The 113081-nt window shown below is 31.5% G+C and overlaps 5 protein-coding genes across 5 annotated transcripts; 1 reads left to right on the forward strand and 4 right to left on the reverse strand.

The window, feature by feature from the left end:
* Positions 1-10281: 10281 nt before the first annotated feature.
* LOC143044413 (uncharacterized) lies at positions 10282-34535 on the reverse strand. Its single transcript, XM_076216420.1, has 22 exons — positions 34269-34535; positions 32280-32336; positions 29716-29758; positions 29202-29231; positions 28580-28753; positions 27996-28136; positions 27664-27737; positions 27224-27301; positions 26411-26446; positions 25988-26109; positions 24863-24982; positions 24044-24189; positions 23353-23411; positions 22839-22881; positions 20382-20535; positions 19900-19959; positions 18418-18607; positions 14895-14987; positions 14456-14554; positions 13748-13926; positions 13195-13327; positions 10282-12626 (listed from the first exon to the last, which is right to left on the reverse strand). Exons 1-22 carry the CDS (start codon positions 34296-34298, stop codon positions 12546-12548), a joined length of 2142 nt encoding a protein of 713 aa, XP_076072535.1. The 5' UTR covers positions 34299-34535; the 3' UTR covers positions 10282-12545.
* Positions 34536-42484: 7949 nt separating this feature from the next.
* On the reverse strand, positions 42485-57239 carry LOC143046632 (cadherin EGF LAG seven-pass G-type receptor 3-like). Its single transcript, XM_076219762.1, has 13 exons — positions 57187-57239; positions 54796-54929; positions 53705-53876; positions 52516-52652; positions 51467-51635; positions 50529-50687; positions 49643-49783; positions 47974-48096; positions 46586-46768; positions 45840-46027; positions 44927-45293; positions 43998-44364; positions 42485-42611 (listed from the first exon to the last, which is right to left on the reverse strand). Exons 5-13 carry the CDS (start codon positions 51609-51611, stop codon positions 42560-42562), a joined length of 1725 nt encoding a protein of 574 aa, XP_076075877.1. The 5' UTR covers positions 51612-51635; positions 52516-52652; positions 53705-53876; positions 54796-54929; positions 57187-57239; the 3' UTR covers positions 42485-42559.
* A 1857-nt stretch (positions 57240-59096) lies between these two features.
* Positions 59097-87927, reverse strand: LOC143046488 (uncharacterized). Its single transcript, XM_076219645.1, has 10 exons — positions 87804-87927; positions 86139-86228; positions 76983-77153; positions 73833-73908; positions 65943-66106; positions 64482-64661; positions 62775-62890; positions 61379-61550; positions 60586-60719; positions 59097-59279 (listed from the first exon to the last, which is right to left on the reverse strand). Exons 1-10 carry the CDS (start codon positions 87859-87861, stop codon positions 59097-59099), a joined length of 1344 nt encoding a protein of 447 aa, XP_076075760.1. The 5' UTR covers positions 87862-87927.
* Positions 87928-90079: 2152 nt separating this feature from the next.
* Positions 90080-99989, forward strand: LOC143044414 (centromere protein X-like). The gene is made up of 6 exons (XM_076216421.1): positions 90080-90242; positions 96187-96238; positions 97123-97176; positions 98115-98146; positions 98714-98770; positions 99852-99989. The coding sequence occupies exons 1-6, from the start codon at positions 90210-90212 to the stop codon at positions 99864-99866; spliced, it is 243 nt and encodes an 80-aa protein (XP_076072536.1). The 5' UTR covers positions 90080-90209; the 3' UTR covers positions 99867-99989.
* Positions 99990-108012: 8023 nt separating this feature from the next.
* On the reverse strand, positions 108013-109316 carry LOC143044416 (uncharacterized). The gene has a single exon (XM_076216422.1). It carries the CDS (start codon positions 108900-108902, stop codon positions 108351-108353), a length of 552 nt encoding a protein of 183 aa, XP_076072537.1. The 5' UTR covers positions 108903-109316; the 3' UTR covers positions 108013-108350.
* Between the last annotated feature and the right edge of the window lie 3765 nt (positions 109317-113081).

The following is a 113081-nucleotide window of genomic DNA, read 5'->3' on the forward strand; positions in this document are numbered from 1 at the left end:
TCACAATCATCATTGGGATATCTAGTTTAAAAATGTGTCTGATGACCCGGCCAACCAACCAAGATAGCCGCCATGGCTGAAAATATAACATAGGGATAAAATGTATATTTTGGCTTATATCTCTGAAACCAAAGCATTTAGAGTAAATCTGACAAGGAATTAAATTGTTTATTAGGTGAAGATCTTTCTGCCCTGAAATTTTCAGACAAATCGGACAACCTGTTGTTGGAATGCTGTCCCCGATTTAGTAATTTTAAGGAAATTTTTCTGGAGTTGATAGACAGTCTGAAGTGTAGGAATATATATTAAAATCAAAATCTTGCGATAACTAAGGCATCTTGTTAGTATGGCGATATATAAGGCGTCTAGAGCAAATCATTGCGATAACTAAGACGTCTTGTTGTTAGATATAGCAAATAATAACGATAATTAAGGCTTCTTCTTTTTAAATATAGCAATGCATTGCTCTAAATATGGTGCCTTGTTGTTAGATATAGCGAACTATTGCGATAAATAAGTCGTCTTATTAAATAAAGCAAATTCTTGCGATAATTAAGTCTTCTTACTGTTAAATATAAAAAATCATTGCGCTAAATAAAGTGCCTTGTTGATAAATATAGCGAAATATTGCGATAAATAAGGCGTCGTATTGCAATATACAAAACATTATCGCAATGATTATCAAATATGGGATAGTTATAAACAATTACACAAGGCAGCTCCAGGCTTCCGTAATCCCATTATAAACTTATGTTTAAGAGACCTTTAATAAGATATCAGATTTCTTATAAACTATACATGATCTTCAATTAATTGTCTACGATATTTTATAAAATTAATAAGATATCTTATTAAATAAATAAGATATCTTATAGAATAAATCAGATTTATATCTTATTAAATAAATAAGGTATCTTATAAAATAAATAAAATTTCTTATAAAATTGATAAGATATCTTATAGAATTGATAAGATATCTTAAAATTGATGAGATACCTTATAAAATAAACAAGATATCTTAAAACATAAATAAGATATATTATATACTTTATAAGATATCTTATTTACTTGATAAGATATCTAATTAACAAAATAAGATATATGTTAAATCAATAAAATTGAGAATGGAAATGGGGAATGTGTCAAAGAGACAACAACCCGACCATAGAAAAAACAACAGCAGAAGGTCACTAACAGGGCTTCAATGTAGCGAGACATTCCCGCACCCGGAGGCGTCCTTCAGCTGGCTCCTAAACAAATATATACTAGTTCAGTGATAATGAACGCCATACTAATTTCCGAATTGTACACAAGAAACTAAAATTAAAACAATACAAGACTAACAAAGGCCAGAGGCTCCTGACTTGGGACAGGCGCAAAATACGGCGGGTTTAAACATGTTATGAGATCTCAACCCTCCCCCTATACCTCTATCCAATGTAGAAAAGTAAATGCATAACAATACGCAAGTATATAAGTCTTTTTTAAAGCATAGATCTCTCATGTAGTTACTTATATATCTAGTAAAGTAAATAAGATATATTATATACTTTTAAAGATATCTTATTAACTTTACAAGACGTATCATTAAGGATTCATTTAATTTTATAAGAGATCTTATAAAACTAATTGAATATTTTATAAATTGAATAAAATATATCATAAAAGAAATAAGATATCTTATAAAATAAATAATATATCTTATAACATAAATAAGATATTTTATAAAATAAATCAGATATCTTTTCTGATTCAAATTAAATAAGCTATCTTATTATCTTATCTTAATGAGATATCTTATAAACATCATAAGATATATTATATACTTTATAAGATATCTTATTAACTTGATAAGATATCGTAAAATTGAAAATATATAAAAACAGCTTGCTAAACATACCTGTCATTTCTTCTTCTTAATAGATTTTCCAACCCATTTTAATATTTTGAAAAATGATTGTTAGAAAGAAATTCCAAGCGATTAAATAGTAAGCGATCAAAATTTTCAAACAATCGTTGTTGTTCTCTTTACATGCAAATTTAAGGCAAATTTTAGATTTTTTTAAATATCATCTTAAGTAGTTAAGCGATCGGTCTTAAACTAAACAATAATTCTTAAATTACCATTAGGCATAGACCTACTCCTTTAGACCAACATTATTAGATCACAAACGTTTTTTTTTTTTGTAATTATATATAGACGTGTAATTACTTAAATATCATCGATACAGTTCGTGAACAGAAATTTTTCTTATCATACCGTTAAAGATAAAGCAAATCATTTTAATCTCTTTTGCATATTATATTTTTTCAAATATGCATGTTTAAATTATTGTAAGCTTTTTGCGTCAATTACTGCGTAGGCCTATGCCTAATGGTATTCTAAGAATTATTGTTTAGCTTTAACTTACATTTTGTTTGACATCAGTTCTGTGCCTTTCATTTCAAACTCGCATTTGGTTATCTGGTATCATTCTGTATAATGACTTGAGATCGATATTAACATACTATTTTTATACTAAGTCTAAGAGTATTACCACAACAATTCAGAACATCACATAATTACATGATCAGTTTACGACTTGGATTTTTTCAAGGTTGTGTCTATGAATGTGTATGTACTTAAAGACCGGTTTTGAAAGGTTCTCATTGTTAATAACTTTGATAACTATTTACATATGTTTTTAAATGTATAATCGTTATATAACGTCTGAATACTAGTTGAAACACCATAGAAACCATGTTTGTGCCTGATTACCACGAATGTATTTTGCATGTTTTAAATATTTAGTTGGTTAATGTAAAAAAATGAAAGTGCCAGTTTTAGTCAAGGATAGTTTTTGATGAAATTGAAGTCTAATCAACTTGAAACTTAGTACACATGTTCCTATGGTATGATCTTTCTAACTCTAATGCCAAATCATGTTTTACCCAATATCACGGTCAATTGAACATGGAGAATGATAGTGCGAGTGGGGCATCCGTGTACTTTGGACACATTCTTGTTTTCTAAAAGTTTCAATACAAAACAGTTTCTAAAATGCAAGATCATATAATGTATTATTCAACAGATCAGATACTTTTATTTCAAATACTTTGTACATGATACCAGCTGAGATTTACAAAATACAAATATAAAAATACAAATGTACAAAAATAAACAAAGACAAACAAGCAAACAAAACAAAAATGTCCTATGTACTGTAATCGACCGATGCAATCCCATATTTTCTCAATGATAAGAGACACATATTGTATATCTACATTTGGCAGGTTTCCCTCAGTTTTATTTTGTAACTCGGATTTGTTTTCTCTCAATCGATTTACGCCTTTTGTACAGTGATGCACTACTATTGCCTTTTTTCATTCATACTATGTAATCAATTTTTAACATGAAATTGTTTTGACGTGAATAAATGATACTGTACTGCCTGAACAGCGAGCTTCGAATGATAGTCCTAGACTACAAGTACTATTATTTAGCGCATGAATTCTAGTTTGAAATTATCGTGATGATTAATAATACCTGAACAAGCAATATCTGACTGGTTATTCAATCAAGTTAAATATAACAAATGATTTTATAATATCTAATACATTCTGTATTCAAATATCAGACTAGGACTTCTTTTAAACTAAGTTTTACTGAGTCCATTGATGTGTATTTGTTCCTTCCACATTGGTAAGTTTAGAGGTAGGGTTGAGATCTCACAAAACATTTTTACCCCCTCCACGTTTTTGCAGTAATCTTTTTATAGTCTGATAAGGTTTTATATTTTAGTTCATATGTACGTTTGGGAGTTTAATGAGGCGTCCATTTCGTTGATAGGTCGATTGGTTTTTGGTTGCTTGACGTCCAGTGGCAAATATTTCATGCATGTTCAGGACGACAACAAGTTCAAAATCAATACACTAGGTAGGTCTTGTAATAGAAGCCATCCGGGATGATGGTCGGGGAAATTTGAACTGCCTCTGAGGGTATAATGGATAGGGACAGAAATTTTGCCTTGCAACAGGTCACCTACAGACCCCTCAAAGAGTTGTTGCAATGGTTCTTAACGTGAAAAGAGCGTAGCACTCTCTTTACGAGAGGCATCGGATTTAACGCCCCCGTTCTAACCAGACGTGGCTGCAAACTTGATACATCTTGCACAGCCAAACGAACGCCACACCTTGGCAAGCGTTTTACTGCCGGTCAGAAGAATAAGTGACCATACTTCTATTCCCCAGTCACCCTTGGGCCATTTCGTTTCAGTGCAGTATTGTGTCGCTGCGTTGAAGACCCATTAGTGTTCTCATGTGGTACTGTTGCACCAATGTCCCAGGTATGGGGAAAGTTCATGTTTTATCCCATCACATTCCATTTTTGCCTGTCCAAGGTCATCCTGTAATTGAGTGGTCGTTGTTTGTTGCTGTTGATAAAATGAATTGTTTGTTTCATTTTGTACAATTAGTGCATTGTTCTGTTGCACAACTGTCCCAAGATTAGGGGAGGGGAGGGTGCTCACTAACATGTTTAACCCCACCACATTTTGTATGTGTCTGTCTCAAGTTTGGAGCCTGTAATTCAGTGGTTGTCGTTTGTTGCTGTGTTACATATTTGTTTAGCGTTGATAATTTTGTACACAAATTATGCCATCAGATTCCTCGTTTGAATTGTTTGACATTCGTTATTTCATGCCTTTCATATCTGACTAAATACCTTGACCTAAAGTTGTTAATATATGTGTCATTTGGTGTCTTGTGAAGAGTTGTCTGAATAGCAAATCTAATTTTTTATATTGGACTGTTTACCGTTCTTCGGTCGGGTTGTCTCTTTGAAACATTCGCTGTTTCCTCTCTCAATTCTTTTTGATTTTAACCCTTTCAGTAAATAAATAAACGTGTTTACAGTATTACTAGAGTAGCCATAAAATAACGTTTCCTACATTGTTATTTAAAAACAAGTCTGTAAAACTGTAGGAGTTCAAACCCACTTGATGTTTTCCCTTATCAAGTTAAGATGTTAAAATACATAATTCCCTACGTATGCAACATGGGCTTCTTATGTATTTATTCCAACAGGTGATAAACAGTCATTGATCATATATCAGCCTCTTGTTCTAAACTATTGTGTCTTTCTCTTTTTTTTATAGATATTTTAATATTTTCTCAACCAAAGTTAATAAAGTGAACTCAGTGGTGATCAACATTTCTTAGTCTCGTTTGTATATCGTCGGTGTGTACTATTGTGCTCTGTGCGTTTTATGTCTTTCAACCGTACAACTTATTTCTTCGTTTTCATGCCGATTTTGTTTAAACATATTTTATTTAAAAAAAAAGGTTAGCATTTTTTGTGGAAATATTTGTAAAAACGACCTACTCTTGATAAATTTGTGGATTGCATTATTAACTTGATGATCAAAGACCTCATTTTCGATAACAGTTTATTTACATAACTATTTAACTGATATTAAATAAATATTTTACGAGTGAACGTGAGGTGGAAAAGGTGACTAAAAAAGATTAAAAAGCTATTTGAATATAAAAAAAGCAATCTGTGAAAAGTTTATCTAGGAGTCGGTCATGTAAAAACCAAAGAAAGTAGTACTGTTAACTCAGATGATCCAAAATATCTCACATTTGGTGTAAAATTATATGTCCATGAAGACGTCTAGTGTCAAATTGTCAATAAAATTGATAATGGAAATGGGGAATGTGCCAAAGAGACAACAACCCGACCATAGAAAAAAACAACAGCAGAAGGTCACCAACAGGTCTTCAATGTAGCGAGAAATTCCCGCACCCGGAGGCGTCCTTCAGCTGGCCCCCAAACAATTATATACTAGTTCAGTGATAATGAACGTCATACTAATTTCCAAATTGTACACAAGAAACTAAAACTAAAATAATACAAGACTAACAAAGGCCAGAGGCTCCTGACTTGGGACAGGCGCAAAAATGCGGCGGGGTTAAACATGTTTGTGAGATCTCAACCCTCCCAACCACATTGAGGACGATGAACTGTTTAAAAGTTAATACCCATTCTCTGTAACCACTTAAACTTTTTCGGCACACATAGTCACCGATCTTTCTGAAAATCGGCTGAGTTGTAGATCCTATTAGACAAGTCAGAAAAATAATGTCAACCAATATATATATATTGGTTGGTTACCATGTTAACAGCAGAGAAAGTTGTTGGGGTTTGTTTTTTTTTTTAGAAAAATACAATATTTGGTGCATTGTTGTAAAATTATGTGGCTACATCTATTAAAAAGAAACACAAAAAAAATAATTTCACTCATGTTTTAGTCAAAAAGCAAAAACAAAATTGGTAATCTACCTAGAAGCATGCGCAATTAATTTCTAAAAAATGGTCATTGTGCAAAATATTCCTCACAATGCGAATTATCTCCCTTTGGTGGGTTACACTAATGACTGGACCAAAACGAAAACGCTAATAACTTTTTTATTTCTCAGATGATTTATGTCAAATGTGAATTGTTATAAATTAAGACCATTCAATACATAAACATATGAAAAAAGGGGACCCCAGAAAAAAATAGAAAACGTTTTAAAATCTTCATTAAAAATTACCTGACCAACGCTGACAATGACAGGACCAAATGAAAATGCCATTATTAATTACTATTTCTTAAAGGATTTATGTTAAATTTAATGTATAAAAAAATTTGATCAGCCAATATAAAAATATCGAAACAAAATCAAAAAAATTCAGAAAACGTGAACTTTCTAACGTTTACAATGACCTTACCAATAACAGAAATGACCTGACCGATGAAAATTTCTGTGTTATTCTATATCATTAACAAAAAACTAGAAAAAAATATATGTTTTCAATTATAATCCTGGTACATTTTAGGTTAAAAAAAAATTGACCTGACCAAAAATGACTGTGAACTGGTCGTTGTACTACTTATACTGATTTATACCTTCTAGATAAAGGCAACAGTAGTATACCGCTGTTTGAAACTCATAAATCGATTGAGAAAAAAACTAATCCGGGTTACATACAAAACTGAGGGAAACGCATTAAATATAAAAGGAGAGCAACGACACAACAGAAACACAACGATAAAATGTAACACACACAGAAACGAACAATAATATAACAATGGCCATTTTCCAAAAAAGGTACAGGACATTTTGAGTAAGAAAAAAAAGCTTTACTTAAAATTTATAAAAAAATATAACATAAAGATTGATTGGTAAAAATGTGGGGAAAAACAATTAAAAGTACATAGGACGAGCACCGAATTATTTAAACTTTTTATGGTATTCAGTAGTATATCACGAAAGCCTATTAGGGTCATACACAACAAAGTAAAATTATCTCGTAATTACGAAATAAATATCTCGTAATTACGAGAAAAATATCACGTATTTACGAGATAATCATTGTTTTATCTCGTAATTAGGGGATAATTATCGCGTAATTACGAGATAGTTATCGCAGAATTACGAGATAATTATCGCATAATTACGAGAAAACTATCTCCTAATTACGAGATAAAAATTCATTAATTTGGCCAAGTAGATTAAGAGGAGAAGATTTTTGTAAAAGATTACAAAAATTTATTTTATTGCAGAAATTACTTTAAAGGGCAATAACTCCTTAAGGGGTTAATTGACAATTTTGGTCAATTGACTTATTTGAAGATCTTACTTGGCGAAACATTTTTGCTGCTACAGTTTTCATCCATCTATTATAATATTCAAGATAATAACCAAAAAATGAAAAATAATCATTAAAATTACCAATTCAGGGGCAGCATCCTTACAACGGGAAGTCTGATTCGTCTGAAAATATTTTACCCGTTCATATTTGCTCTAATGTTTAGTTTCAGATAAATAAACCATAAACTACATTTTACCCCTATGTTCTATTTTTAGCCATGGTGGCTATCTTGGTTGGTAGGCGGAGTCTTTGGATACATTTTTAAAACAACAAATCCTAAGGATTATTAAGCATGTTAAGGTTTGGTTCAATTTGATCAAGTGGTTTCGGAGAAGAAGATTTTGGTAAAAGTAAACGGACGACGACGGACGTCAAGTGATGGGAAAATATTACTTGACCCTTTGGGCGTTTTATCAGGTCCCACGGAAGGGTAATCATGATTTGTATACCTATATAAATGTAATTTTATCTCGTAGTTACACGATAGTTATCTCGTAACTACGCGATAATTATCTCGTAATTACGAAATAAAAACAATATTAACTCGTAACTCGTTATTACGCGATACCGATATACCGATATGCTTAGCAACCAAAATTTTTCCATTTTTGTTTGTATCATTTATCCATTTCAAAATGGTTTGTATATGTAATTAATACAACGAGCTTTAACAAAAATCATAGTGTGTCGATGCTAGCGCATATTTTCTCTCTGATAGTTTCACCAGCAAAGAAGTCAGTACATCCGTGTTCTCCTTGTGGAGAGTTGTCTCATTGGCAATCCTACCACATTTTCTTTTTTATAATTAATCATAAAATAAGACTGTTTACAAATCCACGGTTGACCAGTCGTAACTAAGGAGAGACCCGCCATTTTGAATAGATTGGATCAAGAAATGACCAATGACTATATTATTATCGCAAATAAAACAACACGTACCTCAAAATCGTCGTTTTGATGTGATTTTATCCAAATTTGAATGGTAAAGGATGCGTTATAACCTTCAGCATGTTTAGTTTTAAGGGTAAAGGATGCGTTATAACCTTCAGCATGTTTAGTTTTAAGTTACTTAAAACTAAACATGCTGAAGGTTATAACGCATCCTTTACCATTCAGATGTGATTTTATCCAATTTTTTTGTTTGGGGTAAAAATTTAACAATATAATATTGCATTGATGTACCTTCTTTTTAAACAGGTAAATCAATTTGACTGTTTAAACTGATTTGTCATAGTGTGGGTGTGATGTAATTTCATAACATAATTTAATTTAAAAGGAAATCTCATCTTGAGAATGTGTACTTTATTTGGCCTTTTAATTTAACCTTTTTTTATACAAGCGTCCCTGATGAGTCTTTTGTAGACGAAACGTGCGTCTGGTGCAAATACAAGATTTCTCTCCTGGTATCTTTGATGAGTTTATTGTTATACATCCTGCTATTGTGTTATTAAGCTATGTTCATTTTTGCATTCTTGTTAACTTAACCTCATTGTTTTTACATTTTTACATAATTATTTCCGTTTGTTTTGCTCACACATTGTTGTTAATATAATGAAATTATACACGACTGTCATGCAGGTGAGAGTTCTAGCTAACTGTAAAACAAGGTTTAATCCAAATTTTTCTACATAAGGAAAGGCCTGTACCAAGTCAGGAATATGACGGATGTTTTCCATTTGTGATGGTTTTTTTTTGTGCTTTCGCATTTGATAAAGGACTTTCTTTTTCGAATTTTCCTTGGAATTCGATAAATTTGTTATATTATTTTTAACAAGCCCATTGAAGCCTGAATAGCTCATCTGACATATCGATACTTACCATACAATCAGGATAAAGTTCTCCAATTCAATGACCATCCCTAAAATGTCATCAGACTATCAAGCAATTTATAAAATCTGTGAAGTGGATTCACATTAACTTATTATTGTCCTGAATAAGCATCAAATAAATACAACTGAATGTTACAGGTATGAAACAACATTCGATCAATGAATGAAACCTCATAACCAACCATAAAAGGACTTCATAAAAGGAGGTCAACAGGATTTATCATTACAGACTAGGGTTGACAAAACACGTTAAACCGACTCACGTTTTTGTATCTGTTTAAAGTAAGGAGCCTCTGGACTTTGTTAATCTTGTATAATTTTTTTGTTTAGTTTTAGTTCATTTATATGTTTTGGAGTTTAATGTGACATCCATTTTCACTGAACTAGTACACATATATTTGTTTAGGGGCCAGCTGAAGCCAACTTCCGTGTGCAGTATTTTTCTTGTTGTGTTGAAGACCCATTGGTGGCCTTGGGCTGTTTTCTGCTCTTTGGTTGGGTTGGTGTCTGTTTGGCACATTCACATTCTCAATTTAAAGGTTAAATGCTGTTTGTTGTTCCAGACATAACACAGTGAAACTCAATCATCAATAGATCAACATGGATTTCCATGACAGGCTAAGTTCAATGCTTGAAGCTTTTCCTGACAAAACACAGAGAAACTCACACATCGTAAACACTGACACAAATGCCACCTAAATAATTGTCATATATAAAGAACAACATCATACACAGTATATCAAGGTTAGTGATAAATATAAAAACATAAGAATATTTAAAACTACTTTTATTTCTGGAATGTTCTCTCCATCTCATACAAGTCTACTTTACACAATGAGACATGTTACTGTTACAGTTACTATTACATATAAAATGAAATATTCTTTGATTTGTACATATTTTGTGTGCAAGTATGAAAATATAATGTAGTCACCCTCTACCTGTAATATATGATTTATTGAAGCTAGTTCTATTTGATATGTAGAATATTACAAATATTATTTTAAATAACTTTTAGATCCTAAACTAACTATTAGGTAAAGGGAGAGCAAAAATACAATTATTTTCTCTATTTTCTTACTTTATTTTTGTATTTTGCAAATCTAAGTTAGTCAATTTAGTGATGATTCATAGGCAAGTTTTTCCTGAAGTGGCAAAAATATTTTTGGTTTACAGTATGCAATATTATCATTCAGATCCAATATTTAAAAACTTCTGCTGAAAGTAATACACATTAAACATATTAAAGCTAGTTCTGAGATATTATGAATAAAGTCAGTCTTTATTTGCACTCAACAAACTTAAGATATTTATGACAATGTACTTAAAATGAAATGAACTTATATGAATTTTATAATTAATGTATGGTCTTACTAGAAAAAAATGTTTCACAATTTCTTAAATTCTTTTATCCTATAGATAAAAAGATAAATGGGATACACATCGATGAGACAACAACCCACAAAACAAACACATAATCATTAATATGAGGCAACACCAAAATCCTTCGAGACAGTTTGCTTTGTCCTTTTCTTATAATAAGTTATTACAAGAGTATTCCAACTTAATTCTCCTATTATTAGACAAGAAATAAAACATAAAGATATAATAACATACAAAAGAGATATTGCAGCAACCAAGACTTCAAAAAGATTTGATTTTTTCCTTGATTAGAACAATAAGAACGTTTTTAGTTAGTACAAAATATTTTGTCATGTTGAAATACATTATAAAAACAAGAAACAAATAAATAAAACATACAAAAAACATTAAATATCACAGATAATATCTATTTTAATTCTGTTACCCTAACAAAAAACAGTAAGTAGGAAAAAAATTTCAGGCATCCAGTTCATAATCAATTTTTTTTTCCCCAATAACAAAACATTAAACAAACTGTATATACAAATTAACATGAAAGATTACGACATAAACATATGTGAGCAAGGTTATTTTCTGGATTGCAATGAATACATATCTAAACATAGACTAGCTAGCACTAAACTTCTTAACGTACATAATATCAACTAACAGATAATAGAAACTTTTTTTGACATGCCTTAGATCTTTAAAATTTTGTACACAGTCTCCAATAAATCTCTATAAACACAATGCAAAATGTCAGTTCTTTTTAAGATTTTTAAACCCAGATAATTTTTTTCTCTAAAAAAACATTCCTAATGAAATCTGTTCAACAGATTAAAATGTTAAACAACATACGTTTTCAAATTAATTGTGTTCTGATCTTATTCCTTAGAAAATTATATTTCTGCAGTTACCATAGAAAATACACTGACAGCACACAATTTGATATTGCCAGTTTCAAACATTATTACAGAATGGCCTAACAATCTTCTTTGGTTTAATTTGGGTGTATCTTTGACTTTAATAAGATCACATGTTTATGTATTGTTCGTCCAAACTGCAATAACATCTTTTAAATAACATAAAAAATTTATCAAGAATGTTTATCAATTGGCTGATGCTTACAATTTTTTCAATGACAAACAAATTTACATGATTTTGTTCTGTGCTGTTTTTAATTTATATTGAAGCACTTAGCATGTATTTAAAGCAAACAAATTTAAAATTTGAAAGCATGATTAACAATACTTGAAAACTGGCATTGCGTTTAAATGTGCTTCAAAATAAGAAATAGGAAAAATTTAAGTATCAATGAAAAGACATAAAAATAACTATGCAAATACACTCTGCTTGAGCAAAGCTTTATAAGTTTGGCAAAATCACTAACAATACTCTACATAATTCCTCTGAAATCTAGCAACCATAACATTGTACATTTTTATATTTATTCGAATGTAAATTGGGGCAAACCATAAATAAATAGATAAGTATTGAAAAAGGTTACTTTATCTTTTTGTACAGTTGTTATATTTTATATAAAATGTTGGACGGGTGGACTTCAATAAAAACATCATTAACATGTCTTAAGTCACATGGATGGCAGTATTTCATTGACACATAGATGCCATTTATATTCTCTACACTTATTCCACTGTCATTAATTCTACTTCCTGTTACATTTCAATGTCATCGTCATCATCATAATCAGAAGCCATTCTGTAATTCGTTTTTCCTGTATGTCTGTTGGCACTTCTCTGTAAAATTAAAGGGAATTAGTAAATATTGATGGTTTAAGTTATAACATACTTAGTACAAGTACACCATATGTGTTATAAAAAGAACCAATGGAAATCGTCCATCTTAATTTTTAATGAGTTTTACTTTAGATCTATGTATATAATAAAGTGTTTACACAATGTATCAACCCTCAACCAATATAATCTATTTAGCAAAGCTCTTATATTGCTGTTTCTGGTTGATACGAATGTGATTTTGACAAAGCCATATAATACTCTCTATATATTCATCAATGTTAACTTGTATGTCGTATCTAGCAGAGTGTTGTGTAAGGGACAATCTGAATGATGACATTATTCTGTACTAGTATTGACAAACAGAAGTAGGTATCTGACATATCAGAAAAGTTCACACATAATAAATTTCATTACACTTAAGCTTCAGGACCAAATATGAAGTTGATCTTTTAGTAAGTTTCTGAGAAATGTGTGAAGAAAAATTTGCTGATCGAAAACAGACTGAAAAGGTGATTGGTAAAACCCACACTTCATGAGTAGTATTTTTAACATTTCTTCATCATCCTACCTGTGAGGAGTTACTTGCTCTTGAATGTGCTGAGCCTGGTCTCATTCTATTTGGAGGAGTATGTTGTCTTGAGTGTGAGGTTTTTGATGCCCGTCTGCTGCTAGAAAAATCTTCATCTTCATCTGATACACGTCTGAAATGAAGAAAATATTCAAATTAGACTAAAACAAGAGTGAATATGTTGAAATTGATATCAATTGAATTATATATTAAAAAACTTAAACTACATAAAGCATTCTAAAAAGGCCCCAGGTAAGCATTGACCTGCAATAGACGCTAGCTATATAGATCAAACTTAATATGCAATTTCGAATATGATTTAATCATAAAATTAACAATCATTTAACCAGTAAAATTAGATCAAGATAAAGTGAACACTGCTAGATATATATGTACATATAAAACTAATTCAATGGACCAAATAAAATTGACATAATACTACTATAGTTAAGTATCTGTATAATCATGAAACTTAAATTGAATTTTTTTTGTGAAAAGAAATCCAGTACTTTGACCAAAAAGAAAGGAAATAGTGTAACAACTATCAACATACCTCATTCTTTTCATTTTATCTTTTCTGTTATTGTGACCTTTTAAACTTGAATAAATTAGTTCTGTAGCATCTGTTATTGATTCGTCTTCAGTCTCACTCTCATCGTAATATTGGAACTTATGTATTCTCTGTTGTCGTGACTGATGACCCTTTAGTGCTGCTGTTATAGTGTCTGCTGCCTGAAATTAGAATAAAATAAAGATTTCAGTTTTAGTTCAATGGTAGCCAAAGTAGCTGCTGGGTTTTTTTTTCAAGGTTAAAAGATATATATATGAGGAATAAAATTAATACAACTGAATTGTAAGAAGTGTTCTACGAACATATAAAAGTTTTTTCTAACATTAAAAACATCAATAAGTAGTATTTGATATTCAACCTTGAAAATAAATATCATCTTAAATACTTGTAACCACAGCATTAAGATTTTGACAATCTCAAGTCAATTTTGTTTTCTCAAAGGTTACATCTACTCCAAAATAATTTGTTGATAATTAGATTTTTTTTTACTTGTCAAAAAGCTTATGCGAATAAATACATGTGTAAAGAAAGATTGTTGTCTTGTCTAAATTCTCAATGTATAATTTTTTTTCTTTAAATTTTAAATTTCTGATCTAATTTTACAATTTCTTTTTCCTATTTTTTTTCTGTCTTTTTGTGACAGTATTTTGTTCTGTGCTATATTTGTCACTGTTTGTAAAATGTGTTTACCTCATCATAATCAGCTTCATATTTACGATGTTTGTAACCCGTCCACTCATTCTGTATTTTCTTGGCTGCTCTGTTTTCCTTGAACTTTTGAACTTTGACCTTAAAAAGTAATAACAAAAAAACATAGTATTTCAAAGTATATTTACTTTAAATATAAATGAAACAGAAATTATATTTCATTTGTGACAAAATTACTATTTTACCAAACTGTAATCACAAGTTTTTCTTAAAAAATTTTATATTCTTATAGGTTAAATAATTTTATACAAAAATAAAATGCTAAATTTGTAATTTATAAAAATAGGTAATCAATCTCTTTCAAGATTTAAAGGATGCTATTAGGAATATAGAAATTTCAAAGGATAACTGCAATACAATTTCATAGTTTTTAATATTTTTTACTGTTTTTTAAATATTTTATACTTCATAAAATACATACGTCTCTCTCCTTCTCATCTTCTCCTTTCTTAGTTCTCCATCCTCTCTGTATTTTCTTTGCTGCGTGTTGTTGTCGTAATCTTTCTACTTTTTCCTGAATATAAAAAAAACATAAGAATTATTATATTTTTAACATCAATCATCTGTGTAAAATTAAATATCAATTTAGTATCCAAATAAACAGCTGCGCCATGAGCGCATGATACGCCCGACGTCTTGCGTGGAAGTTTTATGCAATAATCATAAATAGTTTCTGAGAAAGTTTTAAGCAATAACCATATATTGTTTTTGAGACACAGTGGGACATGTGAAACCCCCAACCCTGTTTTTTTTTTTACAAAAAACTAAATATCACTAAAATAAAATTTTGAATCAAAACCAAAAAGTATACAGACCTTTAGATTAATATAACAAAGAAGTGTGTAAAGTTTTAAGCAATAATCATAAATTATTTTTGAGATACGGCGCGACATGTAAAAAAAACCCTTCCCTGTTTAACAAAATACTCAATAACTCCAAAATAAAGTTTTGAATCATCACCAAAAAGTATACAGATCTTTAGATTAATATAACAAAGAAGTGTGTAAAGTTTTAAGCAATAATCATAAATTGTTTATGAGATACGGCACAACATGTAAAAAAACCCTCCCCCTTTTTTACAAAATACTCAATAACTCAAAAATGAAATTTTGAATCATCACCAAAAAGTATACAGATCTTCAGATTAATATAACAAAGACATGTGTAAAGTTTTAAGCAATAATCATAAATCGTTTTTGAGATATGGTGTGACATGTAAAAAAAAACCTCCCCCTTTTTTACAAAATACTCAATAACTCAAAAATGAAATTTTGAATCATCATCAAAAAGTATACAGATATTAATCTTTAAGATTAATATAACTAAGAAGTGTTTAAAGTTTTAAGCCATAATCAGGAATCGTTTTTAAGATACCGTGCGACATGTGAAAAAAAACACACCCCTGTTTTAGTTACAAAGTGCCGTAACTCAAAAAGTTTTAATCTTATTTTCACCAAAAAGTATACAGATCATTTGACCATCATAAGAAACAACTATATTAAGTTTCATGAAATTTGGATAAGTCGTTCTCAAGTTACGGTGCGACATGTTTACGCCGGACAGACAGACGGATGGACAGACAGACAGACGGACGGACGGACGGATGGACAGACGGACAGACAGACGGACAGACTAACACTGGACATTTGTATACCATAATACGTCCCGTCAAAATTTTGACAGGCATATAAAAACAGTAGATATGTAGCATACATACGGTATGTGTCATTCAGACAAAGACACAACAATACACAGGTAAACCATGATAACAGATGTCTTGAGATGACATCCTTTTACAAAACACATCTAGAAGTTAAGCCATCAACAATTGATAAACCCAATAGAAGTCTAAATCGTATATATATATAAATATATAATTATCTAATAAAAAGCAGTTTTTGAAAACAAATCAGAAAAGATGAAAATTAACAAAAATGACAAATATCAAGCATCAATAATAAATTGCCTTACAGACAAAACCTATAAAAAGGAAACAATGAAAACTAGGATGAAATTCTTGACTTTAGATAAAAACATAAATGTAAATTTTAGAATTCAACTTTAAATTTTTTTTAAAATCCTTAACCATGAATACACATTTTTATTTTAAGTGCCATCCAAACCTATCCCATGTTAGACCAAATAATAATATTAACAATTTATATATGCTAAATTAAACAAGTTAAACTCATACAAATGCAATGCATACAAAATAGATAATTTGTGTTGATCTCCATCACCAAAATAATTCATACGCCACATTCAATACCATTGCAATTACTTTAATAGTTATCCCACAAGGACGCGGTGTGTCAGTGCAAGATCACCCCAATGGCCGGAGGCCAGAGGGTGATCTAACACTGACACACCAAGTCTGAATGGGAAAACTATTTTACATCCCAGCTGTTTTAGATTAGACGGAAAACCATTTACAATTCATAAAATCTAGTTTAGAATGCCACACAACCATTATAATATACTTTATATATTACTATATGATGTATACCCTTAATGACCCTCAAATACGATGAGTAGATATCAAATAATGTCAACTTGCCCCACTTGCCAATCGGCCCACACTATATATTACTTTATATAAAAATCGCCCCACTCTTGTTTACCGACTCGCCACACTTTTGAAAAAGTGTAAAATCAAATTGAACAAACAGTCTGAAAACACACTTATTCATGTTATTAACGAAAAAGGTTTAAACCCCACTGAATAAAGGTTTGACAACTCGCCCCACTTATAAAAAGATCTTGCTTTCTTTAAGTATGTCAAATTACTATTAATTTCTTATCCAGTCGTCCTAGTGTAGTGGTATGTGTCGTTGCTCGATATGCTAAAGGTCTTGAGTTCGAATCCCTGCATATACACTGCATTTTTTCTACGTGAATTTTGATAAATAGCCTTTTCCGTATAATTTATTATAAGTTTTATAGTGGATTTGACATTTCCGCCAAAATGTTACAGAACAAAGGAAAGCATGCATAACAAAGAAACTCAAACTGGGGTGATCTGGTAGGGGTGATCCGGCTCAGATTACCCCTGTTAGAACAAAGGAGCTGGGATGTAATTATCAGGGATCAGGATGTTATTACTGTTTCTTTTGGTGGACAAATGTTTTATTATGTTTTATTATGCTAGGTGATTCATTAACTTATTGAACATCTCTCATTCAAATAGACATAATATACATGTTCAATCTTACAACATGCATCATTTGTCACAGGTAAAATCAATGTTTTATTTAGATAATTATTTTCAACTGTATTTTCAAACTAGGTGTATATGTGTAAAAGAAGACTATGTGTGAATATCAATGCTTAGCAACCATTTACACAGTGCAATATAGATGTGTAAAATTGCTAAGTGAGCAATTTGTGATTGCAAAATTGTACACCATCAAATACTTAATTCCCTCATTTGTGATATATGCCTTCTTAACCTACACAAGTCAACACTTCTTACTCTTTTCTCATTTTCTTGTTGTCTTTGTTTTTCAATTTGTCTCTGTTTTTCAAGCTGCCTTTCTAGTTCTTTTTGTTTGTCAATCTGTCTTTCAATTTCTCTTTGTTTTTCTATTTCTAACTGACGTTGTCTTTCTAATTTTAATTGACGTTCAATATGTATTTGTCTTTCAATTTGGATTTGTTTTTCAATTTCCCTTTGTTTTTCAATTTCATGTTTATGTGTTCTCCAATTTCTCTGAATTTTCTTTGCAGCATTTTGCTGACACATACATTTTACTTTTTCCTGCATTTTACAGAAAAAAAAGATATAATAAAAAAATGAACAAAAACTTTTTTTAACTTTTAGTTTATCATATTAAGTTTGTTTTATGGTATACAAGTACTCTTTCAAACAGTAATTGAAGAGAAAATTCTAACTATTTCTGGAATATTTATAAACATTCATCATAATTTTTTTAATTTTGAATTACCTCCCTTTCTCTAGATGACCTATCACTTCTGCCACTTTGAGGTCGACTTTCAGCTCTGACGCTTCGAACACTTGATGGTCTTTCCCCTCGTACACTAGAAGGTCTCTCTCCCCGTACATTGTAATCCCCACTCCCATCACTTCTAGCACTTGATGGTCTGTCCCGTCTACCTGATGGGGGTCTGCCTGGCCTAAAACATTATATATAAACCTCAAACTCATTTTGTTTAGGACTAAAGACAAACTAAAATTTCAAACTGGCAACAATAATTCATTTTGAAATACTGAGTAGTATCTTCCATCATTTTGAAATACTGAGTTGTATCTTCCATCATTTTGAATGATTTTGCAGAATAGAAAAATCTACTGGATATATTTTATAGACAAATAACAGTTCTGGGTTTTTTTTATTACAATATTGTTCAGCAAATTATTAGTACTGTCTAAGTCCTAAAGATCTTTGGATTTACTAGGTCTAGGACAAAATCCCTTGTACTGTAATAGACCACTTTCTAGTTCATCCGTCACCAGAAAAAAACTCGTCAATTATGCACACCTTTATGACGTCATTTACCAGATAGAGGGGATCGCCTGTATCCCTGCAGTATTAACGTTCATCAAGGGTCTTAGTGATCGTCATTTTGCAGGATTAACTAGAATTAATGTTTGTTTAGTAAGTACTTAATTACAATTCCATAATGACAGCAGTGCTGCTTGTTCATTATGAGAAGTTGTTTGCCGAATAATTTTTTCAATATAATATTATAGTTTTCCTGACCACTTGCTCAACATTGACACGGAAGTGACTATGCCCCTAAATGCATGATTGATGTTCACTAAAACCAGAGATTTTGACGGAAATGCATCGAATTCGAAAGTTGTCTATTACCTTGTCATACTTTTCAGACCATAATAAATAATAACTCAACAATGTGATTCTCAAAATGATATTCTCTTATGTCTCATATTTATAATCATCTTGAATCTACAATTTTTCTTAAGTTGCTTAGCAAGAACTATGCAATGCAACAGGAACTCTGTTGGTTATGTTTTCAAATTGAATTTATTCTCAATTTTGATTCATTAAAGGTATTTTTAACAAGAATGTGTCCATAGTACACAGATGCCTTATTTGCTTTGTCATTTTCTAAGTTCAGTGGAAGGAAAATAAGTGTCAAAACTCTAATTTGGCATTAAATTAGAAATATCATATAGGGAACATGAGTACTGGGATTCAAGTTGATTGGACTTCAACTTCATCAAAATCTACCTTGACCAAAAACTTTAACCTTAAATGGACAGACAGACAGACAGACAGACAGCAGACAGACATATGGATGAACAAATGGACACACAGACAGAAATTAATATAATTCCCCTAGGTGGGACATAAAAATAAGAAGATGTGGTATGGTTGCCAATGAGACAACTCTCCACCAGTGACCAAATGATTAAAATGTTCCTCCTCATACACTATACATACGTAGTAGGTGATCTGCTTGTTCTTCTTCCTGTTTGTTCTTCCAATTCAATAATTGTTTTTCTGAAAAATAATAATAAGCAATAGCATTATTCAATATGAACTTTTTATGAGGGCATAATATCATTTTGTCACCTGTATCTATCTTATAAACTGTTGACAAATAGATATATAAATAAGCATAATGTTAATCAAATTTTCACCTGAAGTTTCCAAAATATTTTATAGAAACAGCGAATAAAAAAGGATGGTGCTATTAAACACCAAGATAGGTTTGGGGATTTTTTTGGCATTATGCAGGGCTTATTTCCTTATTTCCTACAACTGTCAAAATAGAGGGAATATGTTTGTTCATCTTTTCTGAAACTGGGTGTGATGTACTTTGGATTGGTGGTATTACACCTTTATTTAAAATTAAATAATCTGGCAAATAAAACATATATAAAATAGAAACTAGTTCTAGCATAAGACCAAACAAGACTTACTCTTTATCATCAAGTTTTCTGTACAGTGATTCTTTTTCATTTTGTAATTTTGTAATTTGTCTGCCCTGAGTCTCTACTTTATCCATGAGTTCTGTCTCTCGTTTGTCTAATTGGTCTAACCTCTCTTCCATGCTACCTTCCAACGTTATTTTACCTGAAATAAATATGGCATGATTGAAAATATAGGTATATATATAAATACTTTCATACATATCTTCTTTTATTTAAATTATGTTCTCAACAAATATATCTATAGTAAACAATTGAATTATGACACTAAAAATTCCAGACTGAATAAGGTACTGTCAAATTAAGCTAATAACTGACAACAAGTCTGACATTTATACTTATGATTCAATATCTTTCAATCAGTTATAACATTTGTATAAGAATGATAAGAAAAAAAATTAAAACTGCTTAAATTAACCTGCTTCAATCAATGAACTTTTGAATTCTATCAAAAACAAAAGTTGGTTCTTTGTTAAAACTTGAATTTCATATCCCTTGTTCTATTTTCAGACAACTTGTGTGAGTGTCATGAATGTTCAATGAAAACAGTTTATTCTGGTATTAAACAAATAAATCTTTTTTTCATTTGAACAATTTTCATTGATTTCGTGGTTAAAGGTGAACCATGAATTTATTTTCCCAACAAAGTACAAATTTCCTTTAAGCTTGTATGCAGGCTTATATGAAATCCCAAAATAAAATATCCATGAAAATTCAAAATTCCTTCAATCGCCATATATTTGTATCCACATAAATAAATGAATCCACAGTTATCTAGGAACAAGACACACTAGTGTACACTTATTGACTGGGTATGAGTTGAATAGTAAGTTTAATGTTCCCGAGGTGCAACTATTGCCATGAGGCGTTGCCAAGGGTAATAGATGAAAACTTGAAATTTATGGATTTGATTATGCTGCTGTTTCTTTTTTTCAATCGTATTTGAATGAAAGAACTCAACAAGTACAAATTGGTAATGCTCATTCTGAAAAACTTTATATCAAGTATGGTGTCCCCCAAGGCTCTATATTAGGAACCCTTATGTTTATATTATACATAAACGACCTTCCTATTTATATGAAAAATTGTTGCACTGATTTATATGCTGATGATTCAACTTTACATCTTTCTGGTAATTCACCGTAATTGTTATCAAACTCTACAGTCAAAGGTACAAGAAGATTAACATGGTGTTGAGGAATGGTGCAGTGATAACAATATGTTCATCAATAAAATTAAAAATAAAACAAAATATATGATTATTGGAACGAAGCAAAGAGCAATGCCACATTACAATGAGAGTTGTTTAACTATTAACAATCAAGTGATACAATCTTCCACATGCGAAAGTCTTTTAGGCATTAAAATTGACCCTTCCCTCACATGGACAAACCAATTTGATGTGATCTGCTCAAAAATTTCATCTAGACTATATCTACTATTAAAGATTAAGAAATTTCTAAATTTAGACTAGAAAGTTATTCTATAACGGTTATATCTTGCCACTAATTGATTATTGTTGTATAGTGTGGAGTAGTTGTAGCAGTGAGGGTTTAAATAGGATATTAAAATTACAAAAGAGAGCTGCTAGATTAATACTAGAAACAGACCCTTTCACTCCTTCTGAGCCCTTATTCAAACACTTAAACTGGATGACAGTTGAACAGAGAATAAAATATCACAAGTTTGTGATGACATTTAAGTGCATTAAAAATGATGCTCTATCTTATCTTACTAACAAGTTTCATTATTGTTTCAGACAGAAATCCATACCCCTTGAGAAATGCTGTTCAAGGAAACCTCTTATTCCCTAAACCCAAAAACAGAATTGTTCAAAAAATCTTTTATGTTTTCTGGACCATTCTTGTGGAATAATTTGCCAATACCGTTCAGAAATATTACAAATGTTAATTCTTTCAAATACAAAAAATAAATTTGTTGTTGTTGTTGTTGTTATCCGAGGGGACAATAAACTTACTATTCAACTCATACCCAGTCAGTAAGTGCTTTATTATATTGAAAACGACAACTTACAATAAATGGCAGGGATAAAATCAACTATCGTTATATAAAAAGCAGAAACCCAACCATACATTTAGAAACGTTAACTTCATAAAATAATGCTCAGGCTACGTCCTACAACCCTAGATATAATAGGTAAAACGCGACATTGTAACTCCCAGGGTATTTCTTAACTCGTCCAATCTCGTAGCTGCATTTGAAATACCGTGAAATATAATGATGCTTGCCGTCAACTAGTTTCATCGAGGTCCAATAGTTAGAAACTATTGACCGGTCCAATAGTTCAACGCTTGCAATTTGAAAAATAGTCAAAATATTATGAACTTGTTTTATATAGAAAATGATAACTGAGGTATAATAATAGTTCTTGTCCTCTGTGGCGGAAATATAGATCTAATTAAATTATCTATATACATTGTTATATACCTTGCTTGTCAGCTTTGTAAGTTTTCTCTGTCTTGGACTTTTGCTGAAATAAATATATATGATATAGTTGAAATATAATATTGTATGACTACTAACTGTAGGATGACACCAAACACAACAATAAATCAATTTGTGTGGTTGAAAAGTAAAATTGTGCATTATTTTTTGTAATAGTATAAAATATAATTTTTTGTAATAGTATAAAATATAATTTTTTGTAATAGTATAAAATATAATTTTTTGTTACAGTATAAAAAAAGCTCATGGTTTTTAATTTTGTCAAATAAATCAGTCAAAACTTTGGCACAACAAGTAGAACAATAAACTTGCTGTAAAAAAGGCTGTATTTCTTTTTTTTTTTGTGCTGTATTTCATATTTGTTTTGTACATAAATCATGACTTAACTATTCTTATTTTGAATTGAATTACATTTGCCATTTTATGGCCTATTTATAGCTTGCTATCTGTACAAGTAAAGTTACATTTAGATTGTTTTGTTTGTCTTTAATAATACCTTCTCTATCTTTTTAATAGCTGCTATTAGCTGCTTTCTGTTCATGTCCTCATATTCACCTGTAAATAGACAAAAAATTGAGTTTATTTACAAAACAGAGAAAATATGGATTATTTTATTCTTATTTTTCTTCTAACATTTTTATTTGGTTTTTTTTTCATTTTCAGACATCAACAGGATGTATTTCCCATCTGGAGTTATAAGATAACAACAAACCCTTTTACTTTTTTCTTGTTTTTATGACAATTCACAAGATTGATTACATTAAATCAATAATATGTTTTTATTTCTTTGAAATAGTTCATTTTTACATATTTTTAAAGATAAATTATTTATGATAATTTCATTGTTTCAATATGAAAAAACATAACATGAAGCATAGATATAAGTTATTATGTTATAAAGATAGAATTTAGCTTCGTTATAGGCATATGTAAGTAAATTATAGTCAGTAACTTTCAATAGTAAATCAATTTAGTTGAAAAATGGCCAATGGTGCTGTTTGACATCCAGTGGCAAATTAAATGCATATACAGGACCAGAACATGGTTTAAGAAATAGGCCTACTGGTTTAATGAGATTTTAAAAAATTCACTGATTATACATACTAAGTTATTTGATTGTAAAATAAGCTTTTTCTTTTCAGAAATGGAAGGAAAGAATTAAGACATTCTATCTATTTTGTTTTTACCGGCTATATCTTTGTCATCTATTTGTCTGTTGAGATCCTCTTTCAATCCATGACTCTCAGACTTCAGCTGCTCATTTTCTTTGTTTAATCTAAGAATTGCTTCATTTAGGGCCTTTATTCTCTTGTCAGTTCCTGGTTTCACAGGTCTACAAAAGATTATATATTCATAAAGTACGGTAAATTCATAATTGATTGTGATGTTTATTATTGTGAAAGGGATATAATTTGCAAAAATATAAACTTGCATTCCAATTATTTCTGCTGCTTATTATCTAGATATGTGTTCAATGATGTCAATGTTTAAGGTGAACTTTTCTATTCATTCTATATGACATTTGGCTTTAGTCCTTCTTATTTTCATGAAAACAAGGATTAATATTCGTTTGTTTTTAGAATCAGAAACACAAATAAATAGTTCATCAAAAAAGATCTTTTTACATTATGTATGTTATATCAAACTATGAATCTGGACTTAAGCATTTAGTATATTGAACCATGTTTCAGTGTTTTCAAGACCAAAATAGGGCTCAAATCCAGACTTCTTTCACAAAATCTCTACTTTGGTATATTTGGGGTGTAAATGAGAGAAGAGTCAACAAAAATGATTATATTTCACTTTCTTAACTGCTATTCAACAAATTGTAAAACTTTTAATATGGAAACTTGGACTAAATATTCAAGAAAAATTTGGACCCTTACCAAATATACTTCTTTCATGGGACTGACAGACTGAGCTACCCCTTTTGGAGTAGGGTTAACATAGATAAAATCTGATATTGATACAAAGTACTGCAATTTTTACTAGTCATATATACATACCCTGAGCCCTGACCACCTGTTCCTTTTGAGTTCTGTAGTCTTACAATTTCTTGAAAACATACTTCTAATTGCTGTTTTAGTTCATCTATTTTTGTTGTTTTAAGGTCTGTTTGTAATTTTCTACAATAAAAATATGAAATAAGATAAAATGACATGTCTCTTTCAGGTGATATACATTAAAATCTTCAAGGTTGGTTAAATGAATAACAGTAATGGGGTAAGATTTCTATAAATCCAAACAAAAGCAATTCTATGAATAATTTATCAAAGATAACTTTTTGTGCATTTTGCTGGTTCAAAAAAAACTACAAGGACTTTAAACGTGTGTTTCAGTAATTCTCCCTCATTCTTGTCAGTCGCATCATGTTTACAAGTATTTATAACAGCAGTTTGATAATTCAGAGTGAATATCGTATGTTTCTATCATAATTCCAATTTTTTATGGCTAATATTTTTCTTTTATTTGCACAGAAAACATTGTGTCAAACTTGAATCTTTCTTTACATGAATACATCAACAATGCAGGAAAATTGTAAAAAATAAATAGCAGAGATCTGTTGGAAGTCACATAAAAGGGCTCAACATGAAGGAAAGTATCTGATAAAAATGTGGCTTACAGTAGCTTTCTTTTATGTGTATTAATATTAACAAGAATGTGTCCAAAGTACACGGATGCCCCACTCGCACTATCCTTTTCCATGGACCGTGAAATTGGGTAATAATCTAATTTGGTATTAAAATTAGAAAGATTATACTATAGGGAACATATGTATTAAGTTTCAAGTTGATTGGACTTCAATTTTATCAAAAACTACCTTGACCAAAAACTTTAACCTGAAACTCCCACTTTCATTTTCTATGTTTAGTGGACCGTAAAATTGGGGTCAAAAGTCTAATTTGGCTTCAAAATTAAAAAGATTATATCATAAGCAACAAGTTTACTAAGTTTCAAGTTGATTGGACTTCAGCTTCATCAAAAACTACCTTGACCAAAAACTTTAACCTGAACGGATGGACGCACAGACGGACGAACGGACGCACAGACGAACGGAGCCACAGACCAGAAAACATAATGCCCCTTTACTATTGTAGGTGGGGCATAAAAATGGATAAAAATAAACTTACACATAGGCAGATTCTCTATCTCTGTTTTGGACTTCTAATTTTAGAATTTTCTGTTTTAAGCTGTGAATGACTGAGGCTGAATCTTGTTGTTTTGTACCTAAGGTTCTCCGTACATCATCACTCTGAAATACAATAAATATTTTTATAGCAGTCTTACACATAAATTGCAAATATGTCTCAAAATTTAAAGAACTAGACCGTTTTATAACTGCTATTGTATTATAATTGAAGATGATGATATACACTGAATTGATCAATTTGTTGGTTAGTTTAAGTAAACAATGACATCAAACTTGGACAAAAACACTCAAATTGGTGCTGTTCTGTTGAACTTTATCTTTAGCAGTATCATTCATGTAAAGGAACTGAAGTATTACAAGTGTATCCAAAAGCAGTTTATTAAATAAAAATGTTTTAACTTACCTTTTTGGGGTCAAGAAGACCAGATATTTCTTTTTCCTAAAAAAAGAATTATAGAGCATAAAATGAGATAAATGCATATTTAAAATACTAGGACCAATATGAAAAATGTGATGTACTAATCTATTAATAGGTAAAATTAAAATATATATTTATTATCTAATTGGTTTTCATAAAAATTTTATACATTCATTTAACTTGAAGATATGTACTGATATTCAAGTTTTTTGTTTATTGGTATTGTAATACTGTAAACCATCTATTTGAGAGTTATTTATTTTTGAGACTTTCAAGAGAACAAAAATAAGGTGATATAATTGTTGAGAGTGAGTAAAATTATAAGATTTTCTATTTAACTATATACAGCTATTTTGAAAAAGAAGTACAAAAAAGTAAAATCACAAAAATACTGAACTTAGAGGAAAATCAATTCGGAAAGTCCATAATCACATGGCAAAATCAAATATCAAAACACATCAAAAACGAATGGACAAGAACTGTCATATTCCTGACTTGGTACAGGCATTTTCAAATGTAGAAAATTGTGGATTAAAACTGGTTTTATAGCGCTAACCCTCTCACTTTGATGACAGTCTCAAATTTTCTTTTGTCTTGTATGCAAACTATAGCTAAACCATGAAATCAAATATCTATGAAAAAGTCACTTATCCTAAATCCATAAAAATTCTTATCCACGATATTAAATTAATCCACATTTTTTTCTAAAGTATGGAAATCTAGGCAGTGATCAATTTTTAAACTATAAGTTTTCCATGGGCTATGCCAGTGTCAATCATTGGGATTATCATTTCTTACCTTTTTAATATTATCTTCTTCTGTTCTTCTAACTTTTGACTTCAGTTCATTCTTTTCTTGATTAAGACCTTGGATAATCTGTAATAAATATTACACATAAAAAATTAATAGCCTAATTTAAAATTATTAAAAAAATATATTTATATAAACCTCACCATTTAATCTAAAAATATTCAAGTAATCTGTAAAAACACTAAGGCACAAGGCACGTACATTTCCATTCAAAGGTGAAATGTAAAAGAGATAGAGAAAAGACACAAATTGAAGTTCTATATATATATATATATATATGTGGGAGACACAGTTCCTAAGAATCTATGAAATCATTTGGAAAACAGCTTTCTTCAACATTTTTAATGAGCTTTGTAAAAATTATTTATATAGAGGACAGTAAAATGTGAATAACAATAATAATGTATTGTTTGTCACTCAGATTATACCTTTTTTAGCTCAAGCACCTGGTCATAATATTCTTCTGGGGTTTTATATGCTGGGGCTCCAATGGGAGGTTTTGCTGTAATAGAAAAACACTCAATTACAAACTATCAATTTATGAAAATTGTAAAGTTTTAACATAATAAATGTAATGAAAAGAAACCTAAATTAATATTAATAATTTACCCATATTAATTATAAGAGGCCAGCTTTTCCCCAGTTGATAATTCTTTTAAAATGATCAGAACTAAAATCACTGTTGGGCTGGCCCCTAATTTGCTTAAAACAAGAGAGAAAAACAATATGAATCAATCTGAAGATCTATTCCAATTCTTACTTGTTGGATCCCCATATTTCTGTGGTTTTTCTGCTCCCATCATCTGTCTCATGTATGCTGACGTACTGAGATACGCCATGTCTTGTTCACGTGGTCGTTTCCCAGAAAATGTGTTCATACCAGTACTCTCTGTACTCCTTCCTACAATCACATAAATAACAAGACAATCACGTTTTCAGTCACACAATATACTCTGCAAGTTTATCTTAATCTATGTTTTATTCCTTAGTATTGTAACAGTAAAAGTTTCTGGCTAGTAGATAGTAGAATAAAACTTTAAGCTAAAAAGAAGAAGATGAAGATGTGATACATTTTTGTACTGACAATTTTTTAGCCCTTAAACTTGGAAATCCAATTATTTAACAAATAATGTTACAAAAATTGGATTATAAGTTATACAGAAATGTTCATGATTTTTTGTGAAATGAGTCACAGATCAAAAAATTTTCCCCCTCCATTTTATCACTGATGCCAAATACGCTTGATAAAATGGCTATAGTTTAATTCTAATTTTCTTCCTATTTTTTAGCATACAATATATTTTCACGTGTTTTGATTATATATCAAGCATGAATTATACATACCAATTCCAGTTTTCCTTAGAGTATCAACCCAATACTCTGTGGATGTTTTGTGACGTGGACTCTCTGGTCTACTCCTTGTAAGATTCTGTGTTTGTCTTTTCTTTACTGCATTCATCCACAAATCACGACCAACCTTTGCTGGTGGGGCACTCTGCGCTCTCTTTCTTGGGGTTTCTGAAACATAAAATAGGTATGATAATTTGAAAGCTTTCAATTCAATTGATTTTACATGCATCATTTTCACAACTAGGCCATTTCAGCATGATGGTTCACCCTATTAACAGTTATACTTTGAATTCAAGGTTTATTTATTAGAAACAATATTTACAATAGGAGTTTTTGGCCCTAAATGATAGAAAATTAAAGTTCATACTCTTATCCTTTTATAAAAAAAATTGTGAGAGGTATAGAGGAGGGGAGCAAATATCATTTTGTACCTATTATTGAATTTTTATAAATTGCTTATCATTTTAGTGATATCTGAAAATGTAAACAAAAAAATTAAATTATAACACATAAAACAGGAAATAGATGAGAATCTTAAAAAATAAATTGTATGTGGCTTTTAGACAAATAAGTACATGTACATGAAAATAATACACTAATAAATCAATGTCCCTACCTTTTTGTTTTCCTGACTTTTTATTTGAACCTGAAATGTAAAGATGCAAGCATTATTACTTAAATTTGGAAAAAATGTCCGTGTTTCATGACTTAATACATGTATGTCTAATGCATAGTCAAATTAACATGATAAACATCATGAAATGTTGGACAGTCTAATGTTTTTGTTGTTCCCTCTAATCCTGAAATGTATTGCTTAAAACACTTAAAACTTAAAATTGTGATGGTTTTAAAGCAGTTTCTAGAAAAGTGTTTTTGATTGGCCCTACAGGAGAGAGAAAAATATGCATCCATCAATTTGTGATCTGAATTATATATTTGTATAGTGTAACAAAAAATAATATCTACTGAACTAACTGAAATAAAAACTGCTCTATGCCTGTTCAACAGAATTGTGTTGAGAATTAACTATGTGTTCTGTTCTTTTGTTGAGTTGTTGTCTCTTTGACATATTTCCTATTTACATCTCAATTACATAATCAATTGAAGAAGTATTCTAAAAATTTTCTTACCCTTTTTCTTCTTTGTTGATGGCTGTGAGAAATGTTTGGAGAGCTGTAATTATAAAAGACACATAATTAATAACTTATAAACAAGTACATTAAAAACATTGTTATCTTCTTTAGAAAATCAAATATAACAACATGCATACAATGAAAAAAACAAAATTTTCAGTTGCATATTTCTTTTTTTTAGACTTATGTGAACTCAAATATACAGATTTTTTATTACATATTTTACCAAGTGTATATCAAACATAATAGTAACCCATTTTCAGATCCAAAGTATTCAAGTTTGTTTTTCAATCTTTATATAGACATGATAGACACACTGCTTAGCCGAAATATATCACATACCACAAATGTACCAGTCGTTAGTTTGATTTGGGACCTCAATCTTTTTCAAAAATGTACTATATTTATCATTTTGTTTGTATTTTTCGCTTTTTTGCCATGGTGACGTCAGTTTCTCTTCAACATGTCTCCTTGGTATCTTCTGTATTTTTCCAAAAACGAAGTAATATTGTAAAACTTAAAAACATGAAACAGAAATTTGCATGGTTTAGCAAAACCGCAAATATTTGCATAGCTATTATAATTATTTCAGAAAAGAAATGTGTGTATTATTTAATGTATTAAGCATACATGTATTATAGTAATTGTAAATATTCTTTGTCGTGCTTGCAGACTCTTTTATGTCTGTACCAAGTTAGGTTTATTGATTCGCAAATTGTTTTCCATTTTTTCCATTGATTGACAGTCGAGCGTTTCATTTAGTCAGTTTTTTTCCTAGTTTTAATTATACCTTGGAGTTGTATATTTTTTTTGTTTTTTTAACAAATCACATGAAGAATGGAAAACCAAATTTTTTATAAATTAATTTATTAATTACAAATCTACAACACTTCTATACCAAGAAACTAGAAAAAAGGTGGTAAATAATGTATCAGGTTTAACCTCCAATCAAGAATCAGTCCTCATTTAATCAGGATCAGATTATTGATAATGGATGTTTTCATCAATAATGCATAAAAAGTCTGATTAATCTTATGATCTAGATCATTACCCTGAGATTCCTTTGAGATTGAATTTATAGACATTAATTTATGATAATGTTACTCGAGTTTCATTCCAATACTAGTTAAATCAATATCTATGTCCATTGAATTTGATTTATTTTTTTAACATGTTTAAATTAAATTAAATTGAACAAAAAAAATAATTTATTAACTATGATGATAAACTCCAACTTTTAATATATGTTCTTTAGATTTGTTGAACTCTTTTATAAAACTTAGTCTTGTCTTGAAGATTAAAAACTATAAGCATAATTAATGCATATTCTCTTGAAATAGCTTTAAGAATTATATATGCTCTGGATTATATGCGGGAAAAAAATTTTAGTATCAGTAAGATATATAATTTAAAATGATGTACAATGTATATATAAATCATAAGGGGAGAAGAAAAAAAAAGCAGTGAACAGACAAACACCATGCATTACTGAAGGGTGTATGTCTCGCCTGAAAAGTGTTTTATTTAATGCAGCAGATAATTTCCAGTGAAAATTGCAGCTCATACCTTCCAAGTTTTAAACCTACAAATTATTAAATATAATAATTGAATCCATCCAACTACTATTAAGCAGTTTAGAATTTGTAAGCAAAATAATTGATCAGTGAAGTCATTATGGTCCATGATGTCAAACACATTGAGACAACTATTTAACACTGTCTTATAACCAGGTTGCAGCAGCTATATGTCACTTAAACTATTTCAATAGTGAGTTAGACTAATACCATATATACAATGTAGTAAGCTATAAAAAGAATTCTGACATGGAAAAATGTGAAACAGTTTAAACAAATAAAACCACCCGCCTGGTTCAGCTTTTTTTCCCAAAATATTTTAGAACAAACATTTTAATTGAAAGCTTAATTTTACCACTCTAATATTTTCTTAAAAACACACGAGTACAAAAAAATATATAAACTCAGAATGAATCCCAAAACATATAAATATCATGTATGATAAAAATATAAATATAAGATATTGTTAAAATGCATGTGATTCTGGTGACCTATAGTTAACTTCTATGGCATTTGTTCTCAGAAGGGGAGTAGTAATGCCAATTCTTCTTGATTTTATTGTTAAAACATGTGTGTGAGCGAAGTTTGCTTAAATCTTTTCAGACGAGACATTTTGTCAGTCCACATTGTTAAAGTTATGAGAAAGTCATACATGTATATATTTTACATCAAAAGAAAAATATGAATATTGTGTGGCATATGAGAGATGTTCATGTGAAGAAAATGAAATAGAATTTTAACATTTAGACCCAGATTAAGAATCAAATAAAGTAATACATTGTATTATTAAATACTTGTTAAGCATGTTAAGCGTTTATATAATAGAATTGCTTGCATTCAAAAACTAAAAAATCACACTAAAAATCAAATTAAACATTACTCCAGTCATGACAAAATTAAACTAAAAAAATGTACTCTTCTGACAATGTTTGAATGATATTTTTTTTCAAATGATAAGGAAAAAAATTAATCTAAACATGTACTAACCAATGTTTCTGTGTTATCTATGTCTGATCCTGATTCATACTCATCTAGTTGATAAACCTAAAAGATTTACAAATATATGTTTACAATATAAAATGGAAATAAATAAATAAAATTTTCAAAACTAACACTTTCACTAGCAAATAGTATCTTACACACATGTGCATGATAATGATGTACAGGATTTTTTTGGTTTTTTTGGCATTTGCATTTTCAATTTATTCTTGGCATTATACTGATCTGTACTTCAATTTAGCAATGTTTAGCATGTTTAGTGTCTGTTTTTAATAGTTTGTTTATATACATGTTGTACTTGTACTTTTACATCACTGTCCCAGTTTAGGGGGAGGGTTGTCGCCCGCTTACATGTTTAACCTCACTACATTCTGTATATGCCTGTCCCAAGCTTTAAGTCAGATGCCTGTAATTCAGAAGATGTTGTTTTTTGCTGTTTACATAAATCAGGCCATTAGTTGTAGTCTTTTGAATTGTAATTTCATTTTTCATTTCAGGGCATTTTATAGTCGACTATGCAGTATTGGTTTTTCTCCTTGTATGGTGAACTTTGCTTGTACATGTAGTTGTTAACTTCTATGTCTCATTATCGTTATTAATTACTAAAATCTCTTATAACTTTAAATTATCATTATTAAGAAAATATTTTTTAAATTTGACAAAAAAAATTGTCCTTTGCCCATGTTGCCTTTTACTAATATTTCTGAAGATTACAAAATTCAATGTAAATTAAGCCTCAAAATCAGCCTCATAAACTCTTCCAATATCAGCATTAACAAACATGGGCAACTACAAAAATTTAACTATGAAAAACAAGGTTATTTTCTTTATTTCAAAATAATCATCAGCACTCATCGTTACTCATTACAGAATCAGTACAAAAATAAATACATTTACGTTTATAAGCATCTTCCTTTTCAACGCTTCTTTAGCAAGGAATCCGGGTCTGTTCGCGCCCATTCACGTTCGCACCCACTCATGTTCGCCCCCTTTCACTTTCGCACCCTACATGTTCACACCCAAAGTCTGTTCGCACCCTACATGTTCGCGCCCAATTTTAATTGGTTTTGTGTTTAATAACTTTGTAATCAAGTTTTGGCAAGTGTATTCTTATAAGTATAATTGTTGTCATAGTCTCAAACTGATAAAGTGAAACAGCATTTTTTTTGGTGTTGATACAAATGTATGTATTGTTAAAAAAAATAATAATCCTTTCTAAATAAAGTGGGATTCGGTCAACGTTTTATTTTGTGTTGAATAACTGTTAATTAATCATGTTTTGGTCAGTGTATTTCTATAACTTTGTTGCATTGACTTGTTTCAAAATAAAGTGAAACGAGATTCTGACTACGTTTATTTTTTTTTGTGTGTTGAATAAATTTTATCATGTTTTGCTTATAATAGGGTATTTCTATATTTTGTTGTTTCATTGTTTCAGATCAAAGGGACCAAGCTGTTAAAAACAATTATCTTTTGTGTTATAAAACAAAACTTGTGATTTTCCCATTATTCAACTGGAATTTGAATAAAAATTGGGAGCGAACGTGTAGAGTGCGAACGGACCTTGGGTACAAACATGCGAGGTGCGAAAATGTAGGGTGCGAAAGTGTATTGGGCGCGAACAAACCTGATACCTTTAGCAAGTTTAGGCAATACATTTCCATGATTTGCTATTTAAATAATATATTACACTTTTTATAGTATACAAGTCAACACTACACAGCAACGTAAAATAAGAATCCGTGCCAATGCACCCAGTTTGAACAGACATTAAGACAAATAAACCCAGAGCAAACAGGTACTGTTAGGGCAAATGACATGTGAAACCAGATTTTCGTCCCCAGTCTGATCAACTCAACTGCTCAACCATGATGTGAAGTACATGTTGAATCAAGTAAAACAGAATTAACGTCAAACTACAATACACAGATTAAATTATCCAATCAGTTTTTAAACAACGTTATAAATGTTACATACTCGACTTTTTGGCATTTCAGTAGTTTTCATTTTTTATAAAGTGTTTTTAGCAGCAAAACCCGGCTTGACGACCACTTTGTTGATGTCGGGCGAAGACAGGTGTCTGTTTCGGGTATTACTTGTACATTTTTCTGAAAGTCAAGTGACTGCAAATTTCTTTGTTAACTGTGTATTCCACTTATTTTCAATAATTTCTTCTTTATATCACAAACTAATAAGAACTTTTCAAAAAATTGTAAACATTGCATCCATGAAAGCTTTTAATCTCTACTCAAACTTCCGGTTTTCCGAAAAACAGTGGTTTTAAAGATCATTGATGCAAAAAAGATTTTTGTTGCACCAATTCATTCCCACGCTTGATATTCACAAAATTTATTAAATATATAAGCTGTAAAAAAGATCCTGACATAAGAGTCAAATCGCAAATTTTTTTGCAGGTGTTTGGAGATTATGTATGTTATGATCTAGCTAATACCAACATTTTCTGTTGTCATAGAGTAGACCAACATGTACTTATTTAAAAAAGTTTTATACGTGAATAGATAAATTACCTGAGAGATGACAATAATAACCGTCAATTATCAATTTTGTTTAAAACTTTGTTATGAGACACTTTTTTTTCTTTTAAAGGTAATGTCTTAGAAAAAGTTTATCTTCTTATTTATAATTGGAAGTGCTCAGTCTACATTTTTCTGAGTGTAAATGAATAAATTAGGAGTCCCATGTCCCATGTGCAAAACCTCAATTCTAATACCCGTTTAACAAAGGACTAAAGTCTTCTTATGTTGGGATTTGGTGGACAGAGGAGGTATATTTATAATTTTGTCAGTTTCTTGTACACATCATTTTTCAAAAGAAAATATTATTGTTACGTTTTGACCTTGATCAGTGTTGGCTCTTTCTAGCTGTTACGCAATATGATTGAATGATTGTTGGTTGCTTAACGTCCAGTGGCAAATATTTCATGCATATTCAGGGCGAGAACAAGTTAACAATAAATACAATAGGTAGGTCTTGTTATAATAAAGGTATCCGGTCGTTCCGGCCCCAAACCGATTGGAAAATGAGGGTATATTGGATAGGGACAGAAATTTTGCCTTGCAACAGGCCACCTACGGACCCCTCAAAGAGTTGTTGCAAGGGTTCTTAACGTGCAAAGAGCGTGGCACTCTCTTTACACGAGGCATTTGTTACGAAAGAAATGGTATGGTAATTTTTTCAGATAATTTTCAAAATGAATATGTTACATTTAAAAATTTAAAAAAAATATAGATAGGGATATAACTGGATAATTCTTTTGTTCTTTTGTTCTTTTTGTTTTATGTTTTTACTGTTTTAGGTTTTCTTCTTCATTTTCAATACCTGTACTCCTATCTGTTAATATTATTTTTTATTTATAATTTTTTATAAATTTTTTGAACTTTTTTCTTTGATCTATTTTATAGAAAATGTCAAATATTTCCAACTATGATGCAGTTATAATTGCATATATATCTTACATGTATTATATGTTTTGCTTTTTCCAATCATATTGTGTTGTAAAATGATGCCCTTTATGGGTTCTTGATTAGATTAATTAGATTCTTATCTTATCTTATTATACATGTTATATTGTATGTATTTATGTCATGTATATGTTTTAATAGTTGGAAACAAGTTGCTTTCTTTTAAAAAAAAAAAGAAATGCAACCCAAATGCTTGTTTGGCATTAAATATAATTGTTTAATAAAGATGTGTTGTTTTATATCATTTTTGTGGTATAAGAATTAGAAACTGGCATTGATTGTTTACTTAATGTAACTACAGTTCAATGAATGTGGGTGATATGTTCTTGTTAAAGAATCATTGCCCGCGTCCAAGGAATAATTGTATCCTCTGTCCCGAAAGTCAATATGCTAAGTCACCCACTGGATTTTCCATTCTAAGGTCCTTTTTTTTTTTTTTTTTTTTTTTTTTTTTTTTTTTTTTTTTTTTTAGATAAGAGTTAGTTTTTAAGGCAAAAGATCAAATGCAAATGTGAAGAAATTAAATAAATTAATGATTATTTGTGTTTAAGAAATGCAATACGTGAACAATGTACACTGACGGTGAACCTGTAAAATTGCTTTTTTTATTGAAATTTGAAATATGTTCTTTGTAATTTGAACAATGGCTTGATATTAATCATTATCAAGATCCTTACACCTGCTCAGCAAGGTTTTTGTGTTGCTTAGGGTAGTAAGCATTAGCAATTTTAAGGTGTGTGCTTTGTGCTCTTAAAAGTTGAAGATGACCAACCTCTTTTGATAAAAAAAATAAAACCTTCAACTCGCTTTGAAGATATTTTCCGAATGTCCCTTTCTATATATTTTGATGTTTTCTATAATTTCAGATTGTGAGTCATGAAAAAGGCCAGCAAGTTTAATTGTGAATATATATAATATGAATTGCACTGTCATCCTCTTCACCTTGATGACCGAAACCAATTCATTTATAAAGGCACACCTTGTACTTATTAATAAACAAACAAAATTGAAAACAACAAAAAAACTAACATGGTGAAACCTGAAATTACCACTGAATACCCATCACCTCAATATTTATTTATTTGTTTAAAGGCCACATTTATGAACTGTTGTAAGGTGTTCCATTTTTTTTTTTTTTATCTGAACACGATTTTTTCATTAACTTTTAAAGGGTAAAGTTACACTACTGTCTTATGGTATGTATGTAAATTCTTTTAAACCAGGTGTATTCATAAGCACATGTCCCAAGTCAGAAGCATGTTATTGAGTGGTTGTCTTTCTTTTGGTTCAGTTCATATTTGCTTTTTGTTTCTGGTTTGAAGTTAAATTAGATTTGTTTTTTCCTGTTTCAATTGTTTTATAGTTTTATAGGGCCCTTTGTAGGATGCTGTCCAATGTGATCCAATCCTTTGTTATGAAGGCTGTATTATAACCTATAATTGCTCACTTTGACGACATTGTGTCTACCGCTTGATGGAAAGTTGTCTAATTGGTATTCCTACCACCTTTAAAACACATTTCCTCTGACATTTGACAAAATCATTAAAACAATCTAAAAATTAAAATGGAACTGTAGTTGCCTTGTAAGTTTTTTATATTGACCTATCCCTTTTCTCTCTTGATGGTCATTTATAGGCACTGTGAAGCCGGGTACTGATCAGTAAGATGGCTCAAAATCTCCTTACACTATTTTACATTTTCTTACTTGATATATCAAAGCCGAAAATTTATCCACTGATCGTCTTCAAGAAATAATAATTATTTATTTTAATTTGGACGAACATTCTAAAGAGCTTTAATTACTACAGGAACATATAGTTAGATAATCTGTTCCCTGATCCAGATAACTATATGTAATAGAAATACAATGTTTTTCTCTCTGTCTGCATATGAGGCAACGTTAGATATTGCTACCATTTATTGTAACAGAAAAATGACGTTTATTTGGAAACGCGCAAGTATAAATGCCGTGAGATTTCAATCCCATATGATTTTATAATTCAAATAGGAAATTAAATTTTACTTCATTAATTTGGGTTTTTTGTGGAATTATATTTCTGGATTTTTATATATTCAACTAGAATATGATTTAATTCAAGCGGTGGTACAAGAGACAATACAATGACTTATAATTATGATACTGAAGTCTTTTCTTTCTTTTTGATGGTCTTATAGATGTGCGTTCTATGTAATATGTGCATCATTTTGTTTTGTTGAAAGTAGGACATTTACAGTAAGCGGAGGAAGGAACACGCGAATGTAGTTCATGTCATCCCTACCATATTACGCTTGTTGCGACGTTTAATAATGTTAAAGGACAACCTTGAAAGACATTTTCATTAATTCGCATTTTTTATACATAACCTGTAATCTTAAGGTGGCTCGGGCGTATTCAAAGTTTCTATCAGAAGTGTCGTATTTTTGGTTATTTTATTCTTTAAAGAAAATGATTCAAATTGGTCAAAAAAAATAGGGGGTCACGGACCATTTAAGCTCAAAATTTTACTTTTAAACAGGTATGTAAAAGGGGCCATTTTTCAATGAAATGATAGGGGAAATAGAGTTGTTGACATATTTTTTTCGGAATATCAAAAAAACGTTCTATGACAATTGGTCCAAAACTGTTATATGAAAAGCTGGAATATAGCTTCAAAGAATGAGCCAATAAAAAACATAGGTCACCGATAAGGAAAAAAAAAATATTTTACCTTAAAACCCAAATTTTGGCGGGAAAATGGTGAATATGGGTGAACTGTCATTTTGACCCTTTAAAAAATACCGATAATAACGAAAATATTCTATTAGTTACATAACTACAATGATTTGACATTTCTAATCAATCAAAATATTAAAAAAAATTAAATCGAATTTACGACAAATACTTTTGTAATTCATGCCTGAAATTATGCGCAGTCGAATAGTCCCGAGCCACCTTAATACAATTTGGTGTACCAATTACAGCTTTTAAAGTTTTTATTGGTATAAGTTTCAAAGACGAAAAATAGTCTTCACGAAATTAACTCTCCGTTTTTGGCCGTAAAAGTTTTATTACAGCATGAAATTTTAACTTCGGCATTTACGCAAGACATTGAAAACCTAATGTTTTGAATTGAATATGTAGCTAAATTTATTTGATAATTTGAGTTTTTGAAGCTTACACTTAGTACAAAACCACCGAGTGATGACAGATGACGCAACGTTAGATATTGCTACCATGAAAAATAGCGTTTAGTAAATATTTGATAGGAAAATTTTCTTAGAAAGCTGAAATAAATATGTCAAATAATATATGAAAATGAAGATTGCTTCTTAAATTTTCACACTATGATACAGAGAGAATAAAAATATAATATTTATAGGCGTCGGCAGACACAGATTATCAGAAAATAAACGTTAACTTAGCGTTGTCCCATGTAACAAACTCGAAACACAATTCTCGAACAATTCGTTGAAATTTTGCATAAACGTTCTATGACGTGATATATTTCAGTATTGGTTAACATGGCTGTCTCCATTTAAAATTTGCATAGATATTTTGATTTAGTTTGGAAACTTGAAATATTTCAGTTAAAAAAAAATTTGACAGATAATTTATTAAATTGTAAGCACGATCGTTTTGTACTAAGTGTAAGCTTCAAAAACTCAAATTATCAAATAAATTTAGCTACATATTCAATTCAAAACATTAGGTTTTCAATGTCTTGCGTAAATGCCGAAGTTAAAATTTCATGCTTTAACAAAACTTTTACGGCCCAAAACAGAGAGTTAATTTCGTGAAGACTATTTTTCGTCTTTGAAACTTATACCAATAAAAACTTTAAAAGTTGTAATTGGTACACCAAATTGTATTAAGATTACAGGTTATGTATAAAAAATGCGAATTAATGAAAATGTTTTTCAAGGTTGTCCTTTAACATTATTTAACGTCGCAACAAGCGTAATATGGTAGGGATGACATGAACTACATTCGCGTGTTCCTTTCCTTCCTCCGCTTACTGTAAATGTCCTACTTTCAACAAAACAAAATGATGCACATATTACATAGAACGCACATCTATAAGACCATCAAAAAGAAAGAAAAGACTTCAGTATCATAATTATAAGTCATTGTATTGTCTCTTGTACCACCGCTTGAATTAAATCATATTCTAGTTGAATATATAAAAATCCAGAAATATAATTCCACAAAAAACCCAAATTAATGAAGTAAAATTTAATTTTCCATTTAAATTATAAAATCATATGGGATTAAAATCTCACGGCATTTATACTTGTATGTTATACTTTGCATTTACCCAACAAGGAATAAAGGAAAAAATAGATAGTGCGCGTTTCCAAATAAACGTCATTTTTCTGTTACAATAAATGGTAGCAATATCTGACGTTGCCTCATATGCAGACAGAGAGAAAAACATTGTATTTCTATTACATATAGTTATCTGGATCAGGGAACAGATTATCTAACTATATGTTCCTGTAGTAATTAAAGCTCTTTAGAATGTTCGTCAAAATTAAAATAAATAATTATTATTTCTTGAAGACAATCAGTGGATAAATTTTCGGCTTTGATATATCAAGTAAGAAAATGTAAAATAGTGTAAGGAGATTTTGAGCCATCTTACTGATCAGTACCCGGCTTCACAGTGCCTATAAATGACCATCAAGAGAGAAAAGGGATAGGTCAATATAAAAAACTTACAAGGCAACTACAGTTCCATTTTAATTTTTAGATTGTTTTAATGATTTTGTCAAATGTCAGAGGAAATGTGTTTTAAAGGTGGTAGGAATACCAATTAGACAACTTTCCATCAAGCGGTAGACACAATGTCGTCAAAGTGAGCAATTATAGGTTATAATACAGCCTTCATAACAAAGGATTGGATCACATTGGACAGCATCCTACAATGGGCCCTATAAAACTATAAAACAATTGAAACAGGAAAAAACAAATCTAATTTAACTTCAAACCAGAAACAAAAAGCAAATATGAACTGAACCAAAAGAAAGACAACCACTCAGTAACATGCTTCTGACTTGGGACATGTGCTTATGAATACACCTGGTTTAAAAGAATTTACATACATACCATAAGACAGTAGTGTAACTTTGCCCTTTAAAAGTTAATGAAAAAATCGTGTTCAGATAAAAAAAAAAAAAAACTAAACAAAAGAAACACCTTACAACAGTTCATAAATGTGGCCTTTAAACAAATAAATAAATATTGAGGTGATGGGTATTCAGTGGCAATTTCAGGTTTCACCATGTTAGTTTTTTTTTTGTTGTTTTCAATTTTGTTTGTTTTTTGCGTATGGTATCGTTAAAGACATTGCCAGTGGTCCAAAGTATTGATTGTCAAAGACATTTCTACTAAGTTAGCGAATGCTGCATTCGAATAGGAACTGCTCTATTCATACTCAGAAATTGGATTATTTTACATAGACATTAATTATCATTTACTATTTAAAATAGATATTCTACATTATAAGGTGTGGACATTAAGTTCGTAATGGAACTTGAATAACTTAGAAAAGTTTAATTTGTTTTTTTTTTAGAATCAGAAGGACTTAGATTGCCACATTTGAAATATGATGGGCACATCAACCTTTATAGACAGGCCTCTTCTATGTTGCCTAATCCTTGGAAATCTGAAAAAAATATTCTCATTACTTATTGCTTTCTCCTAAATAAGCTGACAACAATTTTAAATAGTTATGCTTCAAAATTCATCTCTTCTTCTTAGTCATGTTAGTATACGAATTTTTTAGAAGGTGAAGCTTTATCAGGCCCAGCTGCATATATTTTAGTCATTTCCGAATTCATCTTTATACGATGTGGACAAATTGCTACTGTCATATTCAATTTCAAATAAAAAGTAAAATCACAAGCATACTGAACTCCGAGAAAAGTTCAATCAGAAAGTCCCAAATCACATGGCAAAATCAAATGTCAAAACACATCAAACGAATGGACAACAACTGTCATATTCCTGACTTTGTACAGGCAAAAAGAATCTTGTTTAACAAAATTATGTTATGTGTGTGGAACGTCTAAAATCTACAATGATTGATATGTTCATTGTTGGCCACTTTTATTATTATTGGTTATTTAATGGCAGCCAGTTTTATTTTGTGAAGAAAGCTGGAGCGCCCATAGCGAACCATTGTCTGTCGGCACGAGTCGAACCAAGCTACACGTGCAGAGTTCGAAATTAGCAGTGAAGCAATAATTTTTACTAATAAAAGAAACTCACTTTTTTAAATTTTCGCTTGATATATATATTTTCTTTTATTATTCAAATTGAAGATACCAAGATGTTTTAAAAAGAATTGGAGAAAAACAGAAAGCCGTGTTCACATTTATTGAACGCCACTTTTATTATTATTGGCTATTTCATTGCAGCCGGCTTTATTTGGTGAAGAAAGCTGGAGCGTCCAAGGAGAACCATCGACCTTCGGCACGGTAAATTGTCAACCCTAATCAGTTAAGATTGGAGTCGAACCAAGCTACCACGTGTGGAGTTCGAACTCTGAAATAAACATTGAAGAAGTAATTTTTGCTAATAAAAGATATTAGTTTCTCACGTTTTCCAGTTTGTTTTTTTATATAGTTTGGTTTTCTATATATCACTAAAAAAAATCATACAACACAACAGTCATCACCAATTGTACTGAAATTTTTATTTAGGCAAAACATAATCTGAATTAATTCTAAAGAACATCATACATATGAATGTATATATTTGTATTTGTACAACAAACAGAGTTATTATTTGATATCTTTCTCATATTAATATGTTTGAAATGAATTCATTGGTCTTTTCCGCTTCTTCCTACGCATGCTACAAAAGAAAAAGAAAAATGAATTTTGATAATTGAAAATATCTTCCATGGTCATTTATAATTAGTAAGTTGATCTTTGATTCTTAAACTATGAGCAACAAGAATGTGTCCATAGTACACGAATGCCCCATCCGCACTATCATTTTCTATGTTCATTGAACCGTACAAATGGGGTAAAAACTCTAATTTGGCATTAAAATTATAAGGATCATATCATAAGGAACATGTGTACTAAGTTTCATGTTGATTGGACTTCAACTTCATCAAAAAACAAAAAACCTTAACCTAAAGCAGGACAGACGGACGAACGGACGGACGAACGAACAGACGAACGTACGCACAGACCAGAAAACACAAAGCCCATAAAAACGTGAAGTTGAAATCTCTATCACAAATTTATCAGACCTCTTATAATCATTTATCAACCACTTTAAACAAGCCAATACACATTATTAAAATAAGAGAAACATCTTTTTGGTATTTCAATCTTATATTTAGTGCCAATGAGACAACTCTCAATCCAAGTCACAATTTATAAAAGTAAACCATTACAGGTCAAGGTACGGTCTTCAATACAATGTTTGCGATGAAGAATCAAGAGAAACCAATTTCACTTGTGAATCATATCGGATTCATCAATCATCGAGTGCTGTCACGACATTTGATGACGTTGCTGCACAACATGCTGCAAAAAGAAATTATACTGCGTAGAAAAAGATGTATTCCTTGTGTTTTATTCTTAATCGTCATTAAAACGTGCACTGTAATAAAAATATAAATTAATCAAGGACTTATTCGAATGAATTTTAGTGTGTCGGTAAAGGTAGTACAATTATATCTTTGGTTAGCTTGCTTGCTAGCTGAACCATGAAATCTTTATTAGCCAAATCACACCTTCCTTTGGGTTTAATCATTTAGTTTAAGTATGTTTAAGTCAAACCGTTATTTTGTTAGTTGTGTATATCTTTCTCCGATTGGTCTTTGGTAAAAGGCTTTCTCATTGACAAATCATACCTCAGCTTCAACTATCTCATTGACAGCTGGGCATTTGCATAATGATAACAAGATATAACAAGCCAATAATTGCTTTAGATCAAAAATGATAAATCAATTATGTTATGAAGTATAAAAAGTACCAGTTTCCGTGTATTGAGAACAAAACACATATATATTTTTATTTTGTGGGTTTACTAATTTCTGCATACAAGCCTATAGAAAATGTATCCTTTGTTGGAATTTGAATTCGTTGTTCTCCGTTACTTACATAATTGTTTTCAAGCCAATTATCATGAATCTCAGTATAATGGACGTACATCACTCTATCATAGTACACAACATTGCACACTGGGTTAGTAACGTAATACAAAATTGTATCGGCTACTCACCTCCGTTCATTATTTTTCAAACATGAACAATTCGATTTGTAAATAGTATGTACAACAACACAGAAAGTGGCAAAAAGAATAACCATCAGAGGAACGAACCAAGCCATGTTCGGAGAATATCGGAAGAATGTTAAGTACTGGATACCATCCCCTGAAGTAATGGGTGCCACATAAGTCGTTGGAAATACAACATAAACCAATGTTTGATCCTCCCTGCCTCCTGGATCAACACCATATATGGTAAGATTCAATGTAGAACCCTCAGTATACTGGGTCAAACTTTCGCTGACAAATATCGAACCATTTTGGGCTACATCGAACAAACCGTAGTTGAAATCTTCGAGTGCAATATGGTAAAGGACATTTCCTGAAATGAAAGGGGAAATGTAAAATATAAAATTTGTATGTAGTAAGTACAAATGATGTTTGCGTATCCAGGAATTTACTGTGCAGGGGTATAGCTGAAAAAGCTTTTCAAAATACAATGTTAATCTATTTCACACACCTCTTTTGTTATATGTGGAGCTAGATCTGTTTACACTCTCGCTTCACTTATCACCCCCTCCGGTTTTATTTAGGCTGGTTTTGCTCATGCTCAGTCTTTAGTTTTCTATGTTGTGTTCCGTATGATTTTGTTTTAGCCATTACACTGTCAGTTTATTTCCGACTTGTGTGCTTAAATGTCACTTTCGGTGTCCTTCACCTCTTTTGTCAATTCTTACCTTGGTTATCGTCTCACTTATTTTGGCATTATTCTTAAAAAAAAACATTCAAAGATGCAATAGGAAATAGTGCTGGCATTTAGCCTCTAAATCAGTTTCGATTCTGTTTTCCAAGCCGAAACAACAAACTGTATCAACAAAAACACAAAAAACGAAAATTAAAACACAAAAAAAACCCTCACAAAATCTTCTGAATGAAAGACTTACCATAGTTTCCAATATCATTATCAACTGCATGTACTTGTCCGACAAATGACCCAACACTTGAAGTTACTGGTATGTAAAACGTGTATTCACTATTTACAAACACGGGCGAATTATCATTATCGTCCATTATTGTAATATTAACGTACGCCATATCTGTATATTCATCATCAGTTATAGAAACCTTACAGTTTATCTGAGATGCTGTGCCGACCATGTCTAGATCATAGTCTACCGAAAACGACAGGAGACCTGAGGACGAATTAATGTCCAATCGGCCCGTGTCAGCACCACAGTCAAGGGAAAATTTAACAGTGTCACCATCTACGTCTGTATACTGGTAATATGGATTCTGAATAATAGTTCCTCCCTAAATAAATATTATTAAAAAACCAATCAGCAGGAATGTAAGTTCTGGAACGAGTTTTGCATAATAAAAAATATGTTTTGTACTTTTGTGATAACGTTATAATCTATAAACAATATTCCGTAATCCATTGCTTTAACCACGTTGAAAATGGTTGAAAAATTCTCAAAGACGATCATACATTTACTAAATGTATCGTCTATGGTCATGTTTTTGTGTTAGAGGACGATAAGATTTCGCGATAGTATTTATGAGAGAAAAAAAATTGAACATCCTAATGGAAGAGGAGACTTTATCATGTCACTTTTAAAAGGACATAACTAAGTAAGTAAATTTAATAGAGAAACTACTATATGTACATTGTTCATTTGAGCTATAATACAACATAATAAGAACAGGATAAATAAAACACAGCAAGTATAATCAAAAACAAAACACAAATATGAACATAAAACCATGTAGCATAATAATAAGAAAATCATACAACAGATCATAAATAAATCATTAAAAACATCAAAAGTATTGTAAATTAATTATCATGGAACTTACACTATTTTCTGAAGTTGTAAGTGAGTAATACTTCTTTGTAAACACGGGAGCCTCGTTTACATTCTGTATATTCAATGTTATATTCGTAGTGTCTTCCAACAGAGAATCCGAGCCGGTTACTACCAGTAAAAAGGACTTGAATGGAATCGTTTCGTAATCAATATCAACTAAAGATGTTATTAATCCAGCTGAAAAAGAACAATCTGAAGTATTATTTAAGGGACTCAATAAACTTTAAAATTAACAAGGGAATATATATATATATTTGCCTCGCCAATAATACAGAGTTGGTTTTAATTTTTTGTCATTTCGGATTTATCATCTCTCCAACGTTTGAATTAGCATTATGTTTATGAATTTTAAATGTATTGGTCCCGGGCATCACAGAAAATACATAAATTGTCGAAGTGCAACATCTTCTAGTGCAGTTAAATACCATATTGATTTGGTAAAGTGTCAGATGAATAATTAGCCTCTTAAAACTCATTTGCCGTGCTCACACGACAAGAAGCTTTATATCGTGATTTGCTACAGATATGTCTTACAGTATCAATATACTGAAAACCTGATAAATGGTTCATATGTTCCATTCATTATAATATACTTTTCTATACAATATAATGGAATTTTATGCGACTGTCTTACAAATGAGAGGTTTAGCTAGCTAGCTATAAAACCAGCTTGAATCCACCATTTTCAACATTAGAAAGGATTGGAGATAGAAATATCACACTAGGATATCTTACTTGATTTGTCGACGCCGAAATAAACAGCGCCATCTGGCGGAGAATAAACTACAGAAAACGTATGAACATCAGACAAGTCTTCATCTGTAATTGTTGGTTGGAATACGGACGATCCAGAATTTATATTTTCTAAAACAGTTAATGTCTGCACAGGAACTTGGAAATGTGGCGGGGAATTAACATCTACAAACAGACAAAACAAGATAAGGTAATACAACACAAAAATGGATACTAAACGATCCATGTAGTTATAATAAATGAAGATGTGTCTTCACTGAAAAGACTTTGTAAGCGTTCATAGATTTTGGTCAGTTATAATTGAAATCTTATAAAACAAATTATTCTCGAGGAAGGCTGTCTTTTAGAAGAAAAAAACGACTCTATGTAAATATTCATTTAGTACTTTCATATGCTCAATATTTTTACTTAATATATGTGTCAAAATGTGCAATTTTTGTCATTTATGGGAAAAAATACAAGTTAGTCTTTTTTTGGCCGTACAGTAAAGGAGCAAATTCTTCATTTTTACGAATGTGACCTACCGAATTAGAGTATCTACCGAATTAGAGTATTTACCGGGTTTGTAACAACATGAGTAACACGACAGGTGCCATATATGGAGCAGGATCTGCTTACCCTTCCGGAGCACCTGAGATCACCCCAAGTTTTTGGTTGGGTTCGTGTTGCTTAGTCTTTGGTTTTCTATGATGTGTCTTGTGTCCTATTATATGTCTATTTGTCTTTTTGTTTTTTTAACCATGACGTTGTTATTTTATTTTTGATCTAGAAATTTGACTGACCCTCTGGTCTCTTTCGCCCCTCTTTTCTATTTCATATTCGACACATTTTACACTCTGCACGTACATAACAATAACCTATATTAATTATCATTATTGTGTAGTATTTTAATTTTATAGCCAAAAATGCCATTATCACAGCGATATTACATTGTCATATAAGAGAGAGGTTAGGCTAGCCATACCACCAGGTTCAATGCACCATTTTTGCTTTAAATGTCCTATACCAAGTCAGAAATATGGCAGTTGTTTTGTTTATGTGTTTGTTGGCGCTTGTTTTTGTGGCACTTCAGTATTTCTGTTGTTCCGTTGTTTTCATCTTATAGAAGAGGGACGAAAGATACCAGAGGGATAGTTCTTCGTAAATTCATGCAAATTTGCTACTTTGCGTAAACTTGATGTGTTTCCTTCGGTTTAAGTTTGTGACCAGGATTCGTTTTCTCTCTATCGATTTATTACTTTTGAACCGTGGTACTCTGTTGTTGCCTTTCTGTATCTATGGAGATGATTGATCAATGTACAAGTGATTTGAATTGAATTTATCGATAAACTTTCCAGCAATACGAAATTGACAATGATCAAGAAACTTACCTGTAATACGAACTGATAAAGATCGTGCAGCCACCATATTTCGCCCATCCGATACACTGATGTACAAATCATAGCCGGGTTCCTGTTCAGTCTGTATAGAGCGAGTAAGAGATATAGCTCCAGCTGAAATATTAGTTATTTAATCCAAAGAATTTGATGAAAATAATAATCATATCAATTTGTGTATTTGTGGTAGTCAGAGGGAGTCGATGAGAATTTCAATTATTAAGGTAATTTTGACTACCAAAATATCATAGTGTGTATCATTAATAGATTAGTAGACATAAACTGATAACATGGTTAAGGTTTTTTTTTCATTTAAAGACACCAAGGAGAAAAAGTACTCACCCTTATCCCAGAGTATACGTATAACGACCCTTACATACATTGGGTTTGGTATGGGATCGTGGTGCTCAAGATCTATGTATTTTCTATACATGTATAACTTTTCTTTGTGTTTTGACCGTTTTTCTTTTTTTGCAATAGTGCCATTTTCTCTTTGAATTTCCATTATCCCTTTGGCATCTCCCGCCTCTTGTTTTAAGTCGTTGGATACAAGTTTTCGTGCATTTCGTGTTAACAGTGGAATCACTAGTTCAGATGTTCAGTGAATTAATAATTTTCTATAGAAATGTATACATACTTTTGCTAAACCACGAAACTAAAATTTCACGATAATGTATGCATTATTGTCATTTTGTTTATTTTCTTTGGTTACATCTTCTAACATCAGACTCGGACTTCTTTTGAACTGAATTTTAATGTGCGTATTGTTATACGTTTACTTTTCTGCATTGGCTAGATGTATAGGGGGAGGGTTGAGATCTCATAAACATGTTTAACCCCGCCGCATTTTTGCGCCTGTCCCAAGTCAGGCCTTTGTTAGTCTTGTATTATTTTTAATTTAAGTTTCTCGTGTACAATTTAGAGTTTAGTATGGCGTTCATTATCACTGAACTAGTATATATATATTTGTTTAGGGGCCAGCTGAAGGACGCTCCTGGGTGAGAAAATTTCTCACTGCATTGAAGACCTGTTGGTGACCTTCTGCTGTTGTCTGCTCTATGGTCGGGTTGTTGTCTCGTTGACACATTTCCCATTTCCATTCTCAATTTTATTTCATCAACCCACAAAAAATAGTAACCACGAAAATTAATGAATCAACAGTATTTGGATTTATTTGGAATCTTATCAGTACACTATGAGGAGAAACTAATTGTTTTGCCTTTAAAGCGGGAGGTTAAGCTAGAAATTAAACCAGGTTTTACCCACAATTTTTTTCTTAAAATGTCCTGTACCTAGTCCGACATATGGCAGTTGTTATCAAATAGATTCTATGTATGTTGGTGTTTGTTTTTGTTGCACTTCAGTTTTTATGTTGATCTGTTGTTTCCCCCTCATAGCTGATGATTTGTTTTCCTCGCTTTAATTTGTAACCCGGATTTGTTTTCCATCAATTGATTTATGAATATTTTGAACAGCGCTATACTACTGCTGCCATTACTTTTTTTTTTCATTTTCTAATGTTTCAAAAATTCTATCACTGTGGAAGGATCAATATATATTTTCCTGTTGCCTAATTATACGGATCTAAAACAACTATATAAAAGTTCTAAGTCTGTGTTATCCTCGGAGTTCAGTAATTTTGTGATTTTAGTTTTTTACTTACTGTTTTGATTGATTATAAATGGCGCATTCGAAGTGTTAGATGACAAAGAATATTGTACGTTGTCACTCTCTGGATCTACACTTTGTACAGTGTAAATGATCTGACCAGCAGCTGATGTCCGTGACAAAACACTTGTTTTATCTAAAGGAAAAACCTTATATTATCAATCTAAAGGAAAAACCTTATATTAATCAAGATTGCAAACTTTTCATTGTTTTAATCAATTACTCATTTTGCATGAAAAAAAAACCAAACCAAATCGAGTGATTTCTGTTCACTCAAAGATAAACCTTATTTATCTTTTTATTGTGTTCAAATTATTATAATTTTCTGCATTTATGTTTAGTCTGTCGATTGTTTCATGAATCTGTCGCATTCTTCTATTTACTATGTAATTTTGTTTTCGACTTCTGTTCTTTACAGAAGCCAGTTTTCTCAAGTGTGTACCATTTTGTTTATTCACTCTTATATATTTAACTAATTTTGTCATTCATTTAATATATCTGATGGTTTCTGTATTCTTTAATTTTTTATGCCACTTTTCTTTATACTCTATACTTGTAGCCCATTGTTCTCTCTTCTTTTTTATCTAAGCACTTCATTATTCTCTTTTCGTTTTGTTTTAGGTCCATTTTGTTCTATTCTTAACATTTTCGTCAATTGTGTTTTATTTTGCAAACCCTCCTACACACTCTCATATCTGTTAGCTCAAATATTTGATATAGACTTTTATTGTATTTAGAAAATTATTCGTGACAGATAATTGTCAATAAGAGTTAACCCGCCAAAAAGACTTAAGAACTGATTAAGATGTTATTTTGTGCAGATTATATAGTTGCATGATACCTTAACACCGAATACTCATTCACAGTTACCATACTATTACCTTGAAGATTGGGGAAGTATGGAGGCATATTTCGAAGAATGTAAACGTAAAACTCTGCAGAATCATTGTTTCGCTGGTCAGCACATTCTATATTTAAAGTATATTGTCTTTTAGTGTCATACACGAACCCTTGATTACCTCGAACCCATATTTCGGTTTCTGTAAATAGATATTTTATTTTGTTGAGAAATCAGAGAAATCAGAGAAATTTCATTTCAAACTCATATTCTTTCACCTCTATTTTACATGATCCATTAAGACGCCTGCATAATAAAATCGAAAAAAATCAATTTGGAAAACTTTTTGATTTATGCGTACAAAATAAAGGAAAATAATGAAAGATAACAACCAACGTCAATATTGAATTAAAGGTTCTGTCCTTATTCAGAATGACAAAACCACGGAGTTTTCGCATGTTATGAAAGTTCGTTCGATGAAATATCATCTAATAACTAAACCTTGTTTTCCTGTCTATAATTTAAACCAGTTCACATACAAGTATGCATAAAAAGTACAGCTCTATAACAATCTTTTAAATTTATATACACCTTCTTTTTGCCCAATGTAATATGATAATGACTTGAAAGAATTCACAAGTTAGTACCGTCATCTTGCATTTTAAAAAGAAACTAAGGTTTCAACTTCCGCGGTCAATTTTGACTTTGAAGGTTTTCTTTAATCTTTTCTGACCACGATGCTCTCCACCTGTTTCGATTCTAATACATCATTGTCTTTCAAATATTCGGCTTTGAGCGTACCCGTTGAAGGTTAATTCAGAAAAGTGCTACGCATGCATGATTTCATTAAGTGTTTATTTTTTTATAAATTAAAAGTATAAGCGAGTATTTATTCCAAATGTTTTAAGTATAACTACACAAAGCGCTTAATTAAAGCATATATGTGAAGAAGACATATATTTCAAACTACTTTAAATTTACCAAATTGCGCTGATGTGGTTTGGAGGTAGAATATAGAAGTTGCTGGTGTAATAACACATGTAACTGTATCATTGGTCGGATCTGTCACCGATATGGTATACACCAAACTTTCTGAAGTTATACTTTCCGGTATGTCTGCACTCATTGGTAGGTTAACAATTGTTGGTGGCTGTAACAAACAACAGAGAAGCAACAATAAATTAAATGTGATTATAGAATTGGGATTTGTTTAGACAAATTTAGCTTCAAAACCATTTAATATGTTCTATTAAAAAAACGATATTTTCCTTTATTGTTATGTTTGTCCGATTATTCAATTTCCAAATTATAGGAGTTCAATTAAGACTAACTATAATGTTATACTTTACACAACTTATAAACAATTTTATTGCGTAATAAACATATTATATGAAATGAAATTATTTGGTTCATTTTCATTAGATACAAGGAAGGCAAATAGCATTAAAATTAACAATGTGCGATGAATTATTATATTTGTCACCGGAGAATAACCTTTTACGTCCTTTTGATTAATACACGAGTTGTATCCAGAATGGCTTCACTGAAATATGTTGACACAAATTTGCAACATCTAGTGGTAATGATAGCCTTCACAAACCTTTGTGTGCTTCCTTGTTAAATATTTGTTTGTTTTTGTTCTAATTGATATTGTGACACAGCTCTTATGTGCTGACATGAATTATCATTGATATAGCCATATTTATAAATTAACTTTTGAAATTTTGAAATATTAAGGTTTTTCTTCCTAAGAATAGATTTCCTTGGCTGTATTTGGCGTCAATGTTCTTCAACTTTGTACTTTATTTGGCCTATTTAACTTTTTTTGATTCGAGCCTCACTGATGAGACTTTTGTGGACGAAACGCGAGTCTGGCGTGCTACAAAATTTAATCCTGGTATCTATGATGAGTTTATTTGCATCTGATGCCGTCTGTCAACAGAATATATTGAAGAGTTACTTTATCATAGACTAATCTTAACTCAATCATGTAATATTTTATCAAAATTTAGTTGCCATTTTTGAATTACCTCGTTTCGAATGATTGCAACTGTCAAGACGTCTGAGACAGTTCTCCTGTGATCAGCACAATCAATATTTAAGGTATATGAAGGAGTGACATCATATTCCAAAACTGTCCCTCCAACTAGGAAAACTCCGTAATCAACTGTAAGAAGGGGAACTAATTACTTGATAATGAAACCATTTATTTTACACTTATTTAAATCAAAATTATTTGCATATAACGAATCGATAGATTATAAAATTTTGTAGTTAAATGAGACTGCAGATAAATAATAGACAGCATTGCAATTTTCATAAAAGTCCCCTTCCAGCCAGAGGAAACTCTTTAAGGAATGACTGTAATATTTTTTTCTGTCTATGAAGAAATAACATAACAAATGTGGTGCACACTAAAAATTAACCCACGTAGCGTTTATATCCTGGTACCTTTGATAACTATTTACATCACTGGGTCGATGCCACTGCTGGTGGACGTTTCGTCCCCGAGGGTATCACCAGCCCAGTAGTGAACATTTCGGTGTTGACGTGAATATCAATAATGTGGTCATTTTTATAAATTTCCTGTTTACAAAACTTTGAATTTTTCGAAAAACTAAGGATTTTCTTATCTCAGGCATAGATTTCCTTAGCCGTATTTGGCACAACTTTTTGGAATTTTGGATCCTCAATACTCTTCAACTTTGTACTTGTTTGGCTTTATAAAGTTTTGATATGAGCGTCACTGATGAGTCTTATGTAGACGAAACGCGCGTCTGGCGTACTAAATTATAATCCTGGTACCTTTGATAAGGGAGGACATCAAAAGTTCAATGTAGGATAAAAAACTTAATTCACATAGTTTTTTAGCTGACCCCCCTACCCCCCTTCTTAACTTAATTTGGGAAAAATTGATTTACCTATATGGATATATGTAAAATCGATTTTAGATTAACAAAACTTGCAGCAATGTTGACCCCCCACCCCCAAACTATTCGATTTAAGTTTTTTATCCTACATCGATCTTTTGATGTCATCCCTAACTATGTACAGTTATTTCTTATAGTTTAATTCTAAATTCCATTGTAAACCTGCGTAAATCATAAAAAAAAGTTCATGACGTCACTTGGCAAAATTGTGACTATGATTTGATAAACAAAACGACGTCAGAAAATCAGAAGACGCGTTACATCCAAAATTGAATTATTAAGTACAAACCTAAAGCTGGTGGTAATTTACTAAGTTCAAATAACGCATTGTTTGGGTTAAATGCGCAAGTCACAATATCAGCTGTATTAACATCTGTAACGTTCAAAGAATGCACTAATGTTCTAGTGTTGAGGTCTTCTGATATACTTTCGGTTGTTGGTAAACTGTTTATGACTGGTGGCTGCAATTATAAGGTATTTCAGCTAATCTTTAACATTTACATGTTTTAAGGTTTTTTTTGACATGTAATTTCGTTTCAAGTTTAAAATATATTTGATAAAATCACCACTGTACTTTCTGTTGTCGTTAACAATCAATTCGATAGGCAACATTTATGCGATTGGTTATATGTATATTTTTTATCTTCGTGATAGCTTTAAAGGAAAACTGCACATGCTCGGATTAATTGAAAAAAAAACAATATGTTTCACTTTTATTAAGATGTTCGGTTATCCTTAAAATAAAGTTATACAGTTTTAATGCAGGTCGCTTCTAATATTGTCCTGTAAAATATTGCCTGACTTTAGACCAAAAAGATAAAATTAACAAAATTTATTAACCGAAAGCAAGTTTTGTACCAAAATGAAGAATTCCAATGAATTTTTGTAACCAGAACATTCATGAGAACGTGCCGATATACATTAAGTCCCAATATGCCTAAGAATTAGGCAGTGGTGAAAATATGACTAACAAAAACCCATTCAACTTAACATTAAATATGTTTAAAAAGTAGTAATGGTGCACGAATATAACATTCGTTTCCTTTTTCATGTTCTGGTAATTCAAGGTATAATTTGGTTAAAATGCACTAGACATTATCAATTAAGGGAAGCTAACTCATTAATTTGTTATAAATCTCAACGAAATAAAAAGTTGTCTTGATATTTCTCGAATAACCAGACACGCAGAAATGAAAGATCTACCATTTCGTATTCGGGATGAAGGTAATTTCAATAAAGGATGTTATTGTTGGTCGGCTCGTTTCGGCCATGTTTTGATTTTTTTCGAAATTGTACAATTCTTACAAAGACTGGCCCTTACTGTTGTACTTAATGTTTTTGTATTTGTCGTATTTAGAAGACTCAATATGAAATATTTACCGTGTTTCGTATCAGATTGACTGTAAAACTGTCCGTATCACTTCGCCTAACATCATTACACCGCACTGATAAAATGTACAACGAAGTTGTATCATAATCTAGAGTTGTCCCGCCTGTCAGATAGATTCCATATCCTGGATTAATAAAAGATAGAAAACATAGGAAAGATATTGGTACTATTGGGGATACTCTTTTCTATTATTTGACATATTGTATGTATGAAACATAAACTAAAACAGTTACTATCTTTTAGAATCTTAAAATGTGTTTTCCCAATTTACTTTTTTTTAAAGTTAGCAAAGAGGACCGAAAGATACCAGAGGGACAGTCAAACTCATAGATTGAAAATAAACTGACAACGCCATGGCTAAAAATAAAAAGACAAACAGACAAATAATAGTACAAAAGACACAACATAGAAAACTAAAGACTAGGTAACACGAACCCCACCAAAAACTGGGGGTGATCTCATGTGCTCCGGAAGGGTTAGCAATATATGAACACGATGAAAATGTTTTCATACACAAAAATATGAATACAAATCAGTTTAATTTAAACTGACAATTTACAGTTATTTTGATCTGAGCGTCACTGATGAGTCTTATGTAGACAAAATGCGCGTCTGGCGTATAAAATTATAATTCTGGTACCTTTGATAACTAATCATACAACAAAAGAAAAGAAAATTTGGAATAATAATCTAAAATAAAAGCGAAACATCTGTTTTTGAAAATAATAATTATTAATCATATACAAATCTGACTCCTCAACACCCTTCTTACAACAACAACAACAACAACAACAACAACAACAACAACAACAAAAACCTATAAAATCCGATAAGGTCAATGATTATATTGGTTAATAACGGATGAAAATATCATATAATTGTTCTTCATTTAAACAGCTCTGCTTAAATTAATGTAGTTTCCCAATACGCAAGCAATATCTCTCAAAGAGAGAGTCAGACGACTAACCCAAACAGACATTCTGCCAAATCATTGTAATGCCTAATTTGGTAACTGACATGGCTATTTGTATATAATTTAATTTTGGATGTAACGCGTCTTCTGATTGTGTTAAATATTTCAAATAACACAAAATACAAAGTAATTAATCTGGTATGTACATACGCAAACTTGGAATGAATCTCTAACGGAATGTTAAAATGCACGAACAAAACGCATCGATATTATAAAAACAAGAAGTAATTGTAACAGGATGCTGTTACGAAGTCTCCCAAACAAAGCTCCCATAACTCGCCATTCATATGGTCCCATATTCATTTGATTTGATTTTTTGTCCCATACAAGTATATATATGGCTTAGGTATGGGGATCTCCACTATTTACAAGTATTCAAACAGGAGGGGGTGGTGGTGACCCCAAGGTTCTTTACCTACATTTCATTTGATTTGTTTTATTGTCCCATACAAGAATATATATGGTTTAGGGGTGGTGATGTTGACCGTTTCCAAGTTTTCAAATAAGAGGGGGTGGGGTGACCCTATAGGGACTTCCCTGTTATTTTATTTCATTTGTTTTATTGTCCTCTACAAGAATATATATGGTTTAGGGGTGGGGATCTGGACCGTTTACAAGATAATAGCACATTCTCAAATCGAATGGGGTGGGGGTGACCCCAAGGAACTTCCATTTAATTTCATTTGATTACTTTTATTGTTCCATACAAGAATATAGGGGTGGGGATGTTGATCGTTTACAAGTTTTCAAACAAGAGGGGGTGGGGTGATCCCCTAGGGACTTCCCGTTTATATCATTTGATTTGTTTTATCGTCCCATTCAAGAATATATATGGTTTAGGGGTGGGGATCTGGACCGTTTACAAGATAAAAGCATATTCTCAAATTGACCCCCTATATTTCATGTGATTTGTTTTATTGTCTTATAATCATTTCTGAAGACTGCATGTATCTATCACTTACAGTTTTCAAGTTATATTCATTAGAAAATAAAATCCCATAGGGTTCTATAGTAAACCCCTCCCTCCTTTCTACCCCCCAAAATACCCCTTAAACAACCCCAATGCACAAACGAAAGATTGATGGCTCACCTAGACATATTAGTCTACCATTCTATGAAACCCTCAGTAAATCTGACAAGCGGTTTTGGAGAAACGCTGCGGACAAGTTTATTTTTTAAAGAAGAAGAAGAAGAAGAAGAAGAAGAAGAAGGAGAAGAAGAAGAAGAAGAAGAAGAAGAAGAAGAAGAAGAAGAAGAAGAAGAAGAAGAAGAAGAAGAAGAAGAAGAAGAAGAAGAAGAAGAAGAAGAAGAAGAAGAAGAGGAACTGAGCAAAAACAATAAGTCTCCAAACTTTGTTTGGGAGACTACAAAAACAAAAAAGCGAAAACTAAAGCAGGTTAATACATACCAGTATTTGAAGGAGGAATAAGAGATACATCATATATAGTACTGATTGGATTCAGTGTATCTGAACAGGTTACTACAAACCAGTATTTGAAGGCGGAATAAGCGATACATCATATATAGTACTGGTTGGATTCAGTGTACATAAGCAGGTTAATACATAACAGTATTTTAAGGAGGAATAAGAGATACATCATATATAGTACTGATTGGATTCAGTGTACCTGAGCAGGTTAATACATACCAGTATTTGAAGGAAGAATAAGCGATACATCATATATAGTACTGGTTGGATTCAGTGTACATGAGCAGGCTAATACATACCAGTATTTGAAGGAGGAATAAGAGATACATCGTATATAGTACTGGTTGGATTCAGTGTACATGAGCAGGTTAATACATACCAGTATTTGAAGGAGGAATAAGAGATACATCATATATAGTACTGGTTGGATTCAGTGTACATAAGCAGGTTAATACATACCAGTATTTGTAGGAGGAATAAGCGATACATCATATATAGTACTGGTTGGATTCAGTGTACATAAGCAGGTTACTACTTACCAGTATTTGAAGGAGGAATAAGAGATACATCATATATAGTACTGGTTGGATTCAGTGTACATAAGCAGGTTAATACATACCAGTATTTGAAGGAGGAATAAGAGATACATCGTATATAGTACTGGTTGGATTCAGTGTACATAGAGCAGGTTAATACATACCAGTATTTGAAGGAGAAATAAGAGATACATCATATATAGTACTGATTGGATTCAGTGTACCTGAGCAGGTTAATACATACCAGTATTTGAAGGAGGAATAAGAAATACATCATATATAGTACTGGTTGGATTCAGTGTACATAAGCAGGTTAATACATACCAGTATTTGAAGGAGGAATAAGCGATACATCATATATAGTACTGATTGGATTCAGTGTACCTGAGCAGGTTACTACATACCAGTATTTGAAGGAGGAATAAGCGATACATCATATATAGTACTGGTTGGATTCAGTGTACATGAGAAGGTTAATACATACCAGTATTTGAAGGAGGAATAAGCGATACATCATATATAGTACTGGTTGGATTCAGTGTACATGAGCAGGTTAATACATACCAGTATTTGAAGGAGGAATAAGAGATACATCATATATAGTACTGGTTGGATTCAGTGTATATAAGCAGGTTAACACATACCAGTATTTGAAGGAGGAATAAGCGATACATCATATATAGTACTGATTGGATTCAGTGTACCTGAGCAGGTTACTACATACCAGTATTTGAAGGAGGAATAAGCGATACATCATATATAGTACTGGTTGGATTCAGTGTACATGAGCAGGTTACTACATACCAGTATTTGAAGGAGGAATAAGAGATACATCGTATATAGTACTGATTGGATTCAGTGTACATAAGCAGGTTAATACATACCAGTATTTGAAGGAGGAATAAGCGATACATCATATATAGTACTGATTGGATTCAGTATACCTGAGCAGGTTAATACATACCAGTATTTGAAGGAGGAATAAGCGATACATCATATATAGTACTGGTTGGATTCAGTGTACATGAGCAGGTTAATACATACCAGTATTTGAAGGAGGAATAAGCGATACATCATATATAGTACTGGTTGGATTCAGTGTACCTGAGCAGGTTAATACATACCAGTATTTGAAGGAGGAATAAGCGATACATCATATATAGTACTGGTTGGATTCAGTGTACATGAGCAGGTTAATACATACCAGTATTTGAAGGAGGAATAAGCGATACATCATATATAGTACTGGTTGGATTCAGTGTACATGAGCAGGTTAATACATACCAGTATTTGAAGGAGGAATAATCGATACATCATATATAGTACTGGTTGGATTCAATGTACCTGAGCAGGTTAATACATACCAGTATTTGAAGGAGGAATAAGCGATACATCATATATAGTACTGGTTGGATTCAGTGTACATGTAACTGTGTCATTCTCCACGTCAGTAACAGTTAATGTATGAAGTAAAGTATTGGTGTTGAGATCCTCCAAAAAACTTACACTATCAGGTAAATTCTGTATCACGGGAGCCTAAAATAGAAATCATGAACTTATTTATAAGTATAGTCATAGTGTTCCAATATATTTTTTTAAACTTTAGGTAAACAAATTACACCATAGATTTCTTTAAATGAAATTTTAAAGGCTGTTTTAATTATAAACTAACAGTTTACAAAACTTTATATTTTTGAAATACTTTTCTGCCTCAGGAATAGATTATTATTTTAGCTGTTTATGGAAAAAATTCGGACTTTTGGGATACAACAAACGTTCAGCAGATAAACATTCCGGTATCTCTGAATGCATAGGTAGGTTAAAAATTGTAGGTGGCTGAAGAAAATGTTGATGTTTTAACGCCACTTGTAAGCACCATTTTTGGAGCTATTTCGTGGTGGCCTGTTTTTATTGGTGGAGAAAGCCGAAGTGCCCGGAGAAAACCACTGACCTTTAACAAAAGAAAAATGACAATTCTTGTCAATTTAGATTACAGTCGAGTGCACCCGACCGGATGGGGTTTGAACTCACAACATCAGTGTTGACTGGCTAGTGATTACATTAGTAGAACTACCTCGACCACATGACCAACGAGGCCCCTATTGATATCAGCAGTCAGCGCTAAAATGTTCCTTCAAAAAAAGGAAAGTTCACAATTGGGAAGCTGAAATCATCTCGTTTGTCGTAAAGTTTTGATTTATTCCAACACTTATTGTCACTTCCTATATGAAGTTCAAATTGTGAGGCAAACTGAATTGTATCTGTTTTAGAATAATGATTTTGATTATTTATGCGATATTAAATAACTCCGTTATCTTAAATGTACTTAGAAATGTATCCCTCTTTTATCTAGACCCATTTATTCTATGTTTTACCAACGACAATATGTTGTAATCTAAAAAGTTTATATGGGTTTTTTGTTTTATCTACGAAATACTTTTTACTTAAAGGAAAATAAAAACACGTGTCCTAAGTATAAAATTATAAGCCGGGTAATTTTGATGATATTTTTCTATTGAATAGAAAGTTTAGTAGCTTTTCCGTCTGTTTTTTTAAGAATATATTATTAAAGTACTGAAAGAAGGTTCATGTAATTTGTTTCTATTTAGAACTAAACCGTTTGAAGGTTAAACGATATTATGATTAATTCACCCGTAATTAAATCAGAAAAATCAGAATTACATCACTTTATAGTGTTTTACTCTATAAGATATAGACGTTAATTTATTTAGATTTAATCAGATGTGATATAAGTGCCAATAAGACCATTCTTCATTCAAGTGACAATTTGAAAAAGTAAACCATAATAGGTCAAAATACGGTCTTCAACACGGAGCCTTGCCTGATTTAGGATTAAGTTGATAGTCAGCACAGCATCGACTTTATCATCTCCGTCGTCACACTCCACTGTAAGTGTATATGAAGCTGTAGTATCATAGTCCAGCAAGACTCCTGCGTTCTTATATACTCCATAATCTTTTTAAAAAAGAATGAAAACATTGAATAGTCAAATATTTCCTCCAAAAAACATTTTAGAACTTAAAGCAAATGTCGCTACCCTTAATCAATACATTGTCTCATAATCATTCGTCCGATTAATTATATCACTTTTTATTACAATTTAAAAAAAACCTTTTGATTCAATATAATCCTTGGCACCTTAGTTACAGAACATTTTGGATCGCATGGTTAAGGTTTTCCTTACTCATTCAGATCCGAAAAATGCACAAAATCATATATTGATATCATCTCCAAAATATGCTGACATTGGTGCCTAAAAATAAACTCATATGAAGAGATTTGTTTTACAAAATGTATGAATTAAAGCTTTTTGAAATTGATCAATTTAAAACTGAAGATGTTGTCTATCGTTTGAAGATAAAGTTGAAATTCAAGTACATATTTTTAAAAAACATTAATTGTTATCACAGGTACCAGGATTATAATTAATTTGATATGCCAGATTCCGTGCCGTTAACATAAGATTCATTAGTGACGCTCAGATCAAAATAGTAAGAAAGCCAAACAAGTACAAACTTAACCTTGTTCTTTAGGCAACAGCAGTGTATCGATAATGATCAATTGTGATAAATAGATTCACATGAATAACATATCTGTATTCATTAATGTTTTACCTGTTGAAGAGGGTATCTGGGCAACATCAAATGGCACGGTTCCTCCACCTTTCTTTGTACAAGATAGCGGATCTGTTACTGTATCTGTAGCATTAATGGTAAATATCAATGTACTGTCGGCAGTATCCTCTGGTATTGATACAGAATCAGGGAGGTTATTGATAACAGGAAGCTGAAATGGTACACATGTTTAGTATTAGTACATAATGTATGCTAAGTGCAACTATAAGTTTGGTCAGATTTGCAACATTTATCGGTTTACGAACTTATCAAAATATATGTAATAAATCATGGTCAATACGATTATGTCGTATGAAATCTAAAAAAGGGTGGTATATTTTGCCTGCTTCTCAGATCTAAAAAGTACTCCCTGTTTTAGCACTTCCGAAATTCCGTGAACCAATACAATATTATGCAAATAAAGGTTAATGTTGATGTCTTCAGTACAAGACACCATTTGGTAAAATTGAGAATGGAAATTGGGAATGTGTCAAAGAGATAACAACCCGACCATAGAGCAGACAACAGCTGAATGCCACCAATGGGTCTTTAATGCAACGAGAAACTTCCGCACCCGGAGGAGTCCTTCAGCTGGCCCCATAACAAATATGTAACTAGTTCAGTGATAATGGACGTCATACCAAACTCCGAATTATACAAAAGAAACTAGAATTAAAAATAATACAAGACTTACAAAGGCCGTAGGCTCCTGACTTCTGACACGCGCAATCATGCGACGGGGTTGGTGTGACATTCAATGATTGTCCCTTTATTTAAATTTAAGACCAAAAGGCTGTGACTGCTTGCAATTGAGGAATTTAATAAAGAAATGAATTGGCGAACAAAAGTGGTGTTCCCCTTCAAAAGGTGTAAGTATTACAGCACTCGTTTAAACGAAAGCAGTATACTCTATATCATTTGATAATCCAGACTATTATCTATGATGAAAAGGACAAGTCACAGGGAACCCAAAAAGAACGAAAACAGCTCTGTTGACACGGGTACAAAATATCTTTTATAATAGGGATGATTTTAGTGATAATTTATCTCTACAAATATAAATATTTATAACAACTACATTCTAGTATTACGTCATGTATAGAGCGTGAGATATAATGTCTAGAAAGATTAAAACTACCCATGATATGACTGTTCCTGCTGAAGAATTAGATTTTTTGGAAAAGATTGAAATAATTATAGCTCAGTCATTTTTTTACCTACTCTCCCAAAAAAAAAACATAATTATAAAGAACAATATACCTTATTTTGCCTTTTTTTACTGTTTTTCATTCGAATGTCACTGATGAAAAAAAACGCGCGTACAAAATGTCTATCCTGGTATGATGAGTATATTCATATTTACTTTTCAATTTGAACTAGAAGTTCTAAAACTTACTCTATTAATGATTTCAATAGTTTCTATTCCAGTTGATGACAAAGTGCATGGATCCTCTACTGTCATTTGTAGATTGTATGTATTCACGGGAGGAATCGCTTTTATTCGAATTTCGTCTAAAATCAATAATAGTAAATGTATTATTAAATATGTGGCTGATTATAGTAGACCTTAATACCGCAATTAATGATATTTGCATCTACGTACCCAAAATATTACATTGTGACTCATCATTATATAAAATACATGCACGACCAATTAAGACCAGTAGGCAATGCCGCCACATTATGAGTTTAAATTACAGTATGCTTAGTCGGAGAAGAAGAAGGACGCCTATACACTGTGCTGCAGTTAGATAGTTGTGCCGAATGCTTTTTCAATACTCTCTTGAATTAACAACATTATCATGCTGGCCCAGGAAACATCTTCTCTATATGTCAAAAGATTAAACGTTTTGTTTTATAAAAAGTCAATACTACATATATTTGAAATAGGTTCGATTTTAGAACAAAATTTAGAAAAAAATCAAACATACAATAGATAATAAAACGTGCATATATATTATTTGAACCATTTAGGCTTAAATTGTTATCAACATAAAACATGATTTATGATTACCAATTAGACAACTATTCAACAAAGCCATGATGACGAGAAATTTCTTAACAGCTATTGGTTATTATTTATTCTCGTGTTGAAAAAAGTAAAATCCCAAAAATACTAAACTTGAGAAAAACTCGAAACGGAAAATCCCAAAACAAATGGCAAAATTAAAAACTCATCAAACGAATGGATTACAACTTTCACATTCCTGACTAGGTACAGACATTTTCTTACGTAAAAAATGGTGTATTAAACATGGATTTATAGATATTAAAATAATTATTGAAATCATCTAACCTAATCATTATATCCATATCAGGTTTTTTGGAGAAAAAAGTAAACGATCTGTTCATTCAAAATTTGAATACACTCGGGCAGATTCAAAGCTTGATAAATCCTGGTATCTATGATGGGTTAATTATCAATATATATAGAGGCAATCGGTTTTCCAATCGTTACTATGTACTCCTAATGTAAGAACTGTTTTAGTACCCATATTAAGCAGATTTCATGCAAAACGTCGCGACAGTAAAGAAAAGAAAACTTCCAAAGTTGATCTACTTCAAGTTTTAAATGATACATTGTCACTACATCACTTGCAATTAAGAGAAAGCTTGCAACTCATTTATAACTTGCCATAAAGTTAACAAATGAAACTAGAAGGTAAATGTTTTATCTCGACATACCTCCCATGAAATTGACACAGATACACACGACTTCAACATAGGATCTGTGACAAACGAGATTATTCTGAATTACGTATACATGATAAATTATACAGGACTGATCTCTCCGTAGACTTGATCAGATAAATAAGAAATTAACAAGTTTATTTCACTGTACGGCGTTCAACAATGAGCAAAACCCAAACCACATGGTCAGCTATAAAAGACCCCGTAAAACGAGAAAAAATAACGGCCTGATTTATGTGAAAAACAAAACACAAAATATGATATACTGAAACAAAAGGAAAACCACTAATTGTATGCACATGTCTTGTAAATGGCACACGCAAAATTCGGCTTTGTTGTACATGTTTGCGGGTGTCGAATCCCACCTAACCTTGGAAAGTAGTGTAACAGTACAAAGTTCATTCTTACATACCTGCAACAAGCTCGAAATAACTTGTTCCACTGTTGGTAGCTGAATCCAATGTCAACGCGAGGTTTCCAATATCCTCTTGGTCATTATCAGTATATGTTATTGTAGCTAAAACCTTTCCAATCGAGACGTCATCGTTATAAACTGTTATTGTTCCAAGGCCAGTCAACTGTGGAGTTTCACCTTCAGCAAGAATTTTTTAAACCATGTTAAGATTTAAATAAAGTCTCACCTTCCTCAGCCTATGTTGACTTTACATGGATTTTACGTCCAATTTGGTCATATAGATCACTTATTGTTTCGGATTTATAATCTTTTAAATATCCCGTTATCTGATAAACATAATCTAGAAAAGTGCTTTTATAATCCTTGAAATATTCCGTTATCTGATGGAAATAATCTTGAAAAGCGCTTCAGACGCATGAACTTTCTAATTTGGTTTTTTTTTTACAGCACCGGAATGATACTGCTATTGGTAGACTATCAGTCCCCTATGGTATCATCAGTTACATAGCAAGTAAATCAGTATTTACATGATTTTTAGGAAGCCCTTCTAAAATTGTTCGTTTTGTGTCACAAAAGTCAATTTTGTGTCACAAGATCAATTTTGTCAACACAAAAATAAACACAAAATTCAATTTTGTCTACAAAAAATGAATTTTGTCTACAAAAAATGAATTTTGTCTACAAAAATGAATTTTGTCAATACAAAATTCAATTTTGTGTTTATTTTTGTGAAGACAAAATTGACTTTTGTGTTAAATTTTCACTTCTGTTTAACAAATATCAAATTTTGTCTACACAAAAAATAAACACAAAAATGAATTTTGTGACAAAGTATCAGTTTTGTATGCAAATTAGTTCACAGAATCCAAACTAAACTAATTTGCATACAAAATTGACTTTTGTCGCCCAATTTTCAAATTAGGTAACAAAATTAAAGTCTGTAGTACAAAAATGAATTTTGTAATGACAAAAGTAACTTTTGTCCACTGAAAGATAATTTTGTATGACAAAATTTTAAATTTGTAGTATGCTACAAATTTTGTTAAACTTAACTCATTATTGTTGAACAAAACTCACTTTTGTCCGTACAAAATTGAATTTCGAGTACCAAACCATTAGAGTCCCATTCGTCGCCCCGTAAGTACACAGAACACTTCATAATAAAGTAGGACAAACTAACGTAACGCGCGTCTGGCGTACTAAATTATGATCCTAGATAACTAATTGCAGTAATCTGGTAATTGCAGGTAATGTAGAAGGAAAAGCAAATCGTGCTTCCTTTATGAACTTCATAATTATACATAAAAATATATAACTAATCACAATATTAGTTTATACCTTTAAAACAAAAATAAAGCGAATATAAAAAAAAAGTATTGATGCAAGTTCTTCTCTGTTTTGCATTCATTTTTAAAGGAAGAAAAGTCTGTATTGATAGTTTAATAGTATAGTACTTACTTGGTGTATAATAAGAAATAATGGAATAGTCCGAGTTAATTGCTGATGCACCTGAAGTATCAAGTGTAGTCGACACAGCGATTGCTGTTGTTATACCTGTTAACTTCCTTACATTTTCTGGACCTCCATTTTGAAAAGTTACGAACAATCCTCCAGTTGAATGCCTGAAAAAGAATTATTCCTTTAATATTAAGAACTGTTCAAACATTTCTGCTTCAGGTGAATAAACTCAAATAATTTCTTCTATTAAACATAAAAAAGGATAACAGCACGTGTATAAGGCATTTAATATGTTAATCACGACTCTGCAATATGTTAATCACGACTCTGTGATATGTTAATCACGACTCTGTGATATGTTAATCACGACTCTGTGATATGTTTCTCACGATTCTGTAATATGTTACTCACGACTCTGTAATATGTTACTCACAACTCTGTAATATGTTACTCACGATTCTGTAATATGTTAATCACGATTATGTAATATGTTACTCACGACTCTGTAATATGTTATTCACGATTATGTAATATGTTACTCACGACTCTGTAATATGTTATTCACGATTATGTAATATGTTATTCACGATTATGTAATATGTTATTCACGATTATGTAATATGTTAATCACGATTATGTAATATGTTATTCACGACTCTGTGATATGTTACTCACTATTATGTAATATGTTACTCACGATTTTGTAATATGTTACTCACGATAATATAATATGTTACACACGACTCTGTGATATGTTACTCACGATTCTGTAATATGTGACTCACGATTCTGTAATATGTTACTCACGACTCTGTAATATGTTACTCACGATTCCTGATTATTTCAGTGGTAACTTAACAAAAAAAGGTATTATTTTACATCTTTTGAGCCTCTGTACTGTTCCACGGACAATGTCGTTTACAGAATTCAATGTACTTGTTTTGCACAACTTTATGTTGGTAAAACTAGACAAACTTTGCGTAAAAGCATAATTTAACACCGGTCTTGTAATAAAGATCGGAAATTCAGTTTTTTTCATAACCATTTTAATTAGCCAGATCATAATCCTTGTTTATCTATGAAAGAATGCATCACCAAGGACATTTATAACTTTTATAGTACTGGGTATTTTTGTTGACAAAACTCTTTCTTGGTATGATCAAATTAATCATATAATCAAAAAAGTTAATTCTTCATTAGCTTTATTAAAAAGAATCAAGAAATACTTGAATCACAATGCACGAATTCTATTTTACAATGCGTATATTCTTCCACATTTGGATTACTGTTGTTCAGTATGGGGAAACTGTAACAAGTTTTTAGTTGACAGTTTACTAAAATTGCAAAAAAGGGCAGCTAGAATTATTTTAAACGAACACGATATTCGTAAACCATCTATTGAACTATTTAAGGAATCTGGAATTATTCCTGTTACTAAGAGAATATTTTACCACAAATCATTATTAATGTATAAATCAAAACACCAACTGGCACCAAAATATTTATCCAATCTTATTGTGCCTACAAGTAGTAAACAATCGTACAATACTCGACTTTCATCATCGGATAATTTTATTGTCCCTAAATCAAATACAGAATTATACAAATCAAGTTTTTCTTTTAGTGGTCCAAAAGTGTGGAATTCACTGTCCAGTGAAATTAAAAAATCAAAAAGTATATCTGCATTCAAAAACTCTTACAAGTCATTTTATTTTTAAAAGTGTTGAATTTATAAGTTAAGCCACAATGTATACCATAGTTGTTTTTGTTGTTGTTGTTATATTACTTTATATACGTCTATTGTTTACATGTGTGTAACAGTAGATTAATTATTTTTTATTCATATTGTTAACATTGTATGCATGTAGAGAGCCTTATTGAAAATTGGTTTAATCCAAATGAGTTACTCTCTTTAAATAAAGATATTATTATTATTATTATTATTATTATAACCACAGCAATAGCCCTATACTATGTACTCCTTTCCGAAAAGATAGAGAAAATGTTTGAATAAGAAAACTAGGTAATACAATACCATATGGTTGCAATGATAACATCAAAGTAGGAAATTTGTCAAGTCCAACTTGCTGTGATGTAAATGTAATGAGCTTATTTAACCCTACTTTATTATAACTTTTGGACTGTTTTCAATTTCGGTATATTTCTGAAATTTATTCTTACATACTTTTGATCTTTTAACACTATATGCTAACATTGTCTATGTAAATTTTAAAATTGTTATTATGCACATTGAACGACAAATCTATGTGACGTATAAAATTTTCTGACGTCAGACACACAAATCAATGAATGTGTTTGTAGATAGTTTTGTTTTTGTATTCTGTTAAATTGTTCCTTTTAAAATTGATATACGATAATGACTGATGTACCCATATTTTGACTATTTTATTTATTGTGTATGAGTGTTTAGTTAACGCATCAATGTAAATATAACGGAAGTTGATGAGACTGTCATCACAGTGAGAGGGTTAGCGCTATAAAACCAGGTTTAATCCACCATTGTCTACATTTGAAAATGCCTGTACCAAGTCAGGAATATGACAGTTCTTGTCCATTCGTTTTTGATGCGTTTTGTTATTTGATTTTGCCATGTGATTATGAACTTTCCGAATTGATTTTCCTCTAAGTTCAGTATTTTTGTGATTTTACTTTTTAAGACACGAACATAGTCATAACCGTAGTCTTAATGTAAAAAGGTCTTCCAAATCTCGAAGCTTTGATGACCTTATTTCAAATCTTCATCATCCACTAGGGTTTAATTTCTTTAGAACTACTCTTTTTTCCCTGCCTGTTAATTTTCTTAAACTTTTGACAGTATGTGCACTTGACAATATATAAACTCATCATAGATACCAGGATTAAAATTCGTATATACGCCAGACGCGCGTTTCGTCTACAAAAGACTCGTTAAAAATGCCAGATAAAGTACGAAGTTGAAGTGCATTGAGGACCAAAATTTCTAAACGTTTTGCCAAATACTGCTAAGGTAATTTATTCCTGGGGAAGAAAAGCCTTAGTTTTTCAAAAATTCAAAATTTTGTAAACAGTTAATTTATAACTATAACCATATCAATGATAATTCATGTCAGCACAGAAGTGGATGCATTAATACATTTTCTCCAATATACAGACTGGGTTATCATAATCTTTGATGTAGCTCTTTTCCATCTGTTTAAGGTCAAGTTACAGTAAATGGGCTATGTCACAGATTTCAGTAAAACTTTGCATACAACTCTGGCTCGATGAACTTCAATTGAAAATCGAAAAAATAATGCATTGATTTCATTTATCATTTAAAATAGTACTGAATGAATTCTTACAAAATTGGTGAGCATTTGTATAGAAAGCACATAAAATCGGCATAAAACCTTCTAAAATTTGTCTTAAAATCGCCAAATCTCTAATTCTACTCCATAGATTTTTCTTAAAAAACTATATCTTGTGGTAACATAAATTACCGTTATAATGATGTAAAATAAAGATAGGGTCACCGACTTCGTTTTTACGGTATACATCATTCAATGTTGTGTTCTTTGTGAAAAAATCCTAAAAAACGTCGAAATAATCGTAACGTCGCCGTGTTGCAGGCCGTAAAACGTTGATTTTTGACGTTTTTCACTACCAACAAGGTGAAAAAATGATTATTAGACAACAAGTTAAGTCGGTGACCCTATCTTTATTTTGCATCATTATATCGGAATTTTATGTGTCAACAACATGCAGTTTTTAAAGAAAAATCTATAGAGTAGAATAAAAGATTTGGCGATTTTAAGACAAATTTTGTATGTGTTTACGCTGATTGTATGTGCTTTCTATACAAATATTCACCCGTATTAAAAGAAATCAATGTGCAATATTTCAGATAATAAAAGAGATAAATGCATTATTTTTTCGATTGTCAGTTGTAGTTCACCGAGCCAAGATTGTATGCAAAATTTGAGCAAAATATACGACATAGCCCATTTACTGTTCCTTGACCTTAAAATCAGTGAGATCGGAACCTTTACATGAAGAAACGAGGAAAACCTTCCTGTTTAATTTACCAATAAAGGAACTAATGCTATAAACATGAGCAACATTCTGCATCACAAGAGGGTAACATCTAAAATTCCACTTTATTTTTAAAACCAGTCTGTTCCTTATTTATTATACAGGGACACCAAAACCATTGCATTTAAAATATTTAACTTTAAGCAAGCATTGCAGGACCTTGCTTTAGAATTAATGCGTAAAAATCTCTCTGACATGCGACTGTTCCGACTCGCCTTATATTTACAGCTCCTTCTGCCATGTCTTTACTGGGGATCTCAGCATAATTCAACATGAACATCTCCGAAAGGTGATATAGAATGGTTCTAAGATCAGAAAAACCCAACACATCAATTGGAACAATAACTCCAAAATAGTTGAGGAATACGCTAGACATGGAGTAAACAGATGAAGTTGAACTGGACACTTTGTCCGAATGGGTCAAAAAAATCAGGTCTCTGAAAAAAATGTCTCATTCGTAATTTGAAAAACTGTGTGAATGGTCGACTAAAGTCCATTTTCAGAGACAGAGAGGATGTGAAATGACTAGCATCTCGATATTAGTATATTGTTATTCTTGCGGACAAAGCTTCAAATAACATTGTCTTTGTTTGTAATCATACTACTACGAGTATCTCATAAAAGAATTAGGACGATAGAGCACTCTGGCAATCCCATATACAAAACATATTATTTGACAAGGATGAGATCTTGGAGAATCATAAGTCATTCATGGTTTCAATGAACATTACATTGAACAGCAAATCGGAGGACTTATATTATTTGTTTACAATACCTAAGTTTCACAAAATTCCGAAATTACGTACAAGCAACAGTACATTGCCGGCTCATATGCATGTTCCACAAAAGAAATGTCCACAAGATTGACTAAAATTATGTACAAGTAGTTGGTATTAACCATGTGCGGATTCTAAAAAAAAACTCTATAGAACTTCTGGATAATTTTAAATCTCGATCTTTCTCTGAAATTATTTCTATCAAAATTTTTGATTTTTCAACCATGTATAACACCTTTCCACATGTGAAATAAAAAAAAATGTCTAGAATAAATAATCCACAGTGCTTTTCAACATAAAACAATTTAAATTTATTACTTTGGGATAACATACCCATATTTTGTTAATAGTGAAAACAAAACATGCCATGCACACAGAAGAACAAGTGATTAGTATGCTGAAGATTCTTATAATTGTAATAGTAACATTGTTAGTGCTCTTGTGATGTTTGTGAATCAAATTTTACATTTCTTGAAATAAAAGTTATTAAACCTAATTTAATAATCTATTGTGAAACGATTGCTATAAAAATAATAAAAATCAGAAAATAAATAATTAAAAAATAGCAGTTAAATCTTATAATAAAATTTTGAACTACTTAATAACTAATTCATTTTTTGTAATTAGTGTTAGAATTAGTTGTTAATTTCCTTTAACTTTTGACAGAATGTGCACTTGATAATATATAACCTCATCATAGATACCAGGATTAAAATTCGTATATACGCCAGACGCCCGTTTCGTCTACAAAAGACTCGTTAAAAATGCCAGATAAAGTACGAAGTTAAAAAGCATTGAGGACCAAAATACCTAAAGGTTTTGCCAAATACTGCTAACTTAAAGGTACTCTATTCCTGGGGAAGAAAAGCCTTAGTTTTTCAACAAAAAAAAATTTTGTAAACAGTTAATTTATAATTATAGCCATATGAATGATAATTCATGTCAGCACAGAAGTGGATGCATGAATACATTTTCTCCAATATACAGGCTGGGTTATCATAATGTTTGATGTAGCTCTTTTCCGTCTTTTTAAAATCAGTGAGATCGGAACCTTTACATGAAGAAACGAGGACATTCCTTCCTGTTTAATTTATCAATAAAGGAACTAATGCTATAAACATGAGCAACATTCTGCATCACAAGAGGGTAACATCTAAAATTCCACTTTATTTTTATAACCAGTCTGTTCCTTATTTATTATACAGGGACACCAAAACCATTGCATCTAAAGTATTTAACTTTAAATAAGCATTGCAGGACCTTGCTTCAGATTAATACCTAAAAATCCCTCTGATTTGCGACTATTCCCACTCGCCTTATATTTACAGCTCCTTACTGGGGATCTCAGCATAATTCAACATGAACATCTCCGAAAGATGATATAGAATGGTTCTAAGTTCAGAAAAACCCAACACATCAATTGGAACAATAACTCCAAAATAGTTGAGGAATACGCTACATGGAGTAAACGAGATGAAGTTGAACTGGACACTTTGTCCGAATGGGTCAAAACAATCAGGTCTCTGAAAAAATGTCGCATTCGTAATTTGAAGAACTGTGTGAATGGTCGACTAAAGTCCATTTTCAGAGACAGAGAGGATGTGCAATGACTAGCACCTCTATATTACTATGTTGTTGTTCTTGCGGACAAAGCTTCAAATAATATTGTCTTTGTATGCAATCATACTACTACGAGTATCTCATAAAAGAATTAGGACGATAGAGCACTCTGGCAATCCCATATACAAAACATATTATTTGACAAGGATGAGATTGTGACGAATCATAAGTCATTCATGGTTTCAATGAACATTACATTGAACAGCAAATCGGAGGACTTATATTATTTGTTTTAAATACCCAAGTTCACAAAATTCCGAAATTGCGTACAAGCAACAGTACATTACCGGCTCATATGCATGTTCCCAAATTTCCCCCCCCCCCCCCCCCCCCCCCATTAGATTGACTACAATTCTGTCCGAGTAGTGGTATTAACTATGTGCGGTTTCTAAAAAAAAACTATATAGAACTTCTGGATAATTTTAAATATCGATCTTTTTCTGAAATTATCACCATCAAAATTTTGATTTTTCAACCATGTATACCACAATTCCCCATGTGATATTAAAAACATGTTTAAAATAAATAATCCACAGTGCTTTTCAACATAAAAATGGTAGTATACGCTTTGTAATAGTGACATTTTAAGTGCTTTTGTGATGTTTGTGAATCTAATTTTACATTTCGTGAAATAAAAGTTATTAAAAGGAATTAAATAATCTATTGTGAAACGATTGCTATAAAAATAATAAAAATCAGAAAATAAATAATTAAAAGATAGCAGTTAAATCTTATACTAAAATTTTGAACTACTTAATTACTAATTAGTGTTAGAATTAGTTGTTTAGAAACTCTTTACATAATGTGTATTGAAGATTTGTCAAAAGTCATGTGGTTGTTATAGATGGAAATATCAGGTATGTGTAGTTTTATTTCTATTGTCGAGTTCCTGTTTTTTTCTCGATTTGACATAGTTCGTATTGCGCGCATTTATCAACTGAGTTAGTTCTAGTAATGCTATATTTTATTGCACGTATGTTCCTTATTTTACAGTAAATGCGCATCCTTGACGCACAAGTATGAGTTGTCAGTGAGCCTAAAATGTATAATTTTGGTATGACATTATGTATATCAATTGTTTTATAAAAATATTAAAATCACAAAAATACTGAACTCCGAGGAAAATCCAAAACGGAGAGTCCATAATCAAATAGCAAAATAAAAAGCTCAAACACATCAAACAAATGAGCAACAACTGTCCTATTCCTGACTAGGTAGACGGATTTTCTTATGTAGAACATGGAGCATTTATAAGAGGTTTAGTTAGCTATGTTTACATTTAAGTACAAAACGGACCGAAAAAACACGTAAAAGTAAAATGAAATCCAAACAATCTACACAAATATACATAGGAAAAAATGTTTGATCGGGGGCACCCTGGACAACCCGCCCCCGGTGACTTTTTTGTGCAAAGAAAACTTACAGTCCAGGATAATCATTGTTATTGACTCGGATTCTCTGACCATTGGCAATAGTGCGATTTTCTTCTGTACCAGGATCTAGGGAAAAAAAACAAATTGTTACTGTTATTTTTGTTTTAACCACGAAGCGTAATCTTGTATTTCATTCTATTTTGCACGAAAGCTTTTTTTCGTTAATATTTCAAATGTAAATCATGTTAACTGTATCTTAATATTAATTGAAATAACGGTATCTGGAAAGTTTAGACTTGAATTTCAATTTCTTGTTGAATAAAACAAATTTATTTTAATGAAAAACATATTTATTGTGTCTGTTTAATAGCCATTCCTTCGAGGTCAAATGTTGGTTTTATAATTAATTCATGTCATTTCGATAAAAATTCAAAATTAAATGGAATAAACAAAATACAATTCATAGTGAGGCTTCATTCGCTCCACTATAATAAATAAGTATATTATTGTTTGAAGATGCATATCTTCTCAAGAAATTTCAAAGGAAGCATTCGCAGTAGATGAATATTATGAGTGTCCTTCCTGCAACAGTTCGAACAATGACACAGATGAAAACGTACTTAATTCTCGATCCTCTATGGCATTTTTTAATGTTTTCATGAAGAAAAAAAACAATTCACGGAAATATGCCACTTTATAAATTTTAGGGCAAGTTTCGTTGAATGTCAGAATACGTTTATGATACACCACCACGGGTGCGTTTTATACGTTTACGGAGCGCTGAAACTCCAAAATAAAAGTCGAAAGATCTTAAAGTGGTACCTAACACTACAGGTAGATAACTCTGTAAAATCAGCTAAACGTTTTAATTAAGTTGTGTTGTTAAAGGAATATTAAGCTTCTCAATGATAAAAATTAGTGTTTGTCAAACTGCTATATAACCAGTGTAATTTTTCTGATAAAATAGTTGGTTCAAATTTTATGAAAATTAAACGAGCCAAATAAATTTCAGTGAATACGTTTGGTACCCCGTACACAACGTGCCCTAAACATGTCTCAAACTTATCTGTAGCGTTCCCCAACGTATGTATTACGTACATGTAGCGGCGAACAGGTATACGTTTGACAAACGATAGAGCTAGATGAATTTTTGGTGCTGCATTAAAAAATTCTGAAGTTAAAGCGTTCACCAAGCGTGTTTTGTTGCATTTCGTAATTCAAACTTATGCAGCACGCGTCTAACGATTGCTTATCGTTCTTCTTGCGTGTACATAACGTATACGGACTTAGTAAATTTTCTAAGTACTTCTGGTTCACGAGTCGGTCTATACGCGAATGTGTGACCCCAGCATTTTATTAAATATAAAATGTATATGCATTTACAGAAGCCAGCTATTTTTTTCAAATAAAAATAAAATACTGGGGGTAGTCATGTGTACTGCTTGGAATTTTATCTGTGAATATTATTTTCTACGTTGGGGTTTAATTTTTAGTTACTATTGGCTTTAATCTAGCCTTTTCGTGTTTTATTCAAAAGTCATCCAAACCCTCCCAAGCAGTGTTAGTTTTGATGTGATACGAGATCAGTCCTTCCAACTGGTTTTTATAGTATGTTTTATCTTCGAATGTTACACCACTACCCCGGGTAAGGTATTCCATAGATATAGGAAGATGTGGTGTGACAGTGAGTGCCAATGAGACAACTCTCCATCCAAATAACAATATATAAAAGTAAACCATTATAGGTCAATGTACGGCTTTCAACACGGAGCCTTGGCTCACTCCGAACAAAAAGCTATAAAGAGCCCCAAAATTACTAGTGTAAAACCATTTAAACGGGAAAACCAACGGTCTAATCTATATATAAAACGAGAAACGAGAAACACGTATATATTACATAAACACACGACAACTACTGTACATCAGATTCCTGAATTAGGACAGGTGCAAACATTTGCAGCGGGATTAAACGTTTTAATGGTACTAAACCTTCTCCTTTTTTCTGAAACAATAGCATAACATTACAACATAGAAAACCACACGATAAAATATCAATTGGAAGGCTTAACTCAATCAAAAAAGTATGTTTTACTCCGCTAAATTCTATTTTTGTTCGGGGGCTTGTAATTCGGTGGCTGTCGTCGGTTGCTTGCTGTCTAATTTGTTTTTGGTTTGTTGGTTTTTCTCCTCTGAATCAGGACCCTTTTAAAGCTTAATGAATGGTATTCTTTTCGTTCATTGTTGAAGGTTATATATGACTTTTCCAAGTCAAGAGCCTGTAATTCATTGGTAGTCGTTCGTTGCTTTATGTCATATTTTTTTGTTGTTCATTGTTTTGTACATAAATTCGTCCGTTAGTTTTATCGTTTGATTTTTTTTTTTTTACATTTGTCACTTCGGGGCCTTTTTAAAATAACTCACTATGTGGTATGGGTTTTGCTCACTGTTGTATGCCATCATACGGTGACCTATAGCTGTTAATTTCTGTATCATTTAGTCTCTGGTGGGAAGTTGTATCAATAGCAATCATATCACATCTGTTTTTATATGTAGTATCCCAGAGGTGTTGACATCTTCTTCCTTCAGTCTCTAGTGGATAGTTGTATCAATGGCATTCATAGCATATCTCCTTCTTTTTCAGAGCAAGTGGATACGTAGTGTTTGACATGAGGAACCATCGTTTTGCTTATGTATGTATACATCCGGTAATACTCATAATTCGGACGGTCACAATCGAGTTTGTTCAGTTTGATAGCGCATCAATAAAATCGAGATAGACAAAAATTGGTTCTATTTTTAAAAACTTCTCAAAATAATCATGACTTATTGTCTTATTTCATCTTGGTCACCATTTTTCACCATTGCAGTAAAGTGGAATACATTCTAAATAATGTTTGTATTATGTATGTGCCTCGTGTAACAGTGTTTACTGCTTATATGAGGAGTAGTAGTAAACTTACTTTTGGATGTTAACGTGTGATTTCCACCAATAGATACAGGTCAGTCGCCAGACGTCTCCACACCTGCATAGGCGGATCCGGGGGTCCGTCCCCCCCCCCTTTTGTGGGGAAAAATTAGTTGATTAAATAGGGAATCACTGAAGCATGACTGGAGCAGGCCCCCTTAGGTCGGTCAGCATTTCCCACCCCCCTTATGAAAAGTTCTGGATCCGCCACTGACCTGCGTAGTAGTTAACTTACTTGTGGATGTTAATGTATTATTTCCCACCAATAGGTACATGTCAGTCGCTTGGGGTCTCCAAACCTGCGCATCAAATGATCCTGTTGATGTGCTGTGAAACTGCCACTCATACACGAAACCACAACAGTCATAACCAAATTCAGTGGTTTGAGTCAACACAACAAGAACTCCTAAAAAAATATTTTTTTATCGGAAATCTCATATTATTTGCCTTCATTTTTTATATCTATATATTATCTTATTGTTCGCTAAACCTTCTCGGCTTTGTTTCTCAAGTTCTGACGGATGACAAATGTCCCTTAGCTGTAATGTTTTCACAATATAGATATAAAAAGATGTGGTAGGTGTGCCAATAAGACACCTCTCCATCCAAGTCACAATTTGTAAAAGTAAACCATTATAGGTAAAAGTACGTTATTTTTTTCACGAATATATACTGCAACCTTGTTTTTTTTTTTTTTTTGCGCTATTCAAGTCCAATTTACACAAATGTTAAATTAATATGTAATGTATGTATGCTTTTGGGGCGATCTAAAGCCCGCCTCCGGGTACTGGACTTTCTCGTTGTGTTGAAGACCCATTGGTAGCTTCGGTTGTTTTCTGTTCTTTGTTCTGGTTTTGTCTCTATGACACATTCTCCATTTCCATTTCCATTCTCAATTTTATATTTTATTGTACTGTTACATATATTTAAATAATAATATAATATAAAAAAGAAGAGGTGGTATAATTGCTAATGAGACACCTCTCCACAAGAGACCAAATGACAAATTAACAACTTTAGGTCACCGTACGGTCTTTAACAATGAGCAAAGCCGCTTAGTCAGCTATAAAAGGCCCACGAATTGACAAATGTAAAACAATTCCAACGAGAAAACAAACGACATAATTTATGTACAAAAATGAACGAAAAACATATATGTAACACATCAACAAACGAAAACCACTAAATAACAGGCTCCTGACATGGGACAGGCACATACACACGAAATAAGTCTGTTTGACTTGTCTTATCCAATTTGTCTTTATGCAAATAAAATATGTTTAAACTCAATTTTAATTAAATTATAAGTGCATATGCTCGTGTGTTTTCTGAGGTTATAGTTTTATGATGTCATTTCCAAACATATAAATATTTTTTGGGTTATTTACGATTAAAAAAAAGATTCAATTTAGAAACACTTTGGCAAATTTTGTTCATATTCTTCAAATAAAAAATGAATGTGTAGCACAAATAGTTGTTTTTAAAGCAGTATTTTCTTTTTTTAGCAAATTAATTCCGGGGGTATCTCAAATAAAATGTTGCAGCAAAATATGCAAGCTGTGTAATATTGTATAACCATTACTTTACTGACCAACGGTTTATAGTTCAGTCGATTTGTGAAACAATTGTTCAGATTGTGGTAAAAGCATTTAACTTTGTGGGGTTTTTGTTAAGGTCATAGTAAACAATTATAGCTATGAACCCAATTCAGAAAACAAAATGGACGCTCGGGCAGCCATTTTAAAATGACCACCAAACAATTAGTAGAAATCATTTTTATAGAATTACAAAAAAATAAATGGCTTTACCAGTTTTGATTATCTTTTGTACATAAAAAGTTATCAAAGATACCAGTATTATAATTTAACACGCCTGACGCGCGTTTCGTCTACATAACCCTCATCAATGACGTTCAGATCAAAATAGTTATAAATCCAAACATATACAAAGTTGAAGAGCATAAATCACTAATGACAAAGACTATCATCTGATTACTTCAGATATTGAAGTGCTGGTGGCCATCTTGAATGATGGCCCTTTTGAAAACAAAAAATTTTGAGATATCATTATTTGCATTTTTTTTATAATTTGCTACTTACATTTATACTAAAGTTGTGATGCATTTCATATCAGACATGTACATGTTGACAAATCAAATGTATCTAATACATCATTTCTTTTACTTGCAAGTTTGTTAAAGTATTTTTGACCACAGAACATAACGTACATAACATATTATGTATGACAATACTATATATTAAAAAGGATACAAATTGTAGATATTGAAATCACTTGAGCTAAAAACATCTAATGAACAAATAGACTGAAAACAATTGTGAAACGCCATGAGGACACGTGAGGATTTACAATTCCCGGCAGATACCAAAAAGAACACTCAGACATAAACATTGGAACTGGTTAGCAGTCCTTAGATGCTACCATACGAAGATGTTGCACATTTAATTACTTTCTCGCATCACTCCACATGGAAGTTGAGTAAAAGCCATGGAATTCTCTTATCCAAACTTAGTGCTGGATATTTAATTTTGTTTGTTTGTTAAAACTGCACAACAAGGCAGAATCCAAAGACACAGAAAGAAAGTCATGGATCTGTTATCCGTTGAATTATGCTTGTCGAATTAATAGAATACAACGACGACTCACAGTCTGGAACAAATATTGCGCAATCTACGAACTTGCTTGAATCGCTAAATTGTACATTTAACACATGAAGCAACTTAAAGTTGTCATATAAGGAATGATTAATACAGCGATCCTGAAAAATTGGATACTTCTAGCTGCTATAGAAGATATGCAAGCACACATGAAAGGTAGCGTCATTATCCTGATTTTAAACGAATATATAATATTGGGGACGTTCTGAAACAGGCAATGTCTTATATGTCGCTGAAGGCAATATCATAGCCAAAGCTGTTAGAATAGTTCGAGGAGATATGTGTGACAGTGCAAAAAGCAGCTTCGTTTATTATTTTGGACTTTAATTTAAAATTTTCAATTTTGATATTTAAGACTTTAATTCTCTGTGTTTTATAATTCATTTTATTTTATAATTTCGTTTCTATTTACATTTCATATCCAGGACTTAAAATCAACATGCTTTGATATTTTCATAAAGTTTGTTCAACAAGGTAAATGACAAAAGCAAAGTCACTCTTTTTACCAGATTTCATACAAATATATTTTTCATGAATTTTAAAAGTATTTTTATCAAAATCAAACGTCCGCCATTTTAAAAATTACCGCCTTTCCCGCCAAATTAGACTTTCGAAGTGGGTCTATAGCTAAAAAAAGTTTTCCATGACATATACTACTATAATGTCAAATTTCATGCTTTTACCACAATCTGAGGAATTTTGCTAAAATTTGCGTAAATCGACTGGACTAATAGGACTGATATATAGATTATACCTGGTATATTTGTATGACTCAAATCTATAGAAAAAGGGGGGCAAATTTATGGAAGATTCATAATCTATGGCAAATGTGACGTAATCAAAAAGTATATCTGTTCAACAGTGGACCAATTCAAACTCAGGAGCCATATTTGCAAGACTTATATGAGATTGGGCGTCAAATATATGGGTTCCGCCATCGTTAGCGAACGCGACGATGTAATATGGCCTTATTCAATGGTGACGTTATATGTTACTCTTTCCCCAAGGATCCGCCATAGATTTAGAGAAAACAAAAATCTGCCATAGATTTGATTTGTTTGACGTCACATATTTGCCATCGATTAGAAATCTGCCATAGATTTTGAACCCGCCGTAGAATTGATTAAGTCGTAATTAAATTATTTAACTTACTATTAATCTTAGGCCGTGTTCACACCAAACTCCATGTACAGTAAACTTGTTTACAATTAGTTTAATGTACCGGACATTGGTTTCACATTTAAATTTGTTCACATCTATACACCTTGTTTAATTACCTGTACATAAGATTTGCTCACATCTATACACCTTGTTTAATTACCTGTACATAAGATTTGTTCACACTTATAAACTCTATGTCATTTAAATGTTCATTACGTTTACATCCCAGCTCCTTTGTTCTAACAGGGGTGATCTGAGCTGGATCACCCCTACCAGATCACCCCAGTTTAAGTTTCTTTGTTATGCATGCTTTCCTTTGTTCTGTAAACTTTTGGCGGGAATGTCAAATCCAGTATAAAACTTATAATTAATTATACGGAGAAGACTATCTATCAAAATTCACGTAGAAAAAATCCAGTGTATATGCTGGGATTCGAACTCAAGACCTTTAGCATATCAAGCCACGACACATACCACTTCACCAGGACGACTGGATACGAACTATCAGAAATTTAATATACTTAAAGGAAGCAAGATATTTTTATAACTGGAGCGAGTTGGCAGACCTTTACTCAGTGTGGTTTAAACCCTTTTCGTTAAATAAATGACTTGTCAGACTGATTGTTCAATTTGATTTTACACTTTTTTAAAGTTGGGAGAGTCGGTTACAAGAGTGGGGCGATTTTTTCATAAAGTGACGATATAGTGTGGGCCGATTGGCCAGTGGGGCGAGTTGACATTGTTTGATATCTACTCATCGTGTTAGGGGGTCATAAAGGGTATACATCATATAGTAATATATAAAGTATATCATAATGGTTGTGTGGCGTTCTAAACTAGATTTTATGAATTGTAAATGGTTTTTCGTCTAATCTAAAACAGCTGGGATGTAAAATAGTTATCCCATTCGGACTTGGTGTGTCAGTGTAAGATCACCCTCTGGCCTCCGGCCATCGGGCTGATCTTACACTGACACACCGCGTCCTTATGGGATAACTATTAAAGAACCGAATGCAAAGTTTTCGGACATATTTTCTAGCAGTAACACGGCCGACACTCGGCTAACCGAGAGATTGGTCGGTTAATCTATATTGAGTATGCGGCTATATCGGCGGTTGGTCTGTTAATCGGGTTTGCTAAAGTCTGTTAATCAGGTGTTATCGAGAAAATCATTGAAAGTTCAGCATGTTTCATTGTATAACTTTCTAAATATATTTCCACCATAAAAAGTTTTCATGTCTAACAAAACAATTCAATGCACTGAATTCAGTGGTGTAATTATTATTTTTCTAGCTTCGATGTACGATCTATAAAATGAAAAGGCGGGTTACTCATCAATAAATTTATACACATTTCACACACATAAAATGTACACAAAATGACACATTGGTTAAATTTACTTGTATTTAATATTATGAACATCGAAAACAGAAAGGCATTATGTTTGTTAACCATATGGATATCATTGTGTGAAAAATCTACACGAAAATCTGTATTTCGGTGACATAAATCAATCTTTATTTAAAACCTGGTCTGTTAATGGGTCGGATGTATAAAACCCGGTCTGTTAATTGGTCTGTTAAGAGTTATGAATAACAATAAAAGTATAATTTTATTGATATATGGGGTGTTATCGGATCAAATGAGTAAGCTCAAGACGAGCGGCTACAATATACGAAAACAACACATGAGCAATGAATTTTCAAACATAACATATACGGAAACAACACATGAAATTGAAAATTGATAAAAATGGTTTCAAAAAGTGTAATATTAAAGTAATATTAATTTCATCCAAGAATGATCGCATATATCATGTTGATTCTGTTTAAGGTTCATGTGGACCCTATGGCTAAAATGGCTGTATTTTCACCTCAAAATTTACTCTGAGTACAGACAAACCTGCGCATTTATAAAAAATTTCAGGCATAGCATGCCCTAGATAAATAAATTTCAAACATGTTTTATGTTTTAGAAAGAAAAAAAACTTACCAGGATTTTGCCGTGCACTTTTTTTCATTCCTCCAGAAGGTGCCAAAATAAACTAAGTTGGGAAACAGGTTTGAGAACTTCCCCACAGGTAATAATTGAAGTGAGCTGTATTAATTGACATGGACAATAGATGGACAATAGATACTTGATAATAATTGGTGATTTGAACTGTGTACCTGAGTGGACCATATCAAGGTAAACTCAACTGTTTGTTAATTTTATCATCTTCTGCAGGGACGAAAAAAAGTGTACGGCAAAATCCAGTTAAGTTATGAATTTTCTAAATCATACAATGCATTTAAATTCTATTTATCTAGGGCATGCTATGCCTTAAAACTTTTCCAGATGCACAGGTTTGCCTGTACTCAGAGTAAATTTTGAGGTGAAAATACGTCCATTTTAGCCATAGGGTCCACATGAACCTTAATTGTCATGAAGGACACAAATTTGTCATCTACATTGGTAACCAGTATATAAATCAGAGATAAACGTCGTAATGTAACTAAACATCAGTAAGTAAAATATATTGGGATGACAAAATATGAAAAAAAAGAAAGAATAATGAGTAAGATAAATAAAATGTAAAAAAAAAATGACATAACAATTTAAAGAATACAGAAATAAACAATACCCCCTATCCGGACCCTCTAGTATACACGAGAATCTGGATGGAAACGCAAAATATAGAATAATATATTTAAAGAAAGTAGAGAGTGATACATGTACATTGCTAAAAACGAGAGAAAAATAATACTTGTTCAAGAACACACACATGAAACACCGATGGCTGTTGAAACAGTAACGGATTGCGACGTACTTATATTGGTGACAAAATCTAGAAGTTTACATGCGGACAACTATGGTGGCAGTTTAATGCCATTTTGCGTTTTAGCGCTTTAGCGTTTTTGCCTTACATATTCTATATGGCGAAAACGCGAAATTGCGAAGTCGAAAACGCAAAAACGCGAAACCGATTTCTTGTTTTCGACTTCGCGTTTTCACGTTTTCGACTTCGCGATATCGCGTTTTCGCCCTATAGAATATGAAAGCCGAAATCGCGAAAAGGCGAAATGGACTTCACCGGCCACCATAGACAACTGTAGTTCTCCTCTGCACTTATGTAGAAAGGAACTAAACGGAATAAAATAAATTGAAACTTAAATTAACCATGCAAATGTAGCTGCATTCGCTCCTTTCCGTTTACTTCTTTAGAGTGATTTGTAAACAACATATGATTAAGTAATAGAAGAAAAGAACAAATTGGATGATGCTGACGAATCAGGGTTTAACGTCAAGTGACAAATACCATGTTCATATGTGAACGAGAACACGTTTTATGTACCCTGTGTTGTATTAGAAAGACACTTTCAGTCGGAATTGAGAACGTGCTACTTCGAACAGAGACAAAAATTAAGGCTGATTGAAAACGTCAATAAAAAATTCATGCATATTCTACAGTCCAATCCATATCACGCTATATTGAAGTGACACACCCTTCAATAAAAGAAAGTCAAAATAAAAATGCTCTTTCTAGGATACTGTGGCACCGTATTGTCATTTTTAATTACTCAGTAACATCTCATTCTTAAATTTTTCAAGGGGAAAATATAAAGGTAGCAAAATTATTGTCTTGGCTAAATAACTCTTAACTGACACAATTTCAATTGTCCAATCCATTAACAGACTTTATTCCAATAATTTTCACTAAAACGTGGTATTATTCACGTTATTTAACAATTATGAAATATTTATTAATGTCAATTTATTTTATAGAACCACAGTACTATTTTTTGTCCTTTAAATGATATCTAAATTTGTTTGTTTCGCCTTTTATTAAAAAAAATTGCTATGCGTATAAGCATAATACTACATTGTTGCGCGACGCCTTTTAGTTTTACTGAAAACTGCGGAGACTATGAAATGTCTTTACAAGTGCAAAATGTTCTATGATAGATATCATTTTGTCAGACACTTTTCTTTTTTTGATTTGGTTCTTATAACATGCCAAAAATCTGTATATTTAATAGAGTTTAGCATTAATTTAAGCGTTTTACTCTTAACAGACGTATAACCAACCCGATTAACAGACCAATCGCCCATATAGCCGCATACTCAATATAGATTAACCGACCAATCTCTCGGTTAGCCGAGTGTCGGCTATGGCAAGCCGTTCTCGTCAAAACTATGTTTAAACCATTTTTCGAGAAATTTACACACTGAGAATTATAAAAAAAACACACTGAGATTTAAAAACTTCAAAACACACACTGAGAATTAAAAATTACACACTGAGATTTCATAACGACGCACTGAGATTACAAAAATGAAAAACACACACTGAGAATTGAAAATTACACACTGAGAATTGAAAATTACACACTGAGAATTGAAAATAACACACTGAGATTTCAAAAAGACACACTGAGAATAAATAAATTGAAAACACACACTGAGAATTTGAAATTACACACTGAGAATTTAAAATGACGCACTGAGATTTGTGCGCACTTTTTATGCTCACATATCTAATTAGCATACGTAATCTAAATCTATCACAAGCTTAAAGCAACTAGGGGACAGAACTCGTTAGTCCTTCGATTTGGTTCCAAATTATTCATAAAAAAAACTTTAGAAATACAAGGACAAGAAAAATACCCGCTTATTCTTATTACAAAATATTTATACCAAATGGTGAAAACTTTATATTAAAATTATAAGAAAACTTGGAACAATTTGCACTGAAAAACAAATAATGCAGTGAAGTTTTTACTCAAGTGTCTATAATAGCATATAAACGTAACAAAAATATAAAAGATTAACTTGCGAAATCAGGGTAACAGTTGGAAGACTTTTTAAAAAGGACCCATGCTAAAACGGTTTTAAGTCCCGATACACTGGTAGTAATGATATGAATTATAGGCAACAAACTTGTGAATATGAGCGATGTTATAAGTCATGAAATTTATTACGAATGTTAATTGGTTGAAGGAATCGCATTTCACTATAATGAAAAGAGTTTTTGAGGTCAAGATATTAATCTGTTGAATTATTCATGTCATGAATATTCATTAGTAATTTGCATATTAATCTCAGTGTGTATTTTTGAAATCTCAGTGTGTAATTAACAATTCTCAGTGTGTGTTTTTCAGTTTATTTATTCTCAGTGTGTCTTTTTGAAATCTCAGTGTGTTATTTTCAATTCTCAGTGTGTAATTTTCAATTCTCAGTGTGTGTTTTTCATTTTTGTAATCTCAGTGCGTCTTTATGCAATCTCAGTGTGTAATTTTTAATTCTCAGTGTGTAATTTTTAATTCTCAGTGTGTGTTTTGAAGTTTTTAAATCTCAGTGTGTTTTTTTGTAATTCTCAGTGTGAAGATTTCTCGAAAAATGATTTAAACATAGTTTTGACGAGAACGGCTTGCCATAGTCGGCCGTGCATTTCATTCTCAATTTTATATTTAAAAAAAAACACATTCCAAGTTGATCATTGTGGAAACTTATCATTTATTTTAATACCATGATACAATGTAACTTATCAAGTGAAACATGTAATCACAGGTTACCTGTTTCAGCGTTAACAGAATTTTTGTTGGTAAGTCCGTGTTTCTCTCCAGTTGATAAGTCTGTCGTACATACAGTTAGAGCACTAACAACTACAATAAACAATTCCATGTTGTTAATGAAGGTTACCAACGGGATATATTTCATTGAAGAACAAGCAATCAAATGACAAATTAACGGCAAACAGGTTCATTCAACCTATGCCAACATTTTAAAATTTAGGTATAAAATTGTATGAAAATATATTGGCATAGGTTGAATAAAATTTAACATATTAAGAGTGTTATAAAAAAAAAAGGGAGGCCAATCAATTTATAACCAGTTTTAAATTGCCGTTAAGTGTACACAATACTATGTTTGTTACTTGTTATAGTCAAAATAATGGTAACTCTATGTGGTGCTAATCTCTATTGTATTAGAAATTAACATAATAAAACAATTGACGATTGAAGGTACAGTGGCAACTATTTCATGCACATTCAGGATATATCATTATCATGTGAATATATAATACAATATATGAATATATTATACTAAAAGTAGAATCACATCAAATGCATGGAAATAATGAATATATTTTCAGAGTTGCTTTTGTAATACTTTTATCGAATATTAATATTTTAGTTAAACGTTTCTATTTTGCCCCCCCTTTATTTAAAGTGTTCATTTATTTGTCAGAAGTTGTTTGTGGGAGAAAGGGAGGAAATCAGAATTAGAATATATATATATTTTATTACTTACGACGTCTTGACCAATGAGCAACACTATTTTTTCACATTTTTTTTTTAGTTTGTTTCTTTCAAATAATAACTACAATCATGCAAATTTTTTAAATAATGATATTCTTCTTTTTAAAATATTAGCGTTTTATTGCAAATTTCTAACTTGAAACCACAAAGGAGGAAAATACAAAATCTATAAATCAAATTGCGAAAAGAATATAACAAAAGTACCATGTTCTTTTTAGAAATATACATTCTTTGTGCCTGTCCCGACTCCCAAGTCAGGAGCCTGTTATTCAGTGGTTGTCGTTTGTTTATGTGTTACATATTTGTTTTTAGTTCATTTTTTTTTTACATAAATAAGGCCGTTAGTTTTCTCGTTTGAATTGTTTTACATTGTCTTATCGGGGCCTTTTATAGCTGACTATGGGGTATGGGCTTTGCTCATTGTTGAAGGCCGTACTGTGACCTATATTTGTTGATGTCTGTGTCATTTTGGTCTTTTGTGGATAGTTGTCTCATTGGCAATCATGCCACGTCTTCTTTTTTATATACTAGTTAATATATACGCCATACAAAACAATTCTTAAAATGATATTGTTGTATCTTAAAATGTACTCGTATAAACATTTAATATTTATTTATATATTTTTCATATTATATTAAATTATATATTGCTGTCAACTTGACATTTTTGTATACTGTACTTATTTTGAGAGGTTTGTGCTAAGTTGTTAAAACTTGTATCAATCCTGTTGTTTATTTAGACAATAAAATATGTTTTAAACTAAGTGCCATGTAACAAAATTGATATGTGAACATATCTTAATTGCATATCTTTGAGACTGTTGTTATTTATTTAAAATGAAGAAAAAAACAGAAAAAAAAAAACACTTTAATACAATCAAAAAATAATACATATAAAAAAAGCAATTTAGGTCTTACCATATGATTTCCATAACAGGACAAGTGCTGCTAACACAATGTTGTTTTTTATAGTCATTTTTATAAAATATGATGATTATACATGATTTTGTGTAAACGCGTCTTTAGGTTTTTTATTCCTACATTTGAATTGCTGTGAACGAAAAGATTCGTTTTATTTAAGGGTCACGACAACTTCTTTCATTCATATTCATAGTGTTAAACATAAAATCAAATAATTTAAATTTCAATAGTGTTATAGTAAACAAATCTTATTTGCCTTTTCAGTCTATTAGTTAGAACAGTGTATTAAACAACATGTTTGAAAGTACAACTAATAATCGAATTATATTTATTATATTAAATTAACACTTGATCCATTATCGTCAGCACATATAAAAATCTGTGTCATGACATTGTGTAACTGGTTTCACAGAATAATATTTTTTCAACGTATTACTTGAGTAAATTTATTTACTTTGTTTGCTTATTTTCCCCGTACTTTGGTAAAATATAATAACAATCACGTGGAGGCCTTATGTATCATCTAGTAATTGTTAAGGAATTGTTATCAGTGCACGTGGCATTCTAGAAAGTTATGAAACGTTTCATTATAATAGTACATGCTTCGAAAAGTAGTGTTATATATGCAACTTACAAGAAAACAAGACAATACAGTTGTACATAGGATAATTTAGAGATGTGAATAAATGAAACGTGAAACGTAAAAAAAGCAATCTTGTTGGTTTATGTGGTAATATATAATTACACTAGATGTATGTTTCATTATTATACTTTATTCTGATTGGCTTACTGCACATCACATGTTATTCCTTAAGCAATTGCATTACTCAATAAAACGTATCATTCATGATAACACGTGGTCCCGAAATAAAGTGCACAAGTGAATTAAATTAAAAAAAATATAAAATTTTTAAAAGTTCAAATCATGTTCACTTATTTACCATCAATTGATAAAAACAGTGTAATCACGGATTTGTATAGTTATAGTCTTACTGTACAATTCCTTGGTGTAATATAATAACAAAAAACGTGAAATGTCCATTTTAAGCGTGTATTTTAGTAGGTCACACATATACATGATATGCATTGTGACTGAAGCCTTATATTCTCTTCTTCGGTTCAAAGATGTACTACTTAAATTAAGTTTACCTTCTTGTCTATAGAAGCCTATAACATAGACCTAATATGAAATGTACGATCTGATCATTGCAGCTAGGCCGATAATATAACATATATAGAATGAAATTCAAAACAGTGTGGCTGTGGCCATTGATTGACACATTTAAAAATTCATCCATTGACTGGGACAATTTAGGGGAACGTTTGTATGTAACGACCACTTCTCACTATGTACTTTTAAAAGACACTTAAACTATGGGGTCACCAAAGGTTCTCAACACCTTAATAAAGTAATTCGAAAAATTAATCAGAAATAACGCGATGTTTTGATTTATATCAATTATATAAATCAAAACATAAAGGTTATTCCTGATTAATTTTTCGAATTATTTTATAATTAAAAGCGTTAAGAAACCTTTGGTGACCCCACAGTTTAAATGTCTATCGTAGGTACGTCGTGAACAGTGGTCGTTACAGACAAACGTTCACGTAAATTGTCCCAGTCAATGGATGAATTTAATGTGTCAATCAATCGCCACAGCCAAACTGTTTTAAATTTCATTCTATAGTCAGTTGCTATTAGTAGCATTCTATATGCATGTACAAGGGCGGATCCAGCTATTCTAAACAGTTTTCTAACCAAGGGGAAGTTCAAACCATAAATCCCCATTCAAAACCCTTGATCTTTAAAAGGAGGGGTTCCAACCCCTGGACACACCCTACCCACCCCCTGGATCGACCACTGCTGCATATGTTTCTTGTTTCAACTACCAATAAAAGAATAGAAAATAAATGTGTGCTAAAATATAAAGATTACAGAAAAGGGTTTCAAAATTATTTAGAATTATTTTTTTTAAATAAACATTAAACCATAATAAATGACAAGTTTAAAAACTATATTCAAATATAATATTGATCTATAATCAATTGATATTTTTTTTCCATCACAGCTGCCAAGTGCTTTGATTTATTTTGGATTTTTTTGGGAGGTGTTTTTTTTTTAATTCATTTTTTCATGCCTATGTGATTGGAATTGTAAATTTCGTTCTTAAAACCGCTGACCAAGCAGCAAAGGACACATTAAGTTTGAGCTGCTGGTGAAAAATTTTATCCGGACTCATGAATCCCAACCGAAATTGAGTCCAAAGTTATTATAATGATATCCGGTTAGTGGCGGAAAATTTCGAAAGTTCTCTTGACATTATTTTTGTCAAATGACTGAGCAGCTTGCAAGTGGATGATCACTGACACATTTTAATCTAACGTTAACTGTATAAGATTACCATGACTGAGGAATACGGAGCCCTTTTTAAAAAAGTATATAGTATATACTCGTCCCAAAATCATGAAAATTTGTCAGCATGATCAGGCAAATGACTTTTGAGTGTTGAGTGACTGTTGTACAGACTAATCTGGGTCTAGGAACCTTATATATAGATTCATATAATTCACTTTATATGTATACTACCCCTAAATCCGCCTTTTATCATGTCATGTAAATCTCCTGTAGTTCAATTCAATATTTTATTGGAAAGAGCACAATAGAGGCGTGATCCAAATACAGACAATTATAATATTAAAACAACACATCAGTTGTTAGTGTATTGTTCGCAAATTACTGGTATAATAATTTTGTGCCAGTATTGTATCCCAGTATTGTACCAGTATTGTGGGTTTTTTTTTAAAATAAACAATACACATATACTAGGTAATTAATATTTTACTAAAGGTGTCACATTTATATATGCATGATGCACAGGCACTTGTCTCAGAAATTTTTTTCCTATTTATACCTTAATATAACACAAGGTACTTAACTTGCATTTTTCGAAAAATGTCATTCGGTGACGAAATTCCGTTATATGCCGCTTTCTAGGCTGTCAACCCCACTTAAACTTGTAATATCGTAAATCTAAATTGATTTATCTATACAATGGTGTATAACACGTCTACATTTATTGTCGAAATCATCCGTAGCAATCCTACCCAAGTATGTCAATCGTAATATTTTTTTCCAACCGCTGAAAATTTGTCAAACTTGTGTTATATTAAGGTATATAGGAATTTTTTTTCTGAGACAAGTGCCTGTGGCATAATGAAATTAAATCATGACATGACAATTTTATAAGGAATAATTGTATGTTTAACTGATGATGGCAGTGATGGTACATAATTTGATTGTCATCAAAAAAAGTTTTAAATCTTCTGATGTTTTACCCTACTGTCTCAGCATTTTAACAAACTCTTTGCCATGCTTCTATGTTTTCTTTAATCTCTCTCTTTCCCAGACTCAAAGTATATTTTAGTGATATAGCTCTGTATCATCAGCATTGGAATTGTCTATTTCTACTTTGTATGGCATTTGTACAACCCCCCCCCCCCCCCCTCACACACACACACATATATACTTCCTATAGGGATTTTTAGGTATTTTGTGGATTTTCTGTAAAAGAATTTACAGTGATAGAATGTAATAATTTGCCTAAATTTAATAGATAATAACTCAAACATGATTAAACATGAATAAGATGATATTTTATTTAAAACGAATTAAATAAAATATAGAAATATGATAAAACGAAGAGCAATTAGTTTTATATAATTAACAATTGTTTGCATAATATGATTTAAATGCAATAATCTTTTGTTTATTTGTACAATGTGTATCTGTTTGGTGTCAATTTAGGTTTGTGAGTAAAGTAATTATTTTTAATTAATTTCACAATTATCCTATATAATAATCTTTATGAGTTCATTTAATCTCCTTTTTGATTTTCAATAACTTATTTTTCTTAAAATTCATTTTTCATTATACATTTTTGTCGAGCCTTCGACTTTAGTCGAAAAAGCGAGACTAAGCGATCCTACATTCCGTCGTCGTCGGCGTCGTCGGCGGCGTCAACAAATATTCACTCTGTGGTTAAAGTTTTTGAAATTTTAATAACTTTCTTAAACTATACTGGATTTCTACCAAACTTTGACAGAAGCTTGTTTATGATCATAAGATAGTATCCAGAAGTAAATTTTGTAAAAATAAAATTCCATTTTTTCCGTATTTTACTATAAATGGACTTAGTTTTTTCTGCGGGGAAACAAAACATTCACTCTGTGGTTAAAGTTTTTAGAATTTTAATAACTTTCTCAAACTATCCTGGGTTTGTACCAAACTTGGACAGAAGCTTGTTTATGATCATAAGATAATATCCAGAAGTAAATTTTGTAAAAATAAAATTCCATTTTTTCCGTATTTTACTTATAAATGGACTTAGTTTTTTTTGCGGGGAAACATTACATTCACTCTGTGGTTAAAGTTTTTAGAATTTTAATAACTTTCTTTAACTATCCTGGGTTTGTACCAAACTTGGACAGAAGCTTGTTTATGATCATAAGATAGTATCCAGAAGAAAATTTTGTAAAAATAAAATTCAATTTTTTCCGTATTTTACTTATAAATGGACTTAGTTTTTTCTGCAGGGAACCATTACATTCACTCTGTGGTTAAAGTTTTTAAAATTTAAATAACTTTCTTAAACTATCCTGGGTTTGTACCAAACTTGGAAATAACCTTATTTATGATCATAAGATTGTATCCAGAAGTAAAGTTTGTAAAAAGATTACTCTGTTTTTTTCTGTAATTTACTTTCAAATGGACTTAGATTTTCTTACAATCATAAAATAGTAACAAGAGGAATATTTTTATTGATTTTTTTCCTCATTGTTGTTGAGCCTGTGATTTACAGCAAAAATAGGCGAGACACTGGGTTCCGCGGAACCCTTACAAATTTTTAAGTAAAGTCAACAATACAACTACGATACTAGTATATCAGTAATGTACCAGTATTGCTGTTTTTAAAAAAAAAATTACAATACTGTTACAAAATTTTTATACCAGTATTGTGGACAATACTTTAATTGTTTATTGAATAAATGCACATTTATACCCCAATGGGGTTGAAGGCATATATAAATGAACACAATACATCATACAAAAATAACAACAAAAGAACAAACATTATATACATATAAGTATCTATCATGCAGTTGTTGAGTCCACTCTCCTCAGTGACCATGACTTTTTAACAAATGGAGCCGTATACTGCATAATTGACGGACACGAAAGACATAAAACCAATTTATCCACATCATCCATATTATCTATATCAGAATAGGTATTTCTAACTTTCTGCAAAAATTGAAGTCTCAAATCTTTATTTTTAATACATGTAAATAAAAAATGTTCTTCATCATCTATTTTATTTAGACAACAATGTTGACATAAACGTTCTTCCCTTTTTATATTTTTGTATCTACCCCTTTCAATTTCCAAAATATGGTCACTTACCCTTAATTTAGTAAATTTTTTCCTTATTTCAAAGTTATTCTCTTTAAGTAAATAAGGCTCAGTTTCATATTTTTTTTTGATTTTACTATAGATAAATAATTTATTATTTTCTGTTAAAGAATTTAATTTTTTAAAGAACAGCTTTTTATAGTTTTCTTGCATAATATCTTTCATGTGTTTATTCATTTTATATTTTTCTTTTATGAAGTCAATATTTTGTATATCAGATATATTTAAATTATTTTCATGAGTTATATTTTTTACAAAAGTATACCAAGAATAGGTTCCTGTTTCATCCAACAGTTTAGTTGTGCAGTATGCATCATATAACAACGGATTAATTTCTGTGTTAGATACTCTTGCCATATATTTTAGTGCTTGAACCTTTACATATACATCTATTGGATATTGTCCTAACTCTGCCCTTGATGCAATGTTAACTGCTTTTTTACTTAAACCTAGAATTAATTTGCAAAATTTTAAATTCACCTTTTCAATAAAGCTATTATCAATTAATGTAAGTATATCAAAATCTTTATCATTGTTTACTGCTCTACTCTGAGACCTCAGTACTTTTTCATAGTAGTCCATATACCAAATTTCTGAGTTATACATTAAAATTGGTTTTATTAAAGATTCAAATAGTTTTTTATGTATATTTATAGGTATATTTTCTATATTATTCATATATTTAAACAAACTGAATAGAACTTTTGTGCCTTTTTTTGATAGTTCCATATGTGATGTATGGAATTTACCAGAAGCCTCTATAATATTACCTAGATATTTATATTTATAACCAGTATACCAGTATTCATTCACAAACTACAGGAGATCCCTTGATGCAAATCAAGTCCCAAGTCGATCCGTCTCGTGCCTATGTGGATCAATTCCTTATTTATTTTTCGGGCCCTACTTTTCATCATATACATGTGTGAACCTTATTTACTATTACTACCCCCAGTTACAAACAAAACTTTGTTTCCTATACAGCTGTCCATGCCTCTACAATAACTTTTTTTCAACTGTACAAACCAAAACTTACTTGTTCGAATAAAATTGTAACTTGTCCAAAAAAAATCTTAATACTAACCTTTTTTGCATTTTTAGTCAATTCAAGGAACAAAATAAATTAAAACAATAGAACAGAATTTGATTCATACACAATGTATCTTTTGAACATGTTGAAATACTTTTCAAAAATATGAGTCGGAACAACTGAATCTAGTCATGTCACAGGTTCTAGTTTTAATAAATGCCGAAGTCTCATCAGACTATGCACATGAGGCACTGTCTGATAGGCCTGTCAATGTTTTTTAAGTTGAAAAAGATTATTCAAATGCAATCAATAAAAAAAAAATGAAGATGAGGTATGATGGCAAGTTGCAAGTACTGTTTTTTTTCTACATACTACATGTACTAGGAATACTAGGATAAAATATGATTTAGTGAATTTTATGGTAAATAATTTCATTTTTATTTTCAAAGTTTTTTTGTTAAGAAAATTATCAGCATGATTTATTATAAGGCAACAGAATACAATGGAATAAGGAAGGAAAACAATGTACATATTTGTCTTGGTCCTATATGTCTTCTGTGTTGTCAAACTGTCTATTAAACTTGAAGCCCAATCATTCCAGCTGATGATGAACTGTCTTGTAAAGTTTCCTTATAATGTCTGCAAAGCATCGCTGATCAGTAAAACTGGTTTACCAGAATAGTATGCCTTTTACCTGTTAAAACATACATGTACCTGATAAAGAACCAGTTTTAAATATTGGATTGCAAGTAAACATGTCAAATTAAAACTTTATTTTTATATGCTCCTATCTTATTTTGTTTATAATTACTTTGTTCATCAAATTTATTTTCTGCAGAATAATTTTACTTGTCCCATCAGACAAGCTTGATATAGCTTTTACTTGTCCAAACTTTTTTTGCTCTGGTACCGGACAAGCATTATTGTCAAGGCCTGCTGTCATTGTGTCAAACTTAACCTAGACCCATCGTGTATAGTTACATTTTGTACCTACAAAAAAGACAAAAAGTAAACATAATGAACAACTAAAAAAACAAATGCAATGACAAAGTCATTGGATCTTAATTATGTACATGTACAATGATTATGATGTATACTACAAAAAATAGTAATTTTAAAACTAGTAGTTAGCAATAAATAGCATGAATAGCAAATATTTTACTGGATTACAGAATCCTGATGTTTGACATGAAGGCAAAGTAATGAAAGTATGTGTCTTAATGAATACAGTATGCTAAACATGCTAAATGCTGTTCGATGTGAGCAAAGGCTCTGTGTTGAAAACTGTACCTTGACCTATAATGGTTTACCTTTATAAATTGTTACTGGGATGGAGATAAAATTGAGAATGGAAATGGGGAATGTGTCAAAGAGACAACAACCCGACCAAATAAAAAACAACAGCAGAGGGTCACCAACAGGTCTTCAATGTAGCGAGAAATTCCCGCACCCGGAGGCATCAGAGTTGTTTCATTGGCACTCATACCACATCTTCCTATATCTATGAACATTCAATGATGTAATCATGGTAATGATAATTCACAGATTGTTAATTTCATGCAAAAACATGATGCAAAATTTACTTCAATGCATGTTGAAATTGCACTTTTAAATCATCAGATAAGAGGATTGCATTATTATAAGCATGGTAATGTTTAAATATGTTTGGGTAGAGAGTTGTCTCATCAGCACTCATATCACATGAACTTCTTATATCTTTTGATTAATATAATTACACATCTTCATGTATTATAAACAGAAATACATTGCATGTACATGTATGTATCTTATTCTTATAACAATATCCATCAAGAACATGACCATAATGATTATGATGATGATGTAAAAGAAATTAATATCAAGTAATTATTATATTTCAGAAAACAATACAGTGTATGTTACAGTCATTCTTCAAAGATGAGAAGACAAAGAGTAAGTTTCTTAGTGATAATTGCAAAAAGGAGGTACAGCTACATGTACATTACAAGAATTTCCTATCTTATCTGTCCCCCATTTAGGATTATTATACATCACTAAAATTCACAGTTAAATAATGACATCAAAATCTTGAATAGAAAATTTCTGATACATTGTACAACAAAGGAAAAATTATTGTTTTATGACGTCAAAAGTTCAAGAGTTGCTGATTCTAAAATAGTGATAAGGTCTAAAACCTTTTAGTTTACTGTTCTAGCTATTTAGTTTTCTGTGTTATTTAGAGTTATTGATAAAAACTTTGCTAATGTTGCACACACTTCTTTTTACTTATCAATATACATGATATACAACTAAGGAGATGTGGGATAACTGACAATGAGCATGATGAGACAACTGTCTACCAGAATTTGAATAAATGTATATAAGCAATTAAAGGTCACCATACATGTACATCCTTCAATAATGATAAAAACCCATACCACATTGGTGGCTTTGAAAGGCTGGACATTAAAAAATGTGACTAAAACAACTCATAGAGAAATCTGACATGCTCATATATAACAAAACAATGTACGCAAAATCAAATATGTCAGACCTGAATCAAAAACAACCACTGTAAGGCTGCTTCTTTCTTCTTATCAACCGGCTACATATGTACTTTAAAATTAGGCATGTTAGAGAAAACATTTATCAATCAAGATTATCTTTGAGTTTATATTAACATTGTCAAATGATTGTTGTATCATGTATGAATAGGAATCTCATTTAAAAACTCTAAAAATGCTACAAAATATTGAATATAAGAATATTATAATTAGAAACCTGAAAAATATCAAACTTTAATCCTTTTAATTTTGGTTTTATTCTTCAACTTTTAGTGACCAGTGAAGCTATACATTTGTCCAGAGAGTTGATTGGACTCTTTATAACAGGTAGGTGTACCAGTAGTTTTGTTCAGAGCTCATGTACTTTTTATTATATAATCATTCTTTTACCTATTCTTAGATTGAACTCTGCCTTCTTTTAAACTGAGTTTTATTGTACATTTTTTGTTAGTTTTGTATTTTAAAGTTTTGGTTCATTGATACATTTCGGAATTTAGTGTGGTGTCAATTTCACTGAACTAGTATACACTATGTTTTAAAAGAGGCCAGTTGAAGCCAGTTACAGGATTTTGAGGGATTTTCTTGCTGTGTGAAAGACCTATTATAATTAATGATCGCTATGACTGTTTTCTGCTTATATCAAGTTGTTGTCTTTATTTTAGAATTTTATGTTGTATATACTCCATTTAAAGATCTTCACCGTGTGGTCATTCTTTAAAGTAATAAGTATTTTGTCTTACATTTAAAGTACATGTATTTTACAGAAGTTGAAAGAAAAGATAATTATACATTGTAGTTTATAGACACAAGTCTCAATTTGATCCACTTTCTCTTCATCTCTTGTATGTGTATATATTTATATGATCCCAAGTTCTTAACACACAATACTCATTTATTATAAAAACTTTAACTGAGACGTGTTAGAAGACAATATGTACTTGAAATTAGTTCTTTTTATATACAAGGACAGATAGACTGTTTGCTTATAAAAAATGCATACATTCTTTGTCCATTTGGTTTTGGGGGGGGGCTACTTTGGAATACAGGTGTCATATGGTATTTTGCCCCCCCTAAAAAGTGAACTCGGGGTTGAAATACCATGCTGTAGGTATTTTGACCCCAGGTTCACTTTTTAGGGGGTTCAAAATAATCCTCTTAACCTGGTAGCCTTTTCTTTGGAAAGATTACCTTTGCATTGAAAGCATTTATTGGCCTATTAAAAACATGTATTTTTAGATGATCAAATACTTATTTGCTATTTTCAGAGGCAATTATGAGGTCATGCAAAGAGGCAGAGGTGAGTTATATACATGTAGTATACTTCTTTTATTATAAACAAAGGGACAAATTTTATTGTTTTGGAACTTTACTTATCATATGAATCAGATTTATGAAAACTTACTCATTTCTTGACGACTTATTATGAAGCTTTACACAAATTAATGACCTGCATGTGTAACATATTCAAAGCAAGTGAGGTTCACCTTAACCACTTTAAAGTTTTAAACATTTTTTTATTTGAGCGCCACTGGTGAGTCTTTTGTAGATGAAATGCATGTCTGGCGTAAATATAAGATTTTAATCCTGTTATCTATCTTTGATGAGTTTATTCATTAACATGTGTTTAATCTTGAAGTTCTTTTTCTGTCAATTAACATAAAAGAATCTTAGATTTTAAAAAGAGTTTAAAAATCACAAATTGGACTAGACAAAAATATCTCATTTCATAACTGAAATAAAACAGGAAATAATTGTTCTTCAAACATTGAACTACTGAGTGCTAGGGCAGTTGGAAGGGAGACATGATTGTATTAACAGAAATGAAATATATGTTGAAACTTTAATTTAAAATGTATTTTTTCAGAAAGACAGCACTACCACAGTGTCAATTGAACATCTAGAGAAAATTCTTCCACAACTTGTAAGTTTAAATATGTTTTACCTTTTTACAGTTATATTAATGTAATTGTTTTAAGTATAAAATGCAAAATGTTTTCATAATAATCTGTTAAAATATTGTAAATTATAAAATAGAATTGAGAATTGAAACAGGGAAATTGTCAAAGAGACAACTTGAAAAAGAGCAGAAAACAGTCCAAGGCCACCAGAGGGTTTTCAATATAGTGAGATAATACCACACCCAAGGAAGGGCTTCAGCTTGCTTTGGAGCAATATGTATACCAGTACTACTTCAGGGAAATGGATGCTACACTAAACTTCAGACCGTTAGTTTTCTTTGAATTATTTTACATTGCCATTTTGGGCCTTTTTTAGCTTACTATGCGGTATGGGCTTTGCTAATTGTTGAAGGCCGTACAGTGACCTATAGTTGTTAATTTATGTGTCGTTTTGGTCTCTTGTGGAGAGTTGTCTCATTGGCAATCATACCACATCTTCTTTTTTATATGCAAAACATATAGATGAACCAAAATGTAAAAAAACAAACAAAGGCTATAGGTTCCTGACGGGGGACAGGCACAAAAATGCTGTATGGTTAAACATATTTTAAGAGATCTCAATCTTCCCCCTATTCCTTAACCCAATTTGGATAAACAAACACACAACAATCATGACAATACACACAGTAAAACTCGCACTTCAAGCATTCCATTGGTACCAGTGACTGTAGAACATATTATGCCTTCTACTTATACCACCAATATCAATACTAAGAGAAATTGATAAAATACAAAACTTTAAAACAAACAAATATCTCCCTGGTTAAACTTTTCATTGTGTACGAATAACCAAATCTTTTTATTTTACACCTCATCTTTAGCTAAAATGAATTCAAACTTCCCTACATCATTATCATATATGATCAAGCTGGTGAATAGTTTAATTGAAAAAATTGAAAAGTTGATTTAGATAACCATAAATAATAAAACACCTGCTTCTAATAATTTACCTTCAATATCAAATGTATTCTTAAAGGTTTGGAATTGTCTATTGTGTGATTATTTTGTTATGTTTATTTACAAAAAGATATTATTTTTTGTCAGTTGCTGGATTTCTGAGATGATTTTGCCAGATGAAGAATGGGCCCCTTGTGGATGTGTAATATGGACTGTTATAGATTATAAATTTCATAGACTTACGATGTTTTACATTATTATTAAAAATATTATACTTTTGTTAAATATATTTGTACATGATGTGTTATGGTAGACGGTCTGTAGGTTGCATTTCTGTAAATATTGACAATGCAATTTCCCATAGGAACTCCTTTTACGGCTAAAACTGTACCACTTTTACTATGAAGTTTTGAAAAAAATCTTATCCTAGAATTGAAAGTTCATATGCACCACAATTTTTTTCAAAGGTCAAAATATAAGGCTGTGTGGCATATTTTCAACATTTATATGCCCTGAACTTCTCAAAGTTTAAACTAACACTAATTTTCTTAACTACTCCTACCTCGAATGAAAGGTTTAATACCATAGATTTCAATGTAAACAATATGCACATGTATATTTACTGGTAACATTCCTAAGGCTGGAACACAGAGAGCATAACTGGGAACCAGTATGTAAACAAAATTAATTTTCTATGAATATTCAAGATCTCCCCAAAAGAGGTGTGGTTTGAGAAACAGCTGTATTTACAAAGTGCAACCTGTATGGACTTATTTCTCTTTGATAATATGAGAGGTCATTGTTGTGATCCATGATGTGTTCAAGACTCCCTAAGTATACAGAATTACACAGTAAAAGCAAAAACTGGTCAATTAAGTTCAGAGTTGAAAAACTCTTTGAGATCTCATTGACGCATACTCAATGAGTACCATAGGTTATGAATTTGATCCCCACAAGATCAAACTAAACTTGAACAATTCGTAAAAAGTCTGCACCTCTGCACAGCACACTGTATATAAGAGTAAGAACAAATACTAGTACACTCATAGTCTTGGTATGTTGACCTCTTTCTACAACTTTTTGCAAAATAAGGTTTCAAAACCTACTCTGTGACAGTCTGGTACAAAAAATTTCATATAAAATTTGTTCTTGTCCCTCGTATGCATTGAATTTAAACAACCATCCATAATGAGTCATATTTCTCATCCTTATCTTCCTCCTCCTCCATCTCGTCATCATCATCATTGGTGTTGTTGCTCCTGACATGTTTTAAGCAAATTTCAAAGTTTTTGGTTATTATTAGCTTTAATACTTAGCATACAAGGCCAAATGAGCTTTTGTCATCACTTTGGGACAGTCATCATCATCATTCGTAGTTCATTTCTTGTCATAACATTTAAAAAAAAATCATTTATGAAATACTGGGCCAAGTCTCATTTAACTTGACCTGAAAATTCCTTAGGAAATATTGTTTGAAATTGTTATGGGGATTATGTACATCACCAAAAATAGCCACTTGCTAAAACCTGAACATAGAGGATAAAATAAAGTTTTTGGATTATATCTCTTTTTCTGACACAGTAATTGCAGGTTAAAAATCATCAACAGGTCAATCTATGGAATTTTCAAAAATCTGACATCTTAATTTGGATCGAAATGACTATTTTGCCCTATAATATCTCAAAGAATAACAGATGGAGAGAAATTCTAAAAGTGAAAAAGACAAGAACAATAAGATTAAAGATTAATCAACTTGACAGCAAGTATGAGGATGGAGTTCATGAAGACCTCTCTAAGTTCTGATAATATTCATTTTTTTTCCCAGAATGTTGTGAAGTCTAAGATTCCTGTTTCTCTAATCTTTGGCCTTTGAATACCAACAACTAAAAACTGCTTTTTTGTTTGTGATTTCTACTACTTTTATTTCTAGTATGTAAATTTTTTGTAGTGCTTGGTGTTTGTTAACATGTTCAATTAGGAATTATTGCCTTTGAATTTTGAATTTGATGTTTTCTTTTTTTTGTTTATTTTTTGTTTTAAAACACAGAAGAAAGTCTTTAAGAGATCTCAAGTTGTAAGATTTCAACAAAATAAGATCTGATAATAAGACAATATAAGTGAATTGTAAGTTTACAGGAGTTATTGCCCTTGAAAGATCTGTGTTTACTAACTATAAATGAGTAAAATGTCAATGCAAAAATGTTCAAAAAATTAAGATCTACAAATTAGCAGGAATTGTCAATTGATTCATTATAGAAGTTCATTTAAGATGAGTTTTATATTTTTTTGTTATTGCATAAACCGTTTACAATAGTAACAAACGAAATAAGCACAATAAAATCTACAAATTATTTTAATGATGGACATTGTTAACTGAATCCTTATAAAGTTATTGCCCTTGAATAATATTAAGTATGGATTAATAATATTAATTTGTCTTTTGGTTGTAGTAAGCAAAATGTACTTGTTATAAAGGTGTATTTATAAATCGATCCTAATCAGGTCAAGTACTAATTTACATATTAAATATTTTATTCATTAGGAAATTTGATATACTATTTACACCTTTACCATTTTCAATGATTTTTAATCATGATACAAAAGAAGTAATTGATATGGTGAAATGTAAAACACATTCAATAATTGATACAGTAAATCGTTCACTTGATTAATTACCGTGTCACTGTGTCAATATTGAAGGGGTAGAAGGAACTGGGTGATGAAGAGCAAACCTATGGATATTCTGGGGGGACTTGACATTTTTCGTCTTCGAGTAAAAAAGTGGGGGGGCGGGCTTAAGGATATCTGTATGGAAGTGGGAATCAGAGAACCCCTGTCAACACCGTCATAAATCATAATTCACAGCTTATATTGGTCGATTACCTTCTTTGTTAAAAGCTTTAAATTGACCTTTTTATATTTTATTATGTTCAAGGTCTTTGGTAATGCCGGTAAATTTACTACTCTGAATTAATTATTAAAGTTCTGTAACATTTTTGCACTGGTAGGTTTTTGGAAGAATTTGTATAATAGGATATAGTTATCGTACTATTAAACTCCTTGAACTTTTGTTATATTCCAGTAGGTTATTGAATCCATTAATACATTTGAGTTAGATACCAATATTTCAAACATTTGTGCTATAGGTATTTTATATTCTTAAAGATAGGTTTTCTATTCTTTTTATTCATGAATGTATAATAGTTTTTAAAACAAATGCACAGACCGAATACATGTCTGTGTCATATATTCAAAATAACACAATGAGACGTTCATTTGATAAAAAAAAAAGGGGGGGTTTCAACCCCGGACCCTCTGGATCCGCCAATGGTTGATTGAAAAGTTTCGAAGAAAGCCGGAAAACCAATAGACGATAGCTGCACCAGAAGGAAAGGCCGTTTTTGTCTAGCCTTCGACTTTAGTCGCAAAAGCGAGACTAAGCGATCCTACATTCCGTCGTCGGTGGTGTCCACAAATATTCACTCTGTGGTTAAAGTTTTTAAAATTTTAATAACTTTCTTAAACTATCCTGAATTTCTTCCAAACTTGGACAGAAGCTTGTTTATGATCAGAAGATAGTATCCAGAAGGAAATTTTGTAAAAACAAAATTCCATTTTTTCCGTATTTTACTTTTAAATGGACTTAATTTTTCTGCCAGGAAATATTACATTCACTCTGTGGTTAAAGTTTTTAAAATTTTAATAACTTTCTTAAACTATCATGGGTTAGTACCAAACTTGGACAGAAGCTTGTTTATGATCATAAGATAGTATCCAGAAATAAATTTTGTAAAAATAAAATTCCATTTTTTCCGTATTTTACTTTTAAATGGACTTAGATTTTCTGACAGAAACAACAAATTCACTCTGTGGTTAAACTTTTTAAAATTTAAATAACTTTCTTATACTATTTTGGATTTGTACCAAACTTGGATAGAAGCTTGTTTATGATCAAAAGCTAGTATCTAGTTGGAAATTTTGTAAAAATAAAATTCCATTGTCTTTCGTATTTTACTTTTAAATGGACTTAGATTTTCTGCCAGGAAACAACACATTCACTCTGTAGTTAAGCTTTTTAAAATTTAACTTTCTTATACTATTTTGGATTTGTACCAAACTTGGACAGAAGCTTGTTTATGATCAAAAGCTAGTATCTAGAAGGAAATTTAGTTTTCTTCTAGTTGACATTACATTTAGTCTGCAGTTAAAAGTTTTTAAACAGTATTAGATTCATAAACTATCCTGGATTTTTACCAAACTTGGATAGAAGCTTCTTACAATTTAATGATAATATCAACAGGAATATTTTATTGATTTATTTCCTCATTTTTGTTGAGCCTGCGATTAACAGAAAGAGTAGGCGAGACACTGGATTCCGCGGAACCCTTACAAATTTTTATTAAGAAAGATTATATAAACACAGATTCCTAAGACCTTCAGGAATGTGAATCAATAATTACCATCCAGTCTCTAAAGATCTGATAAAAATCCTGATCTATTGTAACTTGCCACTTACCCATATGACCCTAAAAGAAATTGTTCATCTTTAATTTACTGGTCCAACTGAGAGGTTCAGTGCTTCCATGAAGGCTTGTTGGCAGATGCCCCACGCCAGTAACCGTCAAATAAGTGCATTTTACACTTATTTTATGGTTTTTTAGCTCACCTGGCCCGAAGGGCCAAGTGAGCTTTTCCCATCACTTTGCGTCCGTCGTCCGTCGTCGTTAACTTTTACAAAAATCTTCACCTCTGAAACTAATGGGCCAAATTTAACCAAACTTGGCCATAATCATCATTGGGATATCTAGTTTAAAAAAGTGTCCGGTGACTCGGCCAACCAACCAAGATGGCCGCCATGGCTAAAAATAGAACATAGGGGTAAAATGCAGTTTTTGGCTTATAACTCAAAAACCAAAGCATTTAGAGCACATCTGATGGTGGTCAAATTGTTCATCAGGTCAAGATCTATCTTCCCTGAAATTTTCAGATGAATCGGACATTCCGTTGCTGGGTTGCTGCCCCTGAAATGGTAATTTTAAGAAAATTTTGCTGTTTTTGGTTATTATCTTGAATTTTATTATAGATAGAGATAAACTGTAAACAGAAATAATGTTCAGCAAAGTAAGATCTACAAATAAGTCAACATGACCAAAATGGCCAGTTGACCACTTTAGGAGTTATTGCCCTTTATAGTCAATTTTTAACCATTTTTCGTAAATCTTAGTAATCTTTTAGAAAAATCTTGTCCTCTGAAACTACTGGGCCAAATTTAACCAAACTTACCCATAATCATCATTGGGGTATGTAGTTAAAAAAATGTGTCTGGTAACCCGGCCAACAAACCAAGATGGCCGCCATGGCTAAAAATAGAACATGGGGGTAAAATGCAGTTTTTGGCTTATAACGCAAAAACCAAAGCATTAAGAGCAAATCTGACAGGAAGTAAAATTGTTGATCAGGTCACGATCTATCTGCCCTGGAATTTTCAGATGAATCGGATAATCGCTTGTTAGGTTGCTGCCCCTGAATTGGTAATTTTGAGGAAATTTTGCTGTTTTTTTTTGTTATCTTGAATATTATTATAGATAGAGATAAACTGTAAACAGCAATAATGTACAGCAAAGTAAGAACTAAAAATAAGTCACATGACCAAAATAGTCAATTGACCCCCTAAGGAGTTATTGCCCTTTATAGTCAATTTTTAACAATTTTCTTAAAATTTGAAGATTTTCAATAACATTTTCCACAGAAAGTACTGTTATAGATAGAGATAATTGTAAGCAGCAAGAATGTTTAGTAAAGTAAGATCTACAAACACATTACCATCACCAAAACACAATTTTGTCATGAATCCATCTGTGTCCATTGTTTAATATTCACATAGACCAAGGTGAGCGACACAGGCTCTTTAGAGCCTCTAGTTTTGCCCCCCAAAAAAAGGTCCCAATTTTTTTTTAATTCGACGCCCCTTTCAAAAATACTGAGTCCATCTCCTCTGTGCCCTGAAAGGAAGTACGACAACAGAGCCTGTATATATTTTAAATTGTAAATTGGAGACAGTTTTGATCGTAAATTGCTTTCAACAGAGAAGAATATATAGCTGTGTTACCCGGTACTGCGTAGTTTTCGCAGGACCATTCAGATTCATCTTTTGAATATGGTTCCTTACTTGAAAGCTAAGGGATATAAATAGAAAAAAACTTTTGCCATATGTTTAATAATGCTGGTATGTCTTTGCTGTTGTGAATCCATTTTAACATCTCAGAGAGTCAGAGACAGGAGACATAATTATTCTTACATATAAAAAAGATGATGTGGTAAAATTGCAAATGAGACAATTCTCCACAAGAGACCAAATGACACAAAATTTAAAACTATACGTCACAAGTTACGGCCTTTACCAATGAGCAATACCCATACCGCATAGTCGGCCATAAAAGGCCCCGAAATGACATGATGCAAATCAATTCAAACTAGAAAACTAATGTTTTTTTTTCTAATTCGATTTGATCATTCTCTGATATATACTAGTAGTTTTGCGTGTTTTTATCGGTTATGTGCACTGTTGTTTGATTTCTTTCTTCTGTGTTTGCATTTTCTCCTTTTTAACTTATTTTGTAATTCCTGATATGTTTCCTTGTTTGTCATTTTCACCTGGATTTTGGTTTGTCAAATGAGGAAAGTAGTGTGTTAATCGGTTTATAGTTCTCCATTTCGCAGATCGGTCAATCCTGATAATGAAAGAAGGCATCTCTCTTCAGTTAGTGCACATGAGAAAGTAGTGCAAGTGCACGTGTCATCTTTTAAATATGTTTGAATCTGCGGCATAAGATCAAAATACGAGGGCCCTCATGGGGTTTTTGATTATGTGATTACTTGGCCGTTTTTTTAATGATTATTTGATTATTAAGCCAAATATTTCATGATTATTTGATTACCTAGGACTGTATTTTTAGTTTATGATTATTTGATTACTAAAGATAAGCAAATATTTAATGATTATGTGATTATATTGGCAAAAAAATGGTGATTATGTGATTACTAGGACCCCCCCATGAGGGGCCTCAAATACGTAAATATTTGACATACATGTATTTTTATCAAAATTTCCCATATGGACAGACGATAACCCCAATCGACGAAAAGTTCAAGTTTGATATTTTGAATTGATGTGATGACATGTTGAAAGCCTGTATGCATGTATAGTTTTTTCTATCTTCGTATTCGATTTCCAAAATTGCAGGTTTTTTTTTACCAGATTTAACACAAATCAGGCTGAAGACATGTTGAAAGCATGATTTCCATTTACGAACTATTGCATTGTTTGAATATGGTGTAACCTATTATAACTTGAACCGATAGAGATGCGTTGTCTACCAGGAGCAAATTAAGGCGGGACAAAGCGGGCATGTGTCCCTTTATAAATTTGTCAAAGCATAGGTTGTGAGTACAAAAAAAAAAGAAAGAAAATAAATGATAGGACGGACGGACCAGAGGCTCCTGACTTGGGATAGGCGCAAAAATGCGGCGGGTTAAACATGATTATGAGATCTCAACCCCCCCCCCCCTAATACCTCTAGCAAATGTAGAAAAGTAAACGCATAACAATACGCACATTAAAATTCAGTTCAAAAGAAGTCCGAGTCTGAGTTTAGCTCCGATGCAAAGACCCTACAAGTGAATCAATATTAACGTCAAAATATGCAATCTTTAATGACCTGACAACAGTATTGTAACTATATCCCTTCTTAATGAAGTCTATTTAAAGGTTTTGTTAGTTTCTGAGGTGAATACTGACATTTTTGTGCTTTATAACGTGCAGAGAGCGTACTTATAAAAAAGAAGATGCGGTATGATTGCCAATGAGACAACTGTCCACAAGAGACCAAAATGACACAGACATTAACAACTATAGGTCCCCGTATGGACTTCAACAATGAACAAAGCCCATACCGCATAGTCGGCTATAAAAGGCCCCGATATGACAATGTAAAACGATCGTTAATATTATATATTGTGAGGTCTTATTATATCTTATTACAGTAAGAAATCAACCATGCCCTGTCTTATTTTGATGTTAACAATGAGTGACTTTGGCATATTATAACTATGTCAGTGGGTGACTTTGACACGTGAGCGAATTATCGTCAGTAGCATCAATTATGGCAATTAAGTGCATCAAGGTAACCGAATTAACTGGAAATTTTTCTTGAAACACTTCAAATGAAAATTTTCAATTGCACATTATGCATGTGTTATGCAAAAAGTATCTTACGGAAATTTTTATCACCCAAACCAAATTCAATAGTAGTCTCAAATTATTATATTCTAGCATGTTGTATATTTCTTGGAAGGAATGTGATAATTCTGTACAGAGGACAATAAAAATTAACGTAAATTCCCGATCAGATACATTATATATATTTACTCTGGTGTCCAATATGACGATAAAAACAAACTTTGGTTAACAAAAAAAACAAAACAAATAAATTATTCTAGCAAAAATATACAGACCATTATAGGAAGGTTAGAAAAAAGTTAACTCTCCAATAATAAATAAAATCTGCAGCCATATAAAAATCACTTCTATAATTGAAAAATCTGAAAGACGTGGATGAAAAGATGTCCTAAATACTTTAACCTTCATCAATCACTAAAATGTAGCCCTTCATTTAAAGTAGTGGCAATATCGTTTATAATAAAATCGTCATCGAAGTTGATACATCGAGATAAAATAAGTGTTGCCTTGACAGTAATGTCTCCAAATAGAACTTGAGAATGTCTCACAAAGCTATCCTTTATGGCTGTCTTTGATTCTTCGGCTTCCTCTTCACAGATTGGTTTCGAAATAAATGTATGCATCTTTTTCCCGCCCTCGACATATTTCCATTTAATATTTCCAACCTGTTCGTTAGCTAACACCCCTGCTCCTAATGGAATTCCATTTACAATCCTTGGAAGTTTTTTGAAACATGAGTTTGGTATATCTGCATCGCTATACACTGGAAAAAATGCTATTTGCAATAAAAAGCAACGTCTTTCGTCCTCCCGCTTTCTTTGAGAATGTACTAACTTAGCTGCGTCTCGCGGACTTATTGTAAAGTGCGAGTTTGAATTGTGAAAATGTGGAATAACACACTGCTGTTCTATGTTGATATTATTTTGTATAATATTCCGATGATTTAATAAATCTCCCATGATTAACTATAAACACACTGTGAGGAAACAAATCGGTGTTGTCTGTCACAAAATCATTTACTGAAAATTTTCAGTCTACTTTCAATATCCTTGAAAAGGAAAAGGAAGGTTATTATATCATGTATATCGTCTTTGCTTCGTGTTTACACCCGTGTGCATGTAAACAAATACACATATCTATTTATACTGAAAGGTGGTTATCAAACTACACAATGCGTTCCATATGCTGAATGATAGTCGTACGTATAATTTGGCAGGCGTTTATCTATACAATATTCTTTGACGTAATAATAGTTCAATAAGTTATTAATTAGCATGCAACCGGCAAATTACACTGAACGTGTCCAAATATGTTGTATTAAATAACATGGCCTAAATAATTCCTTTTGATCCGGTATAGTCTGATATATGTTTCCTACGTAAGGAAATCAATTGTAAATGTATTCCGAATTATTTAAATAATGACTATACATTTGTTGATATGAAATTGCTTAATCATATAAGCAATAACTACAACAGTACAACAGGTATAAAGGAATTTGCATGCATTTGACTTACTTTGAATCTTTAGAATTTAAATTTTAAATATCGGCGTTATCAGGTCAGTTGGACAAGGTTTGAAGAAAACTTTGAATAAAAAAGACAATTATTTAAAATGCACTCTGTATGAATTTGACATTTTCGAGACCTAGATAATCTTGCACGCACGTTTGGACTTCAAGAGAAGATTGATTAATTGACGCGTTATTTGCTTAAACGTTCAGTGGCAAGTATTTGATGCATAAACAGGATGAGACCAAATTGAAAATATAATTAACATCGGTGTTTCAGCTGGGCAATTTTTCATGATACCAGTTTGCATATACGACATCTATCATCTGACTTTTACTTTATGCTCTTTTCTTCCAAATGTATGGCAATTATGGAATGCGATTCGAGGAAATGAGAGAACAGATTCAGCCTTACAAAAAGTGTTGAGAATTGTACTACCGAACAAGGATTTGTATAGTGAACAGGAAATAATCCTAGATTGACTATGATATGTTTGCTAAGATGCTATAGCTTGGTCATCGTACGGCCTTCGACAATGAGCAAAACCCATACTGCAGAGTCAGCTATGGTAGGTCACAAAATGACAAATGTAAATATTCAAACGAGAAAACTATATAAACGGCCAGATTTACGTACAAAATAAGGAACGAAAAACTAGTATGATACACAGCAACAAACGACAAAATATTTACTTTCCGAATTCATCATATATTTTCTACTCAGTTACATCAGAATAATATCGTGAGATGACGACACATTATCATATTCCTTAACCTTGTATTCTCTTAGAATAGCAATTAAACCTCTAATATATGATATTCTTTGCAATCTATTCCTTTGTGAATGTGACAGGATTATACGGTAGAAACATTTTCCAAATTTGAAGTTGTAGTAAAGTTCTCTTCACGACCCCAAAATGAAATTTTTAATACTTTTTCTCATTTGTACTTATAGAGACATATACAACATAGTGTGAACCATGGAAGTATTGTATTGACAAATTGTCAGTAAATACTTCCAAGCCAGTGTGATCCGAATCTTCAATAATCATAAAAGACTGATTTTCTTAATGTGAAACAAATGACCCAGATGTACAAGTCTCATGTATTGACTAGTGTACAATAGTTATACGTTTTAAATGACTAGTATACAATACGTTTTAAATGACTACTTATATACAATACTTTATATCACTTCAGAATATATACCATTGTCAACTATTCAAAGATTACAGTTTTTAATTAACATGTGTCATATATATCTACCGAGTATCTTCGCAATAATCTGAACTCGAACCCCTAAATTGTTGTAGGACCCATCGGTACTAGCACAAATATACGGATAGAAGTATTAAATTTTGGGTTTAATTTTTTTTTATGAATTAGTTAAATTAAGGAATTATCTCCCTCAGGCAAAGATTTGATTTCACGTATCGGTTAGTCTATGAAAAGGTATGTACTATGGAATTAAGAGCGAGGGGTTTGCCAAGTAGGAAGCAAGAAAAAAAAATATTAAACCGTTTCCCGAATACATATAATAATATATGACTTATAGGTCTCCCAACATGTCGAAAAACAAAAATGTATATTTAAACGTTCAAGATACAAGCTAGTGTATGACGTGTATAGCTAACATTACCCAAATATTAACAACTTCAGCGACAAGAGTGAACAGCGAACTTCACTTAAACAAAAGTAAACAAACTGAAATGTTTCGCCTTATTTACTAACCATTGATATTATGTTGATAGTCCTAAATATAAAGCTTTACTACAACTATCACATATTATATAAGCTTTAACATGATCCAAGAAAATGAGGTCACGGTCATATAAACCAAACGAGAAACACATGTCCACCTAACAATCATTCAATACACTAAATACAGTTGACCTTTTGCTTATAGTTTCCAAAAAACAGACTTAGCAAAGAAAAAAAATACCAATGAACCATGAAAATGAGGTCATGGTCAGACGAACCATGCAAGACAGACATGTACACCATACAATCGTTCTATGCATTAAATATAGCTGAACTTCTGCTTATAGTTTTTTTAGACACAAACAACTAAGAAAACTTAACATTGCCCAATGAACAACCAAAATGAGGTCAATGTCAGATGATACATGCCAGACAGACATTAACAGCTTACAATCCTTCCATACAACAAATAAAGTTGACCTATTAAGAAAAACACCAAAACTCAACACTGAGCAATAAACCGTGAAAATGAGGTTAAGGTCAGATAAAACCTGCTAGACTCACATGTACAGCATAAAATATTTCCACACCAAATATAGTTGACCCTATTGCATAGAGTTATAGATAAAGACCAAAACTCCATAACACCGAACCATGAAAATGAGGTCAAGGTCAGATGACACCTTACAAACTATATGCATACAAAATAAACTTGTCATAATAGTAATAATAAGAGAGAATTTAACATTACATAAATATGCAATTTTTTTTCAGTCACTGAAACATGAAAATGAGGTCAAGGACAATGGACATATGACAGACAGAAACTTCGTAACATAAGGCATTTATTTAGAACTGGAAAGCATGAAGCATCCAGGTATTCCACCTTCTAAAATATAAAGCTTTTAAGATGTAAGCGAATCACTATCCTTTTATCAAACTTTTTGCTCGACAAAAACACAAAAATACTTCATATTAACCACTGAACCATAATGAGATGAGGGTCATAAGACGCCTGTCAGTAGGACATGCACACCTTACAATCCTTCCAAACATGATATATAAAATATTGCTGATAGTATCCGAGATATGGACTTGACCACCTCACTTAACCATGAAATGAGGTCAAGGTCAAGTGAAAACTGTCTGATGCACATACCAAACTCATATTAAAAGAGACAATGTCACATTAACATTACGAAAGTAGCAGGCTCGACAAAAAAGGTAATACATGTAATGTATTATTATAATGTATCAGGAGTTAAATGGTCCCACATTTCGTGGGGAAAATTTGGTTGATTTATATAGGGAATCACTGAAGCGCTCCCCTTTACATGTTTGGTATATGGTTTCATCAAAAGGTAAAAATGTCTGGTAAACATGCATTCTCGACCCCAAAATTCTACCATTTTACATCTAGAGTGTTCATTTTTAATGTATCGTCTGCATGAGTAACCAACTTGACTTAATGCGGATAGCTTAAAATAAGTATCAAATGAACTGAACATTCATTTGATCTATGACAAAACGATAAACCCTGACAGACATCTAACAATCATTCCATACACCAAGCAAATATGGCTGATCCATCACTTATAGTTTCTGAGAAGAGGACAAGATCTCAGAAACTTAAAATTGACCAAGATGAGGTTGACAGCAAAATAGTATCAGTAATAACAGTTATCCCTATAGCTACGTCCCACTCTGTGCAGAGAAAAAAATAGATGGCAAATAGTGCAAAAAAAAAAAAGTTTTTCTTGTCCTCGCATCTTTTTTTGTTCATATAAAGTTATCATTAATAATTGCTCATCACAACTTCATACACAGGAGTCGAAATAAACACGAGACTGTTACCTTGATCAGTAGAATGCACTGTGTGATGAGATTGTTCAAATCTTTTGTGTACTAGTACTACTAGTTTACACTG

This window comes from Mytilus galloprovincialis, chromosome 9 (genome assembly GCF_965363235.1).
Source record: "Mytilus galloprovincialis chromosome 9, xbMytGall1.hap1.1, whole genome shotgun sequence".
NCBI lineage: Eukaryota > Metazoa > Mollusca > Bivalvia > Mytilida > Mytilidae > Mytilus > Mytilus galloprovincialis.

What these genes read in the sequence shown, in the direction of transcription:
- LOC143044413 (XM_076216420.1), bottom strand. Translation starts at nt 34,298, where the DNA reads ATGAAAACTACTGAAATGCCAAAAAGTCGA. An exon ending in TAGATAACACAGAAACATTG is followed by an intron (nt 29,759 to 32,279) that starts GTTAGTACATGT and finishes TTATAATTACAG; the next exon opens with CTCTCCAAACATTTCTCACA. An exon ending in GAGCAAGTAACTCCTCACAG is followed by an intron (nt 12,627 to 13,194) that starts GTAGGATGATGA and finishes TTAATTTTACAG; the next exon opens with AGAAGTGCCAACAGACATAC.
- LOC143046632 (XM_076219762.1), bottom strand. Translation starts at nt 51,611, where the DNA reads ATGAGTGCAGACATACCGGAAAGTATAACTTCAGAAAGTTTGGTGTAT. An exon ending in ATACTTCCCCAATCTTCAAG is followed by an intron (nt 49,784 to 50,528) that starts GTAATAGTATGG and finishes TTTTTCCTTTAG; the next exon opens with ATAAAACAAGTGTTTTGTCA. An exon ending in TTTCGGCGTCGACAAATCAA is followed by an intron (nt 46,028 to 46,585) that starts GTAAGATATCCT and finishes GTTCTTTTTCAG; the next exon opens with CTGGATTAATAACATCTTTA.
- LOC143046488 (XM_076219645.1), bottom strand. Translation starts at nt 87,861, where the DNA reads ATGACTATAAAAAACAACATTGTGTTAGCAGCACTTGTCCTGTTATGG. An exon ending in TTCTGTTAACGCTGAAACAG is followed by an intron (nt 77,154 to 86,138) that starts GTAACCTGTGAT and finishes ATATTTTTTTAG; the next exon opens with GAGTTCTTGTTGTGTTGACT. An exon ending in TATTTCTTATTATACACCAA is followed by an intron (nt 64,662 to 65,942) that starts GTAAGTACTATA and finishes TTCTTGCTGAAG; the next exon opens with GTGAAACTCCACAGTTGACT.
- LOC143044414 (XM_076216421.1), top strand. Translation starts at nt 90,210, where the DNA reads ATGACTGAGGAATACGGAGCCCTTTTTAAAAAA. An exon ending in ACGGAGCCCTTTTTAAAAAA is followed by an intron (nt 90,243 to 96,186) that starts GTATATAGTATA and finishes ATTATATTTCAG; the next exon opens with AAAACAATACAGTGTATGTT. An exon ending in CAAAGATGAGAAGACAAAGA is followed by an intron (nt 96,239 to 97,122) that starts GTAAGTTTCTTA and finishes TTCAACTTTTAG; the next exon opens with TGACCAGTGAAGCTATACAT.
- LOC143044416 (XM_076216422.1), bottom strand. Translation starts at nt 108,902, where the DNA reads ATGGGAGATTTATTAAATCATCGGAATATTATACAAAATAATATCAAC.